The 144,179-nt window shown below is 43.2% G+C and overlaps 1 protein-coding gene across 1 annotated transcript; it reads right to left on the bottom strand.

Annotated features, from left to right (window-relative positions):
* Positions 1-48,508: 48,508 nt before the first annotated feature.
* HCF101 (ATP binding protein) lies at positions 48,509-132,452 on the bottom strand. Its single transcript, XM_087390700.1, has 15 exons — positions 132,018-132,452; positions 131,746-131,892; positions 126,357-126,508; positions 126,226-126,276; positions 125,744-125,899; positions 125,495-125,638; positions 116,811-116,953; positions 116,407-116,476; positions 116,208-116,303; positions 78,587-78,676; positions 78,381-78,434; positions 50,307-50,430; positions 50,052-50,176; positions 49,780-49,902; positions 48,509-49,577 (listed from the first exon to the last, which is right to left on the bottom strand). The coding sequence occupies exons 1-15, from the start codon at positions 132,079-132,081 to the stop codon at positions 49,353-49,355; spliced, it is 1,764 nt and encodes a 587-aa protein (XP_087246826.1). The 5' UTR covers positions 132,082-132,452; the 3' UTR covers positions 48,509-49,352.
* Positions 132,453-144,179: the final 11,727 nt, after the last annotated feature.

The raw sequence follows: 144,179 nt of genomic DNA, 5'->3' as shown, positions 1-144,179 counted from the left end.
AGAATCATCCTTATTGCCTGTTGATGCAAAATCATCACTAGGAAGTGACTGTGTGGTCAAATACCACTTTCGTCAGTTTTGCAGATTTGCCCTTGTGAGGCAGAAGCTGTGTTTTTTGTAGTGACAGAATATTTTGCAGTTTTCTATAATGGCGTCTGATTCTCTTTCACAGATTGTCACTGAAAAGCTTGACAAGAACAACTTCCAAGCATGAAAGTTTAGAATGACAAATTTCCTTATGGGAAAAGGCTATTGGGAGTTCATTACAGGAAATGAAGGAGAACCAATTCTTCCTAATGTTCCCAATCATTAGGAAATGCAGGCATTTAAAGGATGGCATGAGAGAGCCGGAAAAGTTATGTACTAGCTGTCTATCAGTATTTCAGATTCTATGATCGTGCATATTCAAGATGCAAGTACGCCAAAGGAGGCATGGGATACTTTGGCAAAAATGTACAGCACAAATACGCAAGCCAGGAAAATGCAGCTCAAGCAAGAGATGCACAATGTGCAGAGAGAAAATATGAGCATCAATGACTACCACATGAAGGTGAAGAAAATTGCAGATGCACTTGCTTCCATTGGGTCACCAGTGGAAGATGATGATTTAGTTTCTGTGACCTTGAATGGTCTAGGAAAGGATTATGCACAGTTCCGGGCATTCATTGCCATCCGTGAAAAATTTCTTGATTTTGAGGAGTTGTTTGCTCTTCTAATTTCTGAAGAGCAGAGAAATGGTGGTGCATCTTCTTCAGAAGGAACTTCAAAAGAAACTGTCTTCTACTCAAATGCCGGAAGAGGTAGAGGTAGAGGTAGAGCAGGCCAATCTGGAGGCCATGGTAGAAATCAGAATATGTAGCAAACTCAAGAAAACCAGTCCTATGGAGGAGGACGTGGTAACTCTAGAGGCAGGGCAAGCCAAAGAGGTCGTGGTGGATGGCAAAGAGGCCAAAATGCAAACAGCAATGTTGAATGCTAGTACTATGGTAAAATGGGTCATATGGCTAAAGATTGCTATAAAAAGCAGAATGACATCGTGAATGGAAAATTGCAGCAAGGGAATTATGCATCTTCTAGTAGACAGGGTGATGACAGAAATGAGCATCTGTTTATGGTGCAGCACATGACCAATTCTATGACAAGTGTAGAAGAAAGCAATGATGTGTGGTATGTTGACTCGGGTGCATCAAACCACATGACAGGTCATGCAGAATAGATGCAAGATACAAGGAAAATGGAAAGACCAGGATTTGTGGAGACTGGTGATGATACTGCACATCCTATTGTGCAGATTGGTAAAATTCCTTTGTCTATGCAGGATGGGAAAAAGAAATACCTGTCTGATGTATTTCATGTCCCGAATATCACCAAGAACCTAGTTTCTATTGGTCAAATGGTTGAGCAGGGCTTGCAGGTCAGATTTAATCCTCATGGATGCTTTGTTGAGGATATGAAAAATAATGGTCGCTTGATAGCAAAAGGAAAGAAGAAGGGCAGGATGTTTACGTTGGATACGGACATGCTTGAATTCAGTGTAGCAATGTTTGCACATGAGGCCGGTGTAGTTGCAGATATTGATATCTGGCATAAACGCATTGGTCATGTTAATGTACAGTGACTTAAATCAATGCAGGCCCAAAATATTGTTGCAGGATTGCCTAAATTCAAGGTTGCAGAAATGCATAAGGTATGTGAAGCCTGTCAATTTGGAAAACAGGCAAGGAAACCATTTCCTAGACATATTCAAGAGAGTAAGAAGCCATTGGAATCAATCCACTCTGATGTGTGGACTACTAAAGCTACATCTATTGGAGGCTGTCATTATTCTGTCACTTTTATTGATGACTACAGTAGAAAAGTTTGGGTGTATTTTATGAAAAAGAAAAGTGAAGTGTTTGGGCATTTCAAAGCTTTTACAACTATGGCATAAAGCAGCAATATTCATGCAGTCATACCCCACAGCAAAATGGACTTGCAGAAAGGAAAAACAGGCATATTGGAGAGGTATCTCGGGCCATGCTAAATGAAAAAGACCTACCAGATTATTATTGGGCTAAAGCAGTTGCTACAGCAGTTTACATAATGAACAGGACTCCCACTACAACAATACATGGCATGACGCCAGAGGAGATGTATACTGGTAGGAAACGAGATATTTCTCATTTGAAAATTTTTGGTTGCATTGCCTATGTTCATGTGCCAGATGAGTTGAGGACCAAGTTGGATCCAAAAGCTGAGAAGTGCATCTTTATTGGTTATTCTCTACAGTAGAAAGGGTATAGATGCTATAACCCTTCTACTCGTAAGTTTACAATGAGCAAAGATGTTGTTTTTGATGAGATGAGCAGCTGGTATAAACTAATAAATGTGATTGAAGATGTAGATGCACAAAATGGTAATGCTGCACAGAATTCACAGTAGCAATCACAAAATATTAGTGGACCTGCAGTGTCCTCTAGCAGTGGTTCACATACTTCACCATGGACAGGCAGATTGAGATCAGGAGAATCTCCTCAAAGCAATGCAGATAGTGGTATGCAAGTATCACGAAAAGGAAAAGAGAAGGTAGATCATCCCATGTTTGATGTGAATGCAGGTCACTCTTATGTGGATGGTGAATCCAATGGCTCAAAACAGAGCATTGATGATGAGTTGGGTATTCCTTCTGTTGTTACACTTGGAGTAAGGAAGACCAGGGATGTTTTGAGAGCACCTGGAAGTGAGCCTATTTTGCGCAGGTCTACCAGAGCTAGGTATCCTGTGGATAGGCTGAAATATGATGGATTTACAGCCATTAACTATGCCTATATGGTCAAAGTGATACAAGAACTAGAACCCACTTCTTTTGAGCAACCGTCTAACATTGCGTTTATCAGCGCGTCTATTTGCGCATGTATTAGTGCATTTATTTGCATGTTTACACTAGGAATTAGACGCGTATTTAGATGCAAACCAGAGAATACAAAAAGTGAGATTTTGGTGTACATCATACATATGGTTTAGTTGGTGGGATGTGCGGATTGCCCATTGGGGGAATCTCATGAGCGCGGTATGTATTTTGTAGATAAATGTAGTAAGCTAAATAAATGTAATAAGCCAATCTAATTACCTCCCTTTTTACCACATGTAACAAAGAGTTCCTTGGAGGAGGCACACACTCCAAGGTCAAATCTAGCTGAAAGCATGCATGGTAGTTGGCTAGCAGGAGAAGGGTTTAAGACAAAGATACAATTATATGATTGTTGTGTCTCGGACATGGCAAATGCCCTATTACAAAGTGCCAAACAATATGCATATATGATTGGAAGGCATGTTGGGGATGGTCCTAACTTGGAAGCCTTGATGCAAAGAGTGGCCTCAAGGAGTACACCTTCACCAGCACAAGTTGCACAAATGGTGCATGAAACAGTTGCAGGGACACCAATGTATGAAGAACCAAGACCATTACATGGGGGTAAGGTAACAGTCCAAAGAAAGAGAAGCAAGTCATCAAGTATACATTTAGAAAACGCCTCACACAAGCCCAGGTATGTGATGGAGACCAGAGATCGTAAGCAAAGAGGGCGGCCGAGAAAAATTGGGTTCGAGACAGAAGTTCGAGACAGAAGGTGGAGATTGGCATTCAATAAAACCGCAAGGTAATACCCAACCAGTGGATGTTGAGGCTTCCACAATGGAGCAAGGTGGAGTTCAAGGGGAGTCTACAAAAACATCATGGGAAAACATGGCAATGTAGGGGAAGCTGAAGGAGCTCAGAATGAGACCATGCCCACAAGAGAACAAGCCCCAACGGCTCCACCTATGAGACAAGGAGGCCTTCCTAGTGGCCTGTCTATTGTTGAGGTGCCTATCCACCGTACCTTTTGGGCAATTCGAAGGACCTCCAAAAACTCTAAAGTGAAGTGTCTTGGATTCATAGATGGAAAGGTTAAGTGTAATCGATATATACAAAGCAGTTCACAAGGAGTGGTGGCACCCTGTTTCTACTCTGAACGGCGGCATCCAGGGGTAGGAGGACCAAAAGCACAATGGATGTGGTTTTGTAATGATGATATAACTCATACATGGCACCTAGATCATAATATCATGCATGTTCCTGAACGTCCATCTGTGTGGAAGGTGGATGTGGAAACAAACATCACAAGTGAGGAGATAGGCAATCTCATCAAGGCTGGTTTTAGACTGCAAATAGTGGATCAACCCCATGTAAATTGGAGGACACCAAATGTACCTCAAGGATCAGCACCGATGCCAACTAATTTTTGTGATGCACATGGAGGGTCGGCATCCATACCAAGGAATTTAGCTCAACACACATTGGTAAGAACCACAAAATGGAGGCATGGCATATCTAAGGAGGCTGCAAAAAGAATAGCTAGTGCTCAATCTATGCACACTGTTGTCATGGGAGAAATGACAGTGGAGCTTCTTCATCATAGTATTTTCCATTTGAGAACAACAGGGTCTGACAAGGCTCGGATGTCTTACGATGTGCACATCAAGACTGAACCCATGTGTACATGTCCAGATTTTCAAAAAAGAGAGTTGGGTCAAAAACCTTACCTGGCATGCAAACATATCTATTACATCTTCATCCGTGTATTGGGATTGGATCCAAATCAACACATGCTTATTCATCAACCAACCCTTTCCACTATGGATGTTTCATCAGTGCTTAGTCGACCTAGGATCAATCCATAGACCTGAATGCAAAATATAAACTTGGTTGGTGTTATGATAGCCCACTTTTTGATGTGATACTTTTTTTTGCTCAAAATTTATTGTGTTGAGTCAACACGATGTTCTTAATGTGGAACATTTTACTAATTGCTTTGGCCTTTTCAAATAATAGAACTACATGAAAATTGGCATATGCTTACTTGAAGTTTCATTAAACCTTTGTTGCCTTAGCAACAATCCATAGACTTGAATGCATAATACATATTTGTTGGTATTATGATGGCTCATTTTTATATATGATATCATTTATTACTGACTTGCAATATAAATTACTTGGATTAATAGCTTTGTCTTTTTTAGTCCATAGAATTGCTAATTGCTTTGGTATTTCCTAGGATAAATCCATAGATACAGGATAAGTAATTACTTTGTTATTTTTTGATTAGTAGGTCTTTTTTTATGGGACTCTAAAAAAGCTCACAAACTTTGATAAATTTCCAAAAAAGCTCGCATTAAAAAGCTCACAATAAAATTTTCCCCGTAAAATGTGTGTATTATAAAAGGTAAAAGTTATTCCTTAGAATTTTAGATGACTTCTTCACACTATGTACTTTGAGTACTGATGCACTTAAGACTTTTGATTAATCTTTCACACTTAGACAATAAATTCCATTCATGGATACCAAGTATCCAATTCAAAATTTTAGTCATTTAAGATTCCAATGTCATGTAACTTTTGGCCGATTTTAAAAGCTAGTAGAAGAACTTAAAAATTTTTTGCCCATTTTGAATGCTATTGTTTATAAAATAAGAAATGGCAATTGTGATTCCATTTCTTGCCATTTGTAACATAATAACTGGCATTTGGTATGTCACTTTATTTCCATTTTCAACATGAAATCTTGCAAATTTTAAGTCATATTTTACCATTTCGAATATAATAAGTGACAATTCTTATGTCACCTTTTGCCATTTCAAACATAACTTTTATGTCACCTTTTTCCATTTCGTTCATAGTTGGTCTCAAATGTAGTGCCATTTCATGCATTAAAAATGGCAAAAATATATGGTACTTTTGGTTGCCATTTCGATCATGGAAATGGTAAAACTATATGGCACTTTTAGTTGCCATTTCATATGTAAAAATGGTAGAATATATGGCACTTTTGGTTGCCATTTTAGACATCAAAATAGCAAAAATATATGGCACTTTTGGTTGCCTTTTTGAATGTGTAAATGGCAATACTATATGGCACTTTTGGTTGCCATTTCATACATAAAAATGGCAAAATATATGGCACTTTTGGTTGCCATTTTGCATGTGGAAGTGGCAAAACTATATGGCACTTTTAGTTGCCATTTAATACATAAAAATGGAAAAATATATGGCACTTTCAGTTGCCATTTTAGACTCAAAAATGGCAGAAACATATGGCACTCTTGGTTGCCATTTTGAATGTGGAAATGGCAAAACTATATGGCACTTTTAGTTGCCATTTCATATGTAAAAATGGCAAAATATATGGCACTTTTGGTTCCCATTATGGACATAGAAATGGCAAAAATATATGGCACTTTTGGTTGCTATTTTCAAAAAATGGCACATGTGGAAATGGCAGCAAGAAAGTGCCATTTAATAATGTAGAAATGTCACTTTTTGGTTGCCATTTCTACCTAGTTTTGTAGTAGTGTGCTTTGTCGACTTGGTGAACATAAGAGAGACTACCCATTCTACTTTGCCAGTCGACAACTCCATGATGCGGAGATCAACTATACCACAATAGAAAGAGAAGCCCTAGCAATGGTGTATAGTGTTAAGAAATTTCGGCCCTATCTACTGACAAATGATTTTGTCTTCTACACTGACCATCAAGCATTGCTTTATCTTGTTAACCGTCTGTGTACAATAGGAAGAATAACCAAATGGCTCCTCTTGCTTCAAGAATTCAACTTCAAAATAGTGGTCTGCAAAGGTGCCCAACACTACATTGCTGATCACATGTCTCGTGTCAAGTCGAGAGAAGAAGCCACTGGAGTAGAAGATGAAATGCCAGATGCCACACTATTTTCAATAGATGATGGTTCCAGATTGGTGTGGAAATATCATTGGGTACTTAATGGCCGGACGACCACCCTCTAAATGAAAGCAGTGGATGCCATAAAACTAATTTTAAAAGCTCCACCCTATCAAATCATTGCAGGGCAACTGTACAAGGTGGGAAAGGACTAGAGGTTTTAAGATGTGCAATGCCTCATGAGATCATGCCAATCTTGGAGTGAATTCCATGAAGGCATTGCAAGAGGACACTTTCAAGGGGAAGCCAAAGCAAGAAAGTCCTCCTCGCACGCTACTGGTGGCCAAGACTTTGGGCAGATGCCTATGAATATGTCAAAGGTTGTGATGTATGCCAATGGAGCACGAAACCCCAACACAAAGACTTCAATCCCCTAACAACAGTTGTTGCACAAAAACCATTTGAAAAATGGGGGATTCTCTATGTGGGTCCCATCCATCCAACAACAAAGGGAACATAGGCATGCTACATCATTGTGGCCACTGATTACTTTACCAAGTGGGCTGAAGCTAAAGTAGTCAGAAAGGCAAATGCCAGAAGCACAACAAGATTCTTATATGAGATTGTGATCACCGGATTCGGATGCCCCATTGAAATTGTGTCAGATAGAGGCACACATTTTATCAATGAGGTAATCCATAGAAAAAGCCACACCCTATTACCCCCAAGGGAATGGCCAGGCCGAATCCATTGGCTTTATGGTAATCAATAGAAAAAGCACACCCTACTACCGCCAAGGGAATGGCCAGGTCGAATCCACCAACAAAATATAATGCATTATCCTCACCAAGGTAGCAGAACCACAGCGTTCTGATTGGGAAAAAAAACTAAATGTAGCCTTATGGGCATACCGAACCGCACTCAAGGTCAGTACAGGGAACACAGCTTTTCAATTGGTCCCACTAGAATTTGTAATACCAAGCCTATGCATAGCAGTACAGGAACACATGGGAGATCATGCATCCTTGAAAGAAAGACTCTATCAATTGGAGAAGCATACAAAGACAAGATTAATCACCTACCATGCCATGACAACACAAAAACACAGAAGAAAGGCATGGTTTGATATGAATCTTAAAGCCAAAGACATCAAGGAAGGTGACTTGGTCTTGTTATACAACGCCAAAGTACACAAGGGAAAACTCAAGTATCTAGGTCAAGGACCCTACCGAGTAAGAAAGATGAATCCCATCGGAGTTGTGCTGCTAGAAACATTGGATGGAGTCCAATTCAACACAACAATAAACGGGAGCACACTAAAGCACTACTACTTCAACACGAAAGCCATCCTTGACAAAAATGAAGATTTGGGAAACCCAAGTCTTCCTTAGTTAGGATTAGAGTGTATCATGATCACTCACTTGCATATGTATGTCTTCGTACATATAGGTAACATCAATCAATTTCAACCTGGGGCTCAGAAGTGATGCTTGAGTTCTAGTTGCCCTATGAAATCCCAGTAACAAAAAAAAGCAATTAGTTAGTCCCTACCTAGCAACTAGGTCATGTGCACTCACACGCTTTTACTTAGACACATAGACGATTGCATGAATAATTGTGCCACACACTTTCATTCCACACTCTCAAAGAATGTGTAAAAATAAGTTCTCTCACAAACACACACAAATGTCATACCTACATGCCAACTAATATAATGATCAATGGTACACCATATGCACATGGATATAGGTTCAAAAACAATGCTGCCACTAAAGAGGATGCGTAGAAAGAGCCCACTGCCTCAACCATGAGACCCCCTCCAAAGTTTGCAGCCATCTACCTCCTCTCAACCACGGCGACCACAGGCATTTGTGGTTCAGAGCGATAGCTTTGAGGAGGATTCTGTGCAAGACATGGAAACCTAGAAGAACAAATGCCACCATAGTCACCACCAGCCTACACAACCATTCATGGGGGCCCAGTCATTGGAACTTTTGTGGCCCCCTACATCAACTTACGCTCTTTCCAATGCAACAACAACTTTCTTAGGGCAAAGGGGTTTAGGCACTTTGTATGAGAGCCTAAAATCCTTGGAAGATAGTCCTTCAATGATCACATACATTAGGACTTTCTCCATTCTTACCACTCTAGCAATGCACAGGTTGGCAAGTACGGCACCATCACTGTACATTAGAGCCCACTTAACATTATCCTCGATAGTTCAATCATTCAAAGGGCCTTCTCACTCCCAACACAAGGTGCCAAATACCCTACAAGGCTTGTCGATGCTAAATTTCTCAAAGTACAGCCTCTCCTCGCCAAGGGCACAATGTTCCATAGGGACGGCATATTACTTCGCACCATCATTAACCCTCACCTCAAGGAAGCTGCACAATTGGGATTAGGCTTACACGGCATCAATGAGGGCCAGGGATTAGGCACAGCTCACAAGGGCCAGGGATCATATCAGGCCAACGCAACGAGTATTAGGATGAGGATGAGGACAACGATTCGGATGAGTAGTAGTAGTAGTAGTAGTAGTAGTAGTAGTAGTAGTAGTAGTGGTAGTGGTAGTGGTAGTGGTAGTGGTAGTGGTAGTGGTAGTGGTAGTGGTAGTGGTGGTAGTAGTAGTGGTGGTGGTGGTGGTGGTGGTGGTGGTGGTGGTGGTAGTAGTAGTAGTCTGCATATACTTCGCCATGTATATGCTTCTATATGTCGGCTCATTTGAGCGATTTTGTATCACCCTTTTTGAAAGGGTAAATTTGTAACAAACAATGTTGTATATCTTCGACATGTATATGCTTCTATCACTCGGCTCATTTGAGTGATTTTGTATCACCCTTTTCACAAGGAAAATTTTGTAACAAACAACATTCTTTTGTAATTACTAAAAAAAAAACATTAGTGGGGCAAAACAGGGCTTGCTATGGCCCTGTTTAGCCCCACTAATGTTTTTTTTAGCTTCTGTTAATTGTTGCTATATAGCAACGTTTACCAATGTCACTATATAGCAACGTTTATTAGTGTTGCTATATAGCGACACTTATATAGCGATCGTTCTTTTCCGATGCTAATAGTGACATAAATACCAACATTTGCGCTCATCGAAAAAAAACTTTTTAGTGTAAAAAAGGTCAGTATTTCCATCGAAAAAGGGCTTGTGCCTTGTAGTGTTTTTTACGCCAACTCAGCATGCCAACGTACTACAATCGAGGTACTTCTGCGACCATGCAAGCATACCATGTAGGACTTGCCTCGCCAAATGCTAAACATATGCCATGTCAACATACCTCGTTCGAGGTAATTGGAATGCTAACTCACTTCCATGGGCGCAAGAAGTGTCATCCATGCATATGTCAATCGAGGTATGAAACACCACAATCGAGGTATAATAAAATACCACGATCAAGGTATTCGGCTTGCCAACACATTGCCCCACGAGTGCATAGAGTGTCGTCCCCAAATACGATGATTGAGATTTTCGAACACACCTCGAATGAGGTAGGCATGCTGGATGACACAAAACCACATTTGAGGTTTGTTTGCTGAGTTGTGATTTCTGCATAATACCACAATCGAGCATTTTTGCTCCTCTCGAACCCCCACTCGTCAGCTCCCAAACCTCCACATGTTGAAGTTCGCTTGCATGCAGTACCATGATCGAGGTAGTGCAATCCTTTGTATTTACGAGTAGGGGGTGTCACACTTTGCTTGGAGTGGGGTCAAAAAGTGGACACCCTTAGCTTGAAACCACCCTAAATATCTTTATTCACATTAAGGTTTTGTTTGATGGGTCTTGTTTGCCTTTTCTTCCTTGCTTTTCAATGTCTCCTCGCTTTTGTCACTCGCTTTTTGGTAATTCTTGATGTGCGATTGAGCTACCATCAGTTGCCCCATACCCAGAATCTGTGGAAATTTGAAACCACAGTTTGCAATATTGTGCTTTCCAAATAATATTGCACTTCCTAGACTGCCATTGCTTTTTGTAATGTTGTGATAAATGCCTATACTACGGTCGGAGCGTTTACCTATCATGAATTTCCTTACAAAATAATGTGGGCATCAATATCTTTTGATGGCTACCTAAAAAACTTAGCATACTTTCCCACCATGGTTGGATGTTGAGGTTGAGCACATGGCAACAATCATGTGGACCAAGATTTCTATAGATGTAGGGCTAGCCAAGCAAGAAAATGAGGTAAGAGAATCCTTAATGAATTGTTTTGAGATGAAACACTATTGCTTGTGTCACATGTGCTTGACCCAACAATTATAACGCTTGTCACATGTAGACCCAGTGTAGACATCCATTTGAGTCCTTTTTTCTATGTGGGTTGCCAAAGCGTTAATGTGTTTCTACTTTGCTAACAAAGTTGCATTTTGTTTGAACGTTAGATCATTCTAGATCTAAAAGTGCCACACTACAAAACAAGGACAGTGACACAAAAACTCCTAGAAAAAACAAGCGCAAAGAATAAACAGCAAATGCCTTCACTATGTACAAAAGAATAATATCCTCTAGTCATTTCATTGCAGTCCTGAACACAACTGATACAATTGGATCTATGAACAACTTGATACCAGGGACATTTGACTAATAAATAGTGGGATGGATTTGAAGAATAGTAATCATCACCCTTACATTGGAGCATTATGCTCTTAAAATGATATCCTCTCATGCTCAGCCAATACTCATACTTTGTTTAGGATGCCAGGCATATAGAGTAAATTCCTAAATGAGTATTTACATTGAAGACCATAAACGGGATTTAAAATGGTAATCATAGATTTAGGATCTGTGGGTCGGGTCCTTGCTAAGATGCTCTCTCTTGCACTTGAAGTATCCAGTGGTCCATCAATCGATCAACTATGTAAGGATCCACCCAACAATGCATGCGTGTGGGTGTGTGTGTGTGCATGTGTGTGAATGCATGTGCATGCACATATGTATGCACCTGTGTGTCTAAATGCAAATGCATGTGCACGCAATTATGTGCACATATGATTGTATGTGTTTGCGCACATTCTTGCATGTATGTGTACACCTCTTGCCTATGTGTGTGTTGTCTATACATGTGTGTGTATGTGTGTGCATGCACACGCACGCATGAGCACATTTGCAAGTGCGTACACTACTACACACGGATCCTATTGCGACATTTACATACCGACGTTTAGCATGCACAGGGCACTAATCGTCGGTACGAAAAGCATGTCCCGTAAAGCATCACTTTATAGCGATGTTAGGCAAACGTCGCTATATAGTGACTATTACAAAAGTTGCTATATAGCGACTTTTAAGTGTCGCTATATAGCGACAGTGATATACTATTTTATAGCGATGTTTTCTAGAGAGGTTTTTTACTCATATAGGCCTTATAAGTTAGTTTTTTCCAATGAAAAATTTTTTAAAATTTTTATACATGTTTGATCTCATAGAGAATAAAAATATGAGAGCATGTACATCAAGCCTTTGAAGCTCATATATTCATGTCCAAGTTTGAGATGAAAAAAATCAATTAAGAGCATTTACATCAACTGTTTCATCTTGAGCTAAGTCTAAGGCGCCAAACAAGTCTATCTCCAACTCTATACCAAGTTGATCTCCTATATCATCATCGTACTCTAGCATCGTACATTCACCTAAAAGTACTTGATCATCTTCTTCAATAAAGTGTGGTGATTCTTGATGATAGTTGCCTTCTTCCTCAATATCGTGATCTCCATCTTCCTCATGTGCGATGTCATTATGCGCATCTTCCTCTTGGCTCATATTGTGATCTTCATCTTCTTCACTAGATTCATCGGGATCAATTGGATCTGGCATTGGTAGTGGCATCTCCATATCCACATCTCTGTCTTCAAAAATTTACTTACTTTGTGGTGCAACTTGGATCACATACCACCATCTTGGATTAGAACAATCCGGATGAAAAACCACCTATATTGAAGATGGGTGCCAAATGTCGTCAATTATATATATGAAATTATGCTCAAGTACATGTATCAATGGAACTTTAAAAACAAAAGCTTCGATTAATTAAATCATTAGTATGCACTTGCTCACAGTGCTCAGGGAGAACAAAAGCATCACTTTCATCAGTCCAATGTTTGGTGGAGTCTATTGCAAAGAAACCGCTACTATCTTTTCTCACTATTGCATGGGGACTATTGTAAATAGTTCTAAACCATTTTACATCAAGAATGAAAATACTAAATTGTCTGAAATCAACTTCCTAGATTTCGCATATGGTTCCATAATAATCCAACTGTGAGGAGAGAAGATTGGTATCCGAAGCACTTGCTCGGCTATCTTGTGTGAAGTTAAGCCATGACTCCACATTGATTATATGTGACTCTCTTTAAATTGATGCGTTCCACGTGAAAATGTCGTCCATATGACCATAATGCACTGTACTTTTTATACTGTAAAAGAGCATCATTAAAACAATGAAGATGCATCTATTTTATAGCGTATATTGCCACAAATAATTACTTAATTACATCAAGAGGTAAGAAACTTACATACACCATACATCCAGATGATAACTCTCGCTCGTGCTCGTTTATTGTCTCTCCATCACGTTCGGCTTTACGTAGAGCCAGTTGTAGCCAATCAAGTGACATGTGAGTGGGGAGAAGAGCCAGATCCCATGGATATGGTTGCGATCACCTGTACATTACTCTGAATCTCATCCTTGCATTTATTCTTTCTGCTTTAGCCACTTCATATCTCTCAATCCACTTCTGCATCTCAAGGCTATTGAGGATACAAAATTTATTGAATTTCTCCATTTGCTCTTCGCTCATCTTTCTTTCAATCCCTTTTCCTTGGGGAACCTCGCCAATGATGCGATCATCATCCTTGTTATGCCAAGCTTGCGGCACATTGGGATCCGTGGATGCAAGAAACTCTTTGATATATACTAATGACTCTTGCACAAGCCATCCCTCTACCATGCTTGCTTTTGGTCTTGCTCTTTGTCTTACAAATCCCTTCAAATTTTTCATAAACCACTCAAGAAAAAACATCCATTGACTATGAACGGTACCTGCAATAGCCACCTCATCAACTATGCGCACAAGCAAGTGGACTTGAGTTGTCATAATGCTCGAGGGAAAGTGCTTCTCAAGCAAGCATACGGCTTCGATGGATTCCACCCTAGCCTTCTCGATGCTCGATATGGAGATCTCTTTTTGAGATATCCACCTATTTCACATATCCATGTAAGATATTTTCATATTCAGTCTACAGATTAATCAACTTAAATTGAAGAAAATGCAATCAATGCGATTTGATAGTAAGCATACCTCACAATATCACAGATCTTGAATATAGCATTTCTAACATCTTCTTGTAAGCACCTTTTTATTGTAATTGGGAGGATGAACTATCAAAGCAACAACGAAGTCATGTCAACAATATAACATAATCATAATTATGCTAATGCATCACGATTATCGATACACTAATTCTACTTAGAATACCTGTAAGACCTTGTGCCAATCATGGGACTTGAGCCCACTAAGCTTATTGTCCTTTGAAAATGCTCCTGTCAAGCAACACATGTACCCTATCGGTGTTTGAAAAGAGGCAATGTCCACCTTGACCGCTGCCTCCTCCCTCGTAGAGAGGATCCACGTTGCTTTCGGGAGGACAAATTTTCCCGAAGCATGCACTTGGGGCGACAAACAAGACATCCTATTCATAGCACACAAGTCTTCTCGCACTCCTCTCGAGTCTTTGGAACCAACCAAGTGTGCCCAAATAGTAGCCCCCACATTCTTGAAGATATGCATGGGATCCAAGAGATGATTGATTTGTAACCGACCCCAATAAGGAAGCTCGTGAAAGATCGATAGCCTCTTCATACCAGGAGTAGGTTCCTCTCCATTCGCCCTCCAAGCTTGAATTTAATCACTTGCCTTCAAATATGATGGTGGTGGATCAAGCTGACCTCCACGTGTGAGATGGTCGAGCGGAAGGTATCGAGCATGACCTTCATAAACATTTTTCCTCATATGTTTGGAGTAGCATGCAAGTGATTTCAAACCCGATCCACAAACAGGACAAGCATGGTACCCACTTGTAACAAGTCCTACATGCGTGCATGAATGTGTTAGTATAAGACATGCATGCGAAAGAGAGTCATAAAAACATAATCCTTTATTATACATGTAAAGACACAACCACGTACCTGCGCACTCTTCATATCCTAGGTAGTCATGCATGGTCCACATCAAGATACCCCTGACCAAAATATCATTGGTATGTCTAGGAGCTTTGGAAATATCAAAGAACCCCACTCCTCTTCATAATATTTGTAACTCCTCTATCAAAGGTGCCATGTACACGTCCATATTTTTTGCCTTGTACTTTCCTGGCACAAGTAGTGTAAGCATGAGGTGTCCCTTTTTTATTGTTAGCCATGGTGGGATATTGTAATTCACCACGACTATGGGCCATGTCGACCAAGATGTCGAGACTATCCATGGCGAGCCCAAGATGTAAGTTGCATGGCTCCCTCGCAAAGTCCGGCCACTGATTGTCTATGTGCTTCCAAGCTGCACAATCTATGGGAATCCTCAATGTGCCATCAGTGGACCGATGAGATGCATGCCATGTCATCAACTCCGCTATGGATTTGCATCACGTGTTGTATTCTTGCAATGATGGGAAAGTGTCTCAAGACCTTTACCGCTATCCGCTCACCCTGCAAATCATCTCTATATCGTTGTTCCCCACACTTTAGACAACTAGCCAAATCTCCATGCTCACGATGAAAGAGAATACAATCATTATGGCAAGCATGGATGGTATCATAATCCATACCCACCATTGTTAGCATCTTTTTCGCTTCATCTCTTGATGCGGGCATGGTATTTGGTGCAGGCAACATCTTCTGGAGCAACCTATCACAATTCAAACATACATAGGCTTCGAACAATGATGATTCGGTATACACTAATCCATACATGATGATTCTCAAAACAAACAATATCCAAATAATGAGTCTAATTAATGCAAGAGCTAACCTCATTAAGGCCGAGACACTTGTATCTGACCACCCATACTTTACTTGCAGATTCAAGATTGAGAGACAAGCAAGTAGTTTAGACATCCTAGCACCCTCGTACAATTGTGTTGATTGCAACTCTCACATTTCGACCTCAGACTTTGACATCACGTGTACATGGGATGTAGTGCCCCTAAAAATAGAATCCATCATGTCAACCATACCCTCGTCATCATCCGGGAGACTATAGTCTTGCTCAAAGTGTGAAGGTATATGCGTACCCTTGTCAGCCTCCTCATCCTGTTTTAAGATTTTGTGTAAATATAAGATTTTGTATTTCCTGGTATCCAATATTAACCGTGAGCTTAAATAGCTTTGACTTACCGATAATCCATCAACATGTGCAACACCAATGGTGGGTACTGGTTTGGGCTCACTCCCCATACATCCGCAAGTGGCGCATGATAATACGATGTTGATGCCATACTTCTCATTTGCAATGAGTGCAATGATAGTATAACCTCTCCGTAAGCCACTTTGTACTCTCGAGCATTGGCGCATCATCGGACGAGCTTCCACTCGTCCCTTCCATCTACACTTATAAAATCACAAAATAAGTTGCAAGAAAATATATTAACAGTTATAAAATAGCATCTATGAGCTTCTTTTTTAACTAAGAACATAAAGTGTCTTAAAGTGTCGCTATATAGCGACATTTTACTCTGTTCCATTGCTATATAGCGACGCTTTTAATTAAAAACATCGCTATATAGCGACGCTATGGGTTAAAACCGAAACCCACGATGCGCGGCGCTTTCTTTAGCACTCTCTAATCTTTCAAGTAAGCAAGGCAATCTCTCCTCCCACCTATTTTCAATGACCTCCCACTCTATTCTCCACTCCTCACCCCTCCCCTAGCTCTTGTGCTCCCTCTCCACCCTTCTCTCTCTTTGGTTTCTTGAAAGGAAGTTTTTCAAGAGGTGAGTCTCTTTCAACAATGTAGGTAGGTTTTTTGTTAGATTTCATTTTGTGAGTGCCTCTCCTTGTATTGCTAAACCTATAAATTAGTTTTCATGGTTGATTTCAAAGGATTGAACAATAAATGAGATTTCAAGAAAGAATTCTAGTCTTTTTTGTATTTATCTTCCTTCTCTTTCTCCTTGTCTCCTCAATCTCCTCTTTTCAAGAAGTTGCTTTTGTAATCTCCTCCTTCCTCTAACATCTTATTTGAAAAATGGTATGTTTCCTCTCTTTTGTAGGGCCAGTCCACAACTCCAAGCGGGATGTACTATTCCAAGTAAGTGCTTTCTCTTTTTTCCATTTGTTATTTTTGTTATTTGCATTGGCCTGCAGCTAGCGCTTAAGGCGCTAGCTGCAGTGATGGGCGTAGGAACTTCTCTTATGCATAAGCATAAGCATGAGCATAAGAGAAGAAGACATATGCTCATGCTTATGCTTATGCATGAGCATAAGTGAAGTAGACATATGCTCGTGCATAAGCATGAGCATATGTTTCCTTCTCTTTACTTTCCCTCTTCTTCTCTCTTTCTTTCCCTCTTTTTCCCTTTTTCCAATCTCTCTTTCCTTTCCCTCTTCTTCTCTCTTCTCCTCTTTCCCCCCTCTTTTTCCTCTTTCATGCTCATGTTCTTATGCTCATGCATAAGCATAAGCATGAGCATATGTCTTATGCATAAGCATAAGCATGAGCATAAGAGAAGGAGACATATGCTCATGCTTATGCTTATGCATGAGCATAAGAGAAGTAGACATATGCTCATGCATAAGCATGAGCATATGTCTCTTTTTCCCTCTTTCCCCTTTTCCCCCCTCTTCCCCATCTTCTTCTCTCTTTCCCCTCTTCTTTCCCTCCTTTCCTTCTCCTTCTTCTCCTTCCCTCTTTCAATCTCTTTCCCCCTCCTCTTCTCTTTCCCTCCTCTTCTCTCTTTCTTTCCCTCTTTTTTCCTTTTTCCAATCTCTCTTTCCTTTCCCTCTTCTTCTCTCTTCTCCTCTTTTCCCTCCTCTTTTCCTCCTCTTCTCCTCTTTTAATTCCCTCCTCTTCTCCTCTTTTCCCTCCTCTTTTCCTCTTCTTCCTCTTTTCTTCTTCCTCTTCTTTCCCTCTTTCCTTTCCCTCTTCTTCCTCTTCTCCTCCACTTTCTCTTTTCCCTCTTCTCTCCTCTTCTTTCCCTCTTCTTTCCCTCTTCTTCTCTCTTCTTTCCTTCTTTCCTTTCCCTCTTCTTCTCTCTTTCCCCTGTTCCAATCTCTTTTCCTTTCCCTCTTCTTCCTCTTTTCCTTTGCCTATGCCTATGCTTATGTTTGTTTTTTGTTTTTTGTTTTCGTGTTTGTGTCTATGTTAGACATGGGATCACGTCGCATGTCTGACGAGTACGGACAGCCTTGCAGGAGGAGACATCACGATCTATATGCTCCAGAGGACTTTGATTCCTCTCAAGCGACACCTGAGGGACCGACTCCTCTCGGACCTAGCACTACGACTACCCCAGGTCTCGGACGTAGCACTGCGACTACCCCTCGGGGAACTCCTTTGCTAGCTGTGCATGGCTTTGTTGGGAGTCCCGATGAGTTTGTAGCACAGATGAGCGATGACGAGCCAGTAAGATTCTTCTCTCTGCTATCTCAGAGGACCTCAGCAATTCCCTCCCCTACACCGATGGTTGGACGTACTGCCCAGCCGTCCCCTCATGCCCCTTCAACCGAGGGGTCATCACCTGCGTGTGCCTCTCGTAAGGGAAGGAAGAGTAGGAGGGGCAGCTTATGTTGTGCTAACTCAGGAGATGTAGACGAGTCAGCACACTCACATCCCAGGTCTCCACTTGGTCCGGAGACACAGTATCAGTCAGGTCCCTTGCCCTCTCCTCGCTCCAGGAGCGCTCACACAGCTTCCACTCCTTCTGACTCTGCTACCATCAGTCCTCCTTACTCATCAGGGGATCTCTCCTATCAAATCACGGCTGCGAGAGAGATAATAGAAGATAGAAAGGGCAAAGCAGTGATGGCCACCATGAGGCGGTTGATGAGCCATCACTTCAAGAGCGGCATTGCTACCGATTGGCGGTATCAAGATGACCAAAAGGAGCAGGCAGTCATCGATGAATTAAAACAAAAATACCCTAACCCGCCAAATTGGGAGTTTAATGAGAATTATATGTGAGAGCCCATGGGTTTGGTCTTGAAGCATCGTAGATCAACCTTGCGTACTTCCATCACAAAGGGGTTGGCTAAACCCAGCTGGGCAAACAAAGCTGATTGGAAGTTCTTCAAGAAGCAGAATAGGGACCATCCCAAAATGTTCGAGGGTCAGAGGAGGGTTGCAAAGAGACGGCTGGACATAGTAGGTACTTCACACTTTGGTGCAGGCGGATGGTTGGCATTCGAGGCAACTGTGGTAAGTCTACTTCTTCTCATTTAATGTATTGTTCTATTTGTTTTACTACATATTACATGCACTTTAGCTAACTCTAACTCTCGTAAATTAGATCCACAGCAAGCTGCAATGGGTCGTCTTCCTACAAATGCAGAGACGCAATGCGCATTTCACATAGGAACAAAGCCGTGGTTTATTGAGCAAGAGGCAATGGGAGCAATGGTCAATTGGGCTGAGGGGGCTGCTCGCATGTGGGGGTTAAAGGTCACTGTGCCTTAACCCCAGTTATGTACAATACTCAAACACATATATAAATGAATGAAAAAGAAGATTAGGGTGGTTCTGCACCCACCAAACTTGTGTGGCTCTCTGTCTCTCTCTCTCCTTCTTCCGTTCTTGCTTCCGTTGAGAGCACTCTCAACTGGTATCAGAGCACGGGTGATCTAGCTAAGCGTGCGTGAATGCTTGGAAGCTCAGTAGCTCTGTGGGAGGAAGGAGAAGCTCTGTGGGAAGCTTTGTGGGTGACTTTACTTGCATCCGAGTGTGCAGAGACCTTGGAGGAACCTTTGGAAAAGTCACTTTGGCTTTGCGAAGTGGTTTTGAGAGCCTGTTAAGAGCTTTCAAAGAAAAAGTCGTTTTTTGAGCTTTTCCCTGTTCCGTTCGATGACAGAGACTCCGTATTGACTTGTAGAGGCAACTATTGCTTGCTTTTGGTGTCCACATTACTTCAGGAGCTTGGAAACACCTTCATTCTTGAATCTGGGATCATTTCATTGGATTTCTGACTCACTGTGTCAGTTCCTGCGTTTTTTGCCCGGGTGTTGGAACTCAAGTTTGGAGCAACCATTTGCAGATCTGTCAGTTCCGGTGGACTCAGGAGGTCCTAAAACTTCTATGTTGCTCATCATTCGCACTCCGGTGGAGTTTACAAATAGCTCTGTTTCCAAAAACGTTTTTCAGTCCGTGTGTTGGACCCAGTGATTGAGGCCACGGTTTCCAAAACCGTCTGTCCCATTGCGTTCCGGACGCCCAAAAACCTCTACCTATCAGTTCTTGCGTGATTCGGTGGAGGATTTTCAGAGTTATAAATCTCTGTGTATTCGATTTCGTCTCTGTTATGCATTTTTCATACTAAGGTTTTGAAACCTTAGATTTATGCCACATGGCAGTGGATAAGTATTGACTCCCATTTCTCACTCATCGGTTGGGATTTTGGAGTTCTGGCAGAAGAGAGATATTTGCAGATTTTCTTGCTGAGTCCAATTATGCGATGGCGCCCATGTTTTGAAGCATCTCAGGTCCTATTTTCAGTAGCGCTCATTACCGTGGGACTGTGATTTCTTGAGCATACCTTATGCAGATCACTCTGGTTGAGCAGTGTGCGCTCATTCGTGGTGTGCATTGGGTTGCAGTGGATGATTTATAGGCCATTTGGATGCATTGCGGTCCTTGTTGGATGCGCTGATAGGCCCAAATTGCCTTGTGGGATGCTATTTTTTATGGACGCTTTGCACATGGATGCTATTTTATGCTGAGGGACAGCTTTGAAACATTGCAGGTGATGCACTAATAGTGCTATGCTCTCTTGGATGAGACATTATTGATGCATATGCCAGTGGACAGTGTTTATGCTTGAGTCATTTGGCACTTATTGGCATTTTCTTTTGGGCCAGATTTGCTCATATGGATGCATAGTATATGCACATGAGTCAGATGCATCTTTTGATGCTTTGAGCTTTGAATTTTGGTGATATTTCACTCTATTGTGGCATACACATTTGGGTGCACCTAGTATTTGGTGTGATTCTCTCTTGCAGGCACTAGCATTTGGGATTTTGCTTTATTTGCATCATGGCATCCTCTTCCATGTCTGAAAAGGAGTTTTTCAGCATTAAAAAGTTTGATGGGACAAACTTTTCTTTGTGGAAAGAACAAATAAGGGATGTGCTTATTCAAAAGAAGCAGATTAAACCCTTGGCAGGTATTGAAGCTAAGCCTGCAAATATGTCTGAGGATGATTGGAATGAGTTGGATGCATTAGCAAAGTCTACTATTAGACTTCATCTTGCAGAGTCAGTTTATTTCACAGTAGTAAATGAGCAGACTACGGAAGATTTGTGGAAGAAACTATGTGCCACTTATGAAAAGGAAACTGCCTCTAATAAAGTTTACCTCATGAAGAGGTTGTTTGAGCTGCAAATGAAGGAAGGGGTCTCCATTGCTTCTCACTTGAATGAATTCAATATTATTTTCAGCCAGCTTCAGGCTCAGAAAATAAATTTTGATGCGGAGACTAAGGCAATATTTCTCTTATGTTCATTGCCATCCTCATGGGATACCTTCCGTACAGCTGTCAGTAACTCTGCACCTGGTGGAGTACTGAAATTTGATGATGTTGTGGGTAGCTTGTTGGCCGAGGAGATTAGACGGAAGTCTATGGATGGCAACAAGCAAGATGCAGCCTTAAATGTGCAAAGGGGCAGATCACAGTTCAGGGGGAAGTCCCAAGAAAGAGGGAAGTCTCGTAGCAAATCCAGGGCACGGAACATTGAGTGTTACCATTGTGGCAAGAAGGGCCATATGAAAAAGGATTGCTACAAGCTGAAAAGAGAGCAAAAGGATAAGAAAAAGAATGCAAATTGGGGTGCAAATCAAAAGGAAGAGAGTCCAAGGGAGGACAAAGGAAAAGTGAAGATCGAGGAGATCAATGCAGTCACACGTGATAGTGACAATGATGTTCTCTTCATGTCTAGTTTATCTGCAGAGTTGCTTACCACTTCAGATGATGCATATTCCCAGGATTGGATTTTGGATTCTGGTGCTTCATTCCATGTTACTCCCCATAGGGAATGGTTCTCCACTTATGACAGTGGAAAGACAGGTTGTGTGCATCTTGGAAATGACTATGCATGTGACATAGTGGGAGCAGGTGACATAAAGTTTTCTTTTGCAAATGGGTCTGCATTTGTTTTGAAACATGTGAGACATGTGCCTAAGTTGACCAAGAGTCTTATTTCAGTGGGTCAGCTAGATGATGCTGGTTTTCACACCACTTTTGGCTTTCAAAGTTGGAAAATTCAGAAGGGCTCTATGCTTTTGGCCAGGGGTGCCAAGTGTGGGACTTTGACATGTATCAGGGGTATTTGATCATGTTGTTGCAATAACCGAGCAGCCAAGCACTTCTTTGTGGCATTGCAGGTTGGGGCACATGAGCCAGAATGGAATGAAACTCTTATGCCGTTTGGGTTATGTACCGCATTTGAGTTTCTCTGATTTTGAATTTTGTGAGCACTGTCTCTATGGGAAGCAGACTAAATCAGCCCATAAAAGAAGGGGAAAGAAAGAGTTTGAAATGCTTGATTTGGTGCATTCAGACGTATGTGGTCCCATGCCTACACGGTCATTAGGCGGGGCTGAATACTATGTGACATTCATTGATGATGCAACTAGGAAAGTGTGGGCTTATGCTATAGCTCGGAAGAGTGATGTGTTCCAGGTATTTCAGAAATGGCTGGCCTTGGTTGAGAATCAGTCAGCTAGAACGCTTAAATGCCTACGGACTGACAATGGTGGAGAGTATCTCTCTCATGACTTTCAGCATTTCTGTGATACACGTGGGATTAAGAGGGAGCTCACATCCCCTCGTACTCCAGAGCAAAATCCAGTTGCAGAAAAGATGAATCGTACCATTCAAGAAAGGTTGCAATGCATGCTTTCCAATGCAAGTCTTTCTGGTGGTTTTTGGGCTGAGGCAATGAAGACTGCAGTGCATGTGATCAATAGATCACCTAGTAAGAGTTTGGATGGTGGTATTCCTGAAGAGGCATGGAGTGGCAAGAAGCCCTCTTACTCTCATTTGCGTATATTTGGGTGTGAGGCATATGCACATGTGCCAAAAGAGCTTCGAAAGAAGCTAGATCCTAAGTCTAGGAAATGCATCTTTCTAGGTTATGGTGAAAGTGGAGAGATGGGCTATCGTCTCTGGGATCCAGAAGCAAAGAAGATCATACGCAGCCATGATGTGGTCTTCAATGAGAAGAAGATGCATAAGGCACCCATGAGGGATGTGGAAATGAGGAGAATCACTTTCCAGGATGTGAATCCACCTACATATGTTGATACACAGCAAGCTGTCCATGCACCAAATGTGCAAGAAATGGTACCACCAAGTACTCCCACAGGTATACAATCAAGGGTAGTTGATGGATCATCTATTGGTGGAAATGATGAGCCAAATGTGGCTGATATGCAAGTGGGACAGCAAGCTGAAATGCCTTTGAGAAGATCATCTAGAGTGTCTAGACCGCCTGATAGGTTTGTTCCAGGGGTAGACTATGTGATGCTTACTGATTGCGGGGAGCCTTCTTGCTATAGAGAGGCTATGATGCGTGAGGATCAACGCAAGTGGGAGTATGCTATGCAATCAGAGATGAGTTCACTTATGAAGAATAAGACTTGGGACTTGGTTTCTTTGCCACATGGAAAAAAAGCATTGCCATGTAAATGGGTCTACAAAATGAAGGTCACAGGTGATGATGTGCCTAGATACAAGGCCCGTTTGGTTGCTAAAGGGTTCAAGCAAGAGAAGGGTGTGGACTTTGATGAGATATTCTCTCCGGTTGTGAAGATGACCACACTTAGATGCATGCTTGGACTAGTGGCAGTAGAGGATATGGAGCTTATGCAAATGGATGTCAAGACAGCTTTCTTGCATGGGGATTTGCATGAGGACATCTACATGGTGCAGCCGGAAGGCTTTGAAGAAAAGGGCAAAGAGCATTTAGTTTGCAAGCTGAAAAAGAGTCTCTACGGTCTTAAGCAAGCACCTAGAGAATGGTATCAAAAGTTTGATGCTTTCATTCGGTCCCAGGGTTTCAGAAGGAGTGAAATTGATCACTGCCTCTACACTAAAAGGGCTAAGGATAATAGCCTAATAATCTTGGCACTATATGTGGATGATATGCTATTGGCTAGCAAGAATACTTATGAGCTAGATGCATTAAAGGCCAAGTTGCATGAGGCCTTTGATATGAAGGTTTTGGGATTTGCAGGTCATATTCTTGGTATGCGCATCACGCGTGATCGGAGTAGGAAACTCCTTTGGCTTTCACAAAAAGAGTATGTTACAAAAGTATTACAGCGTTTCAATATGGAGGGGGGGAAGGCAGTGAGTACTCCATTGCCTCCATATGTGAAACTGAGTCATACAGATAGTCCCAAATCAGATGAGGAAAGGGCCATGATGGCCAAGGTTCCTTATGCATCAGCAGTTGGGAGTCTTATGTATGCTATGATAGCTACTAGACCAGACATTGCATTTGCAGTGGGAGTTGTTAGCCGGTATATGGCTAATCCAGGAAAGAGGCATTGGGAGGCAGTTAAGTGCATCATGAGGTACATGAAGGGTACCAAGGAGATGTGCATTTGCTTTGGTAAAGGAGACATGCGTGTACTTGGGTACACAGATTCAGACTATGCAGGGCATGTGGATAGTAGGAGATCCACTTCTGGTTATGTGTTCACCTTTGCAGGTGGTGCAGTGTCGTGGATGTCTCGTGCACAGAAGTGCGTGGCTTTGTCTACCACAGAGGCTGAGTATGTTGCAGCCACAGAGGGTTGCAAGGAGGCTATATGGCTTGATCGGCTAGTGGGAGATTTGGGGATTCATACAAGTGTACCGACATTGCATAGTGATTCCATGAGTGCTATTCAGCTAGCACGGAATCCAGTCTTTCATGCAAAGACCAAACACATTGAGGTCAGGTACCATTTCATCAGGGAGGTACTTGAGGACAAGCGCATAGAGCTTGTCAAGGTTCATACAGATGATAACCCTGCAGATATGCTGACGAAGAGTTTACCTAGTCAGCGGTTTGAGTATTGTCGTGTATTGATGGGCATTGGATAGTATGCTCACTGGTTGTTCTCCCTTAAAGGCACATTGTCCTTTAAGTGGGAGGTTGTGGGGGTTAAAGGTCACTGTGCCTTAACCCCAGTTATGTACAATACTCAAACACATATATAAATGAATGAAAAAGAAGATTAGGGTGGTTCTGCACCCACCAAACTTGTGTGGCTCTCTGTCTCTCTCTCTCCTTCTTCCGTTCTTGCTTCTGTTGAGAGCACTCTCATCGCACGGTATAAGTCTACTCCTACTTGTAATCTCACTTTTTAAATTGCTTTATTCTTAAAGTTTTAATCTAATTTTCAATTTATATGGTTCACTCTTAGGGTCAAAGCTCAAGCGTCCCATCATCGGAGGCGAGCGATCACCAGGGCCAGGGATTAGACGCACGTGACGAGGATCAGGGAGAAGGCGCAGCTGATGAGGACCAAGGATCAAGCCAACAAGACGAGGACGAGGATGAGGACGACGAGGATGATTCGAATGAGTAGTAGTAGTAGTAGTAGTAGCAATACTTTGCATTTTCTTCGCCATGTATGTCATTTTTGTATATCTGCTCGTTTGAGCAATTTTGTATCACCCTTTCGAAAGGGTAATTTTGTAACAAACAATGTTGTATATGTTCGACATGTATATGCTTTTGTTACTCGATCATTTCATTTGAGCGATTTTGTATCATCCTTTTTGCAAGGGAAATTTTGTTATAAAAAACTTTTTTTTGTAATTACAAAAAAAAAAAGCATTAGTGGGGCAAAACAGGGCTTGCTATGGCCCTGTTTAGCACCACTAATGCTTTTTTTAAAGTTATGTTAATCATCGCTATATAGCGACATTTACCAGTGTCGCTATATAGCGATGATTATCAGTGTCGCTATATAGCGACACTTATAGCGATGGTTCTTTTTCGACGCTTTTAACGACTTTAATAATGACGTTTGCGCGCATTTAAAAAAAAATTAATGTAAAAAGCATCGGTATTTTCATCGGAAAAGGGCCTATGTCTTGTAGTGGTGCATGTGTGCCAATGTGTTTGTGTGGATGTGTGCATGTACGTGTGTCCCAAGGGACCACTATTTTAAAACCCCATATAGTACATGCGATAAAGGGGTATTAAAAAAACACCTACCTATGGATTTTTATAACTTATATACACCCCTTTTGTAAAATTTGAGATGATTAAACTATACCTTATGTATAAAAATTTTCACTTTTTGAATTAAACAACTCCTTATGTATGTATGTTTTCAGTAACTTGATAAAAATATAAAACCCATTTGTTGATCGTACATGCTATATCTTATAGATTTCTTTATGTGCTCCACCATGGCAAATCGGGGCTCACCTCCTTCCAACCTATGATTCGCATGCAACGATGATGCAAGGCTGGATTTGCAGGCAAGAATAACGCCGCTGATGGGTTGGATGTCCACAGGTATAAGACAAGGCAACTTGTGAGAAAGGATGCCAACCTCTGCTCCTATGTGCCAAGAGGTTGGCATATTTGCTAGTCTAGCGAAAGATGGGAACGAACTCTATTTAAGTGCATGAACTCAATTGTCAAACAAATGTCGAACTAGCTACCCAATCTAGATCCGATGTCAATTGTAAATGTGCACATGCTATAAGGGCAGTTACACACCGCTAGTGCCTGCCCAAGCGAGAAAATGTATGGGCGGGCTGGGTTACACACCAAAAGGACTTCAATACTCTTTCAATATAATGAAGTGCCCTGCATTTGTTACAACAAGCTTGTTAAATTAGGCTTACGTGGTGTAAATTGTCTGGTGATTTGATCAACAAGGGTTCCATGCGAAGGTGTGGGCGGGGGGTGGAGGCCATCCATGATAATGGCGCCCCCCTTTTGCATAGTCAGTTGTGGCTAACATGTGGGCAACATGTAGGGGGACGCCCCTTTTGGATTTCGGGTAGGTGTCGATCTGTAACGGGCCTAAGTTCCCATAGTAGTGTTATGACTTCCAAGTTTTTGTTATCGCACCTTAGGAAAGTGGGATAAAAATCGTGGAGTTGTTAGGTAAGGGGGAAAGGTATTAAATTTTATAGGAGACCTTTTTGATCATGTAGTGGAGATCTTCAGCTAACGTGGGAGCTTGGGGCCCGAGAAAGGCAAAAGGGTCATTGGTTAAACAGGAGTGGACCTCAGTGGGTGAGAATCGGGAAACCAATGGGCGTGGGCCACGTGGATGTAGTTGCACGGCTCAAAGTGGAGAAAACCGGCGAGAAATTCGGCGACGATTCAGGAAAAACGGGCCGGAGGGAAAAGCGCGCTTTCTCAAGAGAGATTTGAATTTTTAATTTTGCGAATGTCATAAAATGCGGGGGGGAGGGCACGATCGGCGGCGTGCTCGCACGCGCGCGTGGGCAGCATATTCTCTCTCTAAAAAAAAAAGCAAAAACAGAACATGTTGTTTTTAAAATTTAAACGGATCCAAAAAAGCAATATCCGACGTGTCAAAATGCCGGAGGCACGTGGTAAGATCTACTTTTCAAAGGATGTGGTAGATGATATGCTGACGTAAGCCCGAAAGTTCAAAAACGCCATGCACGTAGAAAACTTGTATAACTTCCGCCATAGCTCGCAGCTCAATTCTCGTTTGATAAATTCGCTCGCTCCCCACTTCTCCTCATCCACTCCTCCATGCTTCTCTATATCGTAGAAATCTAGTTATGCACGTAAACTCGTCGTCTTCCCCGTCTTCTTCTGATCCGTACCTCGCAGCTCTCTCTTCCTTGCGCTGCTCACTTCTACTCCTCCATTCTTCCCCATGTTTTAAAAATCTAGCTATATTATGCACGTCAACTAGTTATCTTTTTCGTCGTCTTCTTCTGATCTGTATAACGTCCCTCTCCTTGCCTCCTTGTTTAAATTCCGCCATAGCACCTCACTTCCCTCACTGCTCCCCATCCACTCCTCCTCTTCGCCCATGCTTCAGCTCCACCCTTCGACCATCCGCCGTCATGTCTCACTCAGTCCCCCCTCCCGCTTCCCCTCATCCTTCCCCTCCACTCTCCACCGATTCTGGCCTCGCCAACGCTCACGAGGCCTCTCTCGTCTCGCTTTTGCAGGACGATCAGCGCTTCACGAGCTGCATTCTCAAGAAAGAGGCCGACTCGAACCTGCATGGAGACTCCGGTCGATTTGATTACAGATCTACCACACTATCCGGGGCCGTTCCTTTCCACTGGGAAGCTGAGCCTGGAAAGCCAAAATATCCCTCTGAGGAAGAGCGCCTCGCTCCTTTAAACTTACCTCCGATCCGGCACACGAGGTCCTATCACCGCTCCTACAGCACGCCATCTTCCGCAGCGCAATCGCCTAAATCATTGACAGGCAAGATGAAGAGCCTCCTGAACGCGAGATTCCAGGGCCATCAGAGAGGTGCAAGTGTCTCTATCTCTACTAATGAGGACTCGGATTCATGCGTCTCCGAGCCCGTTCTGTATAAAAGCTCTTCCAAAAGAGCTCAGCCGGGAAGAGCAGGCCGAAAGACTCCTCATCGATCTGCTGATCAAGCTTCCCGTGACACTACCGACTCTAGCAGCTCAGAGTACCCTCCAAATAGCAATGCCAAAGGCGAGGTTGACTTTTCTCCCACAAGTACCTTGGATTACCATAGTGATCGATGCTCATCATCTTCTTCTCCGCTCTATTTCTCGCCTCTGTCCTCTTCCATCAGCGCCCAAGACTTCCCCCCGTCGTCTCCTAGCAGTTCAGTTGCTCACAGTTCTGGTGAAATCAGCCACGCCTCCAATGTTGCCCAATCTACCACTGCCCCTTCGATTCTGGCTAATTGTCTTATTTCCGTGGCTTCTTTGTCTGATGCCCTCGTCGGGCAAGATGCTGGGGAGACCGTCAACGCATCTCTGAAACCCGCATCTCCTCAACCCTCAGACGTTCCGGCTAAAGAGACTGTCACGACCAACCAGTCCAATACAATGTCGGAATTCATCAATCGTGGAACTCTAGACAGATCTCTTTCTTGTACGTCCCGTGTTCCATTCGTTGATGAGTACAAATCCACCGGTATGGCACCTCAAAAACTATATTCTGGCCCTCAAGATCGTCGCTCTGTTTCTTTTCTAGAACAGATGCAGCCTTCGGGGATGGAAGATCCTACATGTAGTGCTCTGGATCAGCTGTTTCCTCTGCAAAGGCCGAAATCGTTCAACGCTGCTCTCTCAGGAAGTTTTGATGACATGCAGAACAATGTCAATGTGAAATGTGAAAGTGCTACTGCACAAATGCCCGTCGAAGAGTCTATCCGAGCTGATAATGCTCACTACTCTCCAGTCATATCTGCATCTATATTTGCCCCTCGTGAGACTACCTATCAGCGGACATTGTCGAGTCTATCGGGACGAAATGGCCAACCCGAGTTAAAGTCCATTCTCAAGAAATGCAAGTCTACAGGGGGATACTCGCATGAACTCACGATGGCGGGAAGTTGTCGCAATGAGAAACAGCAGCAGAAGATGGATCATGCCGGCTCTCAAAAGATATCTAGTGTGTTGCTTCGCTTTGTGGAAACTCAAGAGCAATTGTATCACAGTCAAAAGGAACATCAGGCCACGGATTTTCCCGGTGTCAAAGCGCCTGCTTGTCTGGTAATTATTCGATTTCGGGGCTGTTAGTCTTGCCATTGCGAGAGACGAAGTAAAAGAAAAGTTCGGTAATCAGCTAATCCTCATTTGATGCGATTTCAGCCAATGTGCTCGTTTTTGGGAAGGGCTTTCCTCTGTCGCGGGTCGAAGCTTGGAACAAGATCCCGGACTAGTGATTCCTAATAGCGAAGAAAAAACCCGGTATGTTTTAAATTCTTGCTCTTAATCAATGTCGAAGACATTAGGAACTCAAGCGTTAACAATGTGCATATGGCTAGTGTTTCTACTATATGCACCCGAATTACTTCGATTCATGGAGCTGCTGTTAGATTACTAGATCTTGTTGGCCTAGTAATATGAATTCGTGGATGATTTACGGAATCTACGAGGCACAAATATATTGTTAAGTTGAGTTCTCGTGCAAATCCACGCAGATATGGAACGATGACTGTGTCCAATATATTGAGAATATAATACAGAACATCTTGCTAGTAGTTGCAATTCGTGTATGTGCTTACTGGTCTTGTTGAATCCTGCAGCATTTTCTTCATACAAGTGTACCTTATCAGTACGAAGATCATGATTATCGTGGGAAACTGTCCTCACGACATCCAGCTAAGGGAGAAAGAGATCGTTTCTCATTAACTGCGTGAAATATCTTTGTCCCAAAGATAGCTCGTCTCGATCATTTTCCTCAAGTTGTAGGTATACATATTTTTGAGACACTTTGGCCGGGATATGAGTTGGATTTTGGCCGTGTCAGCAAATAGGAGTTTCCTCGACGTTTTGTAGAGGTGCTCAAATTTTTGAGAAATTGATGGCACAAAATTCACATGGTCACATCTACATTCGTTGTGTTTATTTCTCTCTCTCTCTCTCTCTCTCACACACACACACACACAACATGGCCTAAAATATGAATAAACATATGAACTAAGACGATCACTTACAGAAACTAAATGAGATTTATTGGGAGAATTCTAATCTCTCTCCACCTTACAGAGTGCCCTTTTATGACTTCATAGATCTTTCTCTTTTTTAGGCTCGATACATCCCTGAAATTTCTCTTCAAGGGGAAAATCCAGTGGTCTTTCTAGAAAAACCTTGCGTTTCAAAACTTGCTTTCTCTACCCAAAAAACACTCCTAAGTAATTGGGTCATTCTTCCAACCTTAAAACTTATAATGATCTAGGCAATATATATGTATCAACATGGATTCAATGTGTTATCACATGTTGAACATATATTGTTTTGCTTCATTTAGTGTAGACTTGATTGGATTCTCCTTTAGATTTTTCATTGTGTTTGAAACTTATGTCTATATATAACCTCTCCCTCTTAGCCCTAGTCCTCTCAATTCTAGTTTAACTCCAAGATAGCGAGGTTATAGTGGTTTCATGACCTTGTTTTTAAACATTTGATGTGCCTTTGAAGATCTAAATACCAAATAGCAAATGAAACAATCACTACTATTCTTATTTACATAGTAGTTACGGTTCCCATCCATGTAATGCACATGTATACACAAGCTCTCTCTCTCTCTCTCTCTCTCTCTCTCTCTCTCTCTCTCTCTCCATCTCTCCGTCTCTTTGCCCGTCACTATGTAAAAACCCCATTTAGGGTGTGCAACATGGAGGAGAGTGAGATGGAATCAACCATGCCTAGTCTAGAGAGAGTCAACACTATGAAGAGGAGGATTCTTTATGATGCTAAGAGCAATTTGTAGTCTCAAGGTCATGATGACCTTGCCAACTAAGTGCCATGGGAGACAAATGTCATGCTTTGGGTTGACTGATTTATTGGGAATGCAAAGACCCACTTCAATGAAGCATGCAATATAGACCCTACTCTTGCACAAGAGTTTGATGTAACACAATGGATGGGTGCGTGGTCCAAGCACAAGCGTAGGTTTCTTGCATCAGATCATCATATCACAATGGCTAAGAGCTGGGACAAGAAGGTTGTACAACAACTTATGCATGAGATATGTCCTACGTCGTCCCTGGCCACTAGTGAAGAGCAGCCATCCTCTCAACCATTGAGAGGTGATGAGGTTTAAAGGGCACAACACGTGGCTAGTAGCATAGAAAGAGTGTCACACTTGGCATATGTAACACAGAAGGAGGTACAAGTTGGCGAGGAGGTAGTCGGAAAGTCGAGCAGCCAGAAGCGAGCCAAGTAGAAATCCAAGCCGCCAGAAGCGAGCCAAGCTATGTACGACCACATAAATGTAATTTCTAAAGTCTTTTGATTGTTCTCAAATTCTTGCTATTAAATTCATTGATTGAATTAGTAGCATGAGTGACTTGATAAATTGCAATATTGACTTCATTACCATATTATGGGACTTTCGTAACTTAACAAATTACTTGAGTGAAGAAATTTCATGACTGACTTCTATGCCATAACATGGAATATACAACCATAATACTCAACAAATGAGAATAATGTTGGCCAAAAAACATCTTTCAATAGAACTATTTTAACTATTCATCAAATAAAAACGTTGTACAACATCCTCTAGAATAAAAAATATGAAGTTGTTTTGAAGAAGCCAAAATGAGATATTCTCTAACGAGTAGATGGTGAGGCATGTGCTACACCTTAGAGCATTCATCATTGGCAAACAAGCATTGAGAAACTTTCTTGTCCTTTATCCTTCTATCATACTTCCCACCTGCACTACAAGGCACATGCCCTTTTCCGACGGAAATACTGACCTTTTTTACACTAAAAAGTTATATACACCGCCAAGATAATTATTATTACCACCGGTAATGTGAGTACTATAGTCGGTAGTGTCTTGTGTACCAATGGTGCTGTGGGTTGCAGAATCCTAGTTTCCCACGTGGCCCGAGGCTATATATTGGTGGAAATGGCGATAGACGCTCATCATTCGATCTAGTTGTGGTTCATATCCTAAAACCCTTTGGTAAGTTGGGAAAGAAAGTGAACCACGATTTGGATCTGAATAGTTGTAAGGCTAAGGGGGGGAGAGTGAGTCAGCATTCATTATACCTATGGTTGTGGTTTTCTCCTCCGATTCCTTGCATCTTGGGGAAATTTTAGACCATGAACACAAGGGCTAGTGGATGCGAGTGTTTGTTGTGTGTTCTTGAGGGTGGTCTATACTCTGACTCCTTCCGTTTTGGGGAACTTGCAGACCACGATCGTGAGTGCCAATGAATGCGATTGTTAGTGAGCAGTCTTGACTCTTAAGCTAAGGGCCTTAGCTATGGAGAGAAGGGGGAGATGAGATGGCAATGACTTGAGCAGAAATAGGGCATGTGTTGCGACTACGAATGCACAATAAAAAATGCCTAACATTAGAAATGCTCATCCACAATCTTCAGGATGAGTTGTGACTTGGAAAACTATGGATGTGTCATGCCCATGCTAGTATTCATATGCCTGAATATGTTCTTGGGGTTGAAGAAGGAGTTGCAGAAGAGGATCTCATTGCCGAAACAAGCACTACCCAATGCTTAATCCACCTAGTGAGGTTGTTAACCAAGATACGAGGAGAGTATTTATGCGGGTGTCACAATCCTCTCAAAGAGTTGTTCCACGTGCACAAGGGGAAAAACGTAAGTCACATGGTCTAGAGTGGGACTTTGTTATTAATGTTCATGACTAGGTTGAGTGGAAATGCAAGTATTGTGGAATACAAAAATCTGGGGGAGCACCTGGCAGAAGGGGCCACTTGCTTGGTGACTCAAGAAAGAGCATTCGATGTTGTGCGACCCCAAGAGCTACTATAGTAGCTCGCACCTTGACAGAGAAGTTGCAAGCTTCTGGAAAAATACGAAGAAGATAAATTTGGGAAAGTCAAGGTATAAGTGGAGTAGAGTCTGTAAGCATACACGGTGACGGAAGTATAAGTGTTGCATGCTCCCATGCTAGAACTCCTTGTGTGGACACTAGCATGCAAGATAGATTGCCACCTATGGCTCGTGAAGCTAAATACTACTCCTAGCTTGAGGCAAACCACGATAGTTGAGAGCATCCGGATTCAAGATTTGGAGAATGCATAGTATGTGCTTGGTAGATCAATCTTACGGTCAGGATATCCACTAAGTATGGTCGATAATGATGATATGAGAGCTGCATGGAATTGCATTGCTAACTATGGGCCAGGCTTCAAGCCTCCTTCTTACCATACATTGTATACGTGATTGTTAGATAAGGCATATGCAGAAGAGAAAGAGCACATAAATCGTAGCATTTTGGAGCAATTGCATAACACCGGATGCACAATTGTCTCAGATGAGTGGACAAGCATAAAACACCATACTTTATTAAATGTGATCGTTATATCGCCACATGGCTCCGGAGGCCTTCCTTTGATGCCTCACATGTTAAGAAGTCGGGGACATATATGGTTGGTGTATTATCAAAGGTTATAAGAGAGTTAGGCCCTGAAAAGGTTGTTCAGGTTGTCATGGATAATGCCAAGAGTTGTAAAAAGGCAGGTAGAATATTGCAAAGGGAGTATACCAATTTATATGCATCTACATGTTGTATGCATACTTTAAATCCTGCATTGAAAGCTTGGTATAAAAAAGTGCCATGGTTCAAAGAGATTGTTTGGAGGCTCAAGACATCATCAAGTTAGTACGATCAAAGCAACGTCTCTATACTTTGCAATCTCTGGTGAAAAATAAGAGTTGAACGATAGGGAAACAAGGGAGAAAATGCATGACCTGAAAGAAAAATTGGGATCCTCTGCATTATGAAAACGGTTTGAGGATGCCGCTAATGCTATAAAACCTATTTTATATGTGCTTAGGGCTTTGGATTCAAAGTCTCCAACAATCGGAAAAGCATGGATGCCCTTTTGGAGTGTTGAGCAAGCTCTTATTGTGAGGAATCCCCCTGCTTGCCCGGGCCAAGAGAATGAGAGAATACCATTTAATGCTACAAAATGCAAGGAATTGTGGCAATTGTTTAGGCCGCGATGGGAGCAAGCTCATAATCCATTGCATACTGTTGGGTACCTTTTAGACCTCGAGTGGTGGAAAATGAAGCCTGAAGAGATCCCAATTGTTATGCATGATTTTCATTAGATGGTGCGACAATATTATCCCCACAACCATGAGTTTGCAAAGTGTCATAATGAGTTAGCCAAGTATCGATGCAAGGAGGGGTTGTTTACATCGAGCGATGTCCAAGCATTGGCGGAAACTACATCTCCTTGGAAATGGTGGATGATGAATGGTGGCACGTGTGAGCTTCTACACCCGATTGCAATCAAGGTTCTTTCTCATACATACTCAAAATCAGGCTCAAAAAGAAATTGGAGTCATTACAAGTACATTCATAGTACTTTACAAAATAGACTTCTAAAGAATCGGGCTGAGAAGTGAGTGTACTTCTATGCCAATCATAAAATCCTCGAAACATTAGGAGATGCAGGATATGAGGAGAAAGTTCCAAAGTGGACCTACAATATCTCGCCTAATGCTATACAACCTGAAGCAGTCCCATCATTGCAGATTCCAGAACCCCAAGAAGAGGATGAAACTGGGACTAATGGTGTAACATCTGAGGAGGATAGCGATGAGGAGGATGAATCTAATCAAGATGAGGGAATAAATTTTTGCCTTCCACATGGGTCTAAATATGAGGACATTGATTGACGAACATGATGAGGATAGTGACTCGTGAATTGTGGCAATGATGGCAATAGGGTTTTCAATGTCTCATTGTATTCTGAATGTGTTCTTGTTTTTTGATTGCAGATAAGAATTGTCTTGTTGTGCATTGTAAATATCTTGTGTTTAGGGTTTGGGCTTTGTTTCTTCCATGTCGCCATCACATAGGCATCTGGGTGGTAATCCCAATTGTTGTGCTCTTAACCAAGTTCAATTGATTAAGAGCACGGCAATTGGCATACATCTCTGTCTCACATGCAATAGAATCCTATACGACAACGTATGGAAGAAGTATGTGCAAAGTTTAATTTCTTGTCTTTGGTAACATTTTTCTTTAATGACTTTAGAGATAAGTTTTAATTGTGTGTGTGTGTGTGTGTGTGTGTGTGTGAGAGAGAGAGAGAGAGAGAGAGACTCAGAGGGAGAGAGAGAGAGAGAGCTTGTGATGAAAGTTCATATAATTATATTTCAATGAAAAATAGAAAATGCTTTTAAAGTTTTCTTTGTATAGTTTATCATGATTAAAGTTTACTTTATATAGTTTTCTTTGGTAACATTCTTTTTTAACGACTTTAGAATTTAATGTGATGGATTTAGGGATTGCATAGTGTTTTAAATTCCAAATTTCAATTAATGCATGGGTTTAGGTTTTATGTAATAGGATGGATCATGGATGCATGGGTTTAGGTTTTAAGTGTTAGGATGGATGCAAATGAATATGACCATTGGATTATATTTGTTTTCAATTGACCATAGCCTTGACCATCGCCTTCCTTAAATTATTTATTATGAAATAATATATTGGCACTATTCCGATTGATGACTTTAGGATTGCATGTAATGGAGGCATGTGACTTTAGGATTGCATGTGATGGATTTAGAGATCGCATAGTGCAAAATGATTATGAACATTGGATGCATATAAATTAATCCCTAAGCATATAAACCGGGAAAAATGTGAGACAAAAGATTTTGATTAGACAACTAATGTGAGACTGAAAGATTTCGATTAGTCAACTAATGTGAGACGAAAGATTTCGATTGGACAACTAATGTGAGATGAAAGATTTCGATTAGACAACTAATGTGAGACTGAAGAATGAGAAGGTTGGGCTCAATGAACTCTCTCCCTATTTAAGTGTAGTGTAGACACAGCTAAGAGCCCATTATGAAATCTAGCACCAAAACTTTGTACACCTATCCACCTACTGCGAATCTATGGTATACCCAAAAGACTTTGGAATGATTAAATTGTTCTATCTGAAAATGATGTTGGATGACCTCCTTGCAAAAACAGACTCGGAGAAGGAGGAAAATACTTACAAGGAGGACATGCTTCGGTGGTGGGTGTATTACATGGAGTCGACAAAGACGGTGAATATTAATTTCCTTGGCTATTGTTTTTCCTGCTCCTTTAAGGTACTTGTCAAGCTCATGATGTAGGTTTCTTTTGGCAGGACATGACGGAGGCACGAAGTTATATAGAGTACAAAGACCAGGGTGAAGAGGACCCCAAGTGAAAGGAGGAGTCGGAAGAGTCAAACAAGCAGTGTGTGATCTGAGTGTGTGAAGAGGTCTGCAATAGTACATTAGACTGGCCTAAAGAGCTTGGAGGAGGCTAGGAGCATGCATGTTTTAATCGAACGTCCAACAGTATAATAGTATAAAAACTTGGTGAATATTTATTAATACAATTTTGATAGAAGATAGTATATTTTAATACATTTTCTTTTGAATTTAGAAGAAAAATATGTAAATATTACCGAAACTTTAAGCTTTTTCGCATAAAAGTTTCAAATCCTAGAAAATGTTTCCAACATTTATTTTTACTACAGCAAAGAAACTTTCATTGGGACTAGTGCATGGTTGTCTTAAAACATTGATAGTTGTTGGTATTGGTATCTAGACTCACCCTAAAATGGAAGAAGTTGGAAAAGTGCAATTTGTGCATGTGCAAAGATATTTTAATAAATCCAACACTATTTACAATTTTGAATTGTTTCTTTTTCCATGCACTTGCTCGCTATATGGCTCATAAGCATGCCAAAGGTCATTGCATTTAATAATAAACAGCATTTTGGGAGAAGCCAACATGATTGTGAGAAAGTTAAAGGAGTTCGTGGTCTGCACAACATATGGGGATTTTCAAACAACCAACTGATTAAAATGAGAAAACTTTCTTGTTTCTATAGTGCGTGCATCATAGGGGATCATGATGATTGTGAGAACATTGCAACTACGCCACTGAGATAGTACTAAGAAAATGTATGTAGTCTCATTGTAGGGAAACCATATCTCCAATTGTCCGACAAAATGGAATTTGTATTGAGACTGCTTCTTTTTAGTATATCCCAAACAACCACCGTGCTAGTTTTATTAAATTGTTTTTGTAAATCCCAAATGATAAAACCCATGCTTGTTTTTAGTATATCCCAACAACCACTGCACTGGTTTCCCATAACGAATCCACACATCCTATAAATCCATTAATCTTGTAATAATAGAAGCAAACCACTATGTTAGTGGCTGCTCAAATCCTAGTGCAAACCAACCACCATGCTGGCGATAACTTAAATCTTGCACTAATCTTGCACTACTACCATGCTATCCCTACACTACTACCATGCTATCCTAAAATTTGTTGCACAATGCTATAGTAAAACAATGCCCTTTAGACTGTTTATCATTTCGTTAACCATCACATATAATCCCATGCTGGCTTTTAGTATATCCCAACAACCATGCACTGGTTTTCCATAATGAATATATTCATCTTGTAATAATAGAAGCAAACCACCACATTGGTGGCTGTTCATATTCTAGTGTAACCAACCACCGCGCTGATGATAACTCATCCTGTACTAATCCTGCACTACTACCATGCTATCCCTAGAAAACTGTCATGCTATCCTAAAATTTGTTGCATAGTGCTAGTGCCCTTTAGACTGGTTATAGTTAACCATCATATTTCAACCATCGGGCTACTTAAAATATTTCAGTACTAACATGGAAGCAGGTCGATACAAAATCAGGTATTACAAGCACCATGAGAATATCCACAAGTTCAAGGAATGTCTGCAAGATTTTTATTATTTCAAAACACGACGACATTTTGCTTTTTCAAGGAAATTCCAGACTCCCAACTATCTTATCAACCTCTCTATAGCAAGCATCTCCCAGCTCTTGAGGCCAGTCTACTACACAATGGTAGACCTCTTCACACACTTGGATTACACACTGCTTGCTTCACTCTACTGACTTATACGCCCATAGTAACTCCTTTAACTAGGGGTTCCTGCTCTTTGCGCTCTATAAATCTTCGCGCCTCTATCATGTCCTGTCAAAAGAAACCTACATCATGAGCTTGACAAGTACCTTAAAGGAGTAGGAAAAACAATAGCTAGGGAAATTAATATTCACCATCTGTGCGGACTCCAAGTAATACACCCACCACTGAAACATGTCCTCCTCGCACCTATTTTCCTCCTTCTCCGGGTCTGTTTCTGCAAGGATGCCATTCAACATTGTTTTCAGATGGAACAAAAGCATCCCAAAGTCTTTTAGGTATGCCATAGATTTGCAGAAGGTGGATCGGTGTACAGAGTTTGGGGCTAGACTTCATAATGGGCTCTTAGTTGTGTCTGCATTGCACTTAAATAAATAGGGAGAAAGTTCATTGAGCCCAACCTTCTCATTCTTCAGCCTCATGTTAGTTGTCTAATCTAAATCTTTCGTCTCACATTAGTTGTCTAATTGAAATATTTCGTCTGACAATAGTTCACTAATCGAAATCTTTCAGTCTCACATTTATGATCTAATCAAAATCTTTGTCTCACATTACTTATCAAATCAAAATATTTTGTCTCATTATTATCACCACGCTGACGTGGATCAAAGGACACTATCTAGCCACATAGCTGAGAAAACATTGCCCAAGTAAACTCTGGAGAAGATTAACAATTCAATAGATTACACACAGATTACACAGATTACAATCTCAAAGACTCCTTTACTTCAGATTACATCTCAAGCACTCCTTGTTGAGCTCCCTGATTGCAGGCTCGGCCCTCCTTGCTCTCCAAAATGGGGCTGGCTCCTTCTTGCAGGGGCCCGGCCCTTCCCTTCATGCCACTTCCTCTTTCCTTGATTTGAGCTTCCTGGTTGCAGGGGGGTTGTAGGCTTGGCCTTCTTGCTCCTTTCCTGAAGGGGGATGGTTCCTCCCTTCAGGCTCTTTTCCTCGCAGTCAGGTTCGGTCTTGGACTTCTTTAATTTGAGCTCCTTGTCTTTAAGATCTTTTGTCCAAATGGCAAATTGAGCTATAGCATCTACTTTCTCATCATAGAGAGTTGTAGCAGGCAGGTACATTTGATCTATCCATGACCTAGGCAATGGCAAATGGTATTCTCTACATAGCGATTTTGTATGCACAAACACTCCAAATCAAAAAACGTGCACAGGGTGGTAGCACACAGGCCATCGGATACATCAGTCATCTATGATGGGGGTATGGCAGACCAGGCATTTTGGACCCTGTTGCATAGTAGGATAGGCATCCGATTTAACTATTGCAGCCATCAATACCACAATCTTGCTCTGTACATGACGAAGTTGCTTCTTGATTCCTTCCTCCCTCATCCTAAGGCTACGGATGTTCTCCTTAATCTCCCCCACTTTTTGCTCACTCTGTGCAACAACTTCATCTGAATCCCTCAACATCTGTTGAAGCTACGTAAATTGCTGAAAAACATCTTCCCCTCCTCCTTCCTCCCTCCTCCTCCTCCTTCCTCCTTCCTGCTTTCTCCTCCCTTGTCCCTCCTCCTCATCCCATACCCCTCAAATTCACAAAGGAGACTAGCTACTGACTCCTCAACCCTTGACTCCTTGTAAACCCTGCAACCCCCCCTGAACCCTGAAACACCTAGATAGCTCTCTCAACCCTATCCCCTTTTCAAACCCTGCAACCCCCTTCTAGACCCTTGAACTCCCTTGGAGGCGAGAGCCTCCATCCATCGTTGTGATCAAGCCCTTTTTCTCACCCACGTGCACATGGGATCTTCTTTCCAAGATGCTATTTAAAAGAGATAGGGCATCAAAGCTATGAGCTAGTCCTTTGAAGAGAGTATATATAGATGCTAGCGTTCGGGGTGGAGAGGTAGAGACGTGATCATGTGTTTAGACAAGAAGGATTTCCTGGGCCTTTATCCACTCCCAGTTGATGTTGAAGCTTCACCACACCTCCACTTCTTTGCTCGATGCTGGAAGAGATATTCATTGCCTATAACTCAACTTACAGCTTGCACGTGGCTTCATCCAGAATAAGGAAGGTCCAAAGCATGTCCCAAGAAAAACGACCCTCTCGTTTCATCCGTTCATGTGTGTGTGCGTGCGTGCATGCGTGTTTGTGTGTGTAATATGGCTTCATTCCACATAGGCACATCACAGATAATATTGCCAATGCTTGTGTTGGGATTGAATATGCCAAATACATGCAACAGGATGTTCTACTCTTACAGGGGTGGATATTGCAAAAGCCTTTGATATAATTCAATGGGATTTCATCTTGCAAACAATGGGAGCTTTTGGGTTTGGAACAAAAATATAGCAAGTGATTTATTGGCTTTATAGGGACAACAATGCTGCTTGCATTCTTTCCGGAGATCTCTTTGACGAGTGGACTCTTCATTGTTCGATCCGTCAAGGATGTCCCCTTAGTGCTTTATTGTATGCCATTGCTACCCATCGTATGCTGCAATATATTGATCATCTCGTGGCTACAGACTCACTTCATGGTTTGGAATTGGATGCAAATCACAGCATGGTTGCTCAAGCCTATGCTGATGATTCTTTCTTTACCCCGAAGAATATGCAGAATGGTCTTTCTGCTTTGATGTAGGCTCTCTCTATTTATGGTTTAGCAGCTGGTCTACATGTTAATTTTTAAAATTCTAAGTTGCTCCCATTGCATTCTAAAGACTAGCAGTGTCGTTTATGACCTGGGGAAATCATTCCACCCACTCATATAGTTCGTCATCTTGGTTACCCTTTGGGGTGGGGTCTCACTCGTCTCATCAACAAACTGATTGGGTGATGGTCAAGCTTCGAAAAAAGCTAGAGTATTGGAAATTAGCACCTGGCCTTTGTATGTTCATCTTCGGATAGTGGTCCATCCTTGTGGCTTATATTTCTAAACATGGCAGAAAAATTCTGGGCATTTTTCCATCTGGACAGCAAATGTTGGCTCGTAGACACATTACTCCTGCTTGTTGCCACACATGTTTGACTTCTCATTAAGAGAGTGTGCCTCATTTATTCTGGCTTTGTCTATGCTCTCGTGAGTTTGTTGATCTTCTTCGACAACGTCTTTGAGCGAGATTCCTGACTATTCCTTTTGGGAAGTCCTTCTGGCTCTTTGGTTTTCATCCACCCAACGAGAGTTTCATCTTTTCTTTGTTTGGGTTCGCTATTGAGCACTCTGGACTTTATAAACGGACAAGAACTGTAAAGTCTTTGGTGATCCTACATTTTCCTTGTTTGCTTTTTTAAAGCATTCTCTGCAACTATCTTTCTTTGATTGCTTGCAGACACAGTGCGTAGATCATGATGTATATCTAGCATACATTGAGATTTTCAATTGATGTAATTTGGGCTGCCTCGTTTTGAGGTTGCTACTCTTGTAATATAATCAATCAAAAGTTTTCACTATTGAAAAATGTGTGTGTGTGTGTGTGTGATTATTTTCAAACTCAGTGCATAGATCAGGATGTATATTTCTCCTACATAGACATTTTTGCTTTGATGTATTATTTCAGCTTACCAATTTTTTTCTAGATAGCTATCTTGTAACATAAAGCAGTCAAAGTTTTCACTTTAAAATTTTTCTTAAAAATGTGTGTGTGTGTGTGTGTGTGTGTGTGTGTTACTTGGTTGCTTTGATGGCACATTGCATGGTTGCCCTTTGGTCTCCAACTTGCTTCTTGATTGGAAGCACATTCTTTCTTGCTTGGAATGGCATGGCCACGATTCTCTGATGGGAAATTCCTTGAGGGCTAAAAGCATTCACTGGTCAAAAGCTTTTCAGCCTCCACTGGCTTTACAGGAACCTAGACATTCCTATTTTATTACCTTAAAAGGCATTAATTCTATTGCGGATTGTTGAGAGTTGTGGGGCCATGAGCACATGTAGAGCAAAGGTATGAGCAAAGGGCAAGCTGCCACATGGCATGGAGGACATATCCCACATGTGAGCAAGCAAATGGATGTAAGTACCCTCACCTATAAAAGGGAGGTTTATTTGAAGTAATATCAATAAAGCACTTTGCACTATCTCAAGATTCTCTTTATGAGTCCAAGCTAATCTATCTTGGAACCTAATTGACTTGAGATACATGTCATGAGCACTCTCTTCATCATGTTTCCACATACGTTCCATCCAGCTTAGAGCGCTCCATAGATCCTGAGGCACACATGTTTTCACATGGTATCAAAGCATAGGTTTAGCTCTCCTAGTTTAGCTCATTAGTAGTTCACTAGGATTGCTCCCATTCCTAGATTAGTTTCAGAATGTAAGATTAGTTTTAGATCTAGAGAGTTCTTAAGAGTGTTTCTTGAGTTGTGAGAGAGATCTAGATTCATTCTTCTTGTGAAAGAATTCCGTCCATTGGGTGTTTGAGAGAGAGAGAGATTATCCTTGTTTAATTTTGGTGAAGTATGAGAGAATGTGTGGCTCGTGAGCATTCTATTGTGAGTATTGTGAGTTATCAGAGAGCTTGGCTCTCCCTTCTCTAAGTGTGGCTGCCGACTTTATCAACAAGCCTCTACAACGAACAAGCTCCACGGCTCTTGCAATCTCCCACAAGTGGCATGCAATAGTCAAAGCTTCAGCATCTTCTACCTGCAGCAGCGACCAGCGAGCAAGCACATTCAAATACAATGGCTTCTAAAGCTCTCGGCTACCCCGACTCCAACAATAATGGTGACTCCAGCCTAACAGCCTAGCCAACCACAACCAGCAACAAAGCTTCTACAACATCTACTCTCCAAGGCCGCAGCTCCAACTAAGGCTAAAGCCATAGCCTGCGCTCTCGTCTCCAAGCCTTGACGGTGCCGCAACATTCCACGCCTCGAACAACTCACTCCTCCCTGCAATCAAACGTAACCTCCAGCGAGGCGACCTCTCTAGCAAAGCCTTCTGAGATGGCTCACAGTCGACTCAAGCTTAACGAGCTCCACGAGACTCAATTGACAAAAATCCACAAGCGACTCACGGTAGCTCCGCCTTGGCCGACCAGCTCTGCAGCATCTTCATCGTCGCACGCCGTCGTCGTCTCTGCAGCAGAGAAGCTTCAAAGCTTCCATTTCTTTGCTAAGGTTCCCATAAAAAGCCACGTGGCAGGATAAAGCTTAACTGTGGTTAAGTTAATCCAACCACAGTTAACCTTGGTTAGTTGGGTGTGGTCATTGACTGTTGGTTAACTTAACTTGGGTAGAATTAACCTTGGTCAGCAAGTAGATAGGATTAGTTAAGCCACATCAGCATGCACAGTCAGCAGTGCCTTCTAAGCACACAGCCTCTTGTTTAGCACAATATGGAATTCAACATGTGAATCCCTGTGCCACATCATCAAAGGCCCCTCTTCTTCACAAAAGCTTCAACAAGCCATAACTTGCAATCCAGGAAGAATTTGCACATGCTCCCAAAAGGAAAAGTGATCGTTTTTTCGAGCTCTACGCACTTGTCAAATCAAAATCATTGTATGCAATTAGACACTGCCAGATTTGAAAGTATCATCAACTAGTAAGACCTTTGCAATGGCAATCCACACACCAACTGTTGAGAAGTTCACCGGGGAAGGATTTCACACATGGTCTACACAAATGAGATATCTCCCGATGCACCAAAAGCTTTGGAAGACTGTAAAAGAAGACATACCCACTGCACAAAATGATGCTTGGAAGGAAAAAGATGAAGCAGCACTATCACTCATTGGATTGCACTTGGGTCCACATATAATTCATCATATAAACTCTAAGGATCATGCCAAGGATGCATGGGATGAGTTGAACACAATGTTTGGTGCAAAAGCCAAAAACCAAGAAATCCATCTTAAGATTGAATTCTATGGTATGCACATGGGCTTCAATGAATCCATGGCACAATTTGTCAACAAAATTAAAAGCATTATGACTCAACTAGAGGGCATAAATGCAAACGTAGGAGAGAAAGATGCACTTGCAATTCTCCTTAAAAGCATGCCTGCAGAGTATAGTGCATTGACAACCACTTTGAAGAATTTGCCAGATCCAAAGTTTGAAGAATGTGTATCCTCTCTTCTCAAAAAAGAAAGAGAGTTGAAGGCATTGACATCGACATCGACATCAACACGCAATAGCCATAATGAAGAACAAGCATTATTCAGTAAAACATCAACGAAGTGCTACCATTGCGGAAGGATGGGTCACTATCAAAGTGATTGCAGATTGAAGAACCAACAAATCAACTACGTGGAGTCGTCATCAAGCCATGAGCCAAAAGGTGACATCAATGGAATGTATTGAGAAACCAAAACCTTGCCAACCTTGCCTATATTTTGTAAATCAAGGCTGACCACCTGAGAGTAGCTATGTAAGCACCCAGGGGAGGATTTGATCTTGTAGCCTCACATCTGACCACCCTACAATAGCCAAAGGATCATGGCACCAAGGGGAGGTGTTGAGAGTTGTGGTGCCATGAGCACATGTAGAGCAAAGGTATGAGCAAAGGGCAAGCTGCCACATGGCATGGAGGACATATCCCACATGTGAGCAAGAAAATGGATGTAAGTACCCTCACCTATAAAAGGGAGGTTCATTTGAAGTAATATCAATAAAGCACTTTGCACTATCTCAAGATTCTCTTTAAGAGTCCAAGCTAATCTATCTTGGAACCTAATTGACTTGAGATACATGTCATGAGCACTCTCTTCATCATGTGTCCACATACGTTCCATCCACCTTAGAGCGCTCCATAGATCCTGAGGCACACATGTTTTCACACGAATGTCATTTATGATGATGGAACTATTTTACCGTTTTCTCTTGCAACCACAAGGTATGGCTTGGGATCTCATTCAGCCACCACAGGTATGGCTTGGGATCTCATTATCATCCTCTATGGCAAAAAATTACTTGTATGCTTTCACCTTTTGTCCCAATTCCTCCTTTGGAAATTCAGGATAGGCTGGAGGATTGGATTTTGACTTCCCGAGATTTTTCCTTTCGTCCTTTGAGGCTATCTCAAATTACAGTGCCTGCACTATATAAAATCCTTTTGCCTCGGTGTTGGGTTTCAGATAAGGCTTTTGGCGAATGCATCGGCTAGCTAAGTGGTGGAGAAAAAGACTAAGGCAACTTTGGGCATATAAAGTTCCTCTTTGACAACAGGTCTTCTTTTGGAGAGTTCTCTTAGGGGTTCTTCCATCTAGCCAACTGCTGGCACGTAGACACATTGCTCCTATTACTTGTCACAGATGTTTGACTTCTCAAGACATTGTCCTTCATTTGTTCTGGTTTTGCCCGTCCTCCCATGACTTCTTGGATTTTCTTCGACAGCGGTTGAGAACGAGATTCCCGACTCCTACTTTTGGGAAATTCTTCTGGCTCTTTGGTTTTCATCTGCACACTCCGGAGTTTGATCTTTTCTTTGTTTGGATTCATTGTTGGGCACTTTGGACTTTATGGATAGACAGGAACTATAAATTCTTTGGTGATCCGAAATTTTCTTTGTTCGCTCTCTTCAAGCGTTCTCTGCAGCAATCTTCTTTTGATTGCTTGCAGACTCGCTACATAGATCATAATGTATATTTACAATATATAAAGATTTTCAGCTGATGTAATTTATAGCTCCTCGCTTTGAGGTGGCTTTTCTTCTAATATAAACAATTATGACTTTCCCTTTTAAAATAAGCATGCCTGGGTGCGTGTGTGTGTGTGTGTGTGTGTGTGTGTGTGTGTGTGGCCCTTTGCAGCAATCTCTTTTTGATTACCTGCAAACTCACTATCTAGAGTATGATGGTATAGTTGTCCTAAACTAAGATTTTCTCTTGATGTATTTTCCAGCTATGTATCTTTCAACTTCCCAGTTTTGGGATAGCCACCTTTTAATGTAAAGCATTCAAAGTTCCCCCCCCCCCCCCCCCCCAAAAAAAAAAAGTGTGTGTGACTTTTTTCTTGGCTGTCAAGCGCATAGCTTCCTTGCATTGTCCATCTTGTTCACATCCGAGGGAGACAATCCTACATCTACTCTGGACTAGCTTGGTTGTTCATGATATTCTTTCTGGATAGGGGACTTATCTTCATGCCTGATTTCCTAAGCATTGCTTTTGGCAAGCAATTTTGGTTGTTTTGGAGATATACCTCTACACCGGACTATGTTCTGCTGGTGTCATTAGGGGGATATTTTTTTGTGAGCTTTGCATGGGAGCTTTTGCTTTTTTTTTTTTGCGAGCTTTTTTTGAGTTGTGAATGGAAAAGACATGAAAAGAAACACTAAAAAATACACATTTGTGAGCTTAAGGGTTTTCTTGCTATCTTTATTTGAGCCTCGAAGTAAGGATTTCATGCAGCGAACAAAAAAGAAATGAAATTGGGAGACCCACGAAGCTCCTTCTACTGATTTCCCTTTGAAACAACTTTATGCAGCTCGTTAAATTTTCGCTATCCATATGATCAAGGAACGACTAATTAATGTGATAGTAAGGATAATTAATACACGAGTAGAATGTGTAATAATACAACCAATAAATCATTGATCACCTTATAACCAATAATTATGGATCTCCTTCATGTCACCATGAGCAAGAATAAACTTGTGTGATGACGCCCCTAGAGCTCAGCTAGGGATTGTGTTGGTCTGGGGCTCATTTTTTCGTCTTTGTTAAGGATAATCTTCCCCTTCACGTGAAGCAAATAATGATTCCCTTTTAGTATCATTGATTATGATTTTGTTGAAATTATTGATTATTAATAACTACTAAGTATATATGTTCAAACTATTGATATACAATGATGGTTGGCAAAACATTATGTCCATGTGTAGCATGATAAGTTCAAGCTCTTATGAAACAAAAACTTTTTAAATATGTAGAATTTGAAACTATAACATTAGAAATGGCTTTGTTAATATCACACCGATCATTTTGACTACAAACATAACCATATTTGGAATCATATTGACCAAGTTATGGCCAAAATAAGATTGGTTGTCCAAGCCCCCCAAGCCCAACTAGCTATGCTAGCGCAGCCCCTCAAGTGCTTTGAGGGCTTGGACAACAAGTCTTGTTTTGGCCATAACTTAGTCAATAAGACTCCAAACATGGTCATGTTTGTAGTCAAAACGATGTTGGCATAAAGGCTTTCATCGAAGGTTGTTTTACACACAAAAAACGTGTGAGATTTTTTTATTACAGAAAAAAAGTGAATAATTCTTTATTATATTATATATCTTACATATATCTATATATCTCGGTGAATCCAAGAACATGCACAAACTCATCCTCTCAAAATGATAACACATAGTGCAGTTTCAACCTCACGATAGTCATTCATAAGATTGAAAACCATAAACTCCATCACGCATAGTAGGGTCTAGCTACTAGGACATCCCCACTCGCGTCATCAACGCCCAACAATGAGTGTAGACCATAGTATGAACATGCGAGAGAGAAAACCATTAACTCCATCACGCATAGTAGGGACTAGCTACTATGACAGCCCCACTGGCTACTATGACAGCTTCTAGGGCACTGTAAAGATAGAAAGAATTTACATGATTAGTTACATTTCTAGGCAAAACTTGTGTGAGACTGGCAATAAATAATGGCATTCGTTAATACCATGTGATAAGAAACTTTTAAAAAAATTAAGCCTTGACCTCCTGAGGATACATACCTAACCATGGCAGTCCATTAAAACATGGTCGCTTTCATTTTGTTGTATTTAAACTTTCTTGCATTCCAAGTACACAGCTTTGGTGGTCCTACAAACATTTATTTAAGTGGCTACCCCAAATCAGTGAGAAGACACAAGGCCAAGAGGTAGTATAGTGTCCATCAAGGCATCTAACAGATTCTACTTGGCACCCATATCCAATGCAACCTTTTCACACAACAAGATGTATATAAAACCAGCTAGCTCAGTTACAGAGAGAACAAGATCATGGCATATGTTGGGCAAGCATTGTTAGTAAGAGTTGAGATCTGACTAGGCCATGGTACATGAGACCCAAATCTGGACATAATGTTATTGTTATGACAGTATGTTGCCTGACTATCCAAGCTGCTTTCCATTGCTTAAGGTTGACTATAAAATAATATTAAATGCAACTGGATATCAACACTGATTCTGGACTTTCAACCTTTAATCGCTGTCTGTGGGTTGCACTCGGATCATGACTACTACATTGCCCCAGGTGCCATTAGCTGCAGGCTACCATTGTCATCCACTTCTACTGTCAAGCTTTGCAAGCAATGAGCATGTTTCTATCAATTCTATTTTAGATAGACCTATAAAATTTGAGATATTCCAATTTCCCAATGTAAGAAAAAGGCTCCAACCTGCCCATCCTAGCCACTCAGGCAGCAACCAAGTTCATGACTTCAGAGGCGCATCCCACAGCACTTAAAACAATAAATGAAGTTCAAGTGATTCTAACCTTTTACCCGGAATCACATATTGCAATTACACCTTCGAACCACAAACAGTTTTGGTGACGTCTCATCGTTGAACTTCAGAAGCACAGTCCTCAGCACTTACAAAAGGTACCAGGTTCAAGCTATTATAAATTAACCAGAAACCAGATATTTCATCACATCTTCAACTCAGAAGACATCAGAATATGGGCCACCATATACATGACAAACTAAACCATGCTATATGTGTATTCTGAAAATTTTGTCCAACGACTTTTATCTATGGAGTAACTAACTATGCATACAAATGTGAGTAGACTCAAAGCACACCATATCCTGTGGTATACAGAAACTTTACACTAGCTCGAATCAGGACCATAAAATTCTTTACAGCTTTCTTCTAACAGGGCTACAGTTATTGGATGCTCCTGCCAGAGTTTCTCTCTTTGAGAGCTTTTGCATGTTGCAAGATGGCCGCTGCACCAGAGTCGCTGATGGGGGAGGAACTCGCCAAACCTTGTTTGTTTTCTATTGAATTTAGATGTGGCATTACATGGCCATTTGACACATTGCTTTCAGGCACAGGCTCAGGTTCATCAACGATTCTTTCCATGCTTTGAAGTTGGTCAAACGGAGCAACCTGAATCAGCATTAAACTAAGTCATCCAACCAAGACTACCTCCACTGTAGATGGCAGAAATTTTCAAAAGCTCAATATTGATAGTTGTCCTTCAAAACACTATCATTAATCCATATCACCCCAGAATGCATTAATGGGCACCCTCCATCAATTCGAGACATTTGAACCAGCCTACAATTCCTTATAACCTTGCAGGTCTTACCTGATTGAAACCACCTGGCCAGGTTATAGAGACTGCATAGTTTCCCATTGGCCGAACAGATTCTGGCTCGATGTCCTCTGGAACATCAGAATACTTTAATCGCTGGTCACCTGTCCATTCATCCTATCAAGAACCAAAATACACTACGAATCACAATCAGAGGTCTTAAATGAGTGGGACAAGAGAGGATGTTTTACTTTGAATCATAATAAATTGAGATAAGAATGCAAGCCACAAAACTTGATTCCATTTTTCATGATCTATGGACATACAATGCTCTGGGCAGATCGATCATTTCGACGAACAGTTGCTGGATGAAGTAGAAACTCCTCCAATGATCCAGGCACCTTTACTCTAAAGGCACGGATACTTTTGTCATAAATGACAGCTGTTGCAACTGCACAAACTCAAAGCTGTTATGCCTACACCAAAGACTTCACAAAATTTGTTTTCCATGAAGTCCCTCAAATTTCTGACGCTACAAGATCTCCACCATTAAGTGTTATGAAGAAAACCAAACTTTGTACCTTCCTGTCGAAGCTTGGCACACTGCTGGACTACACATACTCCGATCTCTGAAAAAACCTTTGCTACATCACCCACAGGATCACTCACAACTTCAGGTTGCCCACTATCTCCAGAAGCTGAAAGCTGGTGGAGACCCAAAACAAAAGCTGGCATCATGTCATATAAAACTCCTGGCATATTCCAAGGCTTATCGAAACATAAGACTAATTGAGTATCGATGCAATAAACAACTCCCATCAATCAAACCACACAGGTCTGATGACAGCAATCTTTACAGATTCCTTTCCAAAGTTTCTCCATAGAAGAATTTCACTTGAGCAGAATTTTTACATTAAAAACATACTAAAATTCCAAATGAAGGCCACAAAAGAAAATAATTCAGGAGTATGACCTCTCTCTTCAACAGATTCAATATAAGCAAGACCAAAACTAAAGAACCTATACTGTGGTGAGAAACCTTTTGAACTACAGAGGCAATGGTCATTGCAACTAGATTGAATATGATCCAGTGTAAGCACTCTAATCACATGCCATTTATCAAAGAAAGGAAAATGTCTTAGACCCTCTGGATTTATATGGATCTCTGCTTAGAGAATTAGCTAGCTAACCCACCCATCAGCAGTGTTTTGTTGAGGGTCAGAGTATCTGTCCTAGCCTCTACAAGAGAAAGACCCCATTTTTCTAAGCAAAATCTTTGAAGTCAATCATGAGAGGGCGGTATAGATCGAACAATGATAGATCCACAACCTTTAGCATAACTTTACAAAAAAAGACCCTTCCTCAATGGAGGTATAAATATAATAGTTGGATCCAATATTACCCTCTAGAAGATATGGTGTGTACCATGGGGTCGTATTATCCATGGTAGTCAGATACACTGCAGAAAGAAATAAATAAAGCCAAAAAAGCCTATGAGAAACAAGAACTGAAATTGGCATGGAGTACACCCCCCAATGGCGGAACTAGAAGTGTCTATCATACCTCCAATGAGCTACTTCAAAAAAATAGAAAAAAACTCCATGTGTCTGAAGTGGATCGTGTCGTGTCATGCAGTGTGTCCTGTATCATATGTCATCTGCCATTCATGAGTAGCCTGAGCTCTATGTGGGCCCGACTAGGGTTCCACCAAGAGTTGCGGCATCTCTAGGACATATCTGAGATCTGCTGCTGGTGTCCGTGACTCAATTCTGTAGTGAGTACTCGAGGGTGGCGTGAGGCAGCCTGAAGTCAAGATGCCACAAGGACAGTACCTCGAATGGGGGGAGTGCTTGTTGGGCCTGTGTCCCTTCTCTTGCTGACATAGCATGTCTAGAAATCCAATTTACGCTCGTGCCGTCGCCCAAGTACATCTTCACCTGTGAAGAAGTATTTGATCTCCTACTATTCGGGGTCGCATCTTATGGCAAGGCTCATAATTCTAGATCTGAGCCAGGTAGCCTTGTATATGAATAGTATGGCGCATCTCCCATTTAACTCTTCCCATGTCTCTGTACCCATGGGTGAAAAGATGGTGATATCTCCTCTAGATCTCATAGTATCTGAGGCATTGCATCAGAACACACTCCATCTCCACCTCCTGTGTGTCCCAAACAGAACACAGCCTCAGATCTCTATGATGTCATGTGGCAGAATCTCACGTCCTGCCTCAATCTAAAACCCGTGGGATGAAGCCCTAAGCTAGCCGACGGTAATCCGTTACTGCAGGTACCCTGGTGCCTTGATGAAGCTGTCCTCACCAAGGTGGAGGAAATGCTCTCTATAGAAGGGCATTTCATTGCATGTGGCTACTTGGGGGGGGGGGGATATATCTGCCATTGATCACCCCTAATGACTTGATGTATATATCTGCCATAGATCATCCCCACCGGGAGGGATAAGCATGTCCTATGGGAATATATCTACTGTAGATCATCCCTAATTACTAGATGAATTCTTGTTGTCTCAAGCACATTAATACTAATATGGTTGTAAGTGGTAGATAGGCATGCCCTGTGAGCAAAACTATCAAGAAGACTCATGTGTTCCAGCACTACTCACCTCTCTCGGCTGCAAGCTTCCTAGATGATGAGAGAGCCAGCCATGGTACTCTTTGTCGCCATGCATCTGTCCGTTTGGATAGTCTAACATGATCTAGATAGGTAATGATCTGCAAAGAGGCATCTATGAGGATTTGCAAACTCTGCTAGGATAATGTTATGTGGTGTATATCTCTTTCGAAATTTCTTTTCATTTTGCCTTCAGTCTTGCTGGGGGAGAGTGTCCAATTTTCTTCCTCACCCTTCTATTTCTCATGTCTAGGATATTATTGATTTCACCAAATATCTGTGGGTTCAACCACAACAACTCTAGTGCACCGAATCAGCTTAACTAGTAATTAGGCTCTCCTCCTGATTTTAGTATCATTTATGAATAAATCACTAACAAGGTTTACTTGACAGTAGGGTCAAGAAGCTTTGCACTGGCCACACTTGTACTTTCGAGGTCACAATGGAGAAGGAGCTGCCCAAGGCAGAGTATTTTTTCAGTTATCCATCATGGTAGTTCATCCATTTATGAACTCATGGTACCTAGGTTGCACCACCAATATTGCCAATCCTTCTTCATGACTTTAACTAGGGACCTATGACCCACCAAGGTCTATCAAGACTACCTTCTTGGATTGTTGCCGGAAACCTCAGCATACTTGACTTCATCCATTATGCCCCCATGGTACCTAGGCAGCTCCACCAATGGTGCCAAATCCTTCTTCATGACTTTCACCAAGGACTCATGATCTCCCAAGGTCTATCAAGACTACCTTCTCGGATTGTAGGAGCCAACTTCAGCGTACTTGAATTCTCTAAATACAAATGTTGTGAACTTCTGCAAGCTCATCAGGTTTCCCTTCAAAGCAGATCATTATCCTAGGAAGCATGTTTTAATTTGAGGAGCATTAGAGATGAACCCATACATATTTTAGGGGCTTTATAACCTACCAGTTGTAGATTTTAGAGGCTTTATGACATACTAATTGGGAAATGGGAATAGCTGAGGCTTCAACTGGCTAGCATTTGATGCCTAATCTTGGAATGAGAAGAGGGGAGGGAAGGAGGGGGTGGACAGGGAAGGAGAGAAGTAGAAGTAGAAGTAGAATTTTATTATCGTCCTTGGGGGGCCAAAAATGACCCATGGGACCTAATCCTCAGTACAAAAATCTTCTCCGCTATGGAGGGGTCAAGAATTTTCAAGTTCTTGACGGTACAAAAAAGACGAGTGACAAAAGATCCCAACGCTGCCGGAGAGGCAGTGGAGAGAACTGACGAGAGAGAGAGAGAGAGAGAGAGAGATGTATTAACGTCTGCAGGAGGTCTCATAGGCCTATGAGACAAAGTACAAAACCGAAAGGTAACTCATACAAGCCGCTATGGGCTGAAGCAAAGGGCTCACTAAGGCCCTTGCTGAAAGCGAAAGTGCTAAACTAGTAAGAAAAATAGCAAAGTAGCAAAATAGTAGAAGAGTATCAGGTGCTCAGAGCTAACGCTCCTAGTACACACCCAAGCTCCATATATCCAGGTACCCTGGTGGCTCTCTGATGGAATGTTGCTTAGGCCCTAGTTAGTCCAGTTATGGATATAAATTCTCCCACCTTTTAAATCAGGGTAGGAAAATAAGTCAATGATTCTCAGACAATACTTCTCACTCCAAACTCGGATTTCAAAAGGGTATCTGCAAGGTGGTGTCCACAAAAAAAAATTGGAATCTATGTGTTTACCAAGCATGGTAAATTGAAGATGTATCAGCTCTAGAATCCTCTGAGCAAACTCAGAAATTGTTTCAAACTCAATTACTCAATTCTCATCCAAGATTTGAGTAAACTATATGCAACATCTTGTTGAAATTCCTGATTCTAAATTATTTTTCAAAATCATAGTAGTGTTGTAAACTTACAATGTCATGCCAATCTTTCTAGCATTTACTTCTCAGATCTGGATTCACTATATAGTATCTGTAGGGTAGCGTAAACCCTCAGTATCCATCTAAATACCCGAAGGTACAAGAGAGAAGTATCAATGCTCTTGGCAAATATAAACACTGTTTACTGCACTTTCATTAACTTTCTCAACAGAAAGTTAATAGTGACAACCTTACCAAATGTCAACATCGTGTAGTAAGCTATCTGTCACCTTACCCAAAATCCTCAATTTTGTGTTGCCAAAAATCCATTGGGTAGGCCTGCAGGTGTAGTTATTTCTACTCCTACCACCACCGTTCTTGTTGGTCATTACTGCAGTCAGAGCACGTGGGTTGCCACTCCCACAAGTGCGCAGTTATCCAGGATTAGTTGCAGCAGCTGTCGTCAAGTACAAACAGTCCTGCGTGCAGTACATGTGTCCAATCGAACAGTCACAGTCTGCAGGCTCGAACCTGGCTCTAATGTAACAATTCTACCACGTGTCACCACCACAAGGAGCACCAGGTACGGGGATCCCCAATCCCCGCCCCATAGCCATGCATGCTTCCAGAGCTCTCCAAAAGGTCGCGGGAAGGGATAGCTTTGGAAAGTTTATTTCTCTTTTATACCAAGGATCTTTGCACCACTTTATTTCATATGTACAAGTGTCAACTCGTGTGCCAAGGGCCTCTTTAGCCCCTTCTAATTTCTATTAACCACATGCTCCATGAGGGGGGTTTGAGCCACACATAGGCCTGCAATTACCTTCGACATGGACCATGCATCCGGTTTTCCATGTGTAGTGGCTCAAGCCATATGTGAATCTGGCACTAGCAGCAGTTCTAGATGTGGAGCAGCCCTATATTTCCAATAGAATGGAAAGAATCCCCTTGCCTCTATATAGGGATTATCTCTCTATGTAAACTATCCCAATGCCAAACTCACTATATTGATGGGAAGAATACTCAGATCATCTCTCTATTTAAAGTGACCCCATTCCAAACCCACTATTTGTGAATTGATGGAACCCTTCTGGAATTGAAGGAGAGATCCACATGGATTTTTCTTTTTTTCTTTTTTAACTCGCCAATAAAAATAAGAACCCCCATACAAAATTTCCCATCCTTTAAATTTGAAGAATTTTCTAGGCTTAAAGAGGCCAATCCTAAAATCTTCCATAACATATGTGTTTTATGAGTGAAGTTAATGTTGCTGCAGATACACACGGCAGATTGCACAAAGCAGTTCACGTCTTGCAGATTGCTCTAACCAAATCAAGCGATCAGTAGTTCGAGCTTTTAATCAATTGGGGATGCCGCAAGTAGCTGCCTCTTCATTGGGGTTTGTTGGCTTCATTAATCTCTACTCTAAAACAATGCACCATGGTGCGTATGTGAGCACACATGCTCCTGCATCAAACTCTCCTTGCTTGAAAGATTCCAATCTCCTAATTGGAGATGGACTGCTATAAAAAAAGCTAGCTATTTCTTTCAACCTATCATCTTCCTTTCTCCTCTAGTGTTTCTCCCATAGGAAAGGCCTTCATCTCCTCTTCAAACATCCAAGCGGCTTCACTGATGTCTTTGTCCATCCATTTGGTTGAGCAGGTTATGTGCTCTTTCCTCCTTGTCTTCACCATCTGCTCGTCCAAAATGAACTTTGAGTCTTACATTCTCTTGAAGCCCAATAATTGACATTGAGGCTGTTCATCTTTGCCGGAAGAACCACTGTGTCGGTTGTCTTCTTCATCTCCTTCACCATCTTGAAGATCTCTACCACGTTCATTCTCACCACAGTACTTTAGTAGCAAGTCTACTACCTTGAATATGGAACTACTCTCCCATCCTTCTGGTAGCTCTACCTTGTAAGCATTGGGGCGGATCTTCTTTAGGGATCTGCATGGTCTTCTTTCCTTCTCTTCAGCTTGTTATACTCCCCTTTGAGATACCATTCCTTACCAAAGGAGTTGGTATGCCTAGACATGAAAATGGTTCGTAGGCCTTGGATTCCATATGCACAGATTGCCACGATTTAAGTACAGCTGGAAAGGCCCCATCCATCACACTCACATATCTTGAGGCAACCCATGTCATTAGGGATGATCTCCTACCACTCAACATGTACAAGACACGGTTAGCTCCCCATGAGTTTTTGGTACAGCTCATCTTTCATGGAGATCATTGCATACAGATCTCAAAGGATGGTTTCATCAATCCTCCTCAATTTGGCATTTTTGGGTGTCCTAATGCACTGACTATGTAGTGAGACACGGTGCATAGAGGGCATCCCCATGTGGGACACGATGTGTAGCAGGCATCCCCATGTGGGACAGCTCTGCTATGAGACACGCAAGAGGTTGATTCAAAGGACCAATTTTCCTTCAAATGTGTTGTACACTACGAGATCTGAGGACACTGCCACTCCCCTGTTTAAGGGAGATTTGGACCACTCTTAGCTTTTTTGGTCAACCTCAAAAATGTGTGGTGACTTTTCTACACGAGGCCTCGCAACACAGAGGTCGATTGATCAAAATGCAAAGAAGAGATCCCAACGTCCTAATGGAGCCTAACCAAAGGAATCGCAAGCAGAGGACGATCACTAACTTCTTTCACTCAAGAGACAATAACAAAAGACACTAGGAAGAATATGCAACCAAGACCCAGCATGTTGACGCACACATAGGGACATTAGATTCTGTAAAAAAAAACATAGGGACATTAGATATCCCCTCCTTACACTCTAACTTGAGAAGACAAAAGATGGGAGTAATGGTGGTGCTTGCCAATTGGCGAGCTATCACTCGGAGACCATCCAAGCTAATCACCAACACCCCCTATCATTGACTTCATTCCTCAACGATGCCAGCCTTCACTATAGCGATTGTTTGCCCGGATTATTTCCTCTATCTTCAACCTTAGTGGACATGCAAATTCTTTGAATTTTCATCCAAGTGGTGATCAACTGCTTAACTATATCAAAATATCTTAGGTAGGTGCACTAGCCCCAATAGCTATAAAATTCTCAATTCTTTGTAGAATTTTGGACTTTAGAACAACAAAAATCTAAATTTGTATGATTGAATAAATTCTAGTCTTACAAAGGTATACGTGTAGGATGCAGCAATCTCCCCCACTAATCCACCCAATGCTAACAACTCTCTCTGCATGGCTGCTCAGGATGACTTGAAGATCATAACCTTGGCTTTACCAAGAATGACGGTTAGATCATGTGTCTTGCAGAAGGTATGGAGTCCATCCAACTGTTGTTGGAGGCATGCAGTTGAAGAGGAGAGTAAGACCATAGAGGATAATTTGGATCAAGGAGCTAGTGAGATAGGAGCCTGCCCCTTCTTGAAAAATGAAAGGGTCTAGGAGAGAGTTTATTATGGTGTTTGAAAGACCGAAGAGTTTATGCGACTAAAGAAAACTATATGTATTAAACTAAAGGGTGGAGCAACTAAAGTGGGCATCTAGATCCAAGATTGATACTTGAAAGCAAACAAAGGTACAAGTAGAGAGAGAGTCTCTTGGGAGGGTATACATAGCATATCATATCAGTCTGTGAGAGCGCCATGGAAGATACTACGGCATCAATTGGTCATTTGTCCACCTAAATGTCATATCCTTTGTAAGATCAGGGGAACGAGGGTTGACTAGAATATATCCAATCGAAAAAATTTACATTTTTGTTGTTCTAAAGTCCAAATTTCTACAAAGAGTTGAGAGCTTTTAGCTACTGGGGCTACTGCACCTGTGTAAGATATTTTGATATAGTTGAACGGTTGATATAGTTGCTGCATCCTACACATATTTGGGAATTCTTTTTCTGGCCCAATTTTCAGATGGGACCAATGATGCAAGCCCAACAAAGCACGGGATACGGCGCACTGCTAGGCTTAAGCGGCAGTGCGTAACTAGTTTTTTCAGTCTCAATCTTTCAAAGACTTTAATAATCTCTCTCTCTCTCTCTCTCTCTCTCTCTCTCTCTCTCTCTCTCTCTCTCTCTCTCTCTCTCTCTCTCTCTCTCTCTCTCTCTCTCTCTGTGCCCTGCTCGCCGCTCCTGCTCCGCCCCTCCGCTCTTGCTCCTCAATGCTCCTCCACAGACCCATCTAGACGTCTCCTGAATGGCAGATTGCATGCTCGCAATCTGTGCCTCCACAGTGGGGTGCTCCTTGGGATTGTACGTACAGCAATGACCTCCTGTCGGAGCTGTGAGATCTCCTGTCTAAGCCCTTGAATAAGATCAGCTTGGACTCGGATAGCCTGAGACTGCTCTTGTATGAGTCGTGCCTGCTCCTGGGTGAAGCGTGTTTGCTCCTGTGCGAAGCGTGACTGCTCCCTTGCACTCTCTCCGATGCTCTAGACCTCCATCAGCAAATACTTCCAAACCTCTGATGGATCAGCTCGCCCGTGCTCTAACGAAAATTGATAGGACTGTGGCCTGAACATGTGAGGAAGAGACTGAGATCAGCCTGGACTCTGATAGCCTAAGACTGTTCGTGCCTGCTCCTGGGTGAAGCGTGTCTGCTCTTGTGCGAAGCGTGACAGCTCCCTCTCACGCTCTCAGATGCTTTGGACCTCCATCAGCAAATACTCCCAAACCTCTGATGGGTTAGCTCGTCCGTGCTCTAACGGAAACTGATAGGACAGTGGCCTGAAAGTGTGAGGAAGAGACTGGAGGTTGGGTGATGACTGGGTAAGATGGGTGTGGTATGGGGATGATGAGGCGTTCCCAACAAGGTGAGCGAGTATGGGTTGACTGAGAGGCAGAGGGGAGAGAAACGTCGAGTAGTGCAAAACAGTGTACAACCCCTCCAAAGTAGGTGTCATAATCGGAGAGAGAACTATCTGTAGCAGGAGAAGAAGAGAGAGATGGAAGAGATGGTGTCAGTGACAACCCCTCTATCCTAGGGGAGGGTGGGGTAATCGATGTCATGGGTAGGGGTATATCAGAGCCAGTAGCTGTAACAGTAGAGGCTGTGGGCGGAAGTGGAGCTAAAAGTGCAGCTGGATCTGGAACTAGAGCTGACGCTGAGGCTGGCCCTGAGGCTAAGTATAAGGATGTATCTGATGTAGCTGAGACCGAAGCTGAGACTGAAGCTGAGTCTGAGGCTGAGGCTGCGCCCCTCTGCTCCTGCTCTTCCTCACACTTTCGGGCCATCGCTCCCTTCTCGCCGCTCCTCCTCGCAACCCGTGGCAACTCCCCCGCCCGCCCGCCTGCTGCTGTAGCTCCTCCGTCCACTACTATAGCCCCTCCATCCACTGTTGCAGCTCTGCCTCCCCCTCCTTTCCGCCTGCAGCTCCCTCCGCCCGCAGCTCCCTCCTTCCCCGTCTAGCCTAGCTCCTTCCCTCCCTGCCTAGCCTCGCCGCCCGTCTAGCCCTGCCTGCAGCTCCACCCGCAGCCCTTCTGCTTGCTGCCTCTTCTGCCCCTCCGCTCCTGCTCGCCTTATCTCCCTCGCTTCTGCTCATCCCTCCCGCCTGCTGCAGCTCCCTCTGCTACGCCCCCTCCTCCCCTTCTACTCCACCTCCTCCACTCTAGCCACCCACCACCCCTCAGCTACCCGCCCCCTCAGCTACTCCCTCGACCCCTCAACTACTCCCCTGCTCTCCAGCAATCCCCCCCCTTCTCTACTAGCTCCCCCCCCTACTCTCAGCCTATCTACAGCCACCCCGCCACCCCTAAGCCTCTTTTCAGCCCCCCTGGGGATACCCCCCATCATGGGAAGGAAGCTCATGTTCATGCTCCCGCTCTCACTCCCTCTCTTGCTCCTGCAATAAGACCTGCACCGAACATGGGTCAATCAAATGAGATGGGAAAAGGTGGCAAGGATACGGATAAACCCGCCAAGAAAAAATAGACACATCTGAAACTCGAAGATGTGAACACACGATACAACCGAAGTGGACTTGGAGTGGATAGCAAAGCAAAGACGGGGCCCACTTCCGCCTCAGCTTCAGCCACAGCCTCAACCTCAGCCTCAGCCTCAGCCTCAGCCTCAGCTTCAGTCTCAGCTTCGGTCTCAGATACATCCTCATACTCAATCTCAGTGCCAGCCTCAGCTTCAGTTTTAGCGTCAGCTCTAGTTCCAGATCCAGCTCCACTTCTGCCCACAGCCTCTACTGTTACAACTACTAGCTCTGATATACCCCTACCCATGACATCGATTGCCCCACCCTCCCCTAGGATAGAGGGGTAGTCACTGACACCATCTCTCCCTTCTTCTGCTGCTACAGTTCTCTCTCCGATTATGACACCTACTTTGGAGGGGTCGTACACTGTCCCGCACTACACGACCTTTCTCTCCCCTCTGTCTCTCAGTCAGCCCACACTCCCTCACCCTACTGGGGTCGCCTCATCATCCCCATACCGCACCCATCTTACCCAGTCATCACCTAGCCTCCAGTCTCTTCCTCACACTTTCAGGCCACAATCCTATTAGTTTCCATTAGAGCACGGACGAGCTGACCCATCAAAGGTTTGGGAGTATTTGCTGATGGAGGTCCAGAGCATTCGAGAGGGAGCGTCACACTTCGAACAGAGCAGACACACTTCACCCAAGAGCAGGCACGACTCATACAGGAGAGGCTATCCGAGTCCAGGCTGATCTTATTCAGGGGCTCAGACAGGATGAAGGGACAGAAGGGGGAAGAAGAGCAAAGGGGGAGAGAGTGAGTGAGAGAGTGAGACTCAAATGTGCGGGTGTGAAGTGATGAGCCACACCACAAACTCATTAGTTTTATTAGGATTAGGTTTTACCCTATGACTGTCTTAAGACAGTCATAGGTGTCCTATCTTTAATAAAGGGGTGGCAATGTGCCTTTACCCCAACAACCTCCCACCTAAAGGCCAATGTGCCTAAAGGGGAGAGAAGAATAAGAATTACAGCAATATATAGTTACTGTATACAAGACCATAAAATAAGAATGGTCTCATCCTAATCCCATGATGTGGCGGCAATGTGCAAACCGCTCTGTAGGCAAGCTCTTAGTGAGCAAATCTGCAGGATTATCATCTGTATGCACCTTCACAAGCTCAAGTCGCTTGTCTTCCAGTACCTCCCTGCCAGTACCTCCCTGATGAAATGATATTTCACATCTATGTGCTTGGTCTTCTAATGAAAGACCGGATTCTTTGCCAACATGATAGCACTCTGACTATCACAATGCAAAACTGGCATATCTCCTGTAATGCCCAAGTCTCCCACCAGCCAAGTAAGCCATATTGCTTCCTTGCAAGCCTCAGTGGCTGCAACATATTCAGCTTCAGTAGTTGACAGTGCAATGCATTTCTGCAACCGAGACACCCATGATATAGCACCTCCTGCAAATGTGAAAATATAACCGGTAGTAGACTTCCGGTTATCTGCATTCCTTGCATAGTCTGAATCTGTAAAACCATGCACCAATGCATCCTGCTTACCATAACATATGCACAAGTCTTTGGTACCCTTGAGATACCTCAACACACCTTTCACTGCTTCCCAGTGCCGCTTGCCTGGATTTGCCATATACCTGCTGATGACTCCCACCGCAAAAGCAATATCCGGAGGAGTGGCAACCATGGCATACATCAAAGAACCAACTGCAGATGCATACGGAACCTTGGCCATCTCAGCCTTATCATCATCTGATCTGGGGCTGTCCTTACTGCTGAGTTTTAAATGTGGAGGCAACGGGGTACTAATAGACTTCCCCCCCTCCATTTTAAACCTCTGCAGTACTTTGTCAATGTAACTCCTTTTGTGACAGAAACAAAAGTCCTTTGGACCTGTCACGAGTAATCCGCATGCCAAGAAAATGATTTGCATCACCCAAGTCTTTCATATCAAAAGACTTATGCAGTTGTTTCTTCAAAGCACTAATCTCATGCTGAGATTTACTCGCAATAAGCATGTCATCCACATAGAATGAGTAGCATCAAACTGCCATCCTTTGCCCGTTTGGTGTACAAGCAATGATCGGTCTCACACCTATGATACCCTTGGGACTGCATGAAGGCATCAAACTTCTTGTACCATTCTCTTGGCACCTGCTTGAGTCCATACAAGCTCCTCTTGAGCTTACACACAAGCTGCTCTTTCCCTTTAACAGCATATCCCTCTGGCTGACTCATATAGATCTCATCATGGAGATCTCCGTGAAGAAAGGCTGTCTTCACATCCATCTGACATAAATCCATGTCGTCATGAGCAACAAGAGCTAACACTGCTCTCAAAGTAGTCATCTTGACTACAGGGGAAAAGATCTCATCAAAGTCAATGCCCTTCTCCTGCTTAAATCCCTTGGCAACCAATCTGGCCTTATACCTCGGTAAAGCATTTGAATCCACTTTGACTTTGTAAACCCACTTGCATGGCAAAACCTTTCTGCCTGCAGGTAGCTGCACCAAGTCCCATGTATCATTTTGAAGTAGGGAGTCCATTTCTGACTGCATGGCTTTCTCCCACTTCTTTTTCTCTGTTCTTCCCATAGCTTCCTTGAAGGTGGAAGGCTCACCACAATCTGTCAGCATGATAAAATCAGCCACATTATTGGCTCCTGGAACAAACCTGGCAGGAGGCCATTGTACACGGGTGCTCCTCCTAACAAAATGTTCCGGATTAGGCTACTGTCCAGCCTGTTCGTCATGCATGACGGGTGGCTGTACCACCATATCTGGCTGTTCTACAGCCCCATCTGCTAGCATATCCAGTGGTGCATCATTGGCAAAATTATCTGGCTGATTTTCAGCCTGTATACCCTCTTGAACAGGGTTATCTGCAGCAGCCTGCTGCTGCATATAAATGGGCATTCTTTGCTGTCCAACATCATCATAAATAACCCTCCTGTATTCCACAGGTTGCACGGGTTCCTTGTGTACACTATCCTCTTTAAAGATGACATCATTGCTGCGTATAATCTTCCGTTTAACGGGATCCCATAACCTGTACCCCATTTCACCTTCGTCACCATAACCCATAAAGATGCATCTGATAGACTTTGGATCCAGTTTGGTGCGCAGTTCTTTGCGTACATGAGCAAAGCACTCGCAGCCAAATACACGTAAGTGCTTATATGAAGGTGGCTTGCCAGACCACACCTCCTCTGGCACTTTCAACTCCAAAGCCTTGTTTGGCGACCTGTTAATAATGTGAACTGCTGTTTGCACGGCTTCTGCCCAAAAGCCATGGGGTAATGCAGCATAAGACAACATACATCGAACCTTCTCCTGAATAGTTCGATTCATCCGCTCACTTGCACCATTTTGAGATGCATTATGAGGGGCTGTGAGTTCCTGTTTGATGCCCTTAGCTTCGCAAAACTGCACAAAAGCATGTGACACATACTCACCCCCATTATCGAATCTGAGGCATTTCAGCCTACGACCTTTCCGATTCTCAACCTGAGCGACAAACCTCTTGAAAGCATCTAAGGCATCGCCCTTATGCTTCAAGAAATAGACCCACACTTTGCGTGTGGCATCATCAATGAAAGTAATAAAATATTTTGCACCCCCTAGTGATAACTGTGGCATCTCACACAAATCAGTGTGCACTAGATCAAGCGGTGCTCTATTCTGGGGAGTTCTCCTCTTATGAGGAGTCACAGAATGCTTGCCAAATATGCAATGATCACAAGTAGGCAAATCTGAAAAAGAAAGAGACGGCAGATAACCCAAACGTGACAGTTCTTGCATTCCTTTAACAGACATGTGTCCCAACCGGCTATGCCACAATGAAACCTTTGGCAGCTCGGTTATGGCAACAACATGATTACCCACACTGGAAACATAAAGAGGGTACAAGGTATCACTCTTAAGACCCTCAGCCACTACAGCCTGGCCATAAGTAATCACCCATTTGGAATCCCCAAATGTGGTGTGGTAACCACTGTCATCCAATAAGCCAGTGCTAATCAGATTTTTCTTGATTTGCGGCACATGGCGAACACCATCAAGCATAAATATGCGTCCATCAGGGAATACTATCTGTATACTGCCAATCCCTGCAATCTGACATGCATAGTTGTTCCCAAGATGAACAACTCCATAAGTACCTGTGTAGGAAGTAAACCACTCCCTATGAGGAGTAACATGAAAAGAAGCACCTGAGTCCAAGAGCCAGGTGTGCATGTCATGACCATCAATAACCAAAGCATGTGCTATTACAGCAGAAGAGCATAAAACATCATGTATGTCACTGTTACTGTCCTCTGCTGCAACATTCACTGCATCCAAGTCATCTGCCTTGGCCTTGCCTTTGCCTTTGCTTCCATTGCCTGCATCCTTTGTTTCAGCCTTCTTGGCTTTCTGATCCCGTATGAACTTGAAGCACTTAGACTTCACATGTCCCTTCTTGCCACAATAAAAGCATTCAATATCATTTTTTCCACGGGACTGACTGCGGGATTTGGACTTACTAGCAGATCTCCCCTTCTGCTGAGTCCTGCCTCTATCCTGTACCTGCAAGGCATTTGAAGACTTGTTGCTCGCATTATTCTTCCTGCTCATCTCCTCCATAAGGAGAGAGCTCTCTACATCAGCATACATAAGAGTGACATTCGAATTTGACAGGGTGGTTTTGAAAGTGTCCCAACTCTCAGGGAGGGTACACAACAAGAAAGTAGCCTTGAACTCCTCATCAAGGTTCAATCCCTGTGCTATAAGCTGTGTAAAGATGGCATTGAACTCACTCAAGTGTGAGGTCATAGCTGTACCTTCCTTCATGCGAAGATCAACCAGCTTCTTCAACCAATAAACCTTACTGGCTGAGCTCTTTTGGGCATACAACTCTTCTAGCCTCTGCCATAGGCCATAAGAGGTCTTTTCAGCCTGAACATTGAACACAAGAGTATCAGAAATAGTGAGCATGATAGCTGCCCTTGCGGACAAATCAAGCTCTTCCCAGTCATCAGCTGCCATGTCAGATGGCTTGACACCCTTCAGCCTTATGGGCTTAGAAATCTTCTTTAACAGAAGTACATTCAAGCACTGTTCTGCCCATAATGCATAATTGTGTGCTCCTTCCAGTTTCTTTATGTTCAGAATTGAAGATTCACTTCCCCCTGATTCCATATCAGATAAGGAAAGTATCTGACTCCCTGGAAGTAAAAAAGACTGAATAAAAAATTCTGATTTCTCAGAAAAAACCTGCTCTATCAAGAGCCAGGAGCACTCACAATAGTGCTGTTTTTTACTGTCAGGAAAATCTGCAGCAAAACAGTAAATGTCCCTGCAATCACTGTACCTTCTGACACACTGTACCGTGCTCAAATAGGCATAAACAGTAAATCCAGAATGCTGCAGCTGTTCCACAAGTGCTTTAACAGTGCATCATTGGCTGACAAAACATAAAACACTGCTGTACTGGCTATACTCATCACTTCTCCCACCTCAGATGAGGTATTGCACTGAGTTAATATGCATAAACCACTTGGCATACACCAAAAAAAAATGACACTACAGCCTGTCACAAAACCTGCAACAGAAAATGGGATAAATCCCAAGCAATCACCCTTCTGCCAAGGGGATAAAATGCATCTGAAGATCTCTATCGGTAACCCAAGTGCTATCAAACAAAATCTGGGCAAAAGCCCCTTGATCTGACACCTGAACCAAGTGAAGAAACACCTCAACACTGAGGTAGCATGCAATGTGAAAATCTCTCTGACAAAATCAACCAACATTGTAATGCATATACTACCCTGTGTAGAAATGACATACACAGATCCCAACGTACAAACACTCAATGAGGAACCTTTTGAGCACTGTCAACGATGGACAGTTAGGGACCGAGTAAACTCGATGCACCCTGGCCAAGCGTGGCTCAACTGAGGTTGTCTGAGTGTTGCACAAGAAATGTGACCTGCAAGAAAATGTCACCTCGACACTACGGAAATCGAGACAAATGTGTGCTCTCTGGCACCACACTGCCTCAAGGCATACAAAACATCAACTGCCGGGCAAAAGCCCTAGATCTGCTCACCCGAAAACTGAGATTCAAGCCCAGTAAAAGCATAAAAGTCCTCTGCAAAATCAAGGCATTTCCTTCACGAAAACAGATACCTGTGCAATCAACCACACACTGTGGTTCTCTTCACCTCAAGCACGAGGTAAATGAAGGTACTTGCTGTACTTTCAAGAAAACACAGTTTTGGGAACTGAAAGATGATCCTGAATCAAGAGCAGAGAGCTCTTTCTCCTTCTTTTTCTTCCCAAAAAAAATTCTGTGCCTGCTGTACTTCCTGTACCTGCGCACGTGTGCAAGGTACGGAATCCAGAAAAAAAAAAATTCGAAAGTTCTCCCTGATGCACGTCCTGTACCTGCACAGTGTAAGTCCGTACGGATGTACGGCTCCTGTACGGCGTCCGTACGGCAGGTACGGATGGCCGTACCTGAGCGCGCGCTGCGCGCTCTGGCTCTGCGCAGCCTGGTGCTGTGCACTGGCTGCCCCTGCGCAGGCTAGCAGCAGCTAGCTGCTGCTGTAGCTCTAGTTGCGTGAGCAGCTGCGCTGCTCGTGCTGCTCCGCTTGCTGCCGCCTGTGTTCACGCTGCCCTGCTCGCCTCCGCGCTGCGCCGCTGTGCCCCGCGCTGCGCTGCCGTTGCTGCCTGCAGACCTGCGACGCTTGTCCGTACGGATGTACGGACGACGTACGTCCGTACACCCGCGCTGTCACCTGTTGGCCCGCGCTGCCGCCTGCTGGCCCGTTGGCCCTTGCAGAGGCTAGGTAGAGGTCGAGGGGGGTGGGTAGGCAAAGGGAAGAGGGAGAAGTGGCTCTGATACCAGTTGAAGGGACAGAAGGGGGAAGAAGAGCAAAGGGGGAGAGAGTGAGTGAGAGAGTGAGACTCAAATGTGCGGGTGTGAAGTGATGAGCCACACCACAAACTCATTAGTTTTATTAGGATTAGGTTTTACCCTATGACTGTCTTAAGACAGTCATAGGTGTCCTATCTTTAATAAAGGGGTGGCAATGTGCCTTTACCCCAACACAGGAGATCTCACAGCTCCGACAGGAGGTCACTACTGTACATACAGTCCCTAGGAGCACCCCAATTGTGGAGGCACAGATTGCGAGCATGCAATTTGCCATTGAGGAGACGTCTAGATGGGTCAACGTAGCCAAACAGGAACCTGCAAGGGTAACCGTTTTGGCTACCGCCGTCCTGGAGCAGCGGCAGAGAGCCAGCAAGGTTCTCAACATCAGAGTCGATGGGATTCCCCGCACTGAGGCTTCCCCGATGGCAGATGCGCAGGCTTTCGTGACCACTACCCTAGGGGCGACTGAGCACAGGATTGAGAGAGCATGGCGGGTTGGGAGGGACCCCAACCGAGAGCAGCCCCTTATCATCCGGTTCCAGGATGCCCAGGCACGACTTTCGGCTTTACGTCGTAGGTCAGCCTTACGAGACTAGCCAGCGATCTCCATGGACGAGGACCTCACTCCACTACAGGTTGAGGAGAGGCATTTCATGTTGCAACAGTGGGATCAAGCCCGCAAAGAGGGAAAGTGGAAAGTAGTACCATACGAACGACTCCTTACAAGCCCCCGTCGGGCACCCACCTCTCCTCCCGCATAGGGGGGCGGGGTCTATGAGACCCACATCCGAGACCCTATCCTATACCATCTAGAACTGTAATGATATCTTATGGTCAAAACCAGGAAACTTCTCAGAATCCTATACAGGTCACGACATAGTTTTTTACACAGAGGCACATCAGAGTCCAAAGCACCAACTACCAGCAGTCACTGGGTATACATGGGAGTCTGCCTACAAAGATGAGACGAGGGATACAGGAGACGTTCGAGGATCAGGAGGAGTCGCAGTCCTTTACATATCCACACTTTTGGGACCATCTCAGTGGAGCAGAGAGATCCACACTCCAGATTTCTCTGGATTTGGATTCGGATCCGACACGTGGATAGCCGAGATTTGTTTATAGCAGTTTGCTACTCCCCCCCCGAGACCTCCTGCTCTGCCAGAGATATTTGAGGGGAGGATGAGACATCCCCATTTGCTGCCCTTTATCAGTCCATCGTTGACTTCTCTAGCCGCGGGGAAGTCCTCCTAGTTGGGGACTTCAACGTGAGAACAGGCACTCGTTAGGCACCACTCCTCGACTTCAGGGATGATTCTACTCTACTCCCAGACTGATACATCCCAATCTGATTTCTTCCAGCTGTTCGTTGAATCACGAGCACAGGCACTTAGTTTATCCTCCCAGCCAACCTCGTTGGTTGCAAGCTTCTCAGCAAAATCCAGAAGAAGCAGTTTTTTCGTAAAAGCTTTAGCTTGCTTAATCCCAACGAGCCCCAAAACTCCCTAGATAGATCTAGTATGCCACATGTCTTCAATTTAGGGTCCTTCCTTAATGCATCATTTACCCCTCTCTTGGGATATCTTTGAAACATTTGCCCCTAGGCATATTTCATGCATTTAGGTCCCTTAGCCTTAGATCCACCTAATCTAGTGCCATGTCACCCATACCAAGGACCTTGACCTTTATTCCTTTTTGATCATTTACATGAAGCCCAAACAAATATAATACAAACATTGATCCTTTAAAGGAAATTGCGGGACACTAACAGACTCTCTAGTTAGAATGAAGTGAGCCATCTTGGTAAGACGATCAACCACCACAAGGATAGAATCATATCCACCTTGTGTCGTAGGCAGACCTACGATAAAGTCCATGGAAATGCTCTCCCACTTACCTAATGGTATCTCCAAGGGCTGTAAAAGTCCGGGTGGCTTCACCCGTTCTGCCTTACTTACTTGACACAAAAAACAACGTGTCACATATTCATGAATATGCTTTTTCATCTTTGGCTAAAAGAAATCTCGCTTCACGAGATCATATGTCTTCTCGACTCCTGGATGTCCCTCACATGGGCTATCATGGCATTGTTGAATAACTCTTTGCCTGAGATCATTCTGATTAGGTATTACTACCTTGCCATTTCTTTTCAGCATACCATCCCTTATGGCATATCTTGCATAAGTTTGGCCTTTTCTGGATGCCAGGTCATCCTTTTCCCCGGGTTTTAATACATGAGCCTTAGGCCAAAGGCTCTGGACGAACTCGTCCACCTTTTGAGTTCCTCTAATCTCGGTCATTAGAGCACTCTCTAATATCGTGAAACTCATGTTATGCATAATGCGTGACAACACATCAACCACTTTATTATCCTTCCCTCTTCGGTACCGGATCGTCAAATTAAACTCCTGCATGAGTTCTGTCCACCTAGCTTGGCAGCCTCTCAAGTCAGGTTGTTTACAAAAATGTTTCAGAGTATCATGATCAACATCAACATAAAACTCTGATCCATACAAATAATGTCTCCATGTTTTCAAAGCATGGACAACAGCATACAACTCTAATTCATGAGTTGGTCAATTTCATTGGGAGGGAGAAAGCTTCTTGCTTTCAAAGGCTACTAGCCTTCCCTCTTGGAGGAGAACTACTCCTACTGCAATGCCACTTGCATCGGTTTCAAGGAAAAACGGTTTCTGGGGATCAACTATTTTTAACACCGGTCCTAAGACCACAACTTGCTTTATGGTGTTAAAACTTTTCTGTTGATTCTGTCCCCATATAAAAGGTACTTTATCTGAGGTCAGATCAGTCAATGGCGATACTATTTCGGAATATCCTTTTATATGCCTTCGATAAAATTGGACAAATCCCAAGAATGAACGCAAACCGGTCAAACTCTGAGGGATTGGCCAAGTCAGTATCGCAGCCACTTTCTTTGGATCCATTTCTACCCCCTCAGGAGTAATTATGAATCCTAAATATTCAAGTCTTACCATACACAGTATAGTTTTCTTTTTATTTACATAAAGACTGGCTTTCCTCAAAGTACTGAACACTATTCTTAAGTGTTCATGATGCTCAGTAATACTTTTACTGAATACCAGAATATCGTCAATAAAATGTACTACAAACTTTCCGATATACGGACGTAGTAAATCGTTCATAAGCATGACGAATGTAGCTGGAGCATTGGTAAGTCCAAAGGGCATTACCAAAAACTCATAATGTCCAAACCTACTTCTAAAAGCGGTTTTATGCACATCCTCGGTTCTAATGCAGATCTGATGGTAGCCACACTTAAGATCTATCTTACTGAAAAATACGGCCCCATGTAATGCATCTAGCAAATCATCGATCCGAGCCATCGGATACCTGTGCTTAATAGTGATATTATTTAATGCTCTGTAATCTATACAAAGACGAAAAGTATCATCTTTCTTCTTCTTTAATATCACTGGCAAAGAAAAAGGTGAAAAACTTGGTTGAATCTGCCCCAACTTGAGATATTCTTCCAGTTGTCTTCGCACCTCCGCCTCTTCAGTAAAACTCAACCTATAGGCAGGTCTATTTACAGGTTCTGCCCCCGGGATTAGTTCGATCTTATGCTGAATATTCCGCTCTGGAGGTAACCCATAAGGTAGCTCATCCCTAAAACAATCAGAGAACTCCTCTGCTATTTGATAGGCCAGCTTGGCCATCTCTCCATTTTGAGCGACATCAGTGCTAGTCGAAGAATCATCAATCGGGCTCTACAGATGCTGTACAAAGAAACAAAAACTCTTCTTGAGCTTTTCAAATTTCCATCACAGAAACCAACGGTCCTTGAGGTATATCCCTTTCACCTCGTAAGACATACAGCACATCATTCATCTTGAATTGATAAATGTGCTCTTTCCAATCTATGGCTTGATTCTTCCTAGAATGCCAAGCCTTACCCAGGGCTATGTCTGCATGAGCAAGCTTAGTCATTTCAAAATCAAGCTTCTCAGCATAGTCCTGAATTCGAAGCTCCAACTGGGTAACCCTTTGGTCCCATACTTCAGTTGAACTTCCGTCTGCCATTCTGACTGTATATGCATAGTCAGATGGGCTAGTCTTTATTTTCAGCCTCTTTACGAGCTTGGAGTTAATTACATTGTGCGTTGACGCTGAGTCAAACAACACAATGACATCATGATTAGCTACTTGCCCTTTCATCTTAATTAACTCCGTATCATTAAAGGCTGTATATCCCGTTGCCGCGAGCTTTGACAGGATATTATCAGGTGCACTAGTTACTAACTTAGCAACAGACACACATAACAAAAAAGGTACTGACCTTTGAGAAGATCCCGCTAGCTGAATCTGCATCTGTTTTGCTCTGGGACTTCCCTCCATTTCCACGTCACATTCTGAGACCATCATCTCAGCCATCCGATGATCTTTGTTTCGTGGACAATCTTTCTACTGATGAGGCTGAAAGCAACCAAAACACAAGCCTTCTCTCCTCGCTTTTTCTCTTTGTTCTGGGTTCAAAGAGGACTTCGACCAAGCTCGGGCTGCCATTGGTGTTACTTTTCTTTTTATTCCAATGGTGGTACTTGATTTAGGAGTCTCAATTGGTTTCGCCTGCTTGGCTTGACCACTAGGCTGTGAGGCACTCCCTTTGCTAATCCACTTCTTCTTAAACCCAGTTTTCTTCGGGTACCCATACTGAGTCCCAACCTGTACAAACCCACTTGGTCTCTTCCCTTTTGCATCCTCATAGTTCAGGGCTATGGCAATTGCTTCATCTAGCGTGTTCGCATACTTAGCCCGAACTTCCATCTTTATCCGATCATTCAATCCAAAGATAAAATCTTTTACTTGGATTGACTGAGGTAAGGGTTCATCAACCTTCATTACACTTTCTCTAAATTTATCAGTGTATTCTACTACTGATAAATTTCTCTGACAAAGGTTTCGGTACTGATCTCAAGCTCGGGATGCTTCGTCAGGAGGTAGGAAGTGTTTTCTAAATTCCTTTTTAAACCCCTCCCATGTAGTGGATGCTACTCCATCTTTCTGCTATTTTATCCACCACCTATCCGTTGCCTCATTAACATATGGGTGTCCTCGTGGATTTTCTTCATATCATTCCTGATTTCACAAATGGCGAATGCCTCGTCCCATTTGTGTAACTAGGTGTCAATGATATCGGAACTACGGTCAGACATCCGACCAGAATACTTTTCTGGCCTATAATTGGCAATATTAGGCACCTTAGCCCTCCTAGGCTCGACCGTACGAACACTGGACTCCGGTTCCATCAGAGATTTACCTTTTTCCTCACGAGATGGTCTGGCAGACATACTATGCACCATTTTCTTGAGTTCAGACTACCCCGCATTTGTTTGTAACTGCTGTGCTAAAATCTGTTGCAAGGCATCCTCTAACATTGCAATTCTGCCAGACAATGTATGACCTGCTCGGCGCGACACCTGCGGGGTCGGCCGGACTCCTGACTCTACGGGATCCATCCTGGAAGCTTCTTCTTCCACTTCCATTTAGGTCAATGGGTGTTTTTTTTTTTAATAAATAATAAATAAAACACCGCTTGAAATTGTAATTACAAATCAAAAGCCCACCCTCCAATTTTACAGCTGACAAAGCATATATCACACTGTAACCAAAATCACTTTTCCCTATACTAGCGAAAACCCCTACAATCCAATTTGACTCAAACACGGAGACAGATAAACAAGCAAATACTCCCACAAAGCTTAGAAGGCATAGAGAGCTCCCTGGTTATAATTCTTGCCGTATGAAGAGGTCAACCAGTCCCTGTAGTCCACTTCAAATCTGCATTTATGACCTGCCTTGTGACCACAAACAGACTGTAGTATCTACCCCTTCACATGAGCTCACGATCAAGCGCAACCAACGAAAGCCTAGCTCTGCGGGATGTGAGATGATGGAAACCCAGTCCCATCCACGTGGCTTTTCAGATATAGCACCAAGTCTTGTTTTCGTTTGGTCGGGAGACTTCAACTTCGAGACAAAGGTATTCTCGGAGGAGGATGGCGATGTAAATCCTCTCGTCTTAGCCCAATGAAGGAATGAGAAAAGCAAGCAAGAGATGATGGCGATGATGATCGTCTCGCCTTAGAACTGAGATCTTCCGTGAGGGTATCGGGAGACTTCAACTTCCAAACAATGAGAAAAGCAACCAAAAGCAAAAGAAGCGTTCACGTTGACAACTTTAGCTGTATCGTCGTCCGTCTCCCGATTCGTCACCTACGACTTCTAGTAGCACAAGGTTGCCTTATATTTTTTTGCAAAAGTGACAATTTCGAATTAATATCACGATCATCGACGTAGACAATTTGGTGTGGCCCAAAGTCCTCTTGAATCGTCATGGTCCTCACGCAGCAAAGCCGTATAGTGGTTGTATGTTCCGCAGCTGGAGCGCACTGGTAATTAAATACCAAATATGTCTGCACTATCACGTTGGTGACTCTCGTCTTCCACACCTTCAATTCGTCAACAGCTTACGTGAACCCCACCACCTGCGACAGCTAGTTCCGTGACTAGCACTGCGATGACGTCCGTGAACCCACAGTGACTTGGTCGTGCGCTGCTTATCAGCTCTACCCCTGATCGTTCTGCGCGCTTCTCTGATTATCCAACGTAACGATGATCTGAACGATCTACTCTCCACAGATCGTACCACGCTCTGATACCAAATGATACATCCCAATCTGATTTCTTCCAGCTGTTCGTTGAATCACGCGCACAGGCACTTAGTTTATCCTCCCAGCCAACCTCGTTGGTTGCAAGCTTCTCAGCAAAATCCAGACGAAGCAGTTTTTTCGTAAAAGCTTTAGCTTGCTTAATCCCAACCAGCCCCAAAACTCCCTAGATGGATCTAGTATGCCACATGTCTTCAATTTAGGGTCCTTCCTTAATGCATCATTTACCCCTCTCTTGGGATATCTTTGAAACATTTGCCCCTAGGCATATTTCATGCATTTAGGTCCCTTAGCCTTAGATCCACCTAGTCTAGTGCCATGTCACCCACACCAAGGACCTTGACCTTTCTTCCTTTTTTATCATTAACATGAAGCCCAAACAAATATAATACAAACATTGATCCTTTAAAGAAAAATGCCGACTGACCCTCCCGAGGTCATGTTACCTCGACTTGAGCGTAACCCTATTAGACCTCCGCAAGATGCATGATCTCATTATCTATAATGGTCTTGATAGATGGCATGCATCAGGTGGCTTCACTTGCTTTCCACATGGGGGAGGCTTCAATGTTGCGGACTACATCATGGGATCCCTTGCCTTCACATCTCGCATCACTCACTTTACCGTAGCACCTCTCCCTCCAGGGGCTGACCATACCTATCTTTTCTTTAGCATTTCTACCCCGCGCCGCACAGCACTTTCTACCCCGTTGAGCTCTTACTCCACTTACCATGATATATGCTTTGATCGCGATCACTCACCTACTTACTCTGGCCGTCTGTACATACTTCTCGCATACATTGACTTTAAACCCTTACTAGAAGACCGTGCTGCCCTAGTCACTCGCTTACTTCATGAGGCCGCTCTTAACGCCTTTCCCCACACCACCCGCTCCACCTGCCCACCACCTCCTGGGACCATACCCTGTAATAGCCGGTACGATGATGAGTGCAAGGCTTTATGCCGTCAGCTCAGATTCAAAACAAAAAACAACCTTCCGAGCGAACTAGAGACGCTACGCGAGTACCGCCGTCTGGTACGCAAGAAGAAACTTGACTTCGTGTGCCGGAACGAGGAGCTACTGAACATTATGTTTAGTAACAACTCTAAGGACTTCTGGCAGAGATTTCTAGAGGGACAGTCCCCCCCACCACTCACTGATACTCAGGTGTGGTTTGATTATGCATGCACGCTCTACAATATCCCAAATCAGCCAGCCCCTAACCTATCACATATGCCTCGCCCCACATCCTGCACCCTCTTCACTAGGGGGAGGGTAAACGATGCCGTGATGAAACTTCATAATGACTGAGCGAAGGATCATGAGGGACTATGCACTGAGTTCATTGCATATGGAATTAATCTCCTAGCCCCGATCTTAGCCAAGCTATTTAATGAAGCCGTTTGATTGGGGTTTCCATGCACCTAGACCATCAACACTATCTCACCCATCCACAAGGCAGGGGATCCCATGAACCCAGAGAACTACAATACCATTATGATTGGACATGTCATGTCCAAGATTTATGCATCAGTACTTCATTCCGAGGTCAACAGATTTGCGGAGTGTCAAGGACTCAGATGTAGGCCGGTTTCAGGCGGGATCATGGGACCATGGACCACATTCTCGCAGGTGTCTAAGCATCTCATGAATGAAACTGGCCAAGCATTGCTGCTGGTCTGGGTTGGTAAGGACACGGGCCAACATCCCATAACTATCTTTAAAGAGGCAGTAGAAACGCCCTCGGATCTCATGGTAAACGGGACACTTGAAGATGAAATGCTCCTCTGTCTCAACCTCTTGCATGTCACACAGTGTGCATATGCGTCTCTCCTTGGGTAACCGCTCTACTCGGCCGCTCTTGATACGAAGTCTGTGTGAAGAGACCCGAACTGCCCAAGGGAGATCCTCAGCGAGTGGGGTAGGTGAATCTGCGTGTGTCTTGGTGAATCAATGAAACCCTCCGCTGTGATATGTAGGAAGTGATCTCTATAGAAGCCTAGCTTCACTGGAAGATCACTCGGGCCCAACCAAGTCTGGAATGTGTGTAGCTGTAGTAGATCCTCACGGATAACCTGGTTGACCTCGTGTGATAGGAGGGGAGAGAAAGGAGCATCCATGCTGTATTGGAAAGGAGGAAGTCTGTCCATGTGGAGTCCTAGTCCTGCAAACCATCTCTCTGTGCATGCATATCAACACCTCTGATCTCCCCCTGCTGCAAGTGCCATAGAAGAGGACAATGCTAACCATGGTATCTTGCTACATCCGGATGTGTAATCTCCATACTCCGTGACTTGGTACAGATATGTAATGACTCGAAATGCAGCATCTAGCTGTAATGGGGATGACCCAAACTCTGCCTGAATGATCTGGTGAGGGCCATATGGCTTACCACAAATCATCTGTGATAACATGAGAACCTGTAGCCGCTCGACCTTGGCCCACTCTGTATCCGACAAATCTGGCCCCCAGCATGGGCTGCCATACATCCTTGTAGGGCGGACCAAGGAGTCAAAAAGCAACCCTTTGGTCCGTGGATCCTGAAAATGAGAGCGGAAGCACTGTCTCTCTAGTCTAGCCAATGAAGCATATCCTCTGCTCAGGTGCGCTTGCATCGCGGGTCTCATGGTGAAGGTGGGTCCGGAAAAGATGACCCCCAGATAAGTGTATGATGAAACTACCTCAACAGGGGACCCATCAAATGTGAAATGCTCATCGTGCATGACGACTCGGGATGTATTGAAGATTATAACCTTGGTTTTACCCAGGTTGACCTTCAAATCATGAGACTCACAAAAGGATTGTAGTGCATCTAGGTGTCTCTGGAGCCCCTCTCTGAGGAAGACAAGAGAGCCACATCATCTGCATAAAGTAATATCTAGATCAGTGTGCCCGGGAGAGAGCAGCCTACCCCACCCTGTGCCTGCATCATTGTCTCGAGCTCGTCGATGTAGAGGCCAAACATGGTAGGTGATAATGGGCACCCTTGTTTGACCCCGATAGTGCTCATGATCTCGTCTGTCCATCCGGACTCTGCCTGAAACTCGCTCATAAAGTGCCATGACAGCCCAAATGATCTCCTGGTCGTAACCCATATCCTATAGGCGTCGTATGAGGAAGGCTCTCGGAACGGTGTCAAATGCCTTGCGAAAATTCACAAAGCAACGGTAAACCCTCTGCTTCCGTGCCCTCGCCTCCTCGATGATACATCTAAGGTGATAGGATACTTCGAGCACGGAGACATGAGCAGACTTCTCCCTCGCATGACACCTCTCAAAGCTCTACCACGGAGTTCTTTCAGCCAGATCACATAGACCCCCACGAGGCGAGACCTCGACATGACCGTGACCCCAGAGCCTATGACCCGACAGCTCACGCAGAGGGTTGACTCACAAATCACACTTGGGGACATCCCCTCCTTGTTTAGGGTTGGAGCCCGACCGACGGGGGTCATAGTGGCCTTGGTTAGACGCAGAGCTATGACCAAGAGATGTACCAAGACTGCACCCTTGAGGGGGCGACAACGTTCTATTGTTGATCTCATGCCTCCACTTCCACAGCCTCATCCATCCTGATGTCCTGTTGATGACGATGATGATGATGATGATGATGATGGTTATGATGATGCCGACAATGATGCTGAGATTGATATATATAGTCAGGATATGACTATGTTGTACTTAGGACTTAGTACTGCCATTTTGCATTTTTTGCATTCTGCATTGGTGTGGATGCTCGTTTAGTAGCTCCACTACCACAGCTCATTGTATCAGGTTTTTCATAGTCTCATAGACCCATCGGTATTCCGAAGACTTTAATAAACTCTCTCTCTCTCTCTCTCTCTCTCTCTCTCTCTCTCTCTCTTATTCCATGCGTTGTACTGTACTTTCTCCGATAGGGCCATGTTGGTGTTTTGAAGACACCAATAAACTTTAGCAATAGGTTTTTCACAGTCTCATAGACCCATCGGTCTTCCGAAGACTTTAATAAACTTTCTCTCTCTCTCTCTCATTCCATGTGTTGTACTGTACTTTCTCCGATAGGGCCACGTTGGTGTTTTGAAGACACCAATAAACTTTAGCAATATATTTTCAACATGCCAGGACTTCCCATGAGGCATGGGGAGTAAATCTACCTCTAGACTTGGGGAACATACTTCCCCCCTCAAACAAATAGAAACAAGCAAACAAATAAAAAGAAGCAAGTTAGGCACAAATTTCTTGAGGTGAATAAGAAGTCTTTTGGGAGTGGATCTTTTGATGGTGACAGAGAGTCTATATGATGAACTCTTGCAGTGCATAGACTCATGATGTATATACTTAAAAGGATTCAATTAATAGAGGCCACAGCTTCCCAATCTGGCATGAAAAGAGCCCTCAAAGAAGAAAATCAATACACCTCATGCTTCGGTTTCTTTAATCACAACTCTTATGTGCAAGACATTGAAATTTCCCTCACATTTCCTTGCTACTTGCTTTCGGCACCACTAATAATATTCATGAAAACAAAGAAGAAAGTTGACTTAGCTCAACGCATTGGCTAGATCGCCTTTTAAAGGACAAGAGGTAGGGATCAAGGTGTTTTTTCAAGGGGTGATGAAATTCAATATCGGAATTACTCAGTGGAAGCCTACTCACATTGGGCCTGATTGGCAATTCAAATAAATGAGGAATGCCAAACTGCTCAACAACCTGAATATCATCCCATGAAAATCAGAAGGGTCAGAAATACCATAAAGAAGCAAACAATGCAAAACAATATATGAAGACTCAAAAGCATAACTCCCTGTAGATAAGAATATTTACATCTGAAAATTGTCCATTAAACACAGAGGATAACTTACTTGATGCCCAGAGCCCCTGCCAAAAGGATAATACCGCTTCCCATCCGCATCAAAGTGACACATGTTTTCCACCACAGCTACACATGGTACCTGATTCATAAAAGAGAAATGCATTAATGCTGCACAATTCTTGTCAAAACCAAAGTGGAACATACTACATGACGAGTTGCAGAAGTGCAGAGTACAAGGTATAGTATATGAAAATACAAGGTGTAGTATATGAAAGTATATGAAACCTCGCTTAGATAATTACTACAAATATTCTCTCTTCTACTCTCTCTCACTCCCTCTCTCTACAGATGCACTAGGGCCCAGGACAAAAACGTCGGGCTAGATCCCCCCGAAGGTTTTTACTCATGAATAGAGAACGCTGTTACAAAAGTTCAGCGTAGAGCTGCTTGCTACAAAAATCCAACGTGAATCCATATTACAAGAGCTTCAAGCTCATTTCAAATTGGCAACATGCCACTTGTCTAAAATCTAGACTAAGTCCTATTACATGCCACTAAGGGCAACTCTAGAGTCTTCGAAGCACTTGGCCACCCAAACCGCCTCCTAGATGCTTGTTAGGCTCCCGTAGCGCTTAGGAAAATAACTCTTCCTAGTACCTGCAACAATTAATTAAAGCACACCACAATGGCACCCATTAATTGTTAGCGCTTTGCATGCAAATAACACACTGTGGACTAATTCTAGTCACGGTGGGCATCCCCACTGAACACATGTGCACACACAACAAATATAAAAATATATATTTATTCTTTGGTTGACTGAAGTCAACGCTCTTAATCATAATTAAGGGGCTTTGACCAAGGGTCGAGGCACCTTAATTATAGTCAACTCTCTCCAACCGAAGTTGGCACAACTCTCCAACCGAAGTTGGCACAACTCTCAAACCGAAGTTGGCACATCTTGGTTACCCGTAGTTAACCCTCTTGGCACATGCCAAGTCTTGTTGACCAAAGTCAATGACCGAAGTCAACACTCTCTGACCATAGTCAGCTCTGTGGTTCTCTGGCTAACCCTCTTGGTAATAAACCAAGTTTTTCCGACTGAAGTCAGGTTTACTTGACCAGAGTCAAGTATCTTTGACCGTAGTCAATTCTTTGACCATTAAAAGAACTCTTTGACCATAATTAACACATATGAAAACTCCTTAATTATGAACAAATAAATGGTCAACTGTACTTTGACTTAGGATATTTACATTGTGGTGACATCCCCTCGGCTTCTATTTAGTTTACCTCAACTGAAAAGCTTCCTTGTAAACATCCAAAAGCTGTGGATGATCGGACAACATGTCTTCATCCATCCAACCTGTATGCAACTTCATTTATTCTTTCTGTAACCCTGAAAGAGCCATAGTACCTGGAAGATAACTTTGCATACACTTTCTGTTTGCCTTTAAACTTGCGAAGCCTAGCTTTCTCGAACTTCAAAAGTACCCAATCCCCTTCCTTGAGATTTAACAATCTCCTATGCTTATCTGCAGCTCTTTTATGCTTCTCTTGAGACCTTTCAATTGCTGTCTGGACTTGGCTGTAAGCTGTCTGGAGGTCTCTCACAAACTGATCAACTACAAATATTTCATCCTTGGTCCTCAAGATAGGTGGCAGAATCACCTTCCCATAAATGACCTCAAAGGGGGCTTTCCCTGTAGAGCTATGTACTATATTATTGTAAGCAAACTCTACCAATAGTAGGTACTTTTCCCAGTCTGAACCTTGGTCACCCACGTAGAATTTCAGCATATCCAATGCTGTCTAGGGCTGGAAAGAAGAAGAAAAATTCAGATTCATCCCCATATTATCAAATAAAGCTCTCTAGAATAGACCGGTCATTCTGGGATCTCGATCACTGACAATGGACTTAGGCATATCATGGTACTTAAAGATCTGTGCCATGAAAAGCTTAGCCATATGATCTGCCTTTATGATTTTACGAACTGGAATGAAATGAGCTTGCTTGCTGAATCTATCAATGATAGTCCAAATCCCATCATTCCCTGACTTTGATCTTGGCAAATCAAAAATGAAGTCCATTGTAATACTTTCCCACGGTGCCTGAGGCACAGAAAGAGGCATAAGTAGGCCAGGTGCCTTTCGTCTATCATACTTAACTTTCGGACATGTAAGGCATTCAGTAACAAATTGATGTATATCTTTCCCCACCCTGGGCCAAAAGAAATACCTCTCTAGTGCTTGAGTTGTTATTGTAATTCCTCTATGTCCAGCATAGGGAGGTGCATGGCATTCCTCCAAAATCTTTCATAAGATACCCATCTTTCAGGGAATAGTGACTAGTAGACTACCCCTCTTGCATTTGCTGTAAAATCTCACCAAAATCTGCATAATTAGTATATTGTTCCCTCATATCTTCCAGGTCCTGATGATAAGCAATAGTTACATTGTTGACCTGGGGTCTTCAGTACAAGGCATATGCCACTCTGTTCTGAACTCCTGGAGTATGGACAATCTGAAAATGGTACATTGACAGTATGTTTGCCCATTTCATATGCTTCTTGGAAAGCTTAAAGTATCTTAGACTTTGGTGATTTGTTTTAACTGTAAAATCTGCACCCAAAAGATAATGCTTCCATGTATGGATGGCATGGATTACAGCCAATAACTCTTTCTCATAGATTCCCAGATATCTCTCTACATCCCGGAGTCTCCTGCTCTCATAGGCCACTACATGACCATTTTGATGCAATGCAGTCCCAGCACATTCCCCACAAGCATCACAATCCACATCAAATGGCTGATACAAATCTGGAACTATTAAGATTGGTTTTGTAGTCAGCTTCTCTTTGAGTGTGGTGAAGGCTATCTTTTGAGGAATTCCCCATCTGAAAGATGCATTTTTCTCAGTAAGATCGTGGAGTGGAGCGGCTATATCTGCAAAATGCCTGATTAATCTTCTGTAGTAAGAACACAGGCCTAGGAAACTTCGAACTTCATGTACAGTTTTCAGCTCTGGCCATTCGTGAATGGTACGGATCTTTACTGGATCCATCCATATCCCATCTTTGGATATTATATGCCCCAAGTAATGGATTTCTTCCAGGAAGAATTCACTTTTCTTGCTGTTTGCATAGAGCTGATGATTTCTCAGCTCTTGAAACACTATAGCAAGATGTTCCTTGTGCTCTTCTTCGGACTTAGAAAAGACAATTATGTCATTGAAGAAGGTACCAGTGAACTGTCTGTAAGGTCGGAAGATACGATCCATCATCCTATTGAAGGTAGCTGAGGCATTTGTCAATCCAAAAGGCATCACTAGATATTAATACAACCCAAAAGCTCCATTTAACTAATCCAGCACATCATCAATGCGCGGAATAGGGAATCTATTCTTAATGGTCATTTTATTCAGTGCGCGGTAATCGACGCACATACGGAATGAGCCATCTTTCTTCTGTACTAGCAGTACAGGGGAACAAAGAGAAGAAAAAATGGGCTGAATCAGACCCTTGGACAACAAGTCCTGCACCTAAGTCATAATCTCTTCTCATTGAGTTGCACTAACTCTGTATGGGGGCCTATTGGGTGGCTCGCTGCCAGGAATGAGTTCTATGCCATGATCCTCGGGTCTCTCAGGGGGTAGCTCCAATGGCAAAGTGTCAGAAAAGCAATCTTTAAAATTTTCAAGAAACTGAAATTTATTCTGATCTGCCTCACTTATTTCAGCATGCATTTCCACATCTCTCTCTTTTACAAAAATCATGTAAGCTGAAACTGCAGACTTTATTTCTTCTCCAACAGAACTATTTGATACAATGGAAATAGTTTCCCCTCTATTCCTAGCAACCACACGATATACTTTGCCCCTATGTACAAATTCCAGCACTCTTTCAGGAAGAGTCAACTTCATTGCCTTGCGATGAAACCAAGGCATACCCAAGACTACATCATGATGTTTCAGTGGAGAAATGAAGAAGTCTTCCTGATCCACATAACTCTGTACATGAAGACGGAGCTTCCCTATCAAGAGAGTGTACAGGGTTCCCACAGAACATCTAATCGGCATCCAAAGCCCTGCCCAACTCCTCCATCTTTATTCCCAACTTCAAGGCTAGGTCCTCTGATATGAAGTTATAAGTAGCCCCTGGATCAAATAAAATCAGCGCTTGCTGGTCTCTGACTTTGCCCCATGACAGCAACAATTCTCGTTCTTTTGGGTTTGAAACATGACCCAGTATGTCAAGAATTCCTCCTGCCATTGGCTTTTGCGGTCCCCGTGGCTTCTCTGCCTCTTTTCCCTTCAAGGTTGAAGGCTTTTTTGGGCACTAGGCACCCACATGCCCCTCTTTGCCGCACCTAAAGCATTTACCCTCTTTCCTGAAAATTTCAATTTGTTCAGGGGTAAACTGTGCTCTTCCCTTATAGGGCTTTGCACTTGGTTTCCCCTCGGCTTCTGAGGCTGAAATCCCCTCTTCTGAGCCTTCGGAAACTTTCTTGTTTCAAACTTGGGGGTCGCTATCTTTTTATCCCTCGGTAACCCTGACTGTAGGGAAGGCACACTAGTAGGATCCTGCATGTACATGAGACTAGCCACATTGGCTGAATGCATGAGATCTGATATTTCTTTAATATCTTTGGTGTTCACTTGGGCCTGTATCTTTGGAGTGAGTCCTGCCCTGTACTTCCTGAGTTGAGTCTTGTTAGACATATTCTTGAAAGGCGAAACCTGCAAGTATGCGTCCCAAAGTTTCTGGTTGTAAGACTCAACTGTATCTTGTGCTTCCATATGAATGCTCTCCCAACCCAAAAGGACATGGTCCCGAAACTGCTTGGGAATAAATTGTTTATAGAAAGCTTTCTTAAAGTCCTTCCATTTCCTGGGGGCTACATAGTTGGCTGTTTTAGCTATCCACCATGCACTGGCTATACCAGTCAAGTGTAAACCAACCATACAAAGCTTTGAGGACTCACTGAACTTTTCCAGGCTAAAGGCAGCATCAAACTGCCTTATGAACTGCATAGCCTTTTCAGCTTGGCCATACTGGCCATTGTAAGTGGCAAATCTTACTGACTTCCCACCGTCCTTGAATTCTTTAGTCTCTACCTTCCTGCTGGACTTCTTCTTCTTCTTCTTCTTCTTCTTCTTTGACTCTGAAGACCCCGAAGAAGGAGGTGATGTCGAGGATGAAGAGGTAGAACTAGAAGATGAAGACGAACTAGATGAACTGTGATGGTGCTTCGCCTTCTTCTTCTTGGGAAGAGGACCTGCACTTTTCCTCTTTTTGCTCACCACCACTTCTTCCTGATCTGCTCCAGAGGGAGGCTTCTCTGGCTCAAGAAGAGGTTGTACTATCCTGCGAAACAAGGGATCGCTTGTTGCCTCTCCCAACTGAGTAATCAACTCTCTATAGACACTCTCTTTGTTTATCTGTAAAGCTTCAGTCTGCTATACCTGGTTAGACTCTGCCATTCCCTGATGGGATGATTGGGCATGCTGCTATGAAGCCATCGCTGCAACTTGTATGAGATCTGCAACTCTCTCACACACACTGTGTAGCAATTGATGCAGTCAGCCTTTGCTTTTCAGAAAGAAAGTACCTCAACAAGAGGTGTCTTGCATTCACAACTTGTGCCAATAATGGGCTGTCAATTCAAAGCATAAACCCACAAAGTTGCTAAAGCATCAACAATTGTATTGCCCCTTTTTAGGCTGCTGCAAAAAGCACTCAGAATGCATCTGATTCATCTTTCCAGTGCACAAAGGCATGCATTTTCTCTTTTCTGCAAATCTCTGATTTCTCTGCTCTTCTGCTGCTTTTCTAACAATAAAGGTCTAACTGATAGGTGAAAATTGATGGCTGAAATTGTCTCTGCAACTATCTTTTTTTTTTTTTTTTTTTAAGACAGTAATAACTGGATGAGTAACTGGCTGGTTACACTATCCAGACTAGCTGGCTCTGGTCTGGTTAGTCTGTGACTGGATGGTTACCATCTGGTCAAATTGGCCAGACTGGTTTTGTTCTGGTCTGGTTTGGTTGGCTCCAAACTGGGCCTTAACCCACTGTGGTCTGGTTAACCAGCTATAGTCTGGTTAACTACACCCAGAGTTAGTTGGTCAAACTAATCAGTCTGGTTTGGTTGGGCCAACTAATCAAGAAGCTGTCCAATATACTTGGACTGAGACATCATGATACCCCCCTCAACATGAGCAAACTGAATGCCCAAATAATAGTGGAGCTGTCCCATGTCCGACATTTCAAAAATCTGCTGCAAATCAGTCTTGAAAGCTACAATATGCTGAGTATCTGGGCCCGTGATGAGCATATCATGCACATATAAAATCAGCACTAAAAAATCAGATCCACTCCCACTGACATAAAGAGTGGGTTCTGTGGGACTATTCTAAAAACCAAGAGATAGAAAGTGTGCATAAATTTTGGCATACCATGCCCTGGGTGCCTGCTTCAAACCATAAAGGGCTTTTCTAAGCCGACATACCTTGTTTTCAGAATTAACAACCTCAAAGCCAGGAGGTTGTGTGACATAGACTTCTTCCTACAGATCCCCATGAAGAAAAGCAGTCTTGATGTCAAATTGGTGCACTTGCCAATGATGATGGGCTGCAATGGCAATGACACATCTAATGGTAGTAATCCTGGATGTGGGAGCAAATGTCTCTTCAAAGTCAATGCCTTGTTGTTGGGCATACCCTTTTGCAACAAGACGGGCTTTGTGTCAATCTATACTGCCATCAGATTTCCTTTTTAATTTGTAGACCCACCGGGTACCAATGGCATGCTTGCCGGGGGGGAGATCTACTAATTCCCATGTGTCATTTTAGGCAATGGATTGTAACTCAGCTCTCATTGCATCCATCCATTCTTTGCTGTCAAAGGCATCTTTATGGCACAAAGGCTCTTCATTGCAAGCTGTAGCAAGGAGTGCAAACTCAAGAAAGTGACCATGCATCTGTCTATTCCCTGATCTTGTCCAGGCAGCAAAAGGCTGATCTTGTTTGCTGTCCCTCAATGTATCAAGAAGCCATCTGGGAACTTGCCTTTCCTGTCTATTGACAGCTCTTTCTTCAATCACTGCATCATGAACAGTGGGATCACTTTGTGCTGGAAGAGAAATCTGCAAATCAGGATGGGGTACTGGCTGATCATTGCTTGTTGAAGGGCCTGCAGAAGGCTCATGTTGCTGGTCAAAGTCCTCTTTTGAGGATCGCAGAGGTAACCAAGATTCAAAGGCATCAAACATGTCAACTTCTGGCTTAGCTTTGCAGTCCACAAGAGGAGAAGCCGAAAGTTCAGCAAAGATGACATCTCTACTGACAATAATCTTCCCAGTATTTGGTTGGTATAACCGATACCCTCTACCAATAAATATGCATTTGATTGCCTTGTCATCAAGCTTATGTCTCAGCTGAGATGGTACATGAGCATATGCAAGAGACCCAAAAACTCTCATGTGTGAAAGTGAAGGCTTCCTGCCTTTCCATGCTTCATAAGGTGTAACAGTCTTCAATGCCCTTGTAGGTGATCCATTCAGCACATAGTTGGCACACATCACTGCATCAAGCCAAAATTTATTGGGCAAATACTTGGCCTTAAGCATGCATCTGGCCATCTCCATAGTAGACATGTTTTTCCTTTCAGGAACAGGATTATGCTGAGGAGTGTAAGGAGTAGTACATGAGTGAACAATGCCTCATGAAGACAAAAATGCATCAAACTCCTTCGACATATACTCTCCCCCACTATCTGTGTTGAGGGTGACAAGCTTGCATCCTGATTCATTCTCAACCATATTCAGCCACCTCTGAAAGCATAAGAACACTTCAGATTTGGCTTTTAAAGGATATACCCAGCAATATCTTGTGAAGTCATCAATGAGAGTCATGAAATATTTGTACCCTCCAATGGAAGTTGTCTTCCTTGGGCCACAGACATCACTATGTACTAGCTGCAATTTCCTTTGTGAGAATTTTGGACAATTCTTTTGAAAAGGAAACCAATGCATCTTACCCAAAAGACAACCCTCACACACATGTTTGGAAACTGTGTGAGTTTGAGGTACATCATCTGCCATCTGCTATGAATGTAGCTTTGCAAGAGCTCTATAATTGAGATGACCATTCTCTCATGCCACAGATGAGTTTCAGCAAGCTGTGAATCTGAAATAGTAAATGCTTCAACAGAAAGTGCAGCTGAGTGATGATCAAGGTGATAAAGTCCCTTTTGCAAAGTGCTAGTGAGAACTATGGCATTGTCATCACGAAGATCATATACTAGGATAAAAAATCACTTTGAAACCTGAAGTGGCAATTGCTGAAATTGAAATCAAGTTGACTTCAATTCTAGGCACAAAAAGAACATTTGTCAAAGTGACAGGATGGCTTGAAATGGATGTGAGCTGCACATCTCCAATTCCTTTTACAGCATAGGAAGCATTATTGGCACATGTGACAGTTCCTCCTCGAAGTGCATCAGCTAAGGAATGAAACAACTGTCTGCAAGATGTCACGTGCTTGGAAGCACCACTATCAAAATACCAAGACTGAGCATCATTAGCAATAAAGAGTGCATCAACTTTGGAGGGATCAAATGAACAATGGACAGCCCATGCCCAATCATCCTAGAGAGCATGTGCATGTGAAGCATCTGCTGGCTCGTGGGATTCAATTGCATGTGAGGCATTAACTGTCAATCCTGCTTTCTTTTTCTCTGAAGCAATGCGCTTCCTGCATTCTGAAATATCATGTCCAAGCTTGCCACAATAGTTGCATCTTTTCTTCTTTGACTTATCTGCTGTATTTTTAGATGCATTGGAGGAATTGCCACTGCTATGCACACATTTAGGCTTGCCCATAGGCTTGGAAGCCTTGCCTCTTCCCGTTTGCTGTGAAGCAAATGCATGATCAGGAATAATGGCTTGTCTATTAGCACGACTTTGCTCTTCCTGCAAAAGCAAAGTAACTAGCTGATCAAAAGAGTAGTGGTCTGGATTACCCATGGCCACTAACCGAAGGGTTGTGGCAAACCCTTGATATGAATCTGGCAATCCATTCAATGTGGTACTAACAAGCTGAGAATTTGGCACCACCTCATCAATATTGGCAAGTTGTTCCATGAGGTCCTTCACCTTTGTCAGATATGCATCCATAGAATCACCTTCATTCATACTAACTTCCTACAACTGTCTTCTTAAAAATGCAACACGTGCCTCATTGCGAATCTGATAAAGAGAAGCCAATTTTTCCCAAGCATCCTTTGCTGTCCTACAAGACCAGATGCATGGAATAATGATTCTCTTGCATGATAAAGCAATACAGGAATGTGCATTTGCATCTCTTGCATCCCATCTTGATTGTTCCTGAGTTGGGGGAGCACAAGTAGGGGTGCTAAAAGATAAGGCATTAGGAGGAGTACCCACTGCAGAGGGACCAGCAATAAAGGCAACCACTGTAGCATTGACTGGCCTTAGATCAACCCTAGAAATAATATTCCAGAAATGCCTTGCAACAAGAATATGTTTCATGAGATACGACCACAGCGGATAGTTGGTGCCATCCAACTTATCATCTTCACGAAGAATGCCAAATAGATCATGATTGTTCCCAGCCATTGCAAATGTGATACCTTGAAAAAGACCTGAAAACCCAAAAGCCTCAAGGCTATCACTGCAAAGAGCTGGCTGTCCAAAAATGACAGCAAATATCTGCAAATAAATATTCTGCAAATTTCCAACCCAAATCAAAGGGCAAATGCAGATTTGACCCAAATGTGAATGTGTCAGGAAATGTTCACTGCAAAAACAGCAAATCTAGCAAAAGCCCAAAATTTAATGAGGGCAAATAGGCCAAAAAGAGGGAAAATGCAGAAAAGCCCCAAATTTTGCTGAGATTTTTGCAAATGTGACCCAATGTATAAAAATCTGACTCAATGTCCTGCAGAAAATACTCAATGTCCTGCAAAAGTGACTCAATGTGTCCAATCTGACCTAATGTATTGCAATCAACCAAGAAATTGCAGACCAAATCCCAAAAGGTAGCCTCAAGGCTTGCAGCTGCAAAATTAGGACTTGCTGTCCACAAGGTGATTGCAAAAATGCAACTGTCCCAAAGTATAGACCTCGAGAGGTAGGCTTTCCAGACTGTTGAAATAGCTTGATAGGACTTCAAACAATAAAAGGAAGGTAAGGGCAGCAAAAGCCCTTAAAAGCCCCAAATTTTGAGAATGTCCTGTATCACAACAAATGCCAAAGCAAGTACGGAATCTGACGACAATTTCGCACATGTGAAACTGTACGGAATACCTGGAGCAGGTAGAAGCTGTACGGAATATCAGGAGCGGGTATCTTGTACGGAACAGGTACAACGTACTATTGTACGAAAGTACGGCGCAATGGAGCACAATATGGAACAGGTGCAACGTACAGCGCAGTACGGAACGCAAGTACGGAGCTGTACGGTGGCACAAGTACAGAATGCAATACGGAACATGTACGATGTACAGAACATGTACGGAATGTTCCGTACGACGGGTGTCCTGTGTGCAAGCTGCTTGTACGGGCTGTACCGATGGAGGAGTAGATAGGCTGAGGGGAGCTGGTGCAAGTCCAAGAGCAGGAGACGAGTCAAACGTGGCTCTAATACCACTGTAGGATCGTTAAACAAAAGAGAGAGTGCAAGGTACAAAGAGTCGATAGATGAACAGCCGTCACGTCAACTAGTGTAGTGTAAAGAAAAGTACATAGTACTTGTACCTAGACCTTAGGACTAAGTGTCCTAGATGTCACATAGGACTAAGTGTCCTATGTGGCATAAAAGGCACAAAATAAACTAAGTGCCCATACCAATGCCTACAAGGCACATACCAAGACCCATAGGGTATCACGAGAACTAGGAGAAGATGGCCTACAGTATTACATGCCACTAAGGGCAACTCTGGAGTCTTCGAAGCACTTGGTCATGCCAACCGCCTCCTAGATGCTTGTTAGGCTCCCGTAGCGGTTAGGAAAACAACTCTTCCTAGTACCTGCAACAATTAATTAAAGCGCACCACCATGGCACCCATTAATTGTTAGCGCTTTGCATGCAAATAACACACTGTGGACTAATTCTAGTCACGATGGGCATCCCCACTGAACATATGTGCACACATAACAAATATAAAAATATATATTTATTCTTTGGTTGACCGAAGTCAGCGCTCTTGATCATAATTAAGGGGCTTTGACCAAGGGTCGAGGCACCTTAATTATAGTCAAGTCTCTCCAACCGAAGTTGGCACATCTTGGTTACCCGTAGTTAACCCTCTTGGCGCATGCGAAGTCTCGTTGACCGAAGTCAACACTCTCTGACCGTAGTCAGCTCTGTGATTCTCTGGCTAACCGCAGTTAACCCTCTTGGTAATAAACCAAGTCTCCCCGACCAAAGTCAGGTTTACTTGACCAGAGTCAAGTATCTTTGATACCGTAGTCAGTTCTTTGACCATTAAAAGAACTCTTTGACCATAATTAACACATATGAAAACTCCTTAATTATGATCAGATAAATGGTCAACTGTACTTTGACTTAGGATATTTACATTGTGGTGACAGTATAGAGAGGCATTCTTGTTGCTAGGAAGTAGCTGGATATCCTTGATTTCAACAATAATTACATACTTTGCATACTGAATCCCTCAAAGGCTGGGAGGTATCTCAAATGAAATTCTAATTTAGCTTAGGAAAGAAAATAAAGGAATGCCTAAAAAATTGCTGCCATTTGCTAGAGGATCAATATGATGCCAGCTCTAATCTACAAAACCATAACACAGAAAAGGGAGGAATCTTGAGATGAAAATCGGTTATACCAGCCTGTGGTATGTCTAAGACTTTTGAAAACAAGTGGTTTTAAATGATCCACTCTCATTATACCAAGCCAGCTGTACAAAGGTGGACCTTGAAACTGAAGGGTGGATCCGAATTCAGATGTGGCAAACATGGAGACAAAATCCCACAAATATGGGAAAGAGAAACGGCCCAGCCATAGTTGTTGTTGGCAAGGCAAGTTGTGGTGTTGAGGCCTTGGGGTGGCACACTCTAATGATGTAAGGCGTCAAAGGTGCAATAGCATAGGGTCGAATCTAGAGCATGGACGTAGTAGAGTACTTGGAAAAGATGATTGAAGAGCTGATTTCGTCTAAGGCTGCTACCAGATATGGTTTGTATTATAGGCAAGTATTAGCATAATCTCAATAATCAAAGTCTAGTTTTCTTTGTTTATCATAAGGGACATTTTCTTTTCCAATTGCTTGCAGATAAGCATTCACAGTCTTTTCATTTCAATTTGGTTCTTATAATAATTTATACCATTGTAAGCAAATATGGAAGGTACTTGGGAGAGATATGCCTAAGCACGTCTTCTAAATTTTGATTGACCAGCTCATCCTATCCATCTAATTCAGCATGATCGTCCAAACTCATATCGAGCTGAGTGCCTGATTAGTTCAGCTCATAAGCCATACAAGCTAGACAACTTCTCAACAAACAAATGAGTAAGCTGTGTCGCTGAAATACTCTTTTGTAGGAATAAATTATGACAATTTGGTGAGTACATCCACGATTATCCAAAGTGCATCATGCTCACAACAAGTTAGTGGTAAGCCTACCACAAAATCAACCGAACATAACCATTTCTTCTCAAGAATTTCCAAGGGATGCAATAGCCCACCTTGACATAGGCATTCAGCTTTATTGGCATGGCACTGTTGACAGTTTCAAACATGCAATTCAACATAAGCCTTAAACTTGGGCCACAAGAAAGTTCTTCTGACTAGATTCGAAGTTATTTGTATCCTTGGGTGTCCAACACTGAGACTCTCATGACAGTCATACAAGATACAATGTCTTGTGTCTCTTGCCCTAGGTACACAGACCTTGGACTTTCAAAAAAGCAGACCATCTCGAATGGAATATTCTTAAATTTTACTACCAAGAGGGCATTCCAGCTTGTACTCCATCCAAGACATGCTTGAAGAAATCATCTTCAAGATAAAGGTCCACAAAGCTATACGCTACATATCAGACACAACATGTGGAAAAGAAAAGAAAGAAAGAAATTTTATTAGAGTCTTCGGAAGACCGATGGGTCTATGAGACTGAAAGAAAACCTGATACAAAACACAGTAAGGGTGGAGCTACTGAAACGAGCATCATCACCCGTGATGAATCCTAAGTCTGATCATACATAATCAAATACATCTGGATGTAACAATGAAAAGAAAAGGACTGGAGCGGAGCGGAATCCTCTGTAAGTCATGTCGCCCTGGCTGGTGCATAGCCGGTGATGGGACGCTGGCGCCCGTCAAGGGGTGCCATGCGTCTCGGTCTCCTGGACGAGGCTCGACGCAAGACCAGAGCCACCGTGACTCCCATGGGACGTATCCCGGGTCTAAACAATGACAGGAGGTCCCCCAGAGTGATCTGTGTGTCCCCTCGATGTCTCGTGTGTTGTGCTGCGATCGTCGGGTCGGGGTCTGTCACGTCTACGGCTAGAGACTGGACGATCAATGTCACTCGATGGGAAGAACTCTGTGATCCTGCTCTGAGTGGTGTCTGATGATGTGGCCAAGCCCCATCGCTTGAGTAAGTACTCTCTGTGTCGGACCCCCTCGTGAATGAAGGCCGCGAGGCATCTCTGATCTGGGTAGGCGAGGAATCTGGAAAGGAGCCCAGAGCCATCTCTGAAGAGGCAGTGGTAGCGACCTCGGATCTCGTAGTACACTGGGCACCTGAAAATAAGATTCTCCTCCGACTCAACCTCTTGACAGTCGCACAGTATGCATAAGCGATGCTCTCTAGGAATCCCCTCTGTTCTACCGCTCTCTATGCGGAGGCGGTGTGATGATACCCGAAACTGTCCGATGGAGATCCGTAGTGAGTGAGGCATATGAAGCTCAGTGTACCCCGGTGGTGTGATAAATCCCTCCTCCGAAATACGAAGACAGTAATATCTGTAGAAACTTAGCTTCACTGGAAGCTCCCTCGGCTCCAACCAGGTCCTAAAAGTGTGTAGCTATAGGAGATCCTCTCAAATGACCTGGTTGGTGTGTGGCCAGATCAGGATGGTGGGTGGGAGTACTGGAGGGGCATTTAAACCGTACCTATCGATGTGGAACCCTAGTCTCACAAACCATCTGTGAGTCTGTGCATACCAGCATCGCTCGTCTCCCTCTGCTGCCAACCTCATGGAGGAATCGAGAGCCAACCATAGCAACCTCTATCTCCCTAATGTGCAGTCCCCATATGATCTAACCTAGTGTAGATATGTGATGGTCTGAAAGGCTGCATCTAGCTGGAGTGGAGAAGCACCAAACTCATCCTGAATGATGTGATGTGGTACAGACGGTTTCCCCCAGGTCATCCGTGAGAGCATCAGGATCTGCAAGCGCTCCACCCATGTCCACTCTATCTCTGACATGTTAGGCCCCCAACAAGGGCTGCCATACATACTGGCTAGTCGGACCAAGGAGTCGAAGAGAAGAGCCTTGGTCCGAGGGTCCTGGAAGTAGGAGTGGAAGCATTGTCTCTCTGGCCGAGCGAGTGAGGCGTATCCCCTGCTCAATCTGGCCTGCATCGTTGGTCTCATCGTAAAGATCAGGCCGAAGAAGATGACCCCCAAGTAAGTGTATGAGGATACGATCTCAACTGGTGACCCACCGAAATTAAAAGTAAACTGCTTCCGTTGCATGTTTGCTCGAGAGGTGTTAAAGATCATGACCTTGGTCTTGCCAAGGTTGACCTCCAAATCATGGGATAAACAAAAAGCCTGCAGTGCATCCAGGTGTCGCTGGAGCCCCTCGGGTGTGGACGACAAGAGTGCCACATCATCTGCATAAAGAAGAATCCTGATGATGATCCCGGCAAGTGAGCAACCGGTCCCTCAGAATGCCCCCATAAAAGTCTCAAGCTCATCGATGTAGAGGCCAAACACGGTCTGTGATAAGGAACAACCCTGTTTGACCCCTATGGTACTCAAGATCTCATCTGTCCAACCTACGCCTGTTCGAACTCGGCCTGAGACTCTCTCATACAGTGCCATGACTGCCCAGATGATATCCTGATCAAATCCCAGTGTTTATAGGCGTGTGATGAGACGAGCTCGAGGTACTGTGTCAAAGGCTTTGCGGAAATCCACAAAGCAGCAATATATCCTCTTCTTCCGTGATCTGGCCTCCTCAATGACACTCCTGAGTGTGAGTATGTGATCCATAGTCCCATGGTCTCGCCTGAAACCGGCCTGACCCTTTGCTCTGAGCCCTCTTATTTTTGCGAACACGCTGACCGACGCATCCAATACGGCTCCATAGATCTTGGACATCACATGTCCAATCATGATAGTCCTGTAGTTACTCGGGTCCATGGGATCCCCTGCCTTGTGGATGGGGGTGATGGTATTGAGTGTCCAAGAGCGGGGGAAGCCAAGGCAAACAGCGTCATTGAATAGCTTTGCTAGGATCGGGGCTAATGTGTCGATCCCATATGCGATAAACTTAGTGCGTGTCCCCTCATGATCCTTAGCTCGGCCATTGTGCAGTTTCAATGTTGCATCCTTGACTCCCCCTCTGGTCAACAACATGCAAGTGGTGGGGCGAGGTGTGTGTATGAGACCTGGAGTAGGCTGGTGTGGGACATCATAAAGATGGTGTGCATACGTGTGCCAGACTCTCGTGTCGGTGAGGGGTGATGGAGACCTATGCTCAAGGAATCTCTGCCAAAAATCCTTAGAGTTGTTGCTGTACAAGCGTACGAGACATCGGTACTTGCGTACCGTGTCTAGTATGTTCAGGAGGTGACATCTGGTTGCAAGTCGGAGCTGTCGGCAATAAGCCTTGCACTCTGCATCATACCAATTGTTGCAGGGTACAGAACCAAGAGGTGGTGGTCTAGTGGACCATGTGGTGTGGGGAAAGATTTGGAGGGCAGCCTCGTGGAGTGTGCAACTAACCAAGGCAGCACGGTCCTCTATGAGTGGTATGTGATCGATGTAGGTTAGGAGTCTATTTAGGCGTCCAGAGTAGACCGGTGAGAGGTTGTGATCAAAGTGTATGCCGTGCTAGGTGTCGTGCTTTCTATGTGATGTGTGTGGTGTAGCTAAGCGTGGGGTGGCGATAGTGAAGAATAGGTATGTGTGATCAGCTCCTAGAGGGAGTGGTGCTACGGTGAAGTCGGTGATACGTTGATAAGAAAAAAAATGGGAAGACAACTAGGAGTCACCACGTCAGATAGGTGAGACTTCATAGGGATCAGCTGCAATGTGGGCTCGTAGATGATGAGCTTATGAACCAGGTTCCAGAGCAGATATCCAGAGAGCACACAAATAACAAGTCAATCTCCCACACAATCTGATTAGAACACACACACAGGAACACACACACTCTTTGAAAGAGGGGAAAGACTACACAGCCCGAAACAGACTGAACTTAGAACCGAACTTCCCCCAAAAAAACTCAGAAAACAGTCAGCCTCAGAATACTATGAGCCCACAGCCCACTGCTCAATGGCCAGCAAGACCCCTAAGCATAAGCTCTGTGTGCATTCTTTTGTAATCATTGCTTTGCTCACTCCCAGGTAGTTAGCATTTAACACTGCCCAACCATGAGTACACAACTTGAGGCAACGGCCAGCCTATGACCCTTGTGCCCACAAGCTGTCCAAAAGAAGAACTAGCGGGCGCAATCATCTGTAAACCTGCAGGTACGTTCACTGTACAAGCAGCCATACAATCATACGTACAACAGCAAGTACTTACATCCTGTACAACCATGCACAGTAGTCCATACAGCCTGCATTTAATGATGACCATCCTCTGCACAGCTCGTAGAAGACATCTTTAATGACCCATACGTGCCCGTACAGCCTGCAATCAAGGCACCATACTACCAGCCCGTACCAATCAGCAATTAAGGCCCGTACAAACTCGTACTGCAGCCCATACAAGCCCATGTTTGAGATTCTGTACCAGCCCGTATGTAGAATTTAATGCCCGTCTGTACGTCGCCGTATCAGCAGCATTAGCTGGCATTCAATTGCTCCTCCCATATACGATCCCCTGCATCAGCCCGTACAAAGCCCGTACGGCTCTTTCCAGCCCTCAACCCACGCACGTCACCCGATGCAAGGCTACCCTTAGGCATCTTCCATACGTCTAGCATACACCCCCCGGTGCAGTGTTTCTCCATGCCTGAGTGCTCCTGAGCCCGCGATCCTCCTCCTGCAAGTTGTCACCTTCATCTACGTCCAGCTCGTCGACTAGAAGCATCCCTTCATCCATCACGTAGCCACCTTTTCATGGGCAGGATGCCTTCCTAATTAGTCCAGCCACCTCAGCCTAATCTGCCACCTCATCAGTGACATTTTACCACTCTCAAGACATTTTCCCCCAAATCACATTAAATGCACATTTTGGACCTTTAGTCACACAATTCCCACACACATTAGCATGCACATTAAGACTTTCATGTACCCCCGTACACACACATGAAAAGACCCTTGACATGGACACCAGAACATATCAAATTCCTGTAACATGTAAGTGCACATTGACTCAGGAAAATAAAATTAAAAAAACCTTCATGACTTGATTTTCATGACCCCAAAAACATTTCACTTGACCACACACTAGACACCCTTGCTCTGGAAGTCTGGTACAACCACATTGCATTTCATCATTTCCCATGAAGTCCCTGCAAAACATACTTTATTATCTCCAAAAAGTATACATCAGCTCTGCCTGACGGGCCCAGATGCTGTGTATCTCAGCCAATAGGGAGTCCCAAGCATCTGGCCGGGGCCTAAGATGTCCTGGTCCAAGTGGGAACTGGAATGAAGGTGTTGGGGAATGAAGGTGGGCTGCTGAGGTTGGAATGAAGGTGGGCTACTGAGGTTGTACTGAGGGTGGGGACAGCATGATCTGGGCGGGGGAGTGGTATGTAAGAGTAGCGAGAGGGGTTGGAATGAAGGTGAGCTGCTGAGGTTGTACTGAGGGTGGGGACAGCATGATCTGGGCGGGGGAGTGGTATGTAGGAGTAGCGAGGCCGGATGAGGTGATGAGGGGTGGATGACTGAGAGGTAGAGGTGATATGAGGGGAAAGTACTGTGGAGTCGTGGCTGGTGGGGCCAGTGGTGAGGCTACTCGAGAGGAGATCTCTGATGATGATGCAGGAGAGGGGGAGGAGAGAGGTGGCGTAGATGATGAGGCGGATGATGGTGGTGAAATAGTGGTGGTAACCATAGAGGTCGAGGATGTGGTGAGTGGAATGGGCTTTGGGTGGTGGGCCCCTTTCTTTTGGGCCGCAGTGCTGTCCACTGTCAAACCGCTCCGGTTGCTGCGTTTGTTGAAGTCCTCCAGACTGAGTTGCTTTTGTGTTTTCGCCTTGTCACCGTTCCCCTTCCCCATCTCCACGCGTATGCAAATTTGGACCGAAGAGGTCGAGGATGTGGTGAGTGGAATGGGCTTTGGGTGGTGGGCCCCTTTCTTTTGGGCCGCAGTGCTGTCCACTGTCAAACCGCTCCGGTTGCTGCGTTTGTTGAAGTCCTCCAGACTGAGTTGCTTTTGTGTTTTCGCCTTGTCACCGTTCCCCTTCCCCATCTCCACGCGTATGCAAATTTGGACCGAAGAGTCTCCCGCCTAGTCTCCTATCCTCATCCCCCTGTTCCCTTCATTATGGATGGATTGCATGATCTCGGCAGATATCTGACTATGGTGCCCGATCACACTTTTGGATACCACCTACAAGATATTGGCTAAGGTCTTGAGCTTGTGGTCGTGGCCTCACCTTCCAAATATCAATCACAACATACAGAACAATTTTGTCAAAGAGAGTAGTGCCCTGGACAACACCTTCAATGGGCACACCAGGAGTCCCAACCCCTCGTGATCCTGCTCTTGGATTTTGAGAAGGACAATAGGGTGGATTGGTTCTTCATGGGGGGACCATGAGGAGACTTGTCTTCTCAAACCAATGGATACACGAGATCTTTGCCTTTATGTGGGTAGTTACAGCCCGATGGTAATAGCCAGCCACATAGGAGAGGCATTTTCCCCCTCCCGCTCAGTTCGACATGGATGCCCCCAGTTCCTTTCTTGCATTGTTCGTGGTTGAGACCTTGGGGAATTTCCTCAGATCACACAGGCTTGGCTGCAATGCATCTTTTGGTCTGGTAAAAGGAGGTCTTCCGCAGAGGATGTATGCGACAGCTCAAAAGGTTGGTGTGTTGTTTTCTTTGGGCAGGATCAAATGGTACACATAATACCTGCATGAGAGTTTCCTTGCAAAGTATGATCATGCCATACACTAATGGTGCTTTGGGCATCATCAGCCCAGAGATGCAAAGCAAAGCTCTCTTGGGCAAGCTTATTATTAGAGGGATTATCCCAAGCTCAAAGCCTCGGAAGCTCCTGCTTCAGAAAGGGCTCCGAAGGAACACCCCTCTCATAGGAGGCTAGTGGCATCACTCACATCATTGGATTTCAATGAGAAACCCCAAACGCTCGTGATCAAGAGAGGCACATGTTGGATCACTGCACTCACATTAGCTAGGCACAATGGGACACATGACTCGCTTGCTCTTTGGGAGCCTGGAACCAGCTTCTAGGGAAATCTAAGGAGTGACTCATGCATGGTCACACCTAAGGGAAGCCCATTTCAAGGTAGAGGAGCCATCCTCAAGGCGTGACAAGAAGAACAATCAGAGTGGCCCCCGGATATAGCGGATCCCCCTCAATGGTTTGGCCAGTTCTCCAAGACTTGTGTCTTGCTTATGATTTTTTTCATGGATTATAACACTTCCAGAGTACTCTAGCTGTTGGCACCCACTTCCAGAGTACTCTAGGTCGTGAATTGCGACCTTGAGAGATAGGCTGCAAGACAACCAGCACTCTTTCCAGTGTCTCACAAATTGCTAGTTTTGTGTCTTTCAAAGCTTCTAACAGACGATTCTTTTTCTTGGGGGGGCAGGGTTGCGGGAAAGTTGGCGGGGAGAGAGGGAGGGCATGGGGAGAGTTTGGAAAATTTTCATTATTGTCTTGGATTGATAGTATTGTGTCACAACAGAAGTATGTCACTAGCACGCTGAAACATTTTCATATGAACAACTATAACTAGTTTAGTAAAACTTATAGAAATTGATGGATCAGCATCATCTGATTCTCCAATTTATAGAACTGTTGGCAAACGTCTTTACTAGATAGATACATGATCATAAATCATTTATACAATCAGTGAAATCAGTAGATTTGCAAATTCAAAAGAAATATACGGAACTGCAGTCAGGCGAGGACTGTTTGGAAAGGGGTTGCTTGGATACTCAACATCTTTCATACTTCCCCTTTCTTCATGACTTGGGGCTCGGTCGCATGGTTATCCCTTACCGGGCCCCAGGTGTTTTATGAGGGTGAGCCTTCTTCTTGGGCACTATCGGTCCGCCAGTAGGTGATAGAGCCCTGCTCTCTTCAGGATGTACCACTTACTCCCTTCAGAGCTTCTCATGCTTTAGTGGACACCTCTTGGGAGATTTTGGCTAGCATTTCCTCTTGGCACATTTGGAGAGCCAGATGTACTGAGGCCTTGGATGGCACCCAGATACACCCATCACAGGTGTTCACGGGTATTTGGACTGAGACGGTTCACACTTTGGTAGCCATATGGGCTAGCATGCAGGGCCCTTCACGGGCAGCCTCTTCTAGAAGGACTATATTTCTTCGAGTTTGGAGGGGTTCTCCCTTTTTCTCGGAGGTTTCTACCGGATTGAGATGGCACTATCAGCCTCAATCCTTTCTTTTTGGCTCTTGAGCTTTTCGTGCATTGCATGATGTATCCCGTATGGAGCTTGCTCTAACGGTTTTTCTTTAATACTTAATAGAAGTCTCTTTTTGCATATATATATATATATATACGGGCAAGGTGTTAAAGAATTTTTAGGTAAATACAAGAAACAAGCGGCTATGGCATATGACACGAAACAAGCAGTTATGGCATATGAAATGGTTTAGATGTTGGAGGAGTCCCTTCAGGGTTTTGTAATTCAAACTGTCCTACAGATTTGGATGATCGAAACTTCACTTCATGTTTCTGCATATGTCATGAACAAGTAAGAAGTAGCCTTTGGCTTTGTTCTCACCTAGTGAAGCTAAACAAGACACTACCATCAAGAGCTGAGGTAATGTAGCTACCAAGGATTGTGACTATCATAAACCACAGCTATTTGGTGTGACAATAAAAGCTCAATTTCTATTGCGATTTTCATCAACATACCAAGCATATTGAAGTGCATTACTACAACATTTGAGACGTTCAAGGAGGATCAATAAGGCTTGAATATATATACCAACATCATATGAATGTTGCTGACATCTTTACACAATCCTTTCATGCCACGTTCTTGCCATGTCACTGTTGGAATACTGAAAGGAAAGAGTAGAGTGGACACAAAATCAAAATACTTGCTTATAGAATGAAGAAGAAAGAGGTCCTTAAGTAGGCACCTCATACAAGGTCACTGACATCACTGATGACCTCAAAGCTCCACAATCATCTCCTCAATCTGCTCCTAGATTCTCTCAATCATCCTATGTGGCTTTTCCACCACCTAACTGTGCTTGTGGGCACCTAACTGTGCCTCTTGCACTCACACATAGAAACATAAGGTGTGCCTGAGGCATACACCTTGAGATATCCCAACAAACCCCCCCTCAAGGAAATGCCTCAGGCTATGTCATGGATACATCTAGTCTCATAGTTTCTCATGCCATCTCATGGTGGTCAAGGATTAATCTATGGCTAGGTTCTCATGCTAGCAAGGGTTTCCTTGGGTGTAAGGTAAACAAAAAGGGATACAAACAGACCTTCCAATGGTTATCTCCCTTGCATGTACATGCACACAATGTCTGCAAGAGGTACCATGGAACATACACATGGCCTACATCATAAGGTGACCAGAGGTGTTTACAAAACACACACAACACAATAGTTTATTTTCATTCATTTTGGAGGACTATCCAGGCTGAGTACCTTGACATAAAAAGAAAAGAGATCTGGAGCATACATAGAGATGATTTAAAATGCATAATCTTCATGGGATGCCTCATCTTGTGGAGGCAGAATATCCATGTTAAGGCAAGGTCTTACCACATGGGCAGTGTCTAGTGCCTTATAAGATGGTACTATGATAGAACAAGTGGATCTGAAAATCATATCCTTCAAGAGAACAATTATCTTGTCATCTCCATAGTTGTGTAGAGAAGCATATCTTAGGTATCTGACCTTCATCTTTTTCTTGTACTTGGAGTCAAATAAAAGTGCCATGAGAGGGTAGATCTCTGTAGTTGGTTCCTTTGTGGCAACCATTGTTTTGGCAATCTTCAACAAGGAAGTCAGGTTGGCATTTTCATCCTTTGTAGCATAACAAGACATTGCTTTATGTTTTGGCTTTTCACATATTTTGCATAAGCAAGCCATGAGAGGCTCTAACCCAGGTATTGGGTAGTGTCTTCTCTCTTACAGGGCTTAGAATAACAACTGAAATGCTTCAAAATATAAGCATTTAATGTAGCAAATAGTAGTGACTAGTTTTCAAACAATGATGCTACTTTTTGCATGCTTCATAGGAGTGGATGAAATAAACACTTTCCAATCACAACCAGGTCTAGCAAGTCAAAACAAAACTGAAGCAACACTTGTAGTGAAGTTATTGAAAACTTCAAAAGCTCAGAAATGCTAGAGTAGCATTTTATGTAGCATCATCTTCAAAACTTGTCCAAAACTGTCAAAAATGAAAAGCTGAACTTGGAGGGCTTGTAGCTCACTCTTCAAAGCAAGGAAAAGAGGGCTTTCTGAAGCAAAAGAAAGCTCATATACCAAAGAAGGTCCAGCACAGAGGTTGGACGAAATGGTGCGCACTTTTGCCCGGGAGAGTTGCTACAGGCTGAAACTGAGTTTTGACGATTTCTCCCTCGTTACTGAACCAAATGACCTGAAAAATGGCTCAAAATCTTCGTCTTGAGGTCGCCCATCTACTCCTAAGAGGGCTCAGGCAATGGCGGAGTAGGCAGGGAGTATTGAGCAACAGAAGAAATTCGCTGTTTGGAGAATGGCAGCCACCACAGACGTTTTTTTTTCAATTGCTTGCAGGTGGAAGTTCGCCCATCCTAGAGGAGTTTCCAGCTCAGAGGGTTTGGGCAATGGCTGTTTGTAGATGGAGAACCAAGCTCTCAAAGATTTTGGGAAGAAAGAGGAAAATGGAGAAGAAGAAGATGAAGAAGAAGATGATGATGTGGCAGAAATGGGCTCAAGGGGGATCAAAGGGCTCTGATACCATGTTGGAATACTGAAAGGAAAGAGTAGAGTGGACACAAAATCAAAATACTTGCTTATAGAATGAAGAAGAAAGAGGTCCTTAAGTAGGCACCTCATACAAGGTCACTGACATCACTGATGACCTCAAAGCTCCACAATCATCTCCTCAATCTGCTCCTAGATTCTCTCAATCATCCTATGTGGCTTTTCCACCACCTAACTGTGCTTGTGGGCACCTAACTGTGCCTCTTGCACTCACACATAGAAACATAAGGTGTGCCTGAGGCATACACCTTGAGATATCCCAACAGTCACTCGTGGCCATCTCTCTCTCTCTCTCTCTCTCTCTCTCTCTTTCTCTCTCTCTGTGTCTCTGTGGATGGGAATTTAAATGCTAGTGCTGCATAAAGAACTTCCCTGCAAAGTCAGCCTGCACTCGCTCCGCTGCGACCGCGTCATTCAGTAACTCTAAACCCATTGACTCACAAGATCGCCCTCTATCCTTCTCTTTGCTGCTATTAATCCCTGATGTGTGCATTTTGCAGTGACTAGTAGATTGCAAGGAGTTTGTCTACATAAGATGTTTGTCCGGGTGTTGGTTTGTGAAACAAAAAATATTGTGGTTATCCTTCTGCCTAAGCTTTCTAGGCCATAATACACGAGCTTGAATGGTTCAAACATGCCAAATTTTCCCCTCAATGCTGGGAATGGAAATTCTAGCCAATAGGTTTACCCTCGAATTGTTTCTGTTTTACATTGTCATCAAACAATATAGACGAACAATCAAGAAGTGCCCAACCCGGCAAGGAGAACGATCTCCCATCCGTGCATAACATCGCTCTTGCCTCTGCTCCATCACAAAGCCAGTATCTCGCCAGTATAATTGATGTTCACTCACGTATAAAAAAATATTCCTCACTACAATGCTACTCGATCAATTTATCACTTGAAGTTTGTTATGGATCAAAGTTTCAACACTCTCGTGTAAACAATTTCATACCATGCCATGATGCTGGCCACTTTCTCCCACAATGCCATTTGAAAATTAGGCACTCATTTGGATTTGGGACAAAAAGTTAGGCAACCATTTGTAGATAGTCAAAAAATGCCGAACTTTGACTACCTATATCTTTTGATTGACAAATCCAAATTGGGTCATCATGTAGCATATCATATATAAATGGCAAGGCATGATTTAGATATTTATCAAGTTTGTTGCACCATCTAGTGCAGTTACATATATCAAAATAAGTATTTTATGAAGCTATGGCTCATTTTACGCGCCAAGTTTAGAGCACGATCGCCCATTTTAAGCTATCATTTCTCAAGGGTGAGTATTGTAGGATAGTACACTTAGGCGCATTTCAATGGGTCCTCCGAAAAAAAACACTGGTGAACATGTACCGAGCACTATTTGTAAGAAAGTGATAAAAAAGAAAGGATCTCAAGCACTACTTGTAAGAGAGTGATAAAAAAGAAAGGATCACAAAGAATCTATCTACATGGATCTAGACGTAATTATAGCTTCTACGTGATTCTGAAAGGATAACAAACATAGAAAAGCATATATATAATTGGGGGCTTAGATCTCTATAAAGGCACATGAGGTTAGGCATGCTTTTTAATCTTAAGCAATCATGTCATCGTTGTGAGTATTGTTGTTGAGTTGTGTTAGGGTCATCCCCAATTCCTTGAATTGACTAGATTGTTCAATTTACTAGACTCTTAAGGGCTCCTAACGAGAAGTCTAAGATTTAATCCCAAAATTTTCCAAAGTGCATCACTTTTTTTTAACAGAAAAAAGAGCTTTCTATTAATGCTTGAAAATAAAACCATATAAGTCAGGAAGGCACTAACCGGAAAAACCCTTGAGCCTGGTGCAAGCCAGCTTGCATTCCAGAAACCCAACTCACTGTCTAAGGTATCTTTCCGACACTCGCTAGCAACCGGGGGGGGGGGGGGGGGGCTATACAACTAGCAAATCCCTTGTAGCTTGAGAATGTAAAAAACACATGTAGGCCTTGCCTTGCAGAAATGCTCATGCCTTTCAGTGGTCGCTCTAGAATCTGATGCCCCATGCTTCCAATTGGTGCACAGAGTATAGATGACATCTTGCCAAATAGCTACCAGAATGGCCGCCGGTGGAACCCGATGACCTCCTATCACAAGGCCGCAGTGCGCAACCAAATGTTCCATGCCATGATGCTGGCCACTTTCTCCCACAAACCATCCTCAAGAGCCGAGGGAGGATGGTGTCGAGCTGGAGGGGTCGCCTCATGTAGCTTGATTCGATGGATGCTCTGCCTGTGTATCATGTAGGCTGGGGAAACCTCATCAATGTGGAAGGCATGAACCCCCTCCGTCAACCAGCAGGCCGCATGGCCCCACCTAAAGTCCCGATTGATATTTAGAATCCGAGCAACAATCCGAAGGGAGCCTAGCCAGATCCTTTGGGCACTCAGCCAGCTCCAAAGGTAGTGTGAGATTCTCTCCAAGACACCCTCTGTGCAACTATGACAGTGCCCATCCACCCTCATCTCCAACCAAGGGCCAATGGGCAAACCCCGTGAGCGGTCAACTAGAAGAAGTATGACATCTTCTGGGGTCGAAGGCTTTGGACCAAGCCTTGTCCAGAACTGAGAGCGCACCTCCTAAAAAACCTGCTACTCCTCCCAGTCTCCCTCTCTCTCAGGAATCTAGGTCCATGTCTCCATTCTGTAGTGATCCGTCCAATTTGTGCCGTGTAGGAGAAGGGTATCTACTCCACCCTTTTCGTGTGACCTACCCTGGACAACCAAAACCACTCTCCTAGGTCCCATTGAATCTCCCAAAGCAGGCGACCCTCCCATAGCCAAAGTCACCCCCAAGGGATCTCTTGATCCGGGATGCTGGGGAGGTCAATGGACCATGACTTGCCTAGATGGCCCACTATCCTGATCATTGGCCAGTGTAATGAATCAAGGCTCCCATCCATCTCTGAGTCTCCCTCTGACAACGAGACTCGAGTGTCCCTCGACCCTACTCTGAAGAAGCTGACTCGAACACCAGTATCGTGCCACATCATGACCCGTGGAGGGACAGCTGTCCTAGAGAACTATCCCAGCCATCTGTCGTCTACCCCTGGAAACGAGTTGGATGGTCTGTTGTCCCATTGAGCCCCTAGCCTATGTGTGTCCGCTATCCGAGCACACAACCATCCTGATCTCGGACCTCCAAGTCCCAAATGAGGGATTGGTGCTCAAATTCCTCTCTGCACCTAGGTGGGGCCCGTATGAATCCCCCTACCAGTCTCTGCCAAACCCGCATCAGTGGGGATCCTCTCCCCGTGAGAGGAACCTCCGAGAAGAGCTGCTGATGTGATTGTTGTCATTGACCTCCTGTGCATGGGGTCTTCCTTAGAAGCCCCCTTGTAGTAGGAGCTTCCAGGTCTTTGTCCTTGGGGTAAGTCCGCGAACCACGAGCTTGCCTAAAATGGCTCTGCTCTGCATCTCTAGATCAATGATGCCAAAGCCACCTTGAGCCTACGGCATGATGACAGTTCACCAAGCAACCTGCCCCTAGTGTTTCTCGTGCCTTCCAACCGGCCCAAAGAAAAAAGCACACCATGCGCTTGAGTTGTCCCATGCAGCCCCTATGAAAGCACCAGCAGAAAGCAATGTATCAAGCCGTGGCCAGGAGAACAGATTGGCTACAAGATCCCTCCTTGCTAGAGAGAGGTTGGCCAAGCTCCAATATATAAGCTTCCACTGCACGTCTCTAGAACTACGGCAATCGGGTACTCCCTATAATGTCGATCCCTACCTGACACCCCAAATATCTCGCTATCCGCCTCCTTGAGATCCACTAAAAACCAAAGACAGTGCCCCAATCTCGAACCTCCTAGACCTCTTCCATCCCTATGAAGAAACTTATCGATTTGGTCCAGTTGATCCAAGCCCCAAAGACCTCACAATCAATGGTCGAAGCTCCTCTAACTGCCTCAAGGCTCGATGCTGACCCCTCCACATAAAACGCCGCATCATCTGCAAACTTTGACTCAAGAGGTCCTCCTCTTGTCGGGGGATAAGAAGATAAAAGAAGAGATACAACTATTGCAGGAAACCTGGGCATGACACTTCTGAGAATTGCATCTGAGAAGAAGAAGAAAGAGTCTGGTCTTGCAGTATATAATTCTCCTAGTTCAGATGATCGACATGAGTCAGCTAACTTTGCTCAAGACCAGCATTGGGCTTTTCTTGTTAAATGTCAGTATAATCTTGATGTTCATGATGCCTGCATGACAGTTACTGATGTATCTGATGTCTGAATCTTTGATAGTGGTGCTAGCAAGCACATTACTTTCTGCAGGAAATTATAAAGCTCACTTAAGCATGCATCTAAGGGGGGAATATCCACATGTGCCAATAATGCATCATATACAGCGAAAGAAATTGGGCAAGTTGCTCTTACTTCTATTTCTGGTGGTCTAGTTAGTCTAGAGAATATGCTTTATGATCCAGGCATTCGCAAGAACCTCATCTCTTTTTCAGCCATAGCTACTTGTGGACCTGCAGATGCACATGCCTTTGCTGTTGATTCCTCTACCATGGCAAATACCCATTTGTGGCATGAGAGGTGTGGACACCTCAACTTTGGGGCTTTGATGAAGCTACATAAGGATGGTATGGTTGTTCATCTTCCCAAAATGCATATGCCTTCAAAGCATGTTTGTGAAACTTGTTTGCTTGGTAAGATGCACCGTTCTACATTTCCCAAGGATGGGAGAGTTGGTGCCTCATGCAAGCTTTATTTGGTTTATTGGAATGGTGGACATGAGACGTGACACAAGGTCTGTTACGACCCCCGATCCTCCCTGCAAGTATCAAGGCTAGTGATTTATTATTGATTTTGTGATGTCCATATTTTGGAAGCTGAAGTCCAACAAATACATATAAGGCAATACAATAACTGAGTCTCGTTGAAGTCTATACAATATTGTTACATGGACTACAACCATATGAATAAAAAAGTTTGTGGACCCATGCAGGTTGTAGCTCTTGGAAGATTCTATTATTTTGTCACATTCATTGATGACTTCACGAGGCATACTTGGATTTTCGCATTGAAATCCAAATCTAAAGTTCCTGCATGCTTCGGGCGTTTTATTGCCTCGGGTGAGAATGAGAGTGGGCTGAAAATTGCTTCGGGCATTTTATTACCTTGATTGAGAATGAGAGGGGGAGTAAATATATGTCAAAGAATTTTGCTGTTTTTTTGGCCTCACATGGCATCCATCATCAGTGCACGGTGCCTTACACTCCTTGCAGAATCCAATGGCTGAGAGAAAGAATAGATCAGTGATGGAGATGGCCAAGTGTATGTTGAAAGGCAAGCACTTGCCTAACAAGTTGTGGTTGGATGCCGTTGTGTGTGGCCAATTACATTTGAGCAGATGTCCCACAAAGGCATTGAATACCATCACACCTTATGAGGCTTGGACAGGTCACAAGCCCAGGATTTCTCACCTGAGGACTTTTGGATGCTTGGCATATGCACATGTGCCTTCTCAAACACGCACCAAGTTGGATGATAAAGCTGTCAAATGCATTTTTATTGGGTATAGCTCAGAGAGCAAGGGCTATAAGCTCTACCAGCCCCACACAGGCAAGTGTTTTGTCAGTAGGGATGTTGTATTTGATGAATCCTCCACTATGCCTTTGCTGGACTGTCAAAAACAGCCCCTTGTTGATGGCCCAGATCTCTTCGACAGCTTGATGCCTTTGTTTCTATCAGATGCTCATGATGATGTCACATCTAAGGTTGCTCCTCCTACATCTGTTGGTCATTTGCAGCCACATGTGCAGCATGATATTCAGCCCCATTTATAGCCTGACATGCCTCAGCTTGATCAGAATATTGTGCACAGGGATTGTGACCAGGAAAGAGCTGAAATACAAGAGCCCAAAAAGGTCTCCCTTTGGCTCCTTGACACAATTAAAGACAGCAAACACGATACTCCTCTGCCAGCTAGTACTAGAGCAGCTGTCCGCAAAGAGCATGCTAATTTGGTTGCTTGTGCATTGGCTGCTACAGCATGCAATGAAGAGTCATTATGCCATAAGGATGCCTTTTAGAATGATTGTTGGTTGAAGGCTATGCAAGCTAAATTGGATTCTATCTATTAGAATAACACTTGGGAGTTATGTGACTTGCCTCCTAGCAAGAATGCCATTGGAACTAAGTAGGTTTATAAGATTAAATGGTTCAGTGGACCGTTACAAAGCCCGTCTTGTTGCTAAGGGGCAAGGCATTGACTTTGAGGAGACTTTTACCCCCACTTTTAAGATCACTACTATCCGCATTGTTATTGTCTTTGCTGCCCACTTTCATTGGGAGGTACATCAGCTTGATATCAAGACAGCTTTCTTTCATGCGCATTTATAGGAAAAGGTCTATGTTTCCCAATCTCCTGGCTTTGAGGTTGAAAGCCCTCTATGGATTGAAGCAAGCACCCCAGGCTTGGTATTCCAGGATACATGCTCATGTGCTTACACTTGGCTTTCAAGCCCTACTGAGGCTACCCTTTAAATCCGCAAGAGTGGGACATATTTGCTGATTTTAGTGCTCTACGGCTTGTGACTAGGACACACACTTTTGCTATCTCTTGGCCTTTTGCATTACTATCTGGGCATTCAATTTGCTAGCAGTGAGGGGGGTATTTTGATGTCACAATCCAAGTATATTCGACAGCTTTTGCAACGTTTTCAGTTTGAGGATTGCAAGCCAGTATCCACACCATTAGAGCTTGGTTTTCACTTCTCTTCTGAGGATGGCAGCGGTGCATGTGATGTCACTCTCTGTCAGCAGGCAGTTGGTTGTTTGATTTACTTATGCCATATGAGGCCCGATCTTCAGTATGCTATCTCGCAGTTGAGCAGATATATGCACAGCCCCTCTATACACCATTGGCAGGCCGTGAAGCGTGTCTTCACATATCTCAAAGACACTCAGCATTTGGGCCTTCTTTATGAGGCTGATTCTTCACTTGCTATGCATGGATTCATTGATAGTGATTGGGTTGGCTATTCGGATACCCATGTGTAACATAGTGGCAACTGTTTCATGCTTGGTACTTCATGCACCTCTTGGTTCAGAAGTAGACTACAGTTACTACTTCTAGTTGTGAAGCTAAGTACAAAGCAGCTTTTACAGCTACAGTGGAGTACGTTTGGCTCTGAAAGTTACTTGCAGATCTTTATGCATGTCAGACTGCTCCTATTGTCATCTTCACTAATAGTCAGAATGGTTTGGCTATTGCACGGAATCTCATTTTCAATGCTCGCACAAAGCATATTGAGGTTCACTATCACCATGTCAGAGAGAGATTATCAACAAGTGATATTCAAGTGTCTTATGTTCCCACTAAAGACAACGTAACATATCTTTTTACGAAGGCTCTATCTCAACCCAAGTTTGAAGCTTTTCGGCAAGCTTTAAAGTTAGTACCTTTTGTGACTTGATCTCTTGTACTCTGTACAGTCATAGGTTGCTATATCCCTACAGGATGAACATGTGCAATCATGACATTAGATATTCAGGTATCCTGAGCCATGTCCAGGATACTTCAACGATACCATGGAGGGGGGTTTGTAGGCCATTCTATTGGCCATCCATAGGTGCCACTCATTCCTTGGTATGTGCCTTGTAGGCCTAGTTACAGTCATTTAGGTCAGTTGGTATAGTTAGTACATGTACCACTAGGACAATTAGGACACTTAGTTCAGTTAGGGCCCTTTGCCCTAGGGTTTTGTTATATTGGCTTCTTCATTTTCGAGCTTCCATTGCTTGCCCTAGCCTACAAGACCTTGGCTAGGATCTTGTATGTGGTGTCAAGAAGAGTGATCGGCCTCCACTAGCGGATATCGGACTTGCCTCCACCCATGGGGATCAAGCAAATCCATCACCAGCTCAGAGACTAAGGAAGTGAGCCAGAGTCAGAGATCTCCTAACAAGCGTGCCTGAATAATTTCCCATCTCGATGGAAGCTAAGTCTAGTGTCAGAGGGCTCTCTACCGCTCCTAGAGAGCGTGTCTCCATTTGAGGGCCTGTGACTGTAACTATGTGTTGCTCCTCTGAATGGCATCGGCCACCCAAGCAGCCCAACCCTCACTAGGCCCTCCTCCTAGTTGCAGCCGAATCTCTGCAACTTCCTATTGCACCTCCTCGTCCCGTAGAAGCTCATCCAGGATGCAAAACCCCCTTTTGGAGAGACCTCTACGGGGCTGATCTAAGTGCAAAGGGGGGAGACCTCTACGAGACTGATCTAAGTGCATCTTTGCCAGGGAGTGGTTCGATAACGTAGTGCCTACCAAAATCCTTGTAGAGCCCCCTCTATGAAGCGCCCAGTCCCCAACATAGAACCCGTCCAGACACTCTAGCAGCCCATCGTGTCTCCTCTATCCAAAGGAAAAGAGAAGGCTGCTAGGGATATCCTAGTGAACTCCACCTCCCTCCACAGGTCCCTACCACCATTGACCACAAAAACGATATCCTAGTGCTCCTCTCTACTATCGGCATCTCTGTGTAAGCAGCGCCTCCTTGTTTATCCTCAGTGAACTCCAGATTGTTGAAGTCACCCCCCACAATCCAAGAGTCTACAGGAGGCACTGCGTCAGACGTCTCGAAAAAGGCCGGGCAGTGTTGTCGGCAAGCTGGTGCGTAGACGTTCAAGATGCCAATCCTAGACTCTCCCATGCGAAGAGCCATCCAAACTGCTCTACCCATGATAAGCTCCCCCTGATCATGCACCTCAGGAGCTACTGCTTGGGATGCTGAAATGCAAACACCTCCACTGCGGCCTATTGCGGGAGACCACACCTCTAGGCCTCTCCCCGGAAGCAAATGATGATGACGGATGATACCTGCTGCTGAAAACATATGCTCTTGAACTAGAAGGAAATCCATTGCTCGTCCTACCACTACCCTCTGCAACTCCTACTGGAGTAGCAAGTACTGCGGTTAGCTCCTTGCATGATCATGGAGACCGTGCATGTTCCAGCTAACCATGGTCCACCTCATAAGGAGGACAACATAGTGAACAAGGCTCGTCTGTGTGTGGGAGCCTCCACCGCAATCTCAAACTTCTCTGACTTCAGGGGGGCTTGGAAGGGGAGTATTCCGTATCTTTGCGTTTGTGCACTAAGGGCATGACCAGTTCATCAACGCCCACCTTCCATGCCCATAGCACCGTGAAGGATTCATCTACCCCAAACCTATCGGCACACTGCTGAAGTGTCCAATAGGTCGAATGCCTGATCTCCACCTTTGAGGCCAGACGAATCATGGCAATTGCCAAATCCTCTCCCGGATGCGATACACAAAAGACAATCTGATAAACGGCAGAGTCCCCATGGTTGAGCCACAGGTTAATCCCCCGTGAATCCATCACTGCTCCATCATGCGATACATCTGCTCACTCATCATACAATCAAACAAGGATGGGGTCCATTGCTCCTCTGCGGTGGTGGCGAAATGAGGCTGCAGCGAGAGGAGGAGGGAGGGAGGATGACAAATGCGAGGGAGGGGGAGGGGTGGGAGGTGGGGAAACAGGCAAGGGAGGGCGGCTAGCAAAAGAAGAGGCTGGTGCTGAAGCTACTGCAACTCCAGAGCGCCTCTGCTGCTTCGGTGGCTGTGTCCTGGGGCCTCTACCGCGGGAAGCAGAGAGGGCCTGGAGGATGGGACCTTAGAGTTAGCCATCTCCTGTCTGTCAGGTAGGGAGAAAGGGCTTCTTTGTTGGTGTGCCCACCCAGAGAGAGTAGTAATATTTGTGTGTTCTCAGTAATTGTCTGCAGGCTAGGTAGAGATCTAACCAAGCACATTTCCAGATTCACTGGTGTGTGAGAAGCGGCTGGTTTGGGCCTAATTTGAGGCTTTGCCTTAGGCCAGTCTGGTCGGGTCAACTGACCCGACCAGGTTGGTTTAACCCGCCCTAACCTGGTCAGGTCAGTTGTCCAGATCAGCTGTTCTGGTCAGCCAGCTTACTGCTAGTTCTCTCCCTATATATAGGGTCTTTTGGCCCTTGTATTATACACATTGTAGGTGCAGTTCCAACCTACTGTTGGTGTCATTTGAGGTGCTCAGTTACCAATCCACCAGAGGCGCAGTTCTGCCCTAGGGGTTCTGATCATGCTTTGGAACTTTTCTCAGCAGTACATGCTGAGTTTTTCCTGTATGCTCATATGCAGTCTATTTCCTCTCTAGTCGAAGTTTGTTGTCTCTCTATTTGCAGATTTGCTCTCTATCTCTGCTCGTATATTCCACTGCACTTTGACAATGGTCTTTATACAACCAATGTTGAGTTTTTGTATGATTCTAGAGCTTTTGTATGGATCTAATCTCTCTAGGCACTAGCCTAGTCTCAATGACAAACATCAAATATGATATGATTCCCACTGCTGAAAGTCAAGGATCCTCTAAACTGACACTTGTAACCCCAGTCATGTAGAATCATGTAACACGGAAAAGCTCCACAATATCAGTACACATGTCACATGTGCACAACAATGTAAAAAGAATGTAGCACCTGAAACATCCCGATATAGAAGAAAACCAAGTATTACTCCAATATAGCAATTTGTGCCTCCTACCTGCCTCCTACTATCCAAGACTAATGCGAATTGTTGACCTAAAGAACTACCCACTCTTATTTGACAACCCAAGTAGCAAACAATCTGGCACTTTGGAATACATTTGATACTGACAACCTGTCTTCAATGACAATGATGCCCAAGCCAATGACAACCTGTCTTCAATGACAATGATGCTCAAGACAAGAGCGATCTTATGCCAATGAACAATAGCACTAGAAGCCAAGAAAAAGGTGTTGATAGCTAATCTAAAACGAGCTAGGTTTGGAAAAAGAACCCTCTAAAAAAGTACATATGTCACAATAAACTCCAGATCTAGCAGCTCCTCCCCCAATGCCACCTAAACACGACATGTAATATTGATGTATATGACCTCCACAACAAATTCATCAAGAGAAAGCCGAAGGGAAGCCTTGGTAAATACAACAAGAGAGGGGTATGTAGGCCATTCTATGGGCTATCCATAGGTGCCACTTGTTCCTTGGTATGTGCCTTGTAGGACTAGTTTATAGTCAGCTAGGACTATTGGTACAGTTAGTTCATGTACCACCTAGTTCAGTTAGGACGCTTAGTCCAGTTAGGGCATTTAGACCTAGGGTTTTGTCATATTGGCTCCCTCTTGAGCCTCCATTCGTTGTTGCAGCATTTTCAATATAGCAACTCGTTTTTGGCTTTCTCCCACTCATTTCTGAGCTTCCATTGCTTACCGTAGCCAACATTGGTATCAGAGTAGGTCAGGGTTCCACCCCTCAGCCATTTCCAGCCACCACGGTGCTGTTGGAGACCTGTTCTCTTGCATTTCAGCTCATCTTCTTGCTGGTCGGCCCATTCTCCAAGACTTTGCTGCTGCCTGGGATGTTTTCAAGCCATTCCATCGCCGGAAAACCTCTCTCTGGTGCTTCTCCAGCATAGACACCTCAAGTGCTCTTGCATTTCAGCGATTCCTCAGCGTTTTCCACTTGTTCCAGCCTGCTGCAGTTCTGTACATTGCATTTATTACAGCCTTTTTCACACGTGCTGTACGGGCAGCTGTACGGCGCATTTAATGCTCATTTAATGTGGTACGGGGCTGTACGGATTCAACTCGGAGCTGCTTCAGTGATTGCTGCAGCCGCCTTCCACATGTGTGAGATTTTCCAGCTTCTGGAGCACCTGTTGATGTCAGGTTTCGCACCAGGAGGCCTGCAGCTGCTGTTCTCAACACTTTCAACCACCGATTTTGGAATTTGGAGCTCATTCTTGCTGTTTGGAGGCCTTTTCTGAAGCTCTTTTGCCCTCATTTGCTGTTCTAACACCTCGGGCTGCGAGCTTCTCACACCTCGCTGCTGCTGCAATCAATTTGAGGTGTTTTCTCACTTGTGGGAGCAGTTATTCTTGCTGAAACATCATCTTTCAGCTTCTCACAGTCCTCTCATTTGCCATTTGTTGTCCCTTTCACTTCTCCTACAAGGCTGATCATTTGTGCTTGCATTTGGAGCTCTTTCTTTGCTACATTTTTGGGTCTACATCATTTGTAGGTACCCCTTGTGACAGCCACACATTTGCAATGAAAAGCTTTGAAGCTTGTGCAGAAATTTGCTTTTGGTTTTGGGAGAGTGCCCTTCTCTCATTTGCTTTGCCAGATTGGTGCCTTTGCCTTGCATTTTTGACACTATGGCTAATAGCAAAGATGATCTTTTTGGGATGCTTGGGGCTGGGCTGATGACAAGCTTGATGGCACCAATTACCCCATGTGGTCATACATGATGAGTCATGGTTTGGTTGCCAAGAATCTATGGCACATTGTTTCAGGCCAGACCTACACGTAATGTAGATGCTAGTGCTCCACCTTCTGCCTCTGGTACTACTTCAGGTGATGGGCCTTCAGGTGATGGTTCTAATGCTTCTTCTAGAGCAGCTGCATCTACTACTACAAGTACTTTGCCTCCTACACACGAGCAGATTCAGTGGGATTGTCGTGATGCCAAAGCACATGCCTTGATTGCTCTTTCAGTCAAAAGGGTTATTATCCCTCATATCCAATCTTGCAAGACAGCTAAGCAAGCATGGGATCAGCTTGCATCCTTATATCAGGTGCGGAATGAGGCAAGGGTTGCCTATCTCCGCAAGCAATTGAAGGACTTGAAGCTTGAAGAGGGTGGTAACATGGATGCCTATCTTACTAATGTGAAGGATTTGAAAGAGCAATGGCCAATATTGATGAGTAATGCCTGATTCTCAGCTTGTTTCAAATACCCTTGATGAGTTTCCTGATTCTTATCAGGGCTTTGCTACTAAATTGAGGTTGGTTGCAGGTGGCAATGCCAACCATTATTCTTTTGACTAGCTAGTTGCTCTTCTCCTTCAGGAGGAGCAAAGTCGTGCAAATCGCAATGCTTCTATGGCTAGTGATCAAGCCTTTGCGGCCTAGCATAAAAACAAAGGCAAAGGAAAAGTTTCAGCCGGTAAACCCCCTCATTCACATGCTAATCATTCTCATGGTGCCTCTTCTTTTGAAAACCCTCCAATCAAGCCTGTGTAAGCTTTCTAGAAAAGATAATGACTACATGTTCCTTCTACAAGACTAGACATCCAATGTGCTTTTTCATATTTTCCACATAATGATATATTTTTGTATTGATAACTGGATATCCCTTTCAAAGGTGTCACAAGGTATGCATGTTGTATTTGAACTTTATAGGGCCAACATGGCATGTGCATTACTGTTGCCACTTTAACAGCCTCCTAGAATTTGCACCAATCAGCCTTTGTAGGCTTTCTCTAAGGATAATGACTACCTGTTATACACCTCCTTCTAAGATAGCTACACATTCACGGTGCCTTTTCTCAACCTTCTCTTTCAACTGATATCTGCATAGTATCCCTTTCAAAGAGCTGTCGTATGGTATACATACTGTATTTAAACTTTTGTAGGCTGACATGGAATAGGTCATCATGAGATGCATTGTTCACTAATGTTTTCACTAGAGCGTCTTACAAAGGCTGAAATACTTTGCAGTTTTCCTACCATTTGCACTTTCAGAAAATCTTCTACTTCAAAATCTCATCGTCATTGTAGTGTTTCTTATTATCTAAACCTGATAGTTGGTATGACAACCACCTCCTCACACATATGAACCAAATCGGCTGTCCTCTTGTACAATCATGTGAGAAGGCACACCCTAGGTTTTCTGGTAAATGCTTTAATACAAATCCCCAAGATGTAAAATCAGGCAATTCTTGGTTGAAAACACAAATAAAATTAGAAATTTTATATGGCTTCCTTCCTAGCAAACGTTTCTATGCACAAGCAACAAGATATTGCAACAGAGTCTGTTTGCAGCAAAAGAGCAACAAGATGGCATGCCTTCAAATACCATGCATCTGGTGATAATATGATTTTGAATGACATGGTAGATCCTTCAGACATGAGTATATAAATGCAGCCACTAAGATAGCGAATGTGCCCAAAATATGTCGCAATGTCAAGAAACTCTTGGTATAATAATGACATAGGAAAAGACATCGGTTTCCAGTTTCCAGTGCAACTTCACTTAATTTTTGTGTGCATGCCATTCTAAATGTATTTATTTGTAGTTGAGTTAGAGTTGCATTTATTAGACCAACTTAAATGGATCAAAGCCGATCCACCATGTGTCTGCAAGTTAGCGTCTAAGGAAAAACCTTTTTCAATCCAGAATAGCCAGCTCACCTTCAACTTTGAAAACATCCTCACACCTTTAGCCACATCAATGAAGGCTAGCTTTTGTGGAGTGGTGACAATAACAGCAGCTGTTAGAGGTACAACCTGTATTGCAACGGTGTCAAATTGAAATAAGCAAATATACTCTCCAAAATTCTAAATCTTTGGATTGAAAAATTTTGAATTGGTGAAACACACAAGTACCCACCTGACACAAAGTGAGTTGTATGTCTCCTGTTCCTGGAGGCATGTCAACCACTAAGTAATCAAGCTCCCCCCTGGAGATAGTGCACACCAGAACTGTATTACCTAATAAACCTATTGACATGTAGTAGAGGAGGAAAAGAGAAGCAGGCATGTAGCCTTCTCAATATAGCATTCTCGCCAGCCAAAGGAAAATCAATCAGTTCTTATTCCAATACAGAATACTGAGTAGGTGTCCCCTGTGGTGGTCACTTTGAAGAAAAACATGTGGAGTGGGTGCATCAACTACAAGAAATTGAATTCTGCAACCAAGAGGGATCATTTGCCCCTTCCATTCCAGGGCCTCACTTTTTAAAGGTCAATGGCCATGAAGATTCTAATACATCATGAAATATAGATGCCACTTACCATTCTGTGGTCGTGAGTAGCTGATTGATGACTCCGGAAACCATCGGACCTCGCATGATGGCACTACCTTGTCCAGCAAACCCAAAGGAAACTAGTTTTACACCAAGATACTCAGTCGGAATTATGGTTTTTGTGTCAGCATCCTGTAATACATCACACTTTTGGACTTATTAGCCTTCATAGGAGTTCACACGACACCTTTGGAACATTTCACAATCTTGATCATAAAAGCCAAAGAATACTCTTTAAGGTTTATGAAATCCAACTATACACAAAAGTTAGTCCTACATGACAAACAGTATTTGATTTGAAAATGCATGGCTTGTCTTAATGTTTTTACTACAAGCCTAAATACCCTCCACAATATCCAGATTAGTCAAGTAAAAATCTACCCCCTGAACATTGGCACCTAGCTTACATTCGAATGACAGGTCAACTATATCTTTGTAAAAATCATACTTTTTCTCCATTCTTTTTTAAATGGACCCATGCTTTATAGGATTGGAACTTACGACAAATAGTGGTGGACACGGTCTTAAAGTAATTCATGTATTCTTCTTCTGTCATGCACCCATTAATGAAGCACACTCGGAGAAAACTTTGCAAATGACTATAGGGGTCTTAGTCTCCTGCCCCCTTGAAGTCCTAGATCTGGGTTGAGATGTCGCTTGTTGTGCCTTGGTACCTAGGGACTCCTCGGTAGTGTTTTCTCCATCTTTATGCCCTCTGGTCTCAGGGGTATCATCCTCCAATGTCCTGATAGGCTTCCTGAGCATGGACTTTGTTGGGTGCAGGGAATCTCAAAACAATAATAGGTACAAATTTGTGTTTGGATTGTAGAAAAGAATGAGCTGACAAGTACAAAGCCACATAATGGCTAGCCCTAATACATGACTAGGGAAGGACTAACAGTCCTAAGAGTCATACATTGTTTGATTAACCGACCTAACTGTCCTGAATTAGCTAGAACTAATTGCACTAGGCCTACAATGCCATACCACGGTCTGGGTCTATATCTAACAAATCCCCCCCTCCATGCTACGGCTGAAGTATTGTACTCTAGAAACATATCAGAATATGAGTACTTCAAATCAGTCGCTTTGTTACACTTAATTTTCTACTAAAGTAATGCAAGTCAAACAACCTAAATTTTTACAGAATCACAGTCCATGAAGCAAAAATCAAATAGGTAGATTGGGTAAAATGGCAAGACAAGTGGTAATGACAAAGGAGATGGGTCTAACTCATCACAGTCCACTAAACTAGACTAAACTTGGCCTAACTATGGCATTAGCTTGGATTGACTAACAGCTTGAAAACTACTTGGCCCATCACACCTCACCTGCGAGCAAGCAAGGAGGAAAGGCACCTGGTCGTTGCTGGATCCTGAGGTGTCAACCCAAAAGCAATAACCCCAATACAGTCTATGATGAACAAGGCAGCCTTGTGTGCTGCTCTCTTCATGAAGAGAGTAATGAAGAGCTTCTGGTTCCAAGTGGCCGGATCAGTGCCCAAGGCAAGTAACAATGCAGCTTGAAGCTCCCATCCAACAATGCATCCGAACTCCACATGCTGTTCATCCAGGTCAGCAGTAATGAACAGGCCTTTAATGCCATAAACCTGACCATTCAATGATGCTCCTTCATGACAACTTCTCAGCTGGGCGAAGTATTTGCCTCAGCAATGATGCAGTCCTCCTAGCTCTGAATAATGAGCTCAAGTCCTTCTCAAGTCCACCCACAAGTTTCTCGCCTCCAAGGACATAGGGAGTCAAGGTCTAACTAGACTGTAGGACTCCTTTAGCGGCTCATATTGATATATGAGCATGTGCATTTTGGTGCATAGTAAAAAATGCTAGATCCATGACCCTTCAATAATGAGGTTTGTGCATCAACATTTCTTTCAAATGACGACTTAGATAGCTTGTCCAGTAGTGCTTCGTCTGGTCTATCACCATCTTGTTTGTTGAAAGCACCGTATCAGAGCTGGTTACCTCCTCCTTGGACTCATCATCTTAAGATTGCATCACCTTGTGTGAGGGCACCTATGAACTAGCATCTTGTCAAGTCAGAGGTGAGGACCTGTAATTCTTATGAAATCGAGGGATTCATCCCCAAATCCAATGATGCCTGAAGGATCGATTGAGAGAGAGAGAGAGAGCAGGTAGCAAAGCATCGCACAAGTCTTAGCCATCACGTCAAACTTGGATAATGAAAAAAGGAGTACAAGGTACAAGTATCTAGACCTAGGACTAACTGTCCTAGGTGTCACATAGGACTAAGTGTCCTATGTGGCCTAAAAGGCACTAACACTACAAGTGCCTATATTTATGCCTACAAGGCACATACCATGGCCTATAGGGCATCACTAGAACCACCAGGAGATGGCCTACGAACCCCCCTCCATGGGATGGGCTGAAGTATTCTGGAAACGTCTCGGAATACCTAGTATTTTCTGGTCATGGTGGCATATGTTCATCCAAAAGGATATAGCCACCTATGAATGTACAAGGGATGTCTGATCATGTAACAAAGGGAGCCAAGTATAAAGCCTATCGAAAGACTTCGAACTTGGGACGAGGAAGTGCCTTTGTAAACATATCTACTACGTTGTCCTCTGTGGGAAGATAGGACAACTCTATGTCTCCTGCTGACAACCGCTCCCGAACATAATGATAGTGAACTTCAATATGCTTGGTACGCGCATGAAACATTGGGTTACGCGCAATGGCCAAAGCACTCTGGTTGTCAGTGTAGACAATAGTGGAGGATGACTGGCGAATACCAAGATCTGTAAGTAACTGTCGAAGCCAAACACACTCTACTGTAGCAGTGAAAGCTGCCCTGTACTCAGCCTCACAACTAGATGTGACAACTGTTGGTTGCTTCTTGCTGAGCCAAGAGATACATGAATTGCCAAGCAAAAAACAATTGCCAGTATGTGACACTCTGGTGTCGGAACATCCTACCCAGTCACTATCTGTGTAAGCATGCATGGTAAGTGAACCCTGATCACCATAGAAGAGGGCTAGAGGGCTAAATCCTGAGTGCCTCTAAGATATCTAAAGACTCTCTTCACTGCCTGCCAATGCTGTGAACTGGGCATGTGCATGAATATGCTGAGCTGAGATACTACATACTGTAAATCAGGTCTGGTGTGACATAAATAAATAAGGCATCCAACAGCCTGCAGATAAAGAGTGATATCACATGGTGAGCTCCCATCATGAGCTGAGAATTTGAAGCCAGGGTCCACTGGAGTAGAAATTGGCTTGCAATGCTCAAACTAAAAACGATCAAGAAGCTGTCCAATATACTTGAACTAAGACATCATGATACCCCCCTCAACATGAGCAAACTGAATGCTCAAATAATAGTGGAGCTGTCCCATATCTAACATTTCAAAAACCTGCTGCAAATCAGCCTTGAAAGCTGCAATTTGCTGAGTATCTGGGCCCGTGATGAGCATATCATCCACATATAAAATCAGCACTAAAAAATCAGATCCACTCCCACGGACATAAATAGTGGGTATTCTGAAACCAAGGGATAGTAAGTGTGCATGAATTTTGGCATACCATGCCCTGGGTGCCTGCTTCAAACCATAAAGGGCTTTTCTAAGCCGGCATACCTTATTTTCAGAATTAACAACCTCAAAGTCAGGAGGTTGTGTGACATATAGTTCTTCCTGCAGATCCCCATGAAGAAAAGCAGTCTTGATGTCAAGTTGGTGCACTTGCCAATGATGATGGGCTGCAATGGCAATGACACATCTAATGGTAGTAATCTTGGATGTGGGAGCAAATGTCTCCTCAAAGTCAATGCCTTGTTGTTGGGCATACCCTTTTGCAACAAGACGAGCTTTGTATCGATCTATGCTGCCATCAGATTTCCTTTTTACTTTGTAGACCCACCGGGTTCCAATGGCATGCTTGCCGGGAGGGAGATCTACTAATTCCCATGTGTCATTTTTAGCAATGGAATGTAACTCAACTCTCATTGCATCCATCCACTCTTTGCTATCATCTTTATGGCACAGAGGCTCTTCATTGCAACCTGTAGGAAGGAGTGCAAACTCAAGAAAGTGACCATGTTGTCTATTCCCTGATCTTGTCCGGGCAGCAAAAGGCTGATCTTGTTTGCTATCCCTCAATGTATTAAGAAGCCATCTGGGAACTTGCCTTTGCTGTCTATTGACAGCTCTTTCTTCAATGACTGCATCATGAATAGTGGGACTATTTTGTGCTGGAAGAGAAACCTGCAAATCAGCATGAGGTAGTGGCTGATTATTGCCTGATAAAGGGCCTGCAGGAGGCTCATGTTGCTGGTCAAAATCCTCTTCTAAAGATGGCAGAGGTAACCAAGATTCAAAAGCATCAAACATGTCAACATCTCGCTTAGCTTTGCAGTCGACAAGAGGAGAAGCTGAATGTTCAGCAAAGATTACATCTCTACTGACAATAATCTTCCCAGTATTTGGTTGATATAACCGATACCCTCTGCTCTCCTGGCTGTAACCAATAAATATGCATTTGATTGCCTTGTCATCAAGCTCATGTCTCAGCTGAGATGGTACATGAACATATGCAAGAGACCCAAAAACTCTCATGTGTGAAAGTGAAGGCTTTCTGGCTTTCCATGCTTCATAAGGTGTAACAATCTTCAATGCCCGTGTAGGTGATCTATTCAGCACATAGTTGGCACACATCATTGCATCAAGCCAAAATTTATTGGGCAAAGACTTGGCCTTAAGCATGCATCTGGCCATCTCCATTGTGGACCTGTTTTTCCTTTCAGAAACTGGATTCTGTTGAGGAGTGTAAGGAGTAGTGCATGAGTGAATAATGCCCCGTGAAGACAGAAATCCATCAAACTCCTTAGACATATACTCTCCCCCCTATTTGTGTTAAGGGTGACAAGCTTGCATGCTGATTCATTCTCAACCATATTCAACCACCTCTCAAAGCATAAGAAAACTTCAGATTTGGCTTTTAAAGGATATACCCAGCAATATCTTGTGAAATCATCAATGAGAGTCATAAAATATTTGTACCCCCCAATGGCATTTGTCCTCATTGGGCCACAGACATCACTGTGTACTAGCTGCAATTTCCTTTGAGAGAGTTTTGGACAATTCTTTTGAAAAGGAAACCGATGCATCTTACCCAAAACACAACCCTCACACACCTGTTTGGAAACTGTGTGACTTTGAGGTACATCATTTGCCATCTACTCTGAATGTAGCTTTGCAAGAGCTCTATAATTGAGATGGCCCATTCTCTCATGCCAAAGATGAGTCTCAGCAAGCTGTGAATCTGAAATAGCCAATGCTTCAATAGAAAGTGCAGCTGAGTGATGATCAAGATGATAAAGCCCCTTTTGCAAAGTGCCAGTGAGAACTATGGCATTGTCATCATGAAGATCATATACTAGGCATCTGTAGCCATTAAAAATAACTCTGAAACCTGAAGTGGCAATTGCTGAAATTAAAATCAAGTTGACTTCAATTCCAGGCACAAAAAGAACATTTGTCAGAGTGACAGGATGGCTTGAAATGGATGTGAGCTGCACATATCCAATTGCTTTTACAGCATATGAAGCATTATTAGCACATGTGACAATCCCCCCTGGAGGTGCATCAGCTAAAGAATGAAACAACTGTCTACAAGATGTGACATGCTTGGAAGCACCAGTATCAAAGTACCAGGACTGAGCATCATTAGCAGTAAAGAAAGCATCAGCTTTGGAGGGATCAAATGAGCAATGGATAGCCCATGCCCAATCATCCTTAAGAGCATGTGCATGTGAAGCATCTTCTGGCTCATGGGACTCAAAAGCATGAGAGGCATTAACTGTCAATCCTGCTTTCTTTTTCTCCGAAACAATGCGCTTCCTGCATTCTAAAATGTCGTGTCTAGGCTTGCAACAATAGTTGCATCGTTTCTTCTTTGACTTATCTGCTGTATTTTTAGATGCACGGGAGGAATTGTAGCTGCTATGCGCAGATTTTGGCTTGCCCATAGGCTTGGAAGCCTTGCCTCTTCCTGTTTGCTGTGAAGCAAATGCATGATCAAGAATAATGGCTTGCCTATTAGCTCTACTTTGCTCTTCCTGCAAAAGCAAAGTCACTAGCTGATCAAAAGAATAGTGGTCTGGATTACCCATGGCCACTAATCGAAGGGTTGTAGCAAACCCTTGATATGTATCTGGCAGTCCATTCAATGTAGTACTGACAAGCTGTGAATTTGGCACCATCTCATCAATGTTGGCAAGTTCTTCCATGAGGTCCTTGACCTTTGTCAGGTATGCATCCATAGAGTCACCTTCATTCATGTTGACTTCCTGTAATTACCTTCTCAAATATGCAACATGTGCCTCATTGCGAATCTGATAGAGAGAAGCCAATTTATCCCAAGCATCCTTTGCTGTCCTGCAAGACCGGATGTGTGGAATAATGATTCTCTTGCATGATAAAGCAATACATGAATGTACATTTGCATCTCTTGCATCCCATCTTGACTATTCCTAAGTTGGAAGAGCAGCAGCAGGAGTGCTAGAAGACGAGGCATCAGGAGGAGTACCCCCTGCAGAGGGACCAGCACTAGAGGCAACCACTGTAGCATTGGCTTCAACCCCCGAAACAAAACTCCACAAATGCTTTGCAACAAGAATATGTTTCATGAGATAAGACAACATCGGATAGTTGGTGCCATCCAACTTATCATCTTCATGAAGAATGCCAAATAGATCTTGATTGTTCCCAGCCATAGCAAATGTGATACCCTGAAAGAGACCTGAAAACCCAAAAGCCTCAAGGCTATCACTGCAAAAAGCTGGCTGTCCAAAAATGACAGCAAATATCTGCAAATTTCTGACCCAAAATGCAGATCTGACCCAAATGTGACTGTGGCAGGCAATGTTCATTGCAAAAACAGCAAATCTGGCAAAAGCCCCAAATTTATTGAGGGCAAACGGGCCAAAAAGAGGGCAAATGCAGAAAAGCCCCAAATTTTGCTGAATTTTTTGCAAATGTGACCCAATGTATGCAAATCTGACTCAATGTCCTGCAATCTGACCCAATGTATTGCAAACAAACAAGAGATTGCAGACCAAACTCCAAAGCCCCAATGTTCTTGCAAGAAATTGCAACCAAAGAAGGTGAAAAGAACTGGAAGCCCCAAATTTGCCAATGTCCTACAAAGGCCCCCAAACTGTAAATAACTTCGCGCGTGCGAAACCTGTACGGAACTCCCGAAGCAAGTACAAGCTATACGGACAGCTGATCTGTAGTCACATGTGTACGGAATGCAAGTACAAGTTGCTGACGTCTGATCTACAGGTGAGACCGTACGGAAGAACGTACGAAACAAGTACGGAGTAGATGAACCTGTACAGAGTAGGTACAATGCAAGTACACCTGTACGAAAATCTGTACAGGAGACCTGTACATTTGCACGCACTATTGTACGGAACTGTGTACTTATGCAAGTATACCTGTATGAAACAAGTACTGTGTGCAGGTACGACTGTACGGAACAGTTGTTGTGCAAGCACGGCACAAGTACTTTGTACAGATGCAGGTACGGAAGGTGATGCGATGGGCAGAACAGCTAGGGACGCAGCTAGGCGAAAAGACTTGGAATCTGTACGTGATCCGTACGGAAGTCCGTACAGCCGTACAGACTGTACGGATGGAGCGCAGCTGAGGTTGTTGAAAGCTGTGAGCGACGCAAATCCGGGGGCAGGAGCACAGGTCTAGTGAGTCTGTACGGCGAATAGGCTGAAGCAGTGACGACCAGCAGAGGAGCAGACTCCCAATGAGCAATGGAGGACTTGGGAGGTTGAGGAGAGCTGGAAGACAAGTGTAGACCTCAGCTCTGATACCACTGAAGGATCGATTGAGAGAGAGAGAGAGCAGGTAGCAAAGCGTCGCACAAGTCTTAGCCGTCACGTCAAACTTGGATAATGAAAAAAGGAGTACAAGGTACAAGTACCTAGACCTAGGACTAAGTGTCCTAGGCGTCACATAGGGCTAAGTGTCCTATGTGGCCTAAAAGGCACTAACACTACAAGTGCCTATATTTATGCCTAAAAGGCACATACCATGGCCTATAGGGCATCACTAGAACCACCAGGAGATGGCCTACAATGCCTTGCCATGCTTAGTGCTTCATCTTTGCATTTTAACCTCTTGCCATTATAGCTACAATAAAGGGCCCAGCTTGGTCCAACACAATGTCCATCTGATGACTTATTTTGCTGTCAGTTTCAGCCTCCCTTCCATCGTGTAGATCAAGTAGCCATGTACAAACATGTGAAACAAGAAGAGCTGACAAACATGTTTTCTAGATTCATTCATGTCAACAGTATAAAGAAAGAATGAGCAAGTCATTTTGTTCTAATGCCCAAAACTGTCAGCTAAAACAAATATAACAGGTTCCCTCAAGAGACCGTACTAATCTGTAGTAACTCCTAAATCTTCACTTTGTAAGCATCAAGTGGTGTAATAGACAGAAAAATGTCTCAAGAATAATTGATTGGTTACATTAAAATAGGCCCACATAAAGAAATTCATGCAATTGATGTCTTGTATACAACATCGAATCTTTCATCAAATAGCCATGGGTGCTTATTCTTTATTTTCTTGGTTTGTTACTAGTCACTGATATGAATAGAAGTACTTGCCATTTGCAGAACACGCAGCTCAGGAGAAACCATAGTCGGCAGACTCGGTCCATAAACATCCGCATCAAAAATGCCAACCCGTGCACCCATTCCCGCAAGAGAATATGCAAGATTGACAGCTACAGTGGATTTGCCAACCCCACCCTATGGCAATTACAAAAAAGAGGTTTGCATCAGTTCTACTGAAGTCTATAGAACCCGCACGGTCACAGACCAGCAAAATATTGCATGTCAAATTGGCAGATTTACCTTGCAGCTTGATACAGCAATAATATTAGAAACAGTCTGTAAGCCCTGTGGCACGTTCTCTGCAACAAGAGGCTTTGCTGGCTGTGATGACATAGTGATCGACACTTCTTTTACCCATGCTAAAGCTGTTACTCTTTCCCTTGCCTGCTGCTCAAACTGGAGATAACCAGTAATACAAGACCAAACCAAACGAAATCTAAGCTTAACCAATGTTGACACTTTCCTAGATAAATGAGAAAACATTTGGAGCAGTGAAACACCTAAGAATATTACTTCTACCAACTGCTGTGACACACTGAGTGAATAATTGATTGCTATTCACACTGAAGTGGGGAAGGGGTGCTGGGGGGGGTGCGGAGTTTGGGGGGGGGGGGGGGAGGTCCATAGCTAGGAGAAAGAAACTGCATGCCATTCTGAAAGCAGTAAAAAAAACAAAATGCAGAAATGCAGCTACACACGGTATAATGACAAACACAACTTACCATGTCTTTCACCGGACATGCAGGAGTTGTCAACTCTAATCTGAACGAAACCTGCAAGAGCCTACCCATCAACCACAAGCATGTGGAGATAACGCTGCCAAAATTATTTTCAGACAGGGAGGCATACACACCTGGCCAGCAGTTTCATAAATTTCCAAATCCTTGATGAAACCACATGAGACTATGTCCATCCCAAAATCAGGATCGATAATTGTGGCTAAAGCTCCAAGAACATCTTTCTCTGCGTTGAAAACTGTATTTGCTGTCGTAGGGCTCACAACAACTGAGTGCAAATTCAATAACAGAAAGATTTTCAGCAATACAATGGAGGAAAAATAGTGCTTGCCTAATCCAATTCAAAATGGATACGAACAGGAACATTGGTAAGAGCAGATATAACAGTACAAACAGGTTCACCCCATCTAATCTTGAAGGTGCAATCAACAGCAATGACCCATAAGCATAGACACAACAAAGTACAAAAACATATTTCTACATCTTTAAAGGCTTCTGACATGATGAATATTGCAGTACAACCAAATTCACCATCATTTCAATAAAACAGAAACTTTTATTAGCGCTTATATCACATTACACATTCCATTTACATGCAGGAAACAAAACTTTCATTAAATTAAAGCAATTTGCATTCAAAAAGGATAATGAAATATGATAGTGGGGAAACAATGAACGTCCAGGAACTCATGATACATTTCAAGATCACAACTATGACAAATTACAAAAGTCTTCTTAAGACCAAATGGAGCATAAGAAGTGGTCCTTGACAACACTGCTAGATGAAATTTTTTAGATAAAACAGGTTGTGCTGGTAATTGGAGACATGTTTTCTACTCAATAGTAAACATTGTTAGAAAAATGAAATATTAAATGTTTAAAATTATAGGAAATTGCACTTACACAAGATAGAAAAGGCTCCACAACAATTTTGAACATGGATTAAGATAGCCAAAAGACATGCTGAAAATGAAAGGGTGAAACACCAGCCTCATACGAAACCCATTGGCTTGCCAAGACAATTGGGGAGCTTAGGTACTGGTTGTAAGTAACATTTGCAAGTGGCGATGTGCCCAAACAAGATGGGTAAGATACAGTTCTTGACATAATAAAAAAGAGTGAGGAAGACAAGGCAAAAGACATGGATTAAGATAGCCAAAAGACATGCTGAAAATGAAAGGGCGAAACACCAGCCTCATATGAAACCCTTTGGCTTGCCAAGACAATTGGGAAGCTTAGGTACTGGTTGTAAGTAACATTTGCAACTGGCGATGTGCCCAAACAAGATGGGTAACATACGGTTCTCGACATAATAAAAAAGAGTGAGGAAGACAAGGCAAAACCGCTTGTTTGTGTGTGTGTGTGTGTGTGTGTGTGTGTGTATGATGCGGTGTGTGTGTGTGTGTGTGGACGGGTGTGGAGCGGAAGAGAGCTGCGCACAGGTGTGAGTGCGAGACAGCTGCGCACAGGTGTGTACGTAAGCGAGGCGACCTGCTCCACCTTCGCTTTGGACTGTCTGCAGCCTGTACGGAGCCCTTACCTCTGCTCGCGGGACATTTCGTCGCTGCTTGCAATCCTGCGTGCTCTCTAAAGCCACCTTCAGCACCTCGTTTTTAGTTTCTTCTCAGTTTTGCTCACTCTGTAAGTGCGTAGGATTAGTGTAAGGTGTGTGCGAGACAGTTTCCCTGCAAGGATTTTAGTCGCAACAAGTTCTCCTGCCCTCTTGTCCAGATCTCGTACCCTTTTGTCCAGGTCCCGTGCCCAGCTGTTACAACGTCGCCGTTCTTATTTTGGCTTCAACCCAACCTGTCTAGTTCGCGTACTGTTTGGTCGCTCCCTCTCTCGCTTGCTTCGTGCTTCGATTGTCTATTCCTTTTCTGCCTGCTATCTGCCCCAACATAATTTTCTGTCCAGTCAGTGTATTTCGTCTTGGCCCTCACCCCCCTCAATTTCATAGCTTGTTACCTACCTGCAATTTCAGCTTCGAATCTTTCTATTGAATCTACTAGCTTCAATGACAGAAACAAATAAGTATTATGTAAAAAGGGCGCTCTCTCCAGAACCCAAAAGACAGTCAAGGGAGAATCTCACCCCCATAGCCCCTTCATCTGAAGATGCTTCCTATGTGTTTGACATGTTGAATGAGGAATTTCAACAAAGTAGAAGAGAATGGATGCTACCTACTCCGGAACTCACTTACAAAATGAAGTTGCCTTCTCTTGTCCATCCTTTGAAGAAGCTCTCTCAGACTGCAGTCATCATCTTTTTCCCAGGAAAAATACCTTCAGCTAATGATGTGGGCCAATGGGTGAGGCTGTGCTATGTGGAAGGAGTTTATTTTGCCTCTCGAGGATTTTATGAAGTTCATCTCTTGGATGCCTTGACAAAACAAAAGATGCTAGAAATGTCCCCTTTATTTTTTGGCCGTCAGATGGTGCACATCATGCCTTGGTCTCCTAATAAAGATTATCAGAATCTCATCAAGCACCATTGCCTTGTATGGGTTGAAGTGGTTGATTTCCCAGATTACATGAGAACGGAGCTTCTCGGTTTAGCCATGACATTGGGACAAGTGATCTGTCCCCCTCGTCCCAGGTAATAAAAATTGCTTTTGCATCTTATGGGATACTGATAGACCAACCCCTCCTTCTATTGCTGTTGAGATTGAGGGTGTTAATTTGGGAAAGAAATTTTTTGCTGGAGCTTGTTTCTCTTGTCACAAGTTTGGACACCTAGCTTCTGAGTATCCCTCTATACTGCATCCTCCTCCTCCAGCTGCCATTCCCCCGCCATCTAATAAAGGAGGTCAGAAGACTTATGTGGAAAAGACAGAAGTCAAAGGAGCAAAGCCTATAGTTCATACAGGGAGTCCAGTCATGACAGCCAGAGTGCTTTGGCCATTGCGCATAACCCAGTGTTTCATGCGCGTACCAAGCATATTGAAGTTCACTATCATTATGTTCGGGAGCGGTTGTCAGCAGAAGACATAGAGTTGTCCTATCTTCCCACAGAGGACAACATAGCAGATATGTTTACAAAGGCACTTCCTCGTCCCAAGTTCGAAGTCTTTCAACAGGCTTTACACTTGGTTCCCTTTGTTACATGATCTGACATCCCTTGTACATTCATAGGTGGCTATATCCTTTTGGATGAACATGTGCCACCATGACCAGAAAATACCAGATATTCTAAGACGTTTCTAGAGTACTTCAGCCCATCCCATGGAGGCGGGTTTGTAGGCCATCTCTTGGTGGTTCTAGTGATGCCCTATAGGCCATGGTATGTGCCTTGTAGGCATAAATAAAGGCACTTGTAGTGTTAGTGCCTTTTAGGCCACACAGGATACTTAGTCCTATGTGACACCTAGGACACTTAGTCCTAGGTCTAGGTACTTGTACCTTGTACCTCTCTCATTCCTATTATCCAAGTTTGACGTGACGGAGTTTCGAATCGACCCTTGTACTTTGTACATTCACTTTTTCGTCTTCCTGTCACTACAGTTCGACAGGGATGCCCTCTCAGTGCTTTGCTCTATGCTATTGCTTCACATCCTTTGCTTCTTTATATGGATCATCTGGTTGATACTGGATAGCTAGTGGGGCTTCAGATTCCTGGCTCGCGGCCTTTCATTGCATAGGCTTATGCAGATGATTCTTTCTTCATGCCAAAGAATTGTCCTCTGGAGCTTCGCTTGTTGATGGATACCCTTTCTAATTTTGGGTTGGCAGCTGGTCTAAATATTAATTTTCAGAAATCAAAACTCTTGCCTCTCAAGCATTGTGACTGGCATGCTCTCCTTTGGCCAGGTTAGATTATTCATGCGGAGAACATAGTAAGACATTTGGGTTATCCAATTGGCTGGAAAATCAGAAATAAGCAACAAATGTCTTGGGTATTCAACAAAATTCAGAACAAATTAGAATATTGAAAGATCTCCACTTGGCCTTTGCATGTTCAGCTTCGAATTTGTCCAGTCCATTGTTTTAGCTTATGTCCAGTTTTACCTGCCTTTATTACATTGGTCATCTCGAGATCTCTCTTCTTTTATGTCTCAAGCCATGGAGATTTTTTGGAAAACTAAGCTTCATAAAAAAGCATTGAGATTGCTCAAAATGGACCTGCTTTGCTCTCCAAGAATGCATGGAGGTTTGAATATTCTAAACATCAAATTTCATGTGTTGGCAAGAAAGATCACTATGCTTAGGATTTTTTTCCAGCAAGAGCAGCCATGGTCTATTATGCTGGCATTTTTGTGTGGCCAAATGCGCACAAATGCTTATGGGCATTGGCTAGTAGATCCATGGGAAGTAGTACTTGGCAAGTTTTAAGGTAAAATACCTGGTTGCCCATTTTCTACTGCCTTGATTCAGGATTGGAAGCAGGTGCTCTCTCGCATCAAATGGTCTCCCTATCCTGCTTCTATCGCTTCATCTCTTCGACTGGAAAGCCTTCACTGGAGTGCTGTTTTTTACTCTCCTCTTGCTATACAACAACCAATCAGAGCTCACAATCTCATGAAGTTGGGCATCTGGTTCATTGATGATGTGGTAGATACTCAGGGGCGTATTCTCTCTTTTCCGGCAACATGTCAAAAATACAATCTTGGGATGCATCATAGACCCATATGGAAAATTATTGCAGATCTCTTACTCCCTTTTGTTCCGATTCCATCTTTGGAAGTAAGAAACAGGCTTCAAGATTGGCATCTTCAATCTCCAAGTCCAGGATTATCTTCTCAGTCTTTGCATCTATTGACTTCCATACAGGCTTATCGATTGATTTTACCTCCTCCATGGATTGCTCATCATGCAAATGCTCTTTGGCATCTGAATAAGTCTTTAACTTGGTGGAAAGGAAAATTGAAATTGATATGGAAGTTGAAAATGCCATTAAAGCAGAGACTCTTTTTCTGGAGATGTATTGTTGGTATTTTTCTAGTGGGAGTGAAATTGGCTCAAAGAAGGATTGCCTCTCCTCTTTGTCCACGATTTTTCCCGGATGTCACTACGACAATGATTTTATGATTGTCTGTGTGCTTGTCAGTTAGATGCTTCTGCTTACATGTCTTATAATGACATTTTCTGATGTATTAGCATCTCCCTTTTCTGGGAACTGCTCACTGTAATATAAAGTTTATGGATTTCACCCAAAAAAAAGTGTGTGTGTGTGTATCAGAGGGGGGAGATTTAAATATGAGGCTGCCAATCAATTCTCTTCAGCTGAGCTACGGAAGTTACGTTGAACAGCTGGCTTCACTGCGACTGACTTGAATTATTACTCGACCCCAAAAGGACGTCTCTGTATTCTCGGAAACCTTGGTTATTGATGTCGCTTTCCAAAACTACACCAAGAATACTTGTACTCGATCATTGTAGACTGCAGCTCCCTTGGATTTGCAATCTTGCTCTTTGTCGGCCTAAACTACTTGCGTTATTATCGTCGCTTATACAATCCAATTATGAACGAGATTTTCAATTGGTTTCCGATTAACATTAAACAAATAACCTGTATCAGCAGCTGCGTTGCAACAAGTAGAGCGACTGCATGGTCCAAGTCGTCTATCCTTCCTCTCTATCTTTTCATCTGCCAGCCGACGATTTAGTCCACAGTTCAAGTGCTTTGACCCGAACCTCACCAGATTTTCGCTGAGAACTGTATCCAATACCAACAATACCACACTATGGCTTACTCGAACACAAGAACGTGGAAAAATTAAAAAGCAAGCCACAGCATGAACCCTTGTGGAGACTTGGGCCTGAAAAATATGCTAAGCTTACCGATGCCATTTTTACTTGAGCCATTGAGAAGACACAATTGCCCGGCCGTATGCAACAGCTCCATGGTCCGCTACTCTCTATAGCTTTGTAGCTGTTCTATTCTCGTTCTCTTAGCTCTCTTTGCTAAAGATCATAGATTCTGAGAACACACGTCCTTTAATTAGCGAACTTCACCTCAGGGCAGGCTCTCTACCATTGCCTCTTTCAAGTATTCACCAGCGTCAATGCACGTATCGTGTAAAAGCTAGCTAAGGAAGAGATACAGTCTGCAATGGCGTGGCCGCTCTTCGCAAATATCAATTAAGCGTAGGAATCCTACAGAATGTTGTGAATGGATTGAAATCTGCGTGTAGGTGTGGGTGAAGCATGTGATAAGACTCTCGAAATCAACAAACCAACAAAGGGAAGATGACATAAATGAGCTGCATGCATCCAGAGAGCGTGGAAATGGATTGAATGCAAGCACCCACAACGCACCTCAGCTTCATCACTCACTTGCTGATTGGTGGGGAGAAAGAGAGCATGCCACGTGGACTTCACCTTGTGGCTTATTCATTCCACACCTCCCTATGAGATAATAATAATTATGATAATAATCTTCTTTTCCTTTCTCCCCCAACATGTGCTTCGGGTGGGCTCACACCACCCCCCTCTGTTTCACCAGACTTCTGCAGCTCCAGGGGGCAGACGAGGGTTTGCTTGGGTCTTCCACCTCATGCAATGCCTCGGAGGAAGGATAGAGTCCAGGTCGTCTAAACCCAACCTTGGGCACCCAAGTTTGGGTAGCAGAGGGCATGCCCTGATGTGGCCACACTCGGCCATCCTAAAATCCAGCCTAGCTGCCAATAGGAAAACGTTTTCCTCTGCAAACTCATCAATTTTTGTAGTGCAGGTTCCTTGAGTCCGCTTGGTGTGTAAGCGATCACCTTCTCTCGCATGGGTGGGCATCAAGCGGTATAAGGGGGGTTTCACACTCTTCTAGACGAGTGTTTATAGGGGCATCTTGCTCTTGTGGTGGGATCCCATTTGTCTGTGAGAAATAGCAAATCATGTCCATTATGCAAAATCACGTACGGCATTAAGGGCCCACCTGTTGTGTGGACAATGGAAAAAAATGTTGGGTTTAGCTCTGCATCTACGTACCTAAGTGTCAAATGGAACATCCATTCAGAGGAGGATACTCAATTCACCCATCAAGACAAGTGTGAAATCTGCCTAACTCATGGTGCTCCTAGGGGCTAGTCATGACGCCTAATTGTCCACAGTTTGCATGCCATCCAATTGCTCTAAATACAAAAAGGGAATTCAGTCATTGCAAAAGTTACTTTGCAATCTCTGTGATTCACTGGTGCCACCACCTAATTTGATGTATTCACTAACCTCCACATGAGGACTTTCCTGGGAGGAAAGCTGCCAAAAAATGACAAGCAACTTGGTTAATAGCAAATTGCTCACCATTTTTCAAAGACTTGGAACTCAACCACTAGCTAAAGTCTTTCCTCCTGAGAAAGTCATCTTGTGGTGCATTCCTCGCTGAATGTCTATGTAGGTGGTGTTCTTATGAGCATGGCGTAGATGATCGGAACCTTAACCCTCAGTATCTTGGGGCCAGATGATATGTGGGTAGGGTGGAACCCCATGCTCATGGATACCAACAAGCATGGTAGGCTATGCCTAAAGGGAGCCTAATTGGTGCATGATTGGGGAGGTGATGCGCTCACCATCGTAATAAATGGAAGTGCGAATACCATTGCAAAGAGCACCATCACCAACCCAAATGCTTAGAAGTGTAGAAATCGCATGCCATAATTGCAGAGGATAAGCTATTCGCATGCCATAATTGTAGAGGATAAGCTAATCGCATTGAACACTATGAAGATGGCAATCATCGATGCCATGAGGGTAGCAATAGAGATTCCAATGGATGATGAAGAGCCAAAAATGGTGTTTCCAAAGGGGTTCAATGCAGATGAAGAGGATGATTCGAGAACAGGCTATGTATTGCATCAGCCAAATCAACGGTAATGGCCAAATCACCTAGTGACAAGCTAGCAAAGAAATAAATGACAGTTTGCACCAAGAACCTAAGCCGATATGAATCAATGAAGAATCGCCTAGTGAATTCCTAAAGCAAGGCTAAGAACTCAAAGATGTAAATGAGAGTATACAGATTTGAAATGTGTACTATCTGAAATGTGTCCTACCGACACCACCCTTTAAACTAAAAAGGTAAATTTGACAAGAATGCCCTTTTTCCCCTTTATTGCTTGCCATTGCTATAGACGCATTAGAATGATGATTCAAGATAAGGTAGATAAGAGAGTCATTAGGGCATTCAAATTGATCATGGAAGCAAATTGTATGTTGACAATTTGCAAGTGACACTAACTTCACATCGCACAATGATTGGGTTTCTATAGGAGCTACCATGCATTTGCTTGGGGGTGTTCTAGTCAACCTCTAGCTCTAAAATTAACCAAGTAAAATAGGAATATTTGGGACTAGAAGAAAACCTCTAGAGTGTATACTAGATAATGGTTATATGGTCTTGAAGGAAGTGAGTCCTTCAGACTATTGGGTGTCCCAATGGGTCTCCATTGCTCCTAGAAAGATAGATGGGAGATCGGGTTCTTCAAAAAATCAAAGGGAATATATTGACCAAAAATAAAAATGGTAGAGGAGGGACTCTCCTAGAACTTGGGGCATTAGGTTTGGTAGAATCTAAGGCAAAGAAAAAAGTCATAGTTGCTAAAGGTAGGTTCCATCTATGAATTGGACAAAAGCGATTGGCTATTTCCAAACATTGTTACGCCTAAAAAGAATGGTAAGGTGAGTGTATTTGTGGATTGCAAGGAGTTAAATAAACAAAAATGTATTGTCCTTCTTTGCCCTACTCCAAAATGATGATATCCTAGACCTTGAACGCTACCCCCCAAACCTTATATCCTAAACCCTACCTTAACCTTTGAAAATTTAAGTCAAAACCCTAGGAATCGTTGGAATCCCAAAACCTAAACCCTAAATTTCTTGCAATAGTTTGCAAAATATCTCTCCCTAACCAACTACTTTAGTAACAAGTTGGGATGCAATACAACTTGTTACTCAAATGAAGAGATTTTGTTAATTTAAGCAAGAAGTTGTGTTTCACTCCAAGGTGTTGTTTGATCAATAGGTTGCATGCAACGACAAGCATGAGAAATAAGTTGATACAACATTGTTTGTCGCTCAAATTAATATTTTTAAAATTTGAGCTATCACTTATATTGTACCAACCAATAAGTCATGCAAAATGTTGCCTTTACTTTGTGTTGCATGCACTAGTTGCTCACGTAGCATCTTGGACTGAAACACAACTTTTTGCTTAAATTAAAAAAGAGTTTGTGTGGCATCCCATCCTATTGCTCAATTCGAGCCTATTGATGGACAACACTTTCTTATGCCTGCAATATTATTTCTAGAGAATATTAAAGCTTGGGAAATTGATGCAAAGACATTAAGAGTGTACTCAATCCCATCACTTCCTTGCACAATATGTATCTTTAAGCATCCAATAAAATAAATGATGGCATCTATAAGATTGAATCATGATATTGTTGCAATGTGTAAGATCACCTCTACATTAGAGATTTTAAAGAAAGCAAGGATTCTATGGAAGACATATGGCTCTCCCATAACCCCTTTGAAGAGAATGGCCACAAAAGTAGAGGCACAAATGGCTATAGATTTCTATACTTGCTTAAGTGTAGTTGTAACAAGGGCAAAACAAGAAAGAGTAAAAGTGGTTACAACTTTCAAGATGGTGAGGGATATGTCTTAGGATTATACAAGTATTCTTTTTTACCTTGGCAAAGTGTTTGACCAAATAGGAGATGTCTACATTTCATTTGAGAGGAGAGATGTATCAAATGTAGCCCCATCATTTCTTACATAGAAATCCAAGGCTAATTAAAAAGAGGTGACTGCTGCAAGGATGTGGAGGCTAGTGAAGTATCTACTAGATATGTATGTAATGATGGAAATATAGAAGCTTCTACAAAAATAATGGTTTTTGGGTCGGAGAGACAAAGAACATTTCATGGAAGAGCATCAATGTTCAAGTGAAGCACAAAAAATGTGGTGGATAGTGCAATCAAGTCTCTCTTCATTTAAAAATTGATCTTAATTAGTCAATGTAATATTTGCAGGGGTGCTTTGAACTAATAGTAGCTTTATCCACAACAAAGGAAAAGGCATTGGCATATAGAATATGGATCGGAGAATGTTAATACTACCATGAGAAGAGACATTCCTCAATAGGCACTTATATGTGCAGATAAGTTGGTGAATGAGTATTAAATAAGAATTATATCAAGAAAATCTAAACAAATCCTTTCAATGCACACTAGAGATAGCTTTAGAATTTGGAAATATTGTGGAGTACCAAGGGAGCTTCGTGTGAGTACTTGGCTCTCTAGTAATATGGGACAAGCCACAACTCTTTTTCATTGATGAAACACCAAGTAGTGCTATTACAAATATAATTGATAAGATACTCTATAGCACAATTATTGGAGTGCGAATGCCAATATTGTCATTTTTGTTGATAAAAAAGACAAAGACTCCATGTTTCCTACTTTAGAAAGCCAATATGCTAGGGAATTGAGGATTTACAATGGTTGTATTCAATAAGTAGAAACAAGACCAAATGTGTTTTATAGGCCCAATGCCTTGAATCTTTTATCTTACTTATGAGGAGCATCACATTGTCTCAAATGGGATAAATGTTTGAAGTGTGTGTTGCCTCCTCACAAGCTATGAAAACTAGATTTTTGCGATGAGCCAGCTGAAGGCTACAAGGAGGAGGTCGTGGATCGTCAATATTTCAATTTTTGCTTCAAAAGTTTAAAAGAGAGTCAAGGAAAATTTGTTTATGGGATGCTATTTGCAACCGCTTACTCTGCTCATTTGGTAGTTTGAAATGATGTCTGTTAATGCTGAGAAGTATCATTAGCACATAGAGGGCCTTTGGAAGACTTACTTTCCAGGGATGAAGGAGGGGGAGGTGTTTTCTACATTGGTGCCTTTGGCCAGGTCCTCTTTTAGTAGTATATGTTGTCCACAAGCTTGGATCGGTTACTTGAGCATTGGAAGGCCTCAATGGCTGGCATGCTTTCATAGTCATGTACCATATGGAATGGCAGCCACCTCAAGCTACTAGCACTACTCAAGGCCTGAGAGAGCCTTCATCTTTACTTGGTTTGATGATTGGGCTTGCTTGCTGCTATCATCTTTTACATCCCTTAGATGCTGGTAAATATGTGAACATGATTATAGTATAGTTCATGTTTTGCTTTGTGTGATGGATTAGATCTGACAAGGTAAGGTGGCATTGGTTTCCATACACATACATCAGCCTTGTATAGCCTCTTGTCTACACTAGACACTTAGTTGTCAACTTGATTTTACAGGTTTGATCCTTGGCACACAGTTGTTCTCACATGACTTAGGGTTTTGACAGTTTAGCATAAGCCCCCCAGTGGCAGCTCTTATACAGTGTTCTCATGGGTAGACACTCTCGTCGATACACGGGTAAGCCTCTTGCATAGAACACCAGACTGCCTCCATCATGGAGTTATCCACATCACGCAGTTGATGATACACCAGTCATGACTCCAGACTTGATCTGTGAGTGGAAAGAGAACCTTCTTCGACCATTTATTGCCACAGGGTATATACCAGTGTATGATGCCGCCTTATTGGCCTTGACAGATCAGATGCAGATTCTTCACATGTTAGCATGGATCAGCCCACCGTTTTTGATCATGTATATTCTTCGATAAGCCCTCAACATGAGGCACATTTGACAATAAGTCCTCAGTACGAGGCAGTCCCATCGACATCAGCTTAGACTGATTCTTGTGATGCACATCCATTACCTTCATGCATGGATTCGACTCCATCCTTTGCCACAGATGCAGATACTCAGCACGAGTTTTGTGATCATGTAGATTTACAACAAGTAAGTCCTCAGTATGAGGCACTCACATCTCTCACCGCATGCAGAGATACATGCCATGGTGCATTTAGCTCTTCGGGCGATTTCATTCCATCATCTATCTTTGATGCTTTCACCTCTAATATGGAGCACATCATCTCCTTGGACACAGTTTCCACGAGCAGTACAGATCAACCTACAAGACATTCTAGCATTGGCTCAGTCATGCTGCATTACACCACCCTTGGATCCAGTTATCGCCACCACTTTCCATCAGCACATCATTCCTCAGCACGAAGATACTTATGTATCAGTGTAGTCTTGCCCCAGTCCAGTAGACATCATTAGGTTCAGTCATAGTGCAACCTGGGGAGACTCAGTGTTTCATCATGCACTTATGGCTGTCATATACAGTCCATACTTGATACAGATCAGTGGTTGGATACACGATTACAGTACATCAGTATACTCAGTGTTTCATCATGCACTTATGGCTATCATATACAGTCCATACTTGATGCAGATCAGTGGTTGGATACACGATTACAGATCAGTCCCTACATCTGTATTCAGGACCTCATTCACCTCAGGGACATCTTATGCATTCACAGTTGTACTTCAGGCTTCTAGGCCTTTATACTGTCAGCTCCTTCTCGACGAGCCTATGATAGATGCTACATCCCATATTTTCAGCCCCTGGATCACTGTGTCTACATCGACTATGTGGTCTTGTTCGACCCCACATCATTCGACAGAGACTACATTACTGCAGCATACCTCGCACATTGCTATCAGTTCTTTTGTGTTGGTGACACCCTTATATGTCACAACCTACTGGATTACATCGCCATAGCTACATCGACTAGCTTCACATCCGGATGCATCTTCTACAGAGCAGTTGCATAGTCCATGGTGACTTTTTTGAGAGATATTCGTCATTGCATGTGAGAGAAATTATTCTCTTTAGGCAAACAGAGAGAGAGAGAGAGAGAGAGAGAGAGAGAGAGAGAGAGAGAGAGAGAGATTATCTTTTGAGAGAGATTTCAGGTTTCTTTGAGAGAAAGTACCCCTAGCCTACCTCCTCCATGACAATTATAACTACTTGAGCTTTTCTGAGACACAATTAGAAGTCAATCCTCTCTAGTCCTCACTTACTCATAAACTAAGATCGAATGAAGTAAGTGAGCCTTTGTTGAAAGAAGACGCAGCCCGTGCTTGTAGAGGGTGCTTCTTCTGAGTTGCCTCAGCTGTTTGGAGCTTGACTCATGACAAGCAGAGCCCGAAGTCAACAACAAGGCTCCTACTATAGCCGAAGCCACCCATGAAGCTGAAGCAACAACCAAGCTCTAAGCCTCGACTCTCCATTCAACCCTACTCTACAAGTCCTGCAGCCTCCATCTAAACCTATAGCCAAAGCAATGCCATAACAACTATCTTGAAGCATTGACCAACAGCTCCAAAGGCAGCAACACAATCTCATTGGCAACTCCTGCAGAGCCATCGACCAAAGCCTGAAGCTCCAAACGACACTTCAACAACTGCCTCTACTACAAGGACCTTGCAAGCTCCAAACACATCCAATAATCTCCACCATGACTAGCAACCTGACTGCTACGTCTTACTTGATAGCACTTCACCAATAGGTGATGCACATGGTGCCTCAGATTGGATTTCTACCCGTGAATGGAATCTTCAAAGATTTTGATAGAATCTTGAAGATTTTAGAGCACCTTATCTCCACGAGGTATGTAAGACACATGGCACACCCATAAGCCTTAGCTACCATGTCACTCTTGATCTACCACATCATTAGTTGACAAGTCATCTGTTGACCCTCAAGTCAAACTGTCACATCATCATTGGCCCAACATTTGGCCCAGGATTTGCCACATCATCCCTATCCACACAACTGCCACATAGCCACTGATGCCATATCAGTATCTTATCTATCACGTCAACAAAATCTCTCCTTGTCCATGTAATCACCTATCCTCCACATCAGCACTAGCTCCACATCATCATCTCACCTAGCAATCCAGTCAACAATTCCATGTCATCACGCCATGCGTCAAATTTCCACATCATCAAGGCCACATCACCCTACCATGTCACCAATTGCCACATCATTAATGCCACATGGCACAGCCCCCACAGTAATCTCTACACATGTACACTTTGTACCTTGCAAGTGCACATAGCTTCCACATCATCACACAACTCCATAGGCATACCCCTTGACAGGTACAGTTTTGCATGTGACCCCTCTCATTTCATCCTTTTTTCCCCTCCACCTCAGTCAAGTGATATCTCTTGATCCAAAAAGAATTTGAGGGTGCTCCAAAAATGAAAAGGTTGATTTTATGTGCTCTACATGATCAACACATCACATGAACATTTTGACGCATGTATGACACACATTTTAGCCTCAGCATCAAATCCACTTCTTGCATTGGCATAATGAGCCTTAGAATATGTTGAGATACATAATGACTATGACTTGAATGTCTGAATGTCCACCGCGATGATGGTTTCCTCTTCCACGGAAATTCCCTTGAATGTTGCTAGATTGACCTCCTTGGTTGTACTATTTCTCATGGCAAACTCTTTCATAATGTCCAAACTTATGATAGTAGTTGCACTGAATGTTTGAGATGTTGGTGGATGCATTCCCTATTCCTTGAAGTCTTCCTTGGTGGATGCTGATGCTCATGTTGCTGCAGATGATGCTAATGTTGTTGGTGATGCTGATTTTGATGTTGATGATCGCTTCTCTGAGATGCCCTACTACTACCTCTGCCTCTGCCTTTACCTCTATCTGAAGCTATGAATGCTTAATCATTGGAATGGACTTTGCATGCTTGAATGTCCTGATTCCTGATTTCTTCACCAAGTAACACTAATTGTAGTTCTTCTAGTGTTAAAATTTGCCTTTGAATGGCAATATTATGGACTAGATTCTCGTATCCCTCTCCTAGTCCATTCAAGATGACTTGAACCATCTCTATGGGATTCATAGTCTCTCCTGGTACTACGAGTTGATTGTTGTAATCCTTGATCTTGATAACGTAAGCATGACCAGTTTCATTGCCGTTGTGAAAACTCTGGTTGATTTGGTTTCTCAGTGTGAGAATCCTGGACATGTTTTTAGCTACGAACATATCCCATTCTTGTTTTGATGTATTCATTGTGTTGAGCTATCCAAGCATGACATCTTGCATGTTCTATTCGATCAAATGATATATATATTTGTCTTTCTTATCCTATTCTACCTGTGTTTGGGCAATGGCAAGATCTATTACAGATGTGGACACCATCGATGTAGGTGTAGAACCTTTTATTTGTGCTACAGCAATGGTGGGAGTTGCTATTGGATTGTTCGATGGTCTAGGTGTAGACCCATTGACGTACTCCCATTTATCTTGAAGTACAAGAATGGTCTCCATTCGTTATTTCCATGTGCCATAATTGGAGTTATCTAGCTTATCAAATGCCTCCAGATTCAGATTGCTAGTGGTAGACATGCTCAAAGTGTATATGAAAATAACTGCCTGAATCAATTGCAAATTGAACTGTCAGTGAAGATAGAACTGTAATATATACCAATATGTTACAAGTCTTATGTGGCAAATGATGCCGGGAATAGCCAAGAGGATTTACAAGGCTCAAATAGAGTGCACAATGCCAAAAAAATAGCCAATAAGACTTCACAATGAAGGCATGTGAGTGAAAAATCAAAAAATGTGCAATTTGCCCACTGAACAATCTACCAGAGCCTCTGAAAACTTTGAAGTTTGCTCACTAAACTATGGAAGATTGGGTTTCAGGACATGTGGTGATATGAAACTGCACATGAGCATAGGGCGTGGCTTTGATTGGCTACATTGGAGTCATGGATGAACTACACTACTTTGATCTAGATCTACACCAACCATCAAGTGATGAAAAAATAGCAAATAACTCCTTTGTTCTTTTTAGGTGCTAGGTCAGATGCATCGATGAAGAGGCTTGAACCTCGGGATATGTATCTTACAAGTGAGGATATGCAGAAGATTGATGCAGTGTATCTTGCAAGTGAGGATATGCAGGAGAGTGACGTAGTGTATCTCAACATTGACTGTAATTGAAAAGGGGAATGCAGTTTTAAGTTGATCAAGTAGATCAAGATCCTTGGTAGATCAACAATAGTGCATGATCTCATATGACAATGCATCAGGAATGGTTCACATAGATGAAACCATTAGAAGGATAGAAGAACGTTATTTGATTATCTACACTGCAGATAACACACCAAATCTAGTTCAATGGAAAGGCATTGTCCCTATGAACAATTTCATTGGTACGAAAGGACTGGTGAAAGATGTGCTCTATGTTCTGAAGCTCAGCAAGAACCTTTTGTCAGTTGGGCAAATGTAGTAGTGCTACCTTCTCTTCCTAGCTATAGTAAACTCCACGTACAAAGTTGGTGATAGTTTATCCTTCACAACCAAGTAGTAGGCTAAATGAACAAAGGAAGGTAGCAATAGGGACAATAGTGCTTCAAAAACAAGCAGCTCCAATTGATTGTTATTAACTGCAATTCTTCCAAAATAGGGCAAGCAGTGAAAACTCTAGAGGAATTGATCTATTCTAAGCTCTGATACCATGTTAACAATTCTAGGATTGAAATGCTCAATAGAGAGGGAACGCTCAAAGGTGGAAGACTCTCAAGAGGAAAGAGAAATCTCACAAAGCTAAACATGAAGCGAGAGAGTCAGGCTCTATCTAGCTCCAAGGTGTGGATTCCATTCGACACCACACTTCAACCACGTGTGTACTTATACGAAAAATATGGATTGGGGGCCTTATCTGCTAATCCATTTACTCACATATCACTGGCTCATCCTCACATGCTTAGCCAAACTCACACAGCCACTCATGCCTTGCTTCCACTACATGAGTGATTCCAAATCTAAGGGCATAAAAGACATTCCAATAGATAATTTTCTACAAATGATGTCTACCATTGGTGCAAAATATGTGAATATGTTGGAGACCAGTGAAATTGAATTTTTAAAAGTATGAAAATAAATTATAAAGTGCACCTTTATATTTTCAAGTAAGGAAATGAATTTCATTGGACATTGTTGAATACTTGATATATGTAGTGAAGTATATATGGTGAATGAGAAATCAAAAGGCTTGTGAAGTGGGTTAATACACCTCACTGGAAAAGGAATCAAAAAGTTACTAGATTTCAAATTATGCACAAAATCAAATATGCAAATGGTAACCATGTGGAGACCAATGAAGTGGACACCAAAAGTAGATGTCATTTCACTTGACTTGCACAAGACCTCTACCATCACTCTCTATACTTGCACAATAACTCTACCATGGACATGTCGTTTCATTTGACTTGCACAATACCTCTACCATCACTTTATATTCCTATAGAAATAAGTTAGAGATTGAGTGATATAACTAAGTGGAGATTGATAAAATGGCCACTCAAATAGATGGCATATGTACAAAGTGATGATGTTTGAACACTTTTACATCATTTAATTATTTTTTAAAGAAATTGTGGTAATACTCTTAACAAATCACAGTGGAAATATGCTACTAAACACGTGTTCATTGGAACATAGAAAGAGGAAAGAAGATCATTTGGCTTGCTTGGTTGATGTTGATTTTGAATAACTTTTGGATTATTCCAAGGTAAAGGAAGGAGTAGATTAAAGAAAGTTCTTAGTAGATATTTTCTTCATATCATTAGTGTATTATCTGCCTCATCATGTGGAGACATGGAACAACAATTGATAATGACAAGATAAATTGCATCGTGGAGTGACATGATCCACCCACATATGTATCTAATAGAAAATACAAGCTAATGATATTTAACCATATTGCAAGCGAATAGAACACTAATAAACTTTGTGTAATGCCATGTAACACCAATGCCATTTTTTGGAAAATATGTGTTCCTTTACCTAAAACATAAATCCCTTCTACACATTATAATTACTGTGCTCAATGAGATTTTTGTAGACAGCGTGTATATGATGCTTTTTTAAAAAACATGTAATTAGTCTTTGTAATATTAGTGTTATGTCTTGAATATCATAGTAAAGGCAGGCTCCAAAAAAAAAAGAACCCAAAGAGGTGAAAATAAAAGAAAAACCAAATTAATGCATATGATTCAATAA

The sequence above is a fragment of the Dipteris shenzhenensis genome, chromosome 19, assembly GCF_047967505.1.
Source record: "Dipteris shenzhenensis isolate YYH24624 ecotype China chromosome 19, Dip_SZ_1.0, whole genome shotgun sequence".
Lineage (NCBI taxonomy): Eukaryota > Viridiplantae > Streptophyta > Polypodiopsida > Gleicheniales > Dipteridaceae > Dipteris > Dipteris shenzhenensis.
This window is presented reverse-complemented; position numbering and strand designations above follow the sequence as displayed.

What these genes read in the sequence shown, in the direction of transcription:
- HCF101 (XM_087390700.1), bottom strand. Translation starts at nt 132,081, where the DNA reads ATGGAGCTGTTGCATACGGCCGGGCAATTGTGTCTTCTCAATGGCTCA. An exon ending in TTGCTGTATCAAGCTGCAAG is followed by an intron (nt 125,639 to 125,743) that starts GTAAATCTGCCA and finishes TAATTGCCATAG; the next exon opens with GGTGGGGTTGGCAAATCCAC. An exon ending in CTACTCACGACCACAGAATG is followed by an intron (nt 116,477 to 116,810) that starts GTAAGTGGCATC and finishes CACTATCTCCAG; the next exon opens with GGGGGAGCTTGATTACTTAG.